At 39.0% G+C, this 142,566-nt stretch overlaps 10 protein-coding genes across 12 annotated transcripts; 3 read left to right on the forward strand and 7 right to left on the reverse strand.

The window, feature by feature from the left end:
- Positions 1-23,554: 23,554 nt before the first annotated feature.
- Positions 23,555-38,352, reverse strand: LOC113019180 (heterogeneous nuclear ribonucleoprotein C). The gene is made up of 8 exons (XM_026162720.1): positions 35,769-38,352; positions 34,867-35,138; positions 26,531-26,603; positions 26,396-26,443; positions 26,100-26,266; positions 25,896-26,009; positions 25,360-25,511; positions 23,555-24,409 (listed from the first exon to the last, which is right to left on the reverse strand). Exons 1-8 carry the CDS (start codon positions 35,852-35,854, stop codon positions 24,320-24,322), a joined length of 1,002 nt encoding a protein of 333 aa, XP_026018505.1. The 5' UTR covers positions 35,855-38,352; the 3' UTR covers positions 23,555-24,319.
- Positions 38,353-41,171: 2,819 nt separating this feature from the next.
- LOC113012958 (FH1/FH2 domain-containing protein 1-like) lies at positions 41,172-45,618 on the reverse strand. Its single transcript, XM_026153435.1, has 9 exons — positions 44,382-45,618; positions 44,111-44,251; positions 43,792-43,974; positions 43,014-43,133; positions 42,777-42,938; positions 42,405-42,655; positions 41,814-42,042; positions 41,613-41,721; positions 41,172-41,425 (listed from the first exon to the last, which is right to left on the reverse strand). The coding sequence occupies exons 1-9, from the start codon at positions 44,847-44,849 to the stop codon at positions 41,397-41,399; spliced, it is 1,692 nt and encodes a 563-aa protein (XP_026009220.1). The 5' UTR covers positions 44,850-45,618; the 3' UTR covers positions 41,172-41,396.
- A 5,538-nt stretch (positions 45,619-51,156) lies between these two features.
- LOC113019181 (uncharacterized) lies at positions 51,157-64,169 on the forward strand. Its single transcript, XM_026162721.1, has 7 exons — positions 51,157-51,529; positions 53,281-53,385; positions 53,870-53,959; positions 54,218-54,292; positions 60,684-60,754; positions 60,839-61,010; positions 62,713-64,169. The coding sequence occupies exons 2-7, from the start codon at positions 53,317-53,319 to the stop codon at positions 62,920-62,922; spliced, it is 687 nt and encodes a 228-aa protein (XP_026018506.1). The 5' UTR covers positions 51,157-51,529; positions 53,281-53,316; the 3' UTR covers positions 62,923-64,169.
- Positions 64,170-68,279: 4,110 nt separating this feature from the next.
- On the forward strand, positions 68,280-72,599 carry LOC113019183 (kelch-like protein 33). Of its 2 annotated transcripts, XM_026162726.1 has the most exons (5): positions 68,280-69,762; positions 70,231-71,167; positions 71,256-71,423; positions 71,557-71,750; positions 71,874-72,599. In XM_026162726.1, the coding sequence occupies exons 1-5, from the start codon at positions 68,697-68,699 to the stop codon at positions 72,077-72,079; spliced, it is 2,571 nt and encodes an 856-aa protein (XP_026018511.1). In that variant the 5' UTR covers positions 68,280-68,696; the 3' UTR covers positions 72,080-72,599. The 2 variants fall into 2 exon arrangements, with proteins under 2 accessions (XP_026018511.1, XP_026018510.1); XM_026162725.1 differs by having other exon boundaries at positions 68,282-69,762; positions 71,557-72,599.
- A 2,097-nt stretch (positions 72,600-74,696) lies between these two features.
- LOC113019184 (kelch-like protein 33) lies at positions 74,697-80,067 on the reverse strand. The gene is made up of 4 exons (XM_026162727.1): positions 79,104-80,067; positions 78,076-79,024; positions 77,803-77,973; positions 74,697-77,030 (listed from the first exon to the last, which is right to left on the reverse strand). The coding sequence occupies exons 1-4, from the start codon at positions 79,921-79,923 to the stop codon at positions 76,511-76,513; spliced, it is 2,460 nt and encodes an 819-aa protein (XP_026018512.1). The 5' UTR covers positions 79,924-80,067; the 3' UTR covers positions 74,697-76,510.
- A 991-nt stretch (positions 80,068-81,058) lies between these two features.
- On the forward strand, positions 81,059-83,792 carry cbln11 (cerebellin 11). Its single transcript, XM_026155371.1, has 3 exons — positions 81,059-81,928; positions 82,369-82,375; positions 83,176-83,792. The coding sequence occupies exons 1-3, from the start codon at positions 81,543-81,545 to the stop codon at positions 83,545-83,547; spliced, it is 765 nt and encodes a 254-aa protein (XP_026011156.1). The 5' UTR covers positions 81,059-81,542; the 3' UTR covers positions 83,548-83,792.
- LOC113019182 (poly [ADP-ribose] polymerase 14-like) lies at positions 83,658-94,171 on the reverse strand. Of its 2 annotated transcripts, none has more exons than XM_026162723.1 (15): positions 93,930-94,171; positions 92,192-92,340; positions 89,449-91,515; positions 88,676-88,912; positions 88,369-88,593; positions 88,154-88,220; positions 87,720-87,863; positions 87,538-87,597; positions 87,266-87,439; positions 86,943-87,081; positions 86,785-86,840; positions 85,150-85,845; positions 84,849-84,982; positions 84,585-84,762; positions 83,658-84,478 (listed from the first exon to the last, which is right to left on the reverse strand). In XM_026162723.1, the coding sequence occupies exons 1-15, from the start codon at positions 94,102-94,104 to the stop codon at positions 84,198-84,200; spliced, it is 4,782 nt and encodes a 1,593-aa protein (XP_026018508.1). In that variant the 5' UTR covers positions 94,105-94,171; the 3' UTR covers positions 83,658-84,197. The 2 variants fall into 2 exon arrangements, with proteins under 2 accessions (XP_026018508.1, XP_026018507.1); XM_026162722.1 differs by having other exon boundaries at positions 92,177-92,340.
- An 8,797-nt stretch (positions 94,172-102,968) lies between these two features.
- On the reverse strand, positions 102,969-106,582 carry LOC113014085 (C-type mannose receptor 2-like). The gene is made up of 5 exons (XM_026155384.1): positions 106,546-106,582; positions 104,770-104,810; positions 103,999-104,391; positions 103,531-103,860; positions 102,969-103,315 (listed from the first exon to the last, which is right to left on the reverse strand). The coding sequence occupies exons 2-5, from the start codon at positions 104,801-104,803 to the stop codon at positions 102,969-102,971; spliced, it is 1,104 nt and encodes a 367-aa protein (XP_026011169.1). The 5' UTR covers positions 104,804-104,810; positions 106,546-106,582.
- A 10,163-nt stretch (positions 106,583-116,745) lies between these two features.
- LOC113019187 (C-type mannose receptor 2-like) lies at positions 116,746-121,828 on the reverse strand. Its single transcript, XM_026162730.1, has 5 exons — positions 121,793-121,828; positions 118,756-118,796; positions 117,997-118,386; positions 117,508-117,858; positions 116,746-117,386 (listed from the first exon to the last, which is right to left on the reverse strand). Exons 2-5 carry the CDS (start codon positions 118,787-118,789, stop codon positions 117,037-117,039), a joined length of 1,125 nt encoding a protein of 374 aa, XP_026018515.1. The 5' UTR covers positions 118,790-118,796; positions 121,793-121,828; the 3' UTR covers positions 116,746-117,036.
- Positions 121,829-126,675: 4,847 nt separating this feature from the next.
- LOC113014094 (macrophage mannose receptor 1-like) lies at positions 126,676-131,761 on the reverse strand. The gene is made up of 5 exons (XM_026155397.1): positions 131,726-131,761; positions 128,688-128,728; positions 127,935-128,318; positions 127,439-127,786; positions 126,676-127,316 (listed from the first exon to the last, which is right to left on the reverse strand). Exons 2-5 carry the CDS (start codon positions 128,719-128,721, stop codon positions 126,967-126,969), a joined length of 1,116 nt encoding a protein of 371 aa, XP_026011182.1. The 5' UTR covers positions 128,722-128,728; positions 131,726-131,761; the 3' UTR covers positions 126,676-126,966.
- Positions 131,762-142,566: the final 10,805 nt, after the last annotated feature.

Genomic DNA, 142,566 nt, shown 5'->3' on the forward strand with positions numbered 1-142,566 from the left:
TAGAGTAAAAACAACTCTGTGACAGGCCCCTGGGCACATTTTCTTTTTCTTTTTTTATTCTGCATATCTAAATAATCCAATAATATCAAGCATAATTCTGTCTTTTTATCAGCTCCATGAACAACAACCACAGTGAGAGGTTGGCGAATGTACAAATTTATATAGGTGTATGAATTCATGTGAACATCTTCAGACATATTACCACAAACCCAAAACAGATTTAATTGTCATGCTGAAGTAACGAAGAAAGCTGTAATGTCTAAAAGCACAGAACAAATGAGACAAGCTTATTAACCACAGATCCTCACAAACAAACCACTTATTTCTACAAATCCTCATTCAACAATCATCTCCAGTGGACCAGGTACATATATCACGCGCACACTGTTCAGTATGAATGCATATTTTCAACAAACACAAACTACGGGCATATCAGAACTTCATCTTGCACTCAGCAAAGTCATTGACAGCACTGCTCAAATCCAAACTCCTGGCAATATACTCACAATACTCTCTTCTCTTCATCCATTTTTAAGCACTTGAGACTTTTAAACACATGCCACTGTGCCCATGAACTAATCTATAAAACACTTTGTGAAAAACTAATTGATGCTTGCTCGATTTTCCAGGTAAAAAAATAAATCCTAGAAAGCTGATTCTGTTTCTGTGGATGTTGCGTTGTCAGTGTGAGAAACATCTCCATCAGTTAGCCGAGACTGGACAAGTGATGAAACATTTCTCCCACTGGAAACGCGACGTCCAGATGAACAGAATCAGTTTCAATTGCGTTTTGGTCATCATCCACAAATGAGAGAGAGCATGGTCAGGAAGTACAACTTGCTTCTGCACCATCAAAGATTTTCAGAAAAGGTGCCGATTATGATCCGTGGAGTGTAAAATGACAGAGTAAATATTTGCATAGCTGGAATTCAGTTCTTGAGGAAATTGTATAACGTATGCTTTATAAATAAAAAGTTAGGCTTTGGTTTCACAAGGTAGAATTATGACGTAAACATATTAGTGGAACTCATACCGTCGGCCCACTTTACCATAACACATTTAATATTTGTTTAATGTGGAAGAGCCCTCCTGACATTGAGGTAGTCCGGGCCTCTCCTCCTACCTTCTATCCTGTTGGATCTCATGTCTTTGATAATCGACATCTAGCCTATATACGTCCAACAAATTGCAACTGAGGTGTGGATAGGTTGAAAAGGTTAGCATAGGTTATCAAAGCAGTTAGCAGTCCCACTTTGGCAAAAGCTTAAATAAATTTTGCATGACTGCACTGAACGTTAACTTTGTACTTAGACCCTGTTTGTTAACTTAAAGGCAGATTAACTGATTTGGTTATGTAGCTATGTGATGCAGTCTTTATATCCTTTCGGCAAACTAAAGTTGTATAGCGGTGTCTTGTTGATATGTAAATGTTTCTGTATATATACACATCTTTTAATGGCATTTAGCTACAATTTAGTCCAGTTGCATAGTTCTATGTTCTGCGCTAGAACTCATAGTGGGCTCTTTCACTCACGGAAGGAAAAATAAATATGACACATGCAGTTCCAGCTAAAACTGTACTGTAAGCTACACCCAACTACTGAGAACCAGAGCGTCGCTCATCGGCTCTGTGGTTGTGTAAGTCAGGTTAGAGTTTCCCCAAGTGGGACACATATAAAGACTTATATTGCCACTCAATTACATTATTTCCTCATGTGTTTCCTCACAGCGACAGTCAAAGTGAATGACTGAACTATTCCGGTGGGATTTCATACGGAATGTATGGTTCCATACTGTGGCCTTATTTTTCCACCTCTAAAATGTAAAGGAGTTCCTATAAATATTGTAGCTGTATGATTATTATCCTTCAAAGAAAATTATCCTAACTAAATGGTGCTGCATGAGGGCATTTTTAGACAAGTTGTCTAAATGCTGCATGTTGTAGTGGTATTATGATTTTTTTTCCCCACATCCATTCAAACATTGTGCTCTTTGGATAGATTTGGCATAAAACTTCATCAATATGTTCTGTGCATCATAGTTGGCGGTTTAAAAATCTCTTCACAGCTCTAAATGCACCCCCTTACATAATGATCCTCCAGCCTGTGCTTCTGCCATGCTGTTGTAAGCCAGATATTTGTTCCACCAGAACACACTGACGCCCATTTAAATAAGTTACAGTGTCGCTGTGAATTCAGTCCAAGTCGGCAAATACAATACGAATGCCCTCATACTTCACTGTGTAAAGAAAATCTGACTCATTCTATCATATGTTCAAACTCTCCGTTACAGAAGACAGATAGGCTCACTCTAGTGAGCTGACACAGCATTTGCTCCATTTAAAACTGAGATGGAAAGAACTCAAGACACGCACTGTCGCAACTGCTACAATTGCCTCACTTATATATCCGTGGCCACTGCTTATCTTGACCCACCAGCTGTGCAGACAGGCTGGATTAAAGGGCTTTCAGGTGACATAACACACCCTGTGGTGGACTCACTAGAGGCCCAATGACGTCTGATAATATTTGTTGCTGCAAACATAACACGAATCAATGTCCTCAGTTTTGGATAAAATGATTTTCTCTGCATACAAACAGTAAACTAAGAGTCTATGCAGCGTAAATCGTTATTGTCTGCGTGTGTGTCTTTTTTGTGCCCCTTCCAAACTTTCAGAGTAGAGGGCTGCCCCTTGCTCTGCCTGATTCTGCTGCTGTACTCTTTATGTTAAATAGAGTTCTTTCTTTCTCTTGTTGCCAAGTGCTTGCAGGTCTTTGCTGCTGAAAGTGATTATTGAGGCCTTGAGGCAACTATTGAGGAGGCCGACTATTGTTACAATCTGGTACAAAAGATGACAACAACTAAAAGTGAACTTAAATTAATGAATTTAAATTAATGGATGTTCATGTTAGACTTTTAACAAAAAAAAGTGTTTCTTTAACAACTCTATTCTACATTTCTAGAATTTTTTTCCAATTAAAAAAGTTTCTCAGTAGAAGAATAATAAACGCTCCAGTGGCTCAAACTCATGAGCTCATGCGTTGGAGTTCACAGCTTATCACAAGGTGTTAATTAACCTTGTATAGATATAACAGAATTCCTGAACTTATTATGCTGACAGAAAAGATTTATTTGTAAGAGTCCGACAAGTTCAGATCGTCATGCAACAAATGATAAAAGAACAACTTTTTTGATTTATTCTAAACTTACTACAGTATTTATGGTACTCTTATCATGTCACTATGCTTACATACAGCACATTCCACTGAAAACTAATAGTAATAGTTCCAGGTCTATAGATTAGAGAAGCAGATTAGTTTGAGTGGGAGGCAGATGGATGATTTATACCTGCATGCAGATTCAGATTACATCATACATGTGCATAGCTATGTAAAACTTGGCTGGCTGGCTGGCTGGATGGATATTGAATTTGTTTGCCTATCTCAGCCAACTACTCGGCTGGTGTTGGAGTTAATTGGACAGCCAGTATTAAACTGGTGCATGTTTTCTGTCTTCCAACTAAATGTATAGGAGTCAGCAGTCATTTCCAGATGTGTTTTTCAAAGCTGTCCCAGGTCAGCTTATTTGCACCACAGGCTGAAACAGCATGTGAGACGTTCTCTCCATCTTGTCCCGACCTCTGTGTGACCTGAAATGAACTCGAACTTTAAATCAGGCCAAATCTACTGTGTCTGCAATCACTAAAGCACAGCAGGAGCCAGTGATTGAGCAGCGTCGCTCCACCAAACAATAGTGAGTCACTGAGGTCATGGCAGGTTGATTGGCCCATGAAAAATGTTCTCCTTCTTGGCATCTATTACATTTACCGGTCCTGAGGATAAAATACGTGTGTGTGTATGTGTGTGGTCTGTGGGGATTTCTGGCACCCTTGGAGCCAGTCAACACTGTAACAAACAGATACCTTCTGGTGTAAACATGTCATTGCGGGGAACTTTGTTTTTGTACTACTGCCAGTAAAAAGGCTAGTGAGAGGACTGAATTATTCCAGTGTACAGCAACTCTCTACATTAAAAAAAGTTTGACGCACAGCGTGTTACACGACACAGAGAGAACAATCAGCCTGGAACTAGTTTTGTTTGTTTTCTGATAAAACACTGACTGCTGAGCTACAAGGACACGCCAGCAGCTACATGTTGAGCACAATCTGACACTGCATGCAGTATTGCATTCAAAAACATTTAAAATTAAGGATCATTTAATTTAACAATTAATTCTGAATTGTGAGTGGATTTCAGGCAATTTGAAAAATAGGTTATTTCTCATTTGGACTGTTGATGAAGCAGAAGGCACAGGCTTCCATTAAAATCATGTTCACCCACAGCTCCAATTAAATATTTGCCTGTGTGGTCTTATTCACTCTAGTGCTTTTAAAATAATGAGATTTGAGCTTTATCATGATTGAACTGCAGCCACAGTAGGTCTGGGTAGCCGGTCATGGGGAGGAAAGTATTTGTCACATGTTTGAGCATCAACACAAATCTAGCTTTGGTTGGGTCCGAGATTTTTTACACTTCAAATTCAAATTCAAATTTTTTATTTGTCACGTACACAGTCATACACAGTACGATATGCAGTGAAATGCTTGGACAACTGCTCGTGACCTAAAGAAAACAAAAAAGGAAAAGGCTATGAATAAGATAGGAAATAAATATGAAAAATTAAAAAGGGTAAATTTAACTAGGAAGGAATAAAATATAAATTAAGGTTAAAAATGAAATAACTGTACAACACAAATTAGAATGAAGGGTAAATTTAACTGGGAAAGAATAAGATAAAATATATAAATTAAAGTTTGAAAATAAAATAACTGTACAAGAAAATACACAATATAGAACTATATAAGAATGTATGAAGAAATATAAATAAATATATACACAATAACAGCAGCTGTACAAGACTTCAAGCTGTACACTTCTAGCAACTCGTTTGCCACTCAGTCGGTTCAGTCGTGTTCCCAAATTCTGTTTTTAGAAGTATTCTGGTTCATGTCACACCAGCCAGACTACACTTGGAGTTTACAGCCAGGTGTAAACGTAATCTGTCCAGTGTGACCAAACACTGAAGAGGAAAAAAAAAAGTCCTGGAATTCAAGAAAGGTCAGTGACTATTGGTGTTAACTGAAGCACAAGGCCAAGTACTATTAGCTTACCAGTGGAAAAAAACACAGCCCGTGTAGCTGCGTCAGTGCAGTTGGGCCTGTTTTTTAAAAGTCATGGGGCGAACTACTTTCCAAATTAAAGCCAGATGAAATTTAAGATACTGAGAATGCATTTTAATTCCTGATGTACATACAAAGGCATGTGAACTGCATAACAGCCTGGTGTAGTGTATAGTAAATAGAGTGCCACAGCAACTTTAATTCAATCAGGACCATTATAGTCAAAAGAAGATTGATGTTTCCATCTGCAGTAATTTATATTTGGCAGTTCTGGGTACAGCAAACCATCAAGGGCACATACAAAGAATACAAAAGGTCTAGAAATCAGACGTCACTGTCCTTGCATGCACTCCTGCACAGAATAATAAAGACTTCAGGGAAGACAGATGTGATGAAGTCAGAAATACCATGAAATGAGGTGTAGGGTTGCAAAGCAGCTTGCAGAGACATGTCTGCTAAAGCTGTCTGCTAAAGCAGAAGGAGAACCCTGTTTAGGTTTTGCAGATGTGACCAATAACTATATGACATCAACATGCCTACTGTTTGGATGCGTGACAATAATGGTGACAATATATGATCAGGTGAATAAGATCCTAGAGACACAGACCTAGAGACCAGTCTGCAACCATATTTTAAGCACTGGTGATGAGCGGAGAATAAAGTATTCTCTGACCATGGTTGCTGGAGGTTGTTGGGAAATTCGTTACAATAGCCCCAGCCTCACAGGTTTAGAGACCCCTGGCAACCACCTGTTGCTAAGGAAAACATTTATAACTCCAACTGGTTGGCAAAAACCTACATGCAATTGTTAGGATAAGTGTTTGAATTAAAATTATGGACTATTTTTGTCTTCAAAGCTAAAACTGTGCCTTTTGAAAAATGCTGGCTGCTGCACTGTCAAGACTTTTTGAAGTTTTACTACAGTTGGGCTAGTAGTTAGCGGAGCCAGCAACCTCCAGGAAGCTGATGTGGCCTCTCACCTAATCAATTCCAACATCCACTGTCCTTTTAGCTGGAGTTTAGCCTCCTCCAAAAACAGAATTATGGAATTTTATCGGATTCTTTTTTCCCCTCTAACATCTAATCTATTTACTGCGGCATCCCTGCTTTCAGAGCCTGTTTTTCACAGTGACTAATAAAGATATGTGGGTATATGCATGTGTGGGTATACTGCCTTCTTTGAACTACAGCTGTTGCAATGATGATAATTATGATTGCAATGTTTCTCTTCTCCTCCTGAGATGGATGTTAAATTATAGATGGATGTGCTGTAGGTGCTTCCAAGTGATCATCGAAGAGAAAATATACCAGGCACTGAAGCATTTTCAAATATGGCGCTGTACTACTTGATGTGTATTTGAATAAGAATACTCTTCGTTAATGTAGTGGCTCATGTTGAAATTACTGCTGTATTCACATCAAGGTATGTGTCATTATTCCTGAAATGTAACATTTCTTCACATAATCGCTGCCAGTTTAAAATGAATGAGCTCATGTTCTGCGCCACAATCAGCCTGACGCTCGCCTTCATTACCATCATCACTTTTTCTGCATACTCTCGTCCACTGCTCCGTGTCCTTCCAGGTTAACAATTACAAACTCAAAGAAGATTAACTGACAGATTGGTGTCATTGCATTTACTTTTTAAAAATGTATCAGCAATATTGAGGCCTTTGATCCCTTTGAATTGACTTACAAAAAAACAGCTGATCAAACATCTGCATCGTTCCTTGTTAGTCCCACATTTTAACTGGCTATGGGCCTTTTGGCTCTCCTGTGGGGGATGCTAACCCAGAATTGGAGATTTAAACTTTCATCTCCTCCATTTCAGCTACTCTACAGCAGCTTCGTTTTCCTTTTGTTCTTCCTCTACCCTTGTTTTGTGGGAAAAAAATGATTCTTTGTGAATAAAGTTACTTTGATCAGTTGTCTCTTCCACTCTGAGATTTCAAGTACAACTACAAAATGTGCTGCAGCTTCAGTTGGTGGTCCTCATCGGCTCCTTTTAATCACTGCAATTGACCTTGTGACCCTGTCTTCTCCCTCTGCACACTCACACACATTCTCCCATATAGCCTCATAAATACATCCTCCCCTATTTTACCCTCCAAGGTCAGCCTCCTGCTGACTGTAGTCTCCCTGGTTAATGCTGATGGAAGGAGAAGAAAATAACAATGGACAAAAAATTGTCATTATTAATGACCCTGGAACAGCCAGGCTTTTTTTTATTATGCCTTGCATATGCCTTGAACAATGCAACGTTTTCCACAGAAAAAAACACTTTTGCATTAGACAGAGAGCAGTTTTTTAAAAATTCTTTTTAGTTTTCATGTTTTTGCACTTAGTCTTAACACTTGTTCCTGTTATTTGTTGCCCAGTTATAGACTGTACATGTAAGATGGACACAGCTAATGCAACATTTCCCATTAGGATCTGAAGCTGTGTTATGACCAGAAGTTGCTCTATTTTCTATTATGCTGGAAATGGGGCTGCATTATGCTAGCAGCTGAGACCACAATTGCTAAAGGAAAGTCCTCACTTACGTATATATATATTACAAGTGAGAAGTAGGGTCATTTTCTCATAGATTTCCATTCATACTGACTTGTTTCACAACCAGTGGAGTCGCCCATTGCTGGCCATTAGAAAGAATGCAGGTTTAACACACCTTCACAGTAGGTTCACTCTCCGACCCCAAAGACGCATCCATCTATTGTGTACATAATCAAAAAAGTCATACTGTCATGGTCCATGGCTCTGTATCTGAGGAGTGTGTGGGATGCCCTGGTGGCCACACCCCCGGGCTGGGCCATCACCATCACACCTGCATCCCATTCCAGGCAATTGCCAGGAGGACTGTTTAACCCGGCGCTGACGGACGCTCCGCACCAGTCCGTTAATCACCCCTCAGTGGTAACTAGGCTTCCCGCAAAGCTTTGTATATATATAAGTGTTACATCAACTGTGTTAATTCTGCCTCCGTGTGCCCAGATTACTATCCAGTGTTTCTGTGTCTGCCACCTGCCTGTCCTCCTGCCTGCTCTGATCTTTTTTTTTTTTTTTTTTTTTTTGCCTGTCCCGTTTGGCTCTTTTGCCATCAGAATTATTGTCTGAAGGTGAAGAAAGATGCCCAACGGATTTACTCCCAGCCTTGCCGTAATGGTCTATTTTCACTTGCTAAATACAGGACAGACTCGACTGGGGAAAAGAAAGGGGAGAAAGAAAGAGGAAAAGACAAACATCGGGGAAGAGGGACGGGGATAAAGGGCAAAAAAACCAAAAACCAACAAAATAAGCAGACAAAAGATACATATATCAATCACCTGGATCACCTGTTGAGAAAGAAAAAAGAGAAAACAAGCACAAGACCTTGGAGGGCCTGAGATGTCCCCAGAGAGGTGGCGTCTGATACCCAACCTGACATATAGACACAGACATGCAGGCACACACAGATACAAACATCCATTCCCACCCTCATGCTTTTAAAACCCAGGAGGACATGGAGCTACCTGCCAGAGAGCAGCAGGGAATCGCATAGCCCCTCCTGATAGCCCTCAATGTCTACATTTATTTAAAATTGAGAGCTGGGCAACAACGCCAGGGGTGAGGTTGTACACCCTGATGGCCTGCTCGGATCTCTAACTGCACCATCTGTCCTCATCCCTGCCTCCTCGGATTCGCTTCCTACGGACACGTTTCCCCCTTCCGAGCCCCACGGTCCGGCTCAGATTGTAAGCCAAATTACTATAGCCCTGTTTAGTTGTGTCCCTCAATTTTCCTGCTCACTAGTAATTTTCTCCCCTTTCTGTTGCAGCCTCCCACGATGCTGATTACGGCTTCCCCGTGTAATTTGTCTTCCCAGTTCTTTCAGTTCCGCGATTTTGCTTCCTTGGTTGTTCCGGGTCACCTTTTGTTAAAGCAATAAAATCTGTACTTGCTCGCATTAAGCGTATTGCTGCTTTTGGATCCCGCAAGTGCGGTTCTTGACAGATACAAAAGATGCATTAATGAATAAAATGTTAAACAATTTTATTAAACTACAATTTTAAATCCCATCTCTTCCCATCAACACCCACAATAGAGTCTTTTCTCCAAAATAACATTTGATTTTCTTGCATACGTATCCAGAATGATTTATATTGCCCTCTTTTACAAACACACATTCCTGTGTGCCTCGCCCATTGTCACATCATACTCTTGTCATGTTGGTAAGATTACGTTCTTAGCCACTGTGAAAGTGATTGCAAAAACGTACAGTACACTGTTTTTGCATTACACTGTGCTCGCCTTGTAAATAAAATGCAAATAGTTGCAGACACCAGACCTGACAATGCAGATACTCAGTTTCTTCCTCAAGGACAATTGGAATATACTACTCCTCTGATGGAAACCTTGTCCTGCTCCCTGACTGAGTCATGTGACCTGTCTGTAATAAGACAGGGACACTGAGTACACTGGTCAGGGCTACACACTTCTCCCTATGTGATATAACCCTACAAAGTTAAGGACACCATCTGGTCTGCATGAATGCTTGAAACTCAGGTGGAGGATTTTCTTCTCCAAATAGTGCAGGATAAAGGATATAAAACAGTGCAAAGGGAGAAAATTTTAATCTATCAGGGCAAAAACAAACTGGAATGTTTTATAAGGATTGTAAACAAAAAAAAAATAGATCCCTGCCGTTAAGGCGAATGTCCACAGATGCAGAAACTGCATCCTTATATAACTGTGTGAATTACTCATGTGACCTTAATAATATAACTGAGTTTTTCTGTTTGTGAAATGCTCACCTTGTTTTCACTTACAGAAATATGCGCCCACGCAGTGCTGTGTGTCTGCACATTTCATATCATATGTCCAGTCCAGTGGTTCGGGCCATGTTGTAGCACACATTTGATCTCGCTTAGGTTAGCAAGGTGCTTTCGTGCTAAAATTAAAAAAAGAAAAAGAAAAGTGAGTATGCTTAACCACACAGCAAAGAATGTCAATTGTCAGATAATTGCATTAAAAAGCTTAAAAATGGGACAACACCCAAACACTGTTGAGATGCCCAGTTGCGACTCAAATTGCGGATGTTAAAGCACAGAAAACAGTTAGCATTTCAACATAATTGTTTCTACTTTAGCAGGGTTTTCGATCTTTAATCAAGGCACTTTAAAGTTGGCTTCTTTTTTTAGGTTATTATAGAAGCTTGTTTCTGTGACTGGGTAAAAACATGTCAAGCAGAGCTAAGTTGAAATGTTATTACCTCAAGATTTCAAAATACTAACTCAAACTTTTCAGTAAATCATGATTACGGATGGGCTTTTCAGTGGCGCTAACAAACTTCCATAGTTTGTTAAATTTCTTCTTTTTTGTTCTTTTTTTAAATCAACACCAGAATCAGAAAAGAACAGTAATGATAAAGTATGAAGTACTAACGAAGACATTTAAGTAGAGCAGGGCAATATGACCAAAAATATTTATCACGATATACATTTGAAAATTTGCAATAACGATATAACTGACGATATGACACTAGACAAAATACTTTACAACTCCACAACTTTATTTGTGCAAAAAACAAAAACAAATGTCAATGTATTTTCACTTAAACAAGCAGCTGTTTTTTTATGTGCATTAAAGTTATATAAAAATGTAACAGTGCAAATTCCTTGCTGACAGTTGAACCAAAAGGCATTTCCAGAGGAAATTGGCCGACATATCCTCAGCATAACCATGTATAATATCCACAAAACTTACAAAGAGGTTATACACACACAATATAATATTATGTTGAAGCACCGTACGTATCACTCCGCGAGGCTCCTGCCTACGATAGCCGTAATGCGCCGACAATCCATCAAGCGGTGCGGGTTCGTAGCTTAGTAAAGTCGTACTAAAACATTTGACAGATTTTCGAGCGCAGTGTACATTAAATCGTTTCGAGGTCAGTAAACACAACCAGAACTCATACATAAGGCACACGGGATTATAAGGGGCACTGTCGATTTTCAGAAAAATCAATGGATTGATTTTAAGTGTGATGTATTTTCCAAAAAAAAACACGGTAATAACGACGGCCCGCTAGCATACTCTACCAAAAATAGTGCTTTGTTGTGTATCTGACGGACGAAAGCGAAACCAGTTCCACACCAGCGAAGTTGCAGCATTTTTACAAACCAGTTCTGGTTCATCCGATTCATTCAACGATCCACTTTCACCATTCTCATTCTCCGTCATGCAAAGGCACTGCGATTGTGCGTTTTACCCATATTCTATTGCGATATTTCATTTTCTTATCATTGCCCAACATTATACCGGTATTACCGTGAACGGTATGATATGGCCCAGCCCTACATTTAAGTACCGTCGACATCTGAATCTTTCTGCTTACTCTATTCTCCATTATTCCCGATTGATTTACAGTTCAGCCAAGTGTAGCTTCCTCACTAGAATGACAAAAGAAAAATCTTTCTGACGGGAAGCCTTGTAAACAACATTTTAATTTTAAAGAGCAAGAAACACAAGCAATCAATCAAGCAACTTTTTTGTGATTCCTTTTCTTGAGCGCAGGAGGTGAAAATGAGAACATTTATAAACAAATCAGCTCAGCCGTGCATTTTTAGTGATAATTAGGATCATGTTAGTGTCACTGTCTCATTATGTTGTTTGAGAATACCGCACACTGCTTTCCTGCCTGTCTGACCTCCGCTAATGGAGCTTACACCAGAATCCTTCCCAAGTTATTATCTGTTTTTATTTATTTTATTTATTTTTTTGTAATCTTTTTCGTTCTGTCAAATGTTGTATGGATTTCTTGGGGAATATAAAGCTATTGTCAAATTAGGCCTTTACACTGGCAAGTTTTTATCTTCTGTCACAAATAATGTGCCTCAGCCTCGGGGTTGGTATGAATCTAACACACACACACACACACACACACACACACACACACACACACACACACACACACACACACACACACTTATACAACAGAATGTGAGAATCTGCTATCAAGTCTTGATGAAGGGGAAGTGGATTTGTTTGATGCTAAAAGTCAAAAGAACATCAGAAGCGGCTCCACTGTTACATGCAGCACAGATGCCTCCTTCAGTCTCGTCTGACTGAGTGAAAAGGCTTTTCATTTTTGGAAAGGGGGCAAGTGCAAAAAGAAAGAAAAAAGACTAAGAAAAGATGAGACAAATAGAAGCTGCTGCATCTTGAGAATTACAGTAGTGTACTGTTACAGTCAGCAGTGGTGTTTATAGCTGCAGGAATGTATGCGTGTGTGTTACTGGGTGTGTGCATATGTGTGATTTGAGACAGCTGCAGAAAAGAAGGGGCGAAGAGGAGGGGGGTGCATTTTATTATCCTGGTGGCAGCGGTGGTGGAAAAAGGGGGTGTGTCCCCGCACGCCATTGGCCCAGTGGGTTGATTCCAGCGTGAGTGACATCACAACTCCGTGCCTGACCTACTTAAAGTGGCCATGACGTCACAGCTGTCTCTTTCAGTCTGTCTCTTTTTTTATCCATTGTCCCCTATACCCCGTCTGTTATACAACCCCTTTCTCTCAGCCTCTTACCATCTTGGCTCCTTCATTCACATCTTTCTGGTCCTTATTTATAACTTTTTTCCCAGCCTTTCTGTAATTATGCAGAGGCAAACACACGGGAGAAGAGTTCATCAGCAAAATGAGACACAGAGGAGAGATGAGAGTAGTCCTGTGTTGCCAATAACCCAATATCTGGAGATTAAAGCTATACTGATGAATTTTAATGTGTTGGAAAGCAGCGTTGGCCCCGATGACGTGACAAAACGAGGCGGCAAGATTCCACCATATGGACGGAAAGGCACTGTGGGACCTCAAAACCCTGTTTTGGAGTGATGGTTTTATATAACCGTGGGAGGGGGGGGGGATGCTGTGCTTGCGCAACGATTTTAGTGAGGTTGAATATTCTAATCCAGCACAGTAAAAGCAATAGATTTACAAAATATTTATATTTATTTATATATAGTTATATTCCAGGGACCAGAATGCACTGCATGTTTGCCCTAAACGTTGCATCTGCACATCTGCATTTCTCCAATGGGCCACATTTAGCATGTCAGATGTGTCTTAGCAGTTGGTTGACATCTGGATGACATGGTTGCCGGTTCCTTAAGCGAGGCTGGAAGTGGCAAAAGCAGCCCAGGTTAGGTCAAAAGGTTTTCACTACTGTACAGTTAATTACTGTCACAGTATGAGAGACTATTAATCTCACCCTATAAGTGACCAGGTTTGAATGACAGGATGGGCTCATTTATGACCCCATTATATTTTATACAATAGGATCATAACGTTTTCACAGGACTCCCACGGGGATGGATGTCCTAGCAAAGTCAGACCATGCAATTCTCAGAAACTGCAAAAAACGTGAGAGAGACTCATCGTGATTGTTAAGGACATAGAAAACTTAAAGTTCATGACAGCATAATTAGAAAAAGACTAAACAATTATATCTTACTTGGAAGTGTTGCCAGGAGAAAGACTCTTCTCTTATTCATTTTGTAAAAATGTATCTAAATACAAACACCTTATACCAGCTGTCAAACACAGTGGTGCAAGGGTGATAATTTGGACTTGCTTTGGAGTCAAAGGACCTGGGCACCTTGCAGGCACTGAATTGACCATGAACTCCTCTTTATACCAAAGTATTCTAGAATCAAACACACACACACTCACACACACACACACACACATATGTGTGTGTATATAATGACAGACAGTAAACATAATTTACTCCAAGAACTCTGTGTGTTATTCATACAATTTTTGCTGGAACAAACAGACATAAGAAGCTACTAAGTAGCTGCAGGTACTTGCATTCAAAAGTTGTCTTCGATATACTATTGGTTTTAAGGTTAGAGGTTGTTTACTGTGTATATGAATATCTAAGTTAAATAACAATGAATCTGCTTAAAAGCTTCTTAAAAGTAAAAAGGATACTTTTTCAGTCAACTTTAGCCTAATTTAAACCAGGAATCCTTCATCATGTTAAAAGCAGTGAAACAAATTAGTTACAGCTTCTGCGTGTAGGCCTGTAAAGAGAATACAGTATAGAGACAAAGATATTGAAGTCCTTACACATTACACCTACATGAGCTGCTTGGCCACTGAAACCGATCCCATGGGTGCAGTTTTTTTTGTTTTGTTTTCTTTGCTGATGTAAATGTCAAAGGAGGTTGGAGCTTTGAAGTTTTTAGTCAGCAGAGTGTTGTAGACGTTTACGTGTTTTGCACTTCAGCACTCTGCTATCCCAAAACCAGAAGAGGACAGGTATGTTGTCTATGTTCAAATGTAATAATAGGAAGCTGTAAAATAATGTTTGATGTTTTACTGCAGGAAGTTTCTTGCCCAGTCAAGAAATATCCCATAGCTCCAGACATCAGAGTGGTGTCGGTTATCTCATTTAACTCCGCAAGAAAGCAAAGAAGCATGTTTCGCAACAAGCTGAATTATTCCCTTCACTGAGGTTGAAAATGGAGAATGTGTGTTACAGTGTTTCAATACTGCGATGCTGCTAGTTTTACCTCAGCAAAGTAGGATGGTGTATTTTCCACTCGGTGCTCTCTGCCGCTAGCAGAAGCATCAGTGTGGTGTACATGTATAAATGTATTACAGTGGGAAACAGATTTATCGGCAGATTTTTGTGTTCCTGAACACAAGCAGATTATCTGCGAGGAGCAGGAAAGCTGGCGGCTGATTATGCCTGCAGGGTCGTATCTAATCTGAGGCTACAGTCAGATCAGTCAACAGTGAGAGGGTGAGAGGGAAGGAAGGATAGAGGGAAAAGAGAGGGAGAGTCTTTAATGATTTACAGATTGGACAGAAGGATGGAAGGAAAGCGATGAAGTGTGGTGGAAATAAAAAGGGTAAGGATTAGGGAGAGATGTAGGGCAAGAGCATAAAGACAGGGGGATAGTAGTAATTAGAGAAGCTTGCACACATCAGGAAAACACAAAGAGGGACACTCTGGGAAAGAAAAGAAATGGGAGGAGGAAAACAATCCAAGTTTTCCTGCTAAAATGGAGTCCAATAAGCTCAAAGCAACAGTTCCTCCTCTTCCTCTTCTCTCCCTCCGATTTGTCTCCAATGGGAACCTCCCTTTTCTCTCTCATTTATATTCACAGGAGCTAGGGGGCTAGTCACAGGGGGCAATCACCACACAATACTACTTTTCCAAACACACACAAACTCACATGAATACGCACAAATACACAGTTGGAATCTTCTTTGTAAAGCTAAATTTAGGGCAACCAAGTGCAGCCACAACAGACTGAAGGAAAAAAACAAAAACAAACTCAAAGTAGTATTCTTCTTTTTTTGGTTCAAAATATTAGAAAATAACAACAGATTAATTATTTAAGTTTGCAAAATGTCAGTAATAGTAAGAATCAATATCTTTGTTTCAGTTATTTTTAATAAATCTCTCTGTCTTCGGGAGATGTCATTTCAAGGTCGTGCGGCTTCATAATGTCGCTTTGGAGAAAAAAACCTCTCAGTCATAAATAGTGCAGGCTCAGGTGGTGCCACTTCTCTGGTGTGATTAAATCATAGCAGACTCCAGAACCACGAGGCTAGAGCCGACTCACATTTAGTCTTGAACACATTTCACTGCCAGCAATCAGTTTCAATCAGCCTGAATGTGGCACTCACCTGCCTGCTCAAAGCTCTGTTTCCTAATATAAACTATCCCAGAAGGTAGTAGTGAGAAACTGTCATTTTCTCAAGGAAAAATGGACAGAATGTGTTGCCTCTGCCAACAAATGACACAAAAGTAGTAGTGACAGGCCTAAAACAACAACAACAACAACAACAAAACTGTCCATCTCTTAAGAAATCCAGCAAAGATCTGAGACAGAACCCAAGAAATGTATGTGGACCAATAGTTGATCCATCTACTGTTCACCGAGGCCTCGTCAGAAATGGTCTCGGTTGGCGGTGAAGAAGCCAGAATAAAGGGAAAAACACAAGACCTGAACTGAAAATCACAAGACCTGAACTGAAAATCAGCGGCAGCCAATGGTAAAACTTGGTATCTTGTCAAAACTGATTGTATTCTGAACACAGAAAAGTACCATCAGATTTGATCCACCATAAAATATCATTGGTAAAGTATCTGATTGGCAGCAGTTTCATTTTTCAGCATGACAATGATCCCAAAATCATACCTGGATAGAAAAACACACAGTGAAACACCATCAGTCGTGGATTGGCCTCCCCAGAGCCCAGACCTCAACACTGTTGAGGCAGTGCGGGATCATCTAAAGGGAGCCAACATCCAAAGAGAAGCTTTGCATGTCTTTCAAGAAGCCTGGAGTACTATTCCTTAAGACTACTTAAAGAAATTACAAGAAACCTTGTCAAAGAGAAACCTTGTGCTAAAGAATAAAGGTGGACATACCAATAGCGACTTTCAAGCTCATTAGAATGATAAAAACAGTTTTTGCCTTAACCTTATGAGAACCAAGGAAAAATCTATCTTTCCACTGAACTTTTTGGAGTTAAAAGAGGCCACCCAAACATGGGATAACAATGGAAAGCCCATAATGTTCTCTATTTAGTACATAATGACTTATAAGAATAGCTCAAATAAGTCAAAGGTATAGACGAAAAACAAATGTCCATCACAGAGGACACAAATGAATAGGCTGGTTCTCAGGAGGCTATACACTGCATTTCCAAATATTTGTATGCATGTTTCAATAAGCCAATGCACCTATTTCCTAATTATCCTACCAAGATATAAAGAGATTAAACATTTGCGCAGCACAATACATTTACTTTCAATCCATCTTACTAAGGCAGGAATTACTATTTCTCCATCCGGAGCAAAAGCAGAAACAAGGAAGGTAGCTCAATGTAATTTATTGCATCCATCTATCAGGGTTTTTTTTATGAATTAATTAACCAAACAGGATTGCTGGCTGTGGGTTTCCCCAGCCAATGTTTGCGGAAAGGCAAGCTGCACCCTGGACAGGTCACCAATCCATCATAGGCTAACACAGAGAAACAGACAACCAGTCACACTCACATCCATACCAATTCCAATTAACCCCACATAGATGTGGGCCAAAGCAAGTCAGACTGAGTCAGCGGGAAATCTGAACATCCAAAATGTGGACTGGTTAAATTGTTGTTTCTCTCCTTAATCCCACTGAAGGCCAGAGCTTGTCTGCTACACTATGGGTGGGACTGTTTCTTTAGACAGGTCTTTAGGCTGTTGCCAAAGACCTGGGACATTACGATAAATTTATGAGAACTTTTTATCCTGGTTGTTCACAATGATGATGAGCTTTTCGCAACCTATTACTATCTATAAATTTTAAGGCACATGTGGCAGCGTATCTGGCCTTATATAGCTACATCTTCTATGCCAGATGTGCTCAGTCACTATGCTCACAAGACTGAGCCTTGGAGGTGGAGAAATCTGCCCTTTAGAAGCAGCGTATTTAAAATAGGGACACCTTGACTTGAATTTAAACAAAACGAGAAGAAAAAAAAGATTAATTTACTTTAAGTATCTCTGAAGGACGGGGTGCGGGGGTGGGGGGTACATTTGGTGTTTTTTCAGGGGAAGCAGGTCAAATATGGACACATTTTCTTAGTTTGAAAAGCCCAAACTGAAAGCAGAATGAGAATATTTTCAGGGCAGGAGGTTTTTACAGTGCAGAGCCTTGATGACCATTAGTGCATCAGTTATTACTGCATCTAATGGATGGGGAAATACGTGTAAATCAGACAATTAAAACAGTTTCCACTGTGCTACCGGTGCTTGTTTTACACACACAGACACACACACACACGTAAAGCTAGCTGTTTTGCTTGAAACCAAAGTGAAATACACCCACAGGCAGTGAACTTTCCTCTCCTGATGTTTAACTTGTATTTCATTCTGTTTTCCTGACACATTATCTATTCCCCGCTATCTATCTCTCTCTCACACACACACACATTCAAAAAAATAATAATAAGCTCACACATTATGAACAGCCTGGTGTGATTTTCTGAGACTCACACCGACTCAGATACTTTTATGCTCACACACGTACAGTCACACACATTCACACAAAGAGCTCCCAGTGACACAGAAATCTCCTTGGAGACTTACAGCTCCATCCCTGTACCTCCTTTCCTCCCCCTCCCCTCCCCACCTCTCCTTGCCTCACGACCTCTGTGCAGTCCTGCAATGCCGCTCGTGTTCATCTCTCTCCTCTGTCTTCTCTTTCCCCAACCTTCTCATCCTTCCCATCTCTCCCCACGACCTCTCGGTGGCTCAAATTATTTCTTTGGTTTTATCTCCCTTCCCTCGCTCACCGTCAGTCTTTTCCTTCTTCATGCCTGTGTCACTTTTATTTCCTTTTGAATTGTTGCAGATTCTCTTTTCCCATTGGAAAATATCTCTGTTAGGTTTTTACACCCAACCCAAACTGCCGCAGAGTTTCAGGATGACTTCCAGAGCCCCTTTAATCTGTAAATCTCACCCAAAAAACTCCAATGCTACTAGCTCAGCCAATGGTTACATACGATATTTGCATATGTGCATGACCGTGCATGACCGCATAACACAAAACACAAGCATAAGCGATGCTAAAAGAAAGATGGATCGCTTGGCCACAGTTTAGTTGTGAAAGCTGGTTCAGGTTGTTCTAGGTGGGCTCAGCTGACACACCTGAAAGCACTACAGCCTTTCATGAACACTGTTTACACCTTTCCTGTTGTACGTGACACAAAGACCACTACAACAATGATTTATGGCTGTTTTTCTGGTGACTTGTCTGCAGTATTGTTCTCAGTACAGTCACAGGATAGAGTGACTTAATGGTTTAAAGCAGAGGTACATTTTTAATGAACTATCAGGCACTAAATGCTTCAGTAGAGTCAAATTGAGAACAAGGCTGCTACTCATTTAGCTGTTGCTTTGGTGTTGAGACTTCTTTCTGGATGGGTCGGAATCAAACCTGCGACCTAGTGCACATGGTTTACTAAGGTCAAGAAGCAGTACATATTGGAAAAAGAAAAAAATTGAATCTGCGATTGAGCTGCAATATTTTGCTGACTTTTCATGGCTAATTGACGCATTTGCTCAAACAGATTGCATGCAACTAACTTGATCCAATTCACTGCAAACCCATAGCAGGCTGAATTTATATTACTGCTGTTTTATCATCATCAGAGTTGCTTTGAAGACGGCAGTTGAAGTTAACGGTTGCAGATCTGTCTTTGAATCTCAAGTTCATCACCCACAGACGCCGTAATTATGGCTGTGTGATGGTGTCCAGTTTTTCCTGCAACTGTACCATTAACCATGTGCGCATTCAAATACAGTGGAACCCCGACTTACGAAATTAATTTGTTCCCAAGGGTCTTTCATAAGTCAAAAATTTTCGTAAGTTGAAGCACCCATCGCGCCTTTTGAGTGAACGATAGGCTATAGGCTAATTGCTAACTGCAACAACAATATGTCGTTCAAGTGGAACAGCGAAGTACAAATGCCAAGAGGTTGTCACATGATTTGGAAGGCATTGTGGGCATTGTGGGCTCAGCCAATCAGAGCCAGCGGATTTCGTTACGTGGACATTTTGCCGTAACACGGGCAGAAATATTGCTGTTAAGTGCCTTCGTAACTTGAATTTTTCGTTAAATGGGGTATTCGTAAGTCGGGGTTCCACTGTATTTGAACCGCATAAAAATGAGCTGATGTAAGAAAATCAGTCATAAACGGCACTGCAGAAAGATTTTAGGAACTCAAAGTGAAGTAAGTGTGTTTTCACAAAGTGCCACCCAAATGTGTGAAGGACAACGATCTAAACACGTGAAGTCTTTGCGGAGTATGTTCGTAAATGACAAAACCAGAAAGTGAGAACAACTGCGGCTGCTTGTGAAGAAGCTCTTCTGTGCTGCAGGCCCACCAAGTCTGCTGGGCTGGGAAATGTTCCCCAGATAATAGAGCTCACACCTCTGTAGAGTGTTAACAACCCACTGCAATGTCACCACTTTAATTTCATTCATGCTCACTTAGTTACAGTCATACAGTGTGGCGTGTGCCCAGACAGTATGCGGGCGAGGTCGTGCAGACGGACATCGTCACCTGAACTGCTTCATTTAACACAATTTCAGGTATTGTCGGGAACCTCGTGTGTTATTAGGCATACTCACCTTCACTGCGCCAGTTTGAAGTGCTTTCAAGGCATCTATAACATAACAGCATGTTAACGGTGCTCAAGTCATGCGAGTTCATGCTTTAACCTCGATTTTTAACTGATTTGAAGACACGGTGTGGTGCAAGCATGCGAACAGAGAGTGGGCATTCAAAAACGTGTTGATGATCAACTCATTGTCGCAGCTGCAACGGTGAGTGACGCAGCTTCCTTGAAAATGCTGTCATTTGTTGCAAGGAACACAAGGGCAACAGTGTTACCTGCTGTGTAATGGGACTGTTTGATATTCTCTTCAGTCGATTATCTAAACGGAGGCCCGGAAGTACAGTTTCAGAAAAACTTTAAGCCTCCGATATAAAAAAGTAATGTTTTCCATCTTCCATCCTGTGCAACAGTGTTTCAGGACCTTCCGAGCTCAAACCACTCTGCAATCACTCACTTTAACTGTTTAACTGTTAGACCACTATCACATTTTCCCGCCCCCTTCCCTCCTTCCGCTCTTCCTGTCATCTCTCCATCTGTTAGCGCCTCCTCCATCTGTCTCCACTCTTCTGTGACCTGTGCATCCATCCATCCATCATCTATACTATCATTATCAGTCTCACCCTGCTTGTCTGCCATACCCCCCCCCCCCCCCCCCCCCCATTATTCACCCTTCACCCCAAGGCCCGCCGCTTATTGATTAGTTGTTCCTCCTCTTTATCCCTGCCGGCTTCACATTCCTCCATTTATCACAGAGCTTTAAGTTCTCCAAGCTGCGTGACATATATTAACAAGGAAGCAGCATCGACGCGCATTCATTAAGCTCTGGGCAAACAGGCTCCATAGCTTCCTGCAGATTTTGGTGTCTGACATGAGATTCGGTTTCTGTTGCTTTTTCCTGTGTGCTTCATTAGGTCGGGGTGCTCAGTGATGAAAGTTAAAAAAGTCGTACCTACCTTGAGAACATCTGTGTGTTCTAAGGAGAGCTCGTTGTGACTTTCCTTTTCGAAGAGATCACCTTTCATATCCAGTGAATAAATATTTTTGCTTCCTCCACTTCTGTACCATTCATTCATTAATGTTGAATTCTCTCGCAGCTGCTCTATTCCCATGTTGTTGCAGTATATTAATGACCTCGAGTTGATTATTTCAGTTGTTCTTCTGACTGAAGTTTGGTCTTTTTACAGCATCCTGACCTGCGATTGCATTTGTCCCTAACCATCGGGAACCGTCACGTTAATTTTTATTGAGTGGAAAAAAAGTTAGCATTCATCCTCCAGCTTCACCTGTTTGTTATGCTAACATAGCTGTGTCACTAGCGGTCACGTAGCACATCATTATATACCAGCTAGTCCAACTTAAGTAACCAAATGTCACTGCTGTTTAGTTCTGTCTTCATTTATGTTGGAAGTGATAGCTGTAATGTTGCCAACTCCTCAGTAAGAAAAATGCTATTGGCTGTCCTAAAAGTCGCTGGAACTCGCTAAATGATGTAATCGCCTAATTTGCATAATTGGTCATGCGCAGGTAATTGTAACAGACGTAGGAGAGAGAAATAACATTGTGGAAGAGACATGAAGTGAGTAAAAAACACCCAAAAGCATTTAAAATATGTTTATGTTTTTTTTTTTTTTTTAGCAATTATTGTTTTTTTCAATGTCACAATTCTGACCCTCCCCCTTTGTGGACTTGGGACCGGTGTTCTGACAAAACGTCCTACCATAAGTGGTTTATGCACATTTCTGCTGTCACAGAGTAACTCCAGCACAAATGTAAGTAGGTATGACGGTTTGCCACTTAACTTTGCCCATCTGAGTATGCTTGTAGCCCACATTCATAAAGCCAGGACGGTTTGCCACTTCATTTTACCCGTTAAAGTATGCTTGTAGGTCACATTCTCAAAGGTAGCATGGTTTGGCACGTAATGTTACCCGTCAGAGTATGTTTCTAGCTCATATTCACAAAGGTAGGATGATTTGCCACTTAATTATAGCTGTTAAAGTATGCTTGTACGTCACATTTACAAAGGTAAGACGGTTTGGCACTTAATTTCATGTTGTGCGCATGTGTAGAAACAATGGGTAGGATGGATTCCCAGAACACCTGGCAAAAGTGACTCGAAATAGACACTTTTGCCAGTTACTTTGAGTCTGTGTGTCTTTTTAAGTAGTTTTAAACCTTACTACAGTACTTATAAACTGCTTACCTGTCATAGAAACCGATTTCTAAGTTTTCAATGATGGGAATGATGCCTTTTAGTGCCTTGATTTATTTTCCACCTAAACATGATATAGCATGTTTAGGTGGAAACAAGTGAGCTAACTTCCTGCTGACTTCTAACTCAGTTAAATTTAATACATTCTGCCTGGATATTAAACTTAATCGTTACACCTGGTAAAGCAGCAACGCTGATCATTTTATTAAAGATGAAAGAATTTAGACAGTTTTTAACTCAGTGATGCCGCAGTGATCGTTTGATTTTGGGACCTGAAGCGGACGGCGTTTTGGACCCAGATTACTCCGCGAGGCTCCTGACTACAGTAGCCATAATGCTCCAACAATCCATCAAGCGATGCGGCTTCGTAGATTACCAAAGTTGCACTAAAACATTTTTTGACAGATTTTTGAGCGCTGTGTACCACATAAAATCGTTTTGAGGTCAGTAAGCACAACCAGAATTCAAACATAAGGCGCACCGGATTGTAAGCTGTATATTTTTGAGAAAATTTAATTTTAAGTGCGCCGTATAGTGCGAAAAATACAGTATTCATACAGCACTTTCACGTTCACACACTCACTCCAATGGATGCATCAGGAGCAACTCGGGCTTCTGCATCTTGCCCAAAAGACACTTTGGCATGCAGCCTGAAGAGTACAGGAGCCCGCGATCAATCTGCTTTCTTTCTAATTGGTAGACAAGCCGCTCGACCAGCTGAGTCACAAGTCTTGTGTGATGTGAAGGGTCAGTGTGCACAGCTGTTAACAAACCTTTGTAGGAATTTTAGAGCTAAAACTAACTACATGGACCTGGAGGTATATGAGAAAATACCAAATTAGTTATAAAAATCCTGCTCACTGAAGCCTCAACCTGTCAACTCAGCACACTGTTGCATAACGCAGTTTCTCAGTTCAGTTCATTGATTTAGCCCCACCTGAATGCCACAGCGACTGTGTGCATCTGGACTGGATGAAAGGCTCACAGAGGCTCCACACTGGAAAACATGTTTATTCACTTTTACCAGTGCAGTCAGATGAAACAGGAAACAGAAGAGACGGACACAAACAAACATGGAGCATCACTGCATTACACAAGTCAAGGTCAGTAAAGGTCATCACACCTCCGCAGCACACAAGACTATTTCAGGACCAGTGAGGATCTGTGTGGCCACAAACGAGCACATGCTTGTGGCATTATCCGACAAGCAGAAGTCCAAGATTTTCTGAGAACAAAAGAAGTACTCTTTGTGGCCTTTGTGTGGGCCACTTATTGGGACACACTGCCACCTGCTGGTTAGGAGGCAGCTGTGCAGCAGCTGGATCAGCAATACATTTTAAATGTTAAAACGTCTAGCAGGAGCCCACCAACATTAAAGACTACACACTAGTTCAAACCGCGGCACTTGAGCTAGCTAGCTAATAGCTGGTAAGGGACTCGATTTTTCAATCAGTTCTTTAATCCGTTGTGACAAATCGTTCAAACACATAAAACGTTACAGTTAAGCTCGGCTGAGTTTGCTGTTTATGTGAAAGAAGCAGAAACATGTTCATATAAAAAGTCAAATAAAAAAAAAAGAGTATATTTACCTTCCCGACTTGAAAGAAAATTCTGAAACAAGTACTTCTCATATCTGTGAATTTGTACATGAGAGGAGTGATAGCTACCATATGATGTAAATAACTGTCCAGTCAGTTCAGCAGACATGACCACTGCGTACAAGTCTGGTGTGGAGAAATGTGAGTGTGTGTGTTTCACATTCAGGATTCATCTCCGTTAGCACTATCGTCTTCTCCTTCCTCCTGCTCACCTTCATCATCATCATCGTCCTCTCTCCCTCTGCTTTTCGTCTGCACACAGGGACACACACACAGGACAAAGGTTAACGTCAGTATTTGACACATGGATCAAGCAAATGAAGCCCAAACTCCACAGTAGTTGGGACGGTGTGTAAAATGTAAGTATAACTATCAAATGCAATGATTATGATCAATATATATCTACAACGTATGCAAGGCCTCTGCCGACAAAGACTTCATCTGTATACCTTTCAGCACTTATGAAGCTTTTCCACATCTCTAAAAGTGTTTCTGAGCCCATGCAGTGATTTCCATGACACAGTCATGTCTGTTTTTAATGCAGTGCTGCCTCAGGGCCCGAAGATCAATACTGGTCTTTGGCCTTATGCTCTGAATCTTTTGATGACGTTATGCTCTGTAGATCAGCGGTCCCCAAACTTTTTTGCGCCACGGACCGGTTTATGCCCGAAAATATTTTCACGGACCGGCCTTTAAGGTGTCGCGGATAAATACAACAAAATAAAACTAGTACCGGTACCGAAAAAAAAGAAGATTTATTTATAAGACACGTGAAAAGACCCAGAAAAACCGAGTTAACGATAAAAATGATAACAAAATAACGCTGAAAACCGATAAAAACCCTGAAAACCATACATTTCACACCTGAGCCTCAACTCTCGTGGCCCGGTACCAAACGACTCACGGACCGGTAAAATGAGCTTCTATTTTTCACAAAACAGTAAAATGTCCAGCTTTAAACATCTGATATTTCCTTTGCTCTACTATGAAAGAAATATTGTTTTATGGTTTTTGGAAATAATTTTATTTATATTTTAACATCATCCCAACTTTTTTGGATTTATGGTTTTAAAAATAAATCATGTTAGGTTCTTTGCACTAAATTCGCCTGTTGAATAATAGCTGAAAACAAACTATGTGCATACAACAACTTGTTTAAAACAGCTGCTGATGTCCTCCTTTCCTTTTCCCCCTGTCCTCACCTCATCTTCATCCTCCAGCAGGTCTCCCTCCTCCTCTGAGTCATTCAGCTCCCGGCTCTCTTTGCCCCTCTTCAGACTGTCTTCCTTCTTGCTGGAGGTAGATGAGTGGAGAGGAGACACTTCACCTGGCTCAGGTTTGGAGCTTTTCATCTCTGAGTAGAGGGTGGAAAGAAAACACACAAAAACACTCAAATAAAAAGCTGATTTTTCTGTTTCTGCCAGTCTGCTCCATACCTGGAACGTTTATATAATTGATGGCGCTGGGTGCATGAAATGTATATTTAACATTTGCATAAGCACCTCCATGACTCATCTTTGTGCAGCGTGAGTCACAGAGAATATATTTGTGAAAAAAAATGACATCTTTTGTTTTGGAAGAAGTGGACTTTGCTTGAACTGGTATTAGCTAATGCCAACCAGACAAGTAAATAATCACGTACACGTGTCTGTTTGTAAATGCATTCTTGGTCTCACATTGGAGGTTTTTAGGCTGTTGACGTGATGCCTGGCTGCCCTAAAATCAAAGTAGGACCCACCTGATTTCTTGCTGTGGTCCTTCTCCATGTGGTCTAAGCTCTCCAACAGGTAGTCCACCTTGTGTTTGATCTGTGTAAGCTCCCTTTTTATGGTCTGTAGATCATCTGCCTTCACTGTAGGGGAAGTATGGGATAAGCCACTACTGAGATGACCTTTGGAAGTCACCAGTAAAGACGGCATGGATGACTCTGTGAGGAACCTACTTGTACGTGAAGTTCTCTGGCTGCTCTTGGAGGAGGAGGAGGAGAAGCTGGTCTTGGTTCGTCGGCTCCCTCCGCTGCTCAGGCTCACCCTGGGACGTTTGGAGGGGATGACCGCGCGGGACAGAGGGGGAGGAGGAGGAGGCACCCGGGACTGGTAGGAGTACATTCTGAGAAGGAGAGCATCAAAGTGTTGAGCTTACTGGCTCTGCAAGCTGCTTTACAACCCCCCAGCTGGCCAAAAATGTGCTGAGCAGCAGGCAGATTATTCTTACATGTGTAAAGAATAAACTGCTTACCTGTCATAGTAATCTCTTTGGAAGTCGTAGTCCAAATCAAAAGATGAACTGTGAAAAGAGAGGGGACAGAAAGATTAGCCAGCAATGTGCTAAAGCTGCTGCACTGTGACTGAGAGCAAAGCAGCATGCACACACCTGTACATGTCTCCTGCAGATCGCTTCACTGTCTTCGATCTATGAGGCTTCGGTTCACCTGCCAGATTGATGTCTGTAGGAGGAGAAACATCGAGGTAAGGTAGGATGGACTAGAAATCCAGGAAAGAAAAACGCTATGGGAGAGAATGTGTGAAATTTCATCAAACACATCACACCACATCTCCATCTGGTATGTTATTTTTGTCAGACTAGTGCAGGTTTTACCTCTAACAGACTGTATCGGCAAATAAGTCCTCACGTTTATTTTTATTTGCCTGAACAACAGAGAGGCTCCTCTGCTCTTGTTCAGAGTGGATATGAAGCAACTCTCCTCTTTCTTTACTTCATTTTACTTGATTGTAACACTAGAGGGCAGCAGCATGTGTTTAAACTGTGAAATGGGAAGGACGTCCCAGATTTTAATCTGTAGGTGAGCAAATAAACTGCACATTGTAACAGATACAAGTCAGGGAGTGAACATATTTACAGCCTATACTTTGTGTCTCCATACAATTTTCTAAATGCACTCGTGATTAGAAAAATAGGAGGTTGGAAAATGTATTCATTTGCTTTCCTGCCAAATTAGAAAGACTGATTTTGCTTTCAGTGCAGTAAATATAAAGCTACTGCCACAACTTTACCTATATCACATATACGCTGCACAGAAGGAGGCATACCTAGATCACAAAATATGGTAACAAAATATACTATCTAACACTTCCAAAAGTCTTTAATGTAGTGCAAATAGTATTATATTATTGGTTAACTTGCTTTATTCTTCAGTGACATTACCAAGCAATACCTTAACATGCTGTTTGTTGGAGCTATTTGTTCTTTATTTTTGTTTTTGTTCTTATTTTTGAAATTAGTTAAAGTTTGTTGTTAGTTTACTTATATTTTGGGGTTTATTTGTCGGTTAATATTTTGTTTTAAATGATTTGTTTTGTTTGTTGTTATTTTGTTAAATTAGTCAGTAAGAGCTGTAGGGCCATTTTGTTTCTATAAATAAAGAGACTGGTATAGGACCAGCATGCATTGGGGTGGGCCTATGGTTTTTTACCAGAGCAGGAGAAGCAGTAGGAAGGATCTTGTTATTGCTTGCCAAATGGATAAATAAACCAAAACTCTCAACTAAAAGGTTTGGACAATGGACTTCTTTTGCCTGCGTACGAAATATTACCTCAGTGCAGCAGTGGCTTGTGGACTTTAAGTTGTGGGACGTTTGATCTTACAAAAGTAAAGGAATTGCCACTACACAAAGTAAAAAACCTTCCCGTGGACAAAGGAATAATCCTTCATTAATGGATATAAGGATTTCAAGGATCACCGTCGAACTCGAATAAAAGTTATTGGATCGTCTGGTGAGTAATCCAGACGGATTTGATGTTGAAGCCTGGATCAACATGTCACTCGTTCATCAAAGCTGGTGAGTGATAATATTGTTTAAGCCGTAAAGGAAAACGGTGAAACTATTGGAGTTTAAAGACATAATTTCACTACAAAGACTGATGAACTGAGTTTTGACGTACTAAATTGGTGCATAATTGGATCTAATTGAAACATGCCAACGCCCTCTGTGGAAATGTTTGTCCGCTGCAAAAGGCAGGTAAATGGATGTCATGTTTGTACTTTAGGCTATGGACTCTCAGTGTGCTGTGCATCTTTATAAAGTTTGAAATAATCCAAGAGGACAATAAAAATGTCGGATATTAAGAGTAAACGAGAGGATGACACTGAGATGCAAGCAGAGAAAAGAAGCGTTAAATTTACGCCAAAAGGTTTGTATTTGTATATAAAGACATGCCAAGAAAAGCGCAGTTCAATGTGTAAGCAAGCATCTAAGTACATGGGGAAAATTTCCGCTTTAATGACCTCACATGAAAACGTTAAGGAAGTGTCTTCTGAATTTGGGAAGTTTATTAAATGCTATCAAGATGCAAACGCTTTGCAAGAATCCTTTTTAAGTTTGCCACTGCCAGAAGATGAAGTGAAAAGGCAAGTTGCACATTTTCAGTCGAAGGTGACAGCATTCTCTGTTTTTATGGACAAAGTAAAGGTTTGGTTGCAGGAGGCGGGCGAGCCGTATACTGAACAAAACAATACTGTTCGCAATGATAAAGCTGTTGAAAGTTTGGATGAAATAAAACCTGAAGACAGTGTCTCTAATATCTCAAGTGTAAAACCACCTTCAAAAACCTTGTCACAGCAAAGTCGAATTTCATCAACATCTTCCGCATGCATTAAAGCTGCGGCTGACAAGGCAGCGCTCATGGAGCGACTCGCTGCATTAAAGAAAAAACATTCTATCGAAGCGCAAGAGGAAAAACTGAGAAAAGAAAAGGAGAAACTGAGAAAAGAAAAGGAGACATTATCCTTGGAAACAGAGCTGGCAGCCACTAATGCAAAGCTTCGTGTCTTAAAAATAAATTCAGTTTGTAGCTCTGAGCATTCTGATGGAATGAACTCTTATTTTGAAAGAGGGCACGTACAAGAAGCGCCTAGTTTAAATCCTTGTGCCGATACATTTGTTCCAACATCAAGAGATTACTCTGGTATAAATTCTGCATCTGAATCACAAGTAATCGTACCTAGACAAAGTCAAACCCAACATCAGGTTGATGATTCAGCTCAAGTGACGCAGCAAACACAGCCTCAGTCTCCTACTTTGACTGGGAATTGCACGAAGGAGATTGTAAATATTATGCAAAAACAAAATGACATCACTACTTTGCTTGTAAAACAAAACTTATCTTCTGTCCTCCCCGCCAGAAACATCCCTGTGTTTGATGGAGACCCTTTACAGTACAGGTCATTTATGAATGCCTTTGAAAATGGAGTGGAAGCTAAAACTGATAACTGGAGCGACTGTTTGCATTTTTTAGAGCAGTTCACTAGGGGGCAGCCTAGGGATTTGGTGCATAGTTGTCAGCACTTACCACCTGAGCAGGGCTATTCCACAGCCAAAGATCTTCTTGAAGAACATTTTGGGAACGAAAATAAAATTGCCTCTGCATATATGGAGAGGATTGTGAGTTGGGTACCTATTAAAAGTGAGGATGTGAAAGGTCTACAGTCATTCTCTCTTTTTCTTCAAGGATGTTCGAATCTAATGCAGCAAGTTGTTTATATGAAGGAGTTGGATTTGCCCTCAAATATGAGAATGGTTGTTATGAAACTTCCATACAAATTGAGGGAAAAATGGAGAGTTGTTGCCTATGAACTGCAGGAACAAAATGGTTACAGAGCAGTATTCACTGATCTGGTTGCCTTCATAATAAAACAGGTAAAAGTAGCATCAGATCCAGTGTTTGGCAACATACAAGACTCACAATCTGGAAGCAGCTTTAAAGCTTCAAGTTCTACCAAGCAAAGGAGAAAAGGAAGTAGTTTTGCCACTAATGTCAGTACAGTGCCAGGAATCAAAACTCAATCAACTGGAAGCAGAACAACTTCTGCCGTTCTGCATAGTTGTTTGTTTTGTTCACACAGCAACCATTTACTAGAGAATTGTAAGGAGTTTTAAAGCTAAAACGCATCAGGATAAGTTGACTTTTATCAAGGAAAGGGGAATTTGTTTTGGTTGTTTAAAAGTTGGTCACACAAGCAAAGACTGTAGGAGTCGTTTGGATTGCGACGTGTGTCACCAAAGGCACCCAGGGGTTCTTCATATAGAGCGAAAGGATCCAGGTGCGTCTTCGGAACAAACTCAACAGAGGACAAACTCTAATGTCAACTTTTCAACTGCAACCACTCAGACATGTGGGTATATTGGGGCTGGTCATGAAGTTGATGCAATTTTTTCTATAGTTCCAATTCAAGTTAAGAGCCAAAAGAGTAATAAAATTGTGCAAACCTATGCGTTTTTGGATCCTGGAAGTTCAGGTACATTCTGTACAGAAACTTTGGCAAAAAGGCTGAATGTAAAAGGTAAAAAGACCAATATCTTTTTGAGAACAATGAGTCAAGATAAGATTGTTAGTACACAAGTTCTGTCTGGTTTGGAAGTGTCTGGTTTGGAAGCAAATGATTTCATGCCATTGCCAGATGTTTTGACTCAAAAGACTATGCCAGTTTCTACAGTTAATATTCCCCAGCAAAGCGACATCGATCAGTGGCCTCATCTTAAACCTGTTAAACTGTACAACGTTAATGCAGATGTGGAGCTACTGATAGGCACTGATGCTTCCAATGTTTTGGAGCCATGGAAGGTGATAAACAGTGTGGGAGGTGGACCTTATGCTGTAAAAACAAAAGTTGGCTGGGTCATAAATGGTCCCCTGCGCACTGGAAGTAACAGTGGAAATAAAACCAACTGCACTGCTGTAACAGCCAATAGGATTTCTGTTGAGCGTCTTGAAGACATGTTGATTAAACAGTACAATCATGATTTTAATGAAAGATCATCAGAGGAGCAGACTGAAATGTCTAGAGAGGATCTGTGTTTCATGGATATTGTTAGTAGTTCAATAAAGCTTATTGGAAATCATTATCACATTGATTTGCCTTTCAGGAGAGCAGGTTCCAGTTTGCCAAATAACCTCTGTGTCGCGGAGCAGCGTCTCCAGAGTCTCAGACGGAGATTTGAAAAGGATACTCATTATAAGGATGAATACACTAAATGTGTAAACAACATGCTTGAACGAGGATATGCCGAGTTTGTGCCTGTAGATGAGTTGCACAAAGATGATGGAAAGGTGTGGTACATCCCTCATCATGGAGTGTATCATCCCACAAAGGGCAAATTAAGAGTTGTGTTTGACTGTGGAACAACTTATAAAGGAGCATCATTGAACAGCCAGCTTCTACAGGGACCTGATCTCACAAACTCGCTGGTTGGGGTTCTGATCAGATTTAGACAAGAGCCTGTTGCATTAATGGCGGACATTGATTCCATGTTTCACCAAGTTCACGTCTCAGAAAAACATGTCAACTTTCTCCGTTTCCTGTGGTGGCAACATGGCAACACTTCAAGGTCTGCACAGGAATGCAGGATGAAAGTGCATTTGTTTGGAGCTGTATCTTCGCCAAGTTGTGCAAATTATGCTCTACAGAGAACTGCAGATGATAATGCACAACAGTTTCCAGCTGAAGTGGTTGATACAGTCAAAAGAAACTTTTATGTGGATGATTGTTTGAAATCTGTTGCTTCAGAAGAGGAGGCAGTGCACATGGTGAAGAGGCTGACAGATATCTGCGCTAAAGGAGGATTTAAGCTTTCAAAATGGATCAGCAACAGTCGCACAGTGCTCATGTCAATCCCAGAGGAAAGAAGAGCAAAGGAAATTAAGGATCTGGATTTGGACACAGATCAACTTCCAGTTGAGAGAGCACTGGGTTTACAGTGGTGCATAGCAACAGACAAGTTCCAGTTCAGAACCTCCCTGCAGGACCGTCCAACAACCAGAAGGGGAATTTTGTCTGTGGTCAGCTCACTGTATGATCCTTTGGGAATCTTGTCTCCCTTCAGTATGCCAGCTAAACTGTTGCTACAAGAGCTTTGCCGACAAAGTTTGAAGTGGGATGAAGTTATTCCCCACTCTCTTTCCCAGCGGTGGCGTGATTGGCTGGAGGATCTCCAGCTGATTTCAAAGTTTAAAGTGGAACGTTGCATTAAACCAAATTGCTTTGGAAGACCAGATAGGGCACAACTTCATCATTTTTCTGATGCAAGTCAAGATGGGTATGGAACGGTGTCATATTTAAAGTTGGAAAAGAATAACGTCACGCATGTTGCTTTTATCCTGGGAAAGGCTAGAGTTGCTCCTCTCAAGCAAACTACAATTCCCAGGTTGGAATTGACGGCTGCAGTTCTTGCAGTTCGGGTGGACAGGCTTCTGCAAAAGGAGCTGCAAGTCAGGTTGGAAAAATCAGTTTTTTGGACTGATAGCACAACAGTACTGAAATACATCTCCAATGAAACCAGAAGATTCAATACTTTTGTTGCAAACAGAATTGCTGTTATTCGGGAAGCAACAGATGTGAATCAGTGGAGATACGTTTCTTCTAAGGAGAATCCTGCAGATGACGCATCCAGAGGTATGAGAGCTGGGGATCTCCTCAAATGTAGGAGATGGATAAAAGGGCCAGAATTTCTCTATGAGTCAGAAAAGGAATGGCCTAAACTGGATGTGGAGTACAGTGTAATTTCTGCAGATGACCCAGAGGTCAAAAGGGACCTGACAATGAATGCCATTGTGAGAGAATTACAAAATCCTACCAGCTATTTTATCCTCTACTTCTCGTCTTGGGCAAAACTTAAAATCTCTGTAGCCTGGCTTTTAAAGATGAAAGAGGTCTTGGTGTTGTTGGCACAGAAGAGGAAAGAGTTGCTTGCTGCAGGTTTGAATAAGAATGATCCGGAAGGTCAGAAAGAAGTGGAGATAAGAATGGAAAGATTTAAGACCACTTTGAAGAAAGGAAATCTCACTCCAGAAGACTTGGCAAAGGCAGAACAAGCTATTCTTCAATATGCACAACAACAGAAATTTACGACTGAAATGGCTTTAATCCGCAATGGCCTTAAAGGAGTCTCTAAGGGAAATTGTCTCTACAAACTTGATCCAGTGTTGGATGCAGGAATCCTCAGAGTGGGTGGCCGATTGAATAAAGCAGCCATGCCTATGGAATTAAAGCATCCTGTAATTTTGACAAAAGATATGCATGTGTCAACACTGATTTTACGCCATATCCATCAAAGGTTGGGACATGCAGGAAGAGCACACATGCTGTCAAAACTAAGACAAAATTACTGGATACTAAATGCAAATTCTGCTGCCAGGAAAATCATCTCTCGTTGTGTCACGTGTAGACGCAACAGAGGAAAGTTTGTTGAACAAAAGATGGCGGATCTGCCTGAAGAGAGAGTCCTGCCAGACATAGCTCCATTCACAAATGTTGGAGTGGACTATTTTGGACCTATAAGTGTTAAAAGAGGACGAAGTCTCCTTAAAAGGTATGGAGTTCTTTTTACTTGTTTCACCAGTCGTGCAGTACATCTGGAGATTGCATGTACACTTGATACAGACTCTTGTATAAATGCTGTGAGGAGGTTCATCTGTAGACGAGGCCCAGTTTCGACCATCAGATCTGATAATGCTACAAATTTTGTTGGGGCGAATCGAGAGTTGAAAGAAAGTTTGACTGAGCTGGACCATGCCAAAATTCAAAAGGCTTTTGTTCAGGATGGCATGAAATGGAACTTCAACATCCCAGCAGCTTCTCACCAAGGCGGTGTGTGGGAGCGTCTCATTCGTTCAATAAAGAATATTTTAGCCTCAGTTCTTAAGGAGCAAGTTCTGGATGATGAAGGACTCCACACAGTCTTCTGTGAGGTTGAAGCTATAATGAACGACAGACCCATTACTAAAGTTTCAGATGACTCAAATGATCTTGAAGCACTGACACCCAATCACTTGTTGTTGCTGAAAAATAAACCAGTTTTTCCACCAGGACTGTTTCATCCAAGTGATTTGCATGTCAGGAAAAGGTGGAAACAGGTACAGTACATGGCAGAGTTGTTCTGGAAGAGATGGCTTTCTGAGTACCTACCTTTGATGCAAGAAAGACAAAAATGGATGAGGACTAAAAGATGTCTTATACCTGGAGATGTTGTTTTAATTGCAGACGCTACAGAGGATCATGGATGATGGCGAAAGTCTTAAATGTAAACCAGGATGCAAAAGGCTTGGTGCGTTCTGTGAGACTACAAACAAGGACCAGTGTTTTGGAAAGGCCAGTGACAAAACTTATTTTGCTACTGGAAGCCTCATCGTGAAGAAAATCCTCAATGAAAATTAAGGATTTGTTTAAGGGAATAGCTCCTCCTTTTGGGACTTTAAAGTAATTGTGATTGTATGCACAATTAGGGGCCGGAGTGTTGGAGCTATTTGTTCTTTATTTTTGTTTTTGTTCTTATTTTTGAAATTAGTTAAAGTTTGTTGTTAGTTTACTTATATTTTGGGGTTTATTTGTCGGTTAATATTTTGTTTTAAATGATTTGTTTTGTTTGTTGTTATTTTGTTAAATTAGTCAGTAAGAGCTGTAGGGCCATTTTGTTTCTATAAATAAAGAGACTGGTATAGGACCAGCATGCATTGGGGTGGGCCTATGGTTTTTTACCAGAGCAGGAGAAGCAGTAGGAAGGATCTTGTTATTGCTTGCCAAATGGATAAATAAACCAAAACTCTCAACTAAAAGGTTTGGACAATGGACTTCTTTTGCCTGCGTACGAAATATTACCTCAGTGCAGCAGTGGCTTGTGGACTTTAAGTTGTGGGACGTTTGATCTTACAAAAGTAAAGGAATTGCCACTACACTGTTTTTTTCCTCCATCTCACCTAGCACCTGTCCAACGATCATGCGGCCGTCCTCCCCGGCCACGGCGGCCCTGGCGTTCCTCTCGTTGGAGTACTGGACGAAGGCGTAGCCCTTGTGGACGGAGCAGCCGAAGATCTTGCCGTACTTGGAGAAGATCGCCTCCACATCGGCCTTGGTGACCAGCAGGGTGTTGAGGTTGCCGATGAAGACGCGGGAGTTGAGGGAGTGGGGGTCGGTCTTGTTGGTCACGTTGCTGCTGGCCATCAGGCTGGAGGAGGAGGATGATGACCAACTGGCAGGGAGACAGAAAGAGAAGGGTGAGTGCATGGGTGAAGATAGCAGTGGGGAAAGAAAAGCAGGTCAGCATGTGGAGGTCAGCAGTGTTTAGAGAAACAAGAAGGTGTGATATAGATTTGTCTTGTACTAAAGTTTAATGATAATCTCTGCTCAAAGGTCAGTGTGAGTGTTGAACCTTCAAGTTCTTTAACGGTATGACTTGAATCACACTGCCTTTGAGAATTCAGAATGATAGTCAGTGAATTGATTATTGATGAATTTCTTTTGATCTAATAGTTTATAAAACATCCAAAGATGAAAACCTGACTTCTAAAATGTTAAAACCAGCAGCCGTTCCAACTAATTTTTGGCATTTTGTGTATGAAAAGCTTCACATGCTTCGTCATTGTGAATACAGGTATTAATTCTCTTTAATCAAACTGAGTTCATTTATCTCTAATTACATAATAGCCTCATTATAATCATATGAGAATGCCACTGCAATTACTGTTACGCACAAGGAACTTTAAGTTGTGCTTCTTACCCCTTACACACTAACTGCAAGTTTGCACTATCAAGAGCATCTAAAAATAGATACTAGACAGAGTAGACAGTGTGATCGGGTCATGAAGCAGCCAGCACTCACTCCATTGTGTCTGTACTCGGGTCGGTGGAGGTCTGCCTGTCTGTGTCTGTTGGAGAGAAGAGGATCGTGGAGAAGCTATGAAACATGGAGACTGTGGGGGGGATTTTTGCTGCACCTCCAAAAGATAGGATTTTTCCTCATATTTGGCCAAAAAAGGGGATTAAAATGGAAAGAGGTGTTAAAATATTTTAAAAACCTGTGGGATAAATTGTTGTTATGACAAAAACAAGCATATTCACTCGTGAGCAAATCCAATAACCTTCATCCTCCACAGAGGGTGAAGAAGCTAAAATGATTTTCTTTGCATTACAGCAGCTGGACAAAGCTTATAAAATGTGTTGTACAGCTTAATAAACACAGCAACCTCTGAAGTGCCGACTGCATCAAAATTGGATCGTCGCACACCAGGAAGTTTGCGTCATGTGCACTTCGCGAGTCTGCAGGTACGATCCCCTTCTTTCGGTGTATGCCAGTAACAATCCGCCATGTTGGCTGCCACATGTTAGAGTCCCCTCTGACGGCTCTGCTGACATGAAAGTTTTGCATCACGTCATGTTTCACTTGCATCGGTGCAGTTTTGGAAGCTTCTCCTGTTGCTGTTCTGCATAAACGCACAGTGTATGCATGCAGTCAGTGGCGTACCAGCGTTGATTTTAATTAGTACAGTCTTGCCACACTGTTGCTGGATTGCTGTCTCACCAGTGGCCAATACTGCAAAGTTATGTAACACTGCAGGAGAGGGGGACAAGTCCCTGAATGCAGTGTCAAAGCGACACTACAGGAAAAGGGTGATTTCATAAGAAGTCTTTATTTTATTCTGGTCACAATTCTGTAGTACACTTTAAACCCCAGCATGCGGGAAATGATCTTCTTTGCTCAGTCCCCAGAGTCATTCATCTCATTATCCACCACTTCAGCTACTGCAAAGTCACGCCTCAGCTGCCAAAACAACGGCGCCCAGCAGCCTCTCCCCGCTCTGGCTGGTGACTCCTAGCAGAGGATTACAGTTTACAGCATTCCGGCCACAGCTGAAAGCGCTGCTTGCCACTGCATGATTTTGGCCAGGATGCGTCTACTGTTTGGCGAGCTGACAGGACGTCTACAACATGGGGCGTGTTCAGGAGGTGCCGGGGACAACTGTGGCCTCTTTAGCTTATGTTTCTAAAGCTTTGTGGGGGGTTTAGGCAAGAATATCAAGGCACACGTGCACTCTAGTGTGATCTGAATGTCTGATGCTAAACACAACCAGTCAAGTTATATTTACACACAAGATGGAGAAAGGAACATTAAACCCTTGTATGTTATAGGCATGTGGATGGGAAGCTTGTGTTTGGACTGAAACAGGCAAATATCTTGCAAACACCAATTTTGCAATTTTCAAATCTTTGGGCACATGCCCATCAATTGGAGGACCTTGTTTGTCATTTATGTGTAATGATATTTGGAGCCATTTGTGTTCACTTCCTTTAACTAGCATTCACTGCAGGCCTGTTACGTTTCCAGTTCTATTCAATTGCATGATAGTTTGTGGTCCCCTTGTGATTTAATTCTAAATTCAACATGTGGGGGCTCATTATTCAGGAACAACTGCTTATTATAGTCACTCATTAATGGCTCAACACACCTCTGTGGAACTTTTCTTATCCACTGCCTCATCTGGGCCTCATTTTACAACTCCATAAAAAACCTGTTCACTGTTCAGCTTCCCTCTGAGTGTTGGATTTGTGTTTGTGCTTCAACTGTGACAACACACTGCAGCTCTCAGGATTCATGCTTGAAGACAGACCAGACAAAATGACAAGAGCAGCTCTGCTAGAGGTTTTTTTAATACACATTCAGGGAGCAGAAAGTGGCGACGTGGTCGTCACCAGAGGTTCTTTTGATTTGTTTTCCAAATCAGATCAGAGATGATGGAGGTGAAAAGGTGAAATGGAACGTGTTAAAAAAATATCTGAATTTTAAAAAAAAAGAAAAAAAGGGGCAGAAAAAAAAAATCAGTGTTTAGTGATTACTGAATTAGTCACTCATTAAGGTTATTTCCCTTGCATGCTGCAGTAAAAAGCCACTTTAGGGACAGATAATTGCCTCTTATAGAGCAGGCAACTTTGTGTTTACGTAAGTAATGGAGCACTTTTTAATTTGTCAATTAACATGCACACTCACAACAAAAAGAACAGGGGAAAAAAATCACTCCAAAGAAGGAGAAACAGTCCTCTTTTTGGTCTCTGTCGGTGCTTTTCCTTCATCTAAGCACTTTATGTGGGAAGATTTGAAGAGGTGTTATCCAGCAATCAGCTCCAACACAAACTGGGCCACTCACAATCAACAGCATGATGCATCTGATTATCACAAACTGGGAGGCGCATTTATGAGGCCATTAGGGCCAAACAGTTTGAAAATTAAGTGGCTGATTTCTCTTCTTTTACAGCACCCAAAGCCCCCCGAACTACTCTCTACTTTTAAACAAAAAAGAAAAAAAGGGGGTGGTGGGGGAGGTAGAAAATAGACTAATGCCAAAAAGGGGTGAAAGTGGAGTAATATATTAAAAAAAATGATGCAAAAGTTGAGGTGAAAAAACAAAAAAGTGTAGACCAACTTACGATTTGCTGCTGCTGAAAAAAGTGGCTTCAAAAACTAAACGGGGGAAACAAAAAAAAAGGTAGAAATTAGAAAAGAAGGTTTCTAGACTGTTCTGATGCTGTCATCACAACAAGCAGGGGAGAAAACGTCAGGGCAAAAAACATGAACGCTACAAAAGCGGCTCATCACTTATTTAGGATAAGTTGTGAGCTCTACATCACACTGCGGTGACAAGAGATCCGGGAATATGAGAAGTCAAGTTTTCCAAGGAATTTCTTCTTAAACCAAAATTTAGAAACACTAATGGAAAAATATGATTAGACATTTTAAAAATCACATCTACAATAAAGATACTTATTACAGCTCATGACTGTTTAACTATATGCACTTTAGGTAGTACAGACGTACTGGACTTCTGATGAGGTTTCCTCGATCTTAGATATTCCACGATCAGCTTTAAGTGGTGTTATTGCAAGATGGAAGCATTTTGAAGTAGTAGCGTGCCCGATGTTGTAAAGTTACAGACCGGGGTCGCCGATGCTTAAAGGTCACAAAACCCCTGCTCAGCAAATTACTGCAGAGCTGCAAATCTCCTCTTGCATTAACATCAGCACAAACACTGTGCACCAGGAGCTTCATGGCCTGGGTTACCATGACTGAGCAGCTCCTGTAGATGTACAGTACAGTTCTGTCCATTTAGTACAGCTAGAATAAAGATGAAGATTTTATTCTTAACAGATCTGGTAATATTGTGAAACCGGTGTTTATCAAATTGGAGTGCAAGTGCCCCTAGAGGTGATTATGAGTACTGCATTAAAAAAAATGTAGTACCTACCAAAGAGTGTTTTTACTTTATACCTTCTGGAAAAATCCTGAAATTTAAAAATAATTACATGATAGTGAGTTCAGTAGGACTTCAACTTTATTACATTTAACTTTTTTTCATTCTACAGAACGATAAACCTGGATTAGCTGTTATACTACCTTTAACACCAGGGATTCTGAAGGAGAAATTGACATTTTAAATCTGCATCTCTTCACTGAACTCTATCATTTATAACACAAAAAAACAATTTTGCTATCTGAGCCTCTATGTTAATGTAAACTGACCCACAAAGGAATCAGTGGTCTGCGAAAAGGGCGGTGGGTGCTTTATTTTGGCCTCCTGCCTGCCCTCCATGTAGGGGTCAGAACAACACCCCTGCTTAAGGCCACTTCACTGCAGACCACACCCACTTGGGGACCGTGGAAGTTGGGTAGAGCAAGGTGGGTCAAAAAAAAAAAAAGTAGACTTCATTGACTTTCCACTGTAAAATGTTGCATAATTGATTATAAGTTTGTTTATTAGTATATAAATATTAATTCATAAAGCTTTAAATCCAATGAAAGGCTAAAAAAAACCCCACATAGGTCTATAAGCCTGCTTACAGCAGGCCCACTTGAGCACTTCAGGTCTAAGCAGCTGCACAGCTCAGAGTACATTGCCAAGATTGTTAAAACACAAAAAATGAGTAATTATATCAAAATTACCAAATGCATAATTCTGTAGTGCCAGTGTTACAGCCCCCCCTCCCTCCCCCGTCCATGAACGTGCGATACATAAAAGCACTGTTGCTTTAATGTTCCTCCAAAAACGCCCCCGCTTCTCACAGAGGGAAAACATCTCGCCTGCAAAATAACAGGACTCCTGAGATCAGCTGCGGCAAACACACCGCCTCAGCACCGCCAAAATCACACAGAAAACGGAAAAATACGTCGTTAGGACTCGTTGTAAACGACCGCATAACAAGTTTCAAGTGGAGGTAAAACACAGGACCAGAATAAAATGCAAAATTTAAAAACATATTCCCAGAAAAACGGCGACACTTTTATTTTCTTTCTGGCAAAACTGTCCAGAAAATCCTTCCATATTTTATCTTCATAGAAATTAGAGCACACGCAAATAAATCATAGTTTTACACGGCATCCCTACAAAAATCAAGCCTTTAAAATGTCGTATTCGAAAAAATAAAAACAAATAATAATAATAAAAAATATATATAAGCCTATATGTTGTTGTGGAAGCTACTTAAAACTAGTTTCTGTGCAGTTTGTGCCATCACAAAATGTACGTCACTACAGCCAACACAGTCTCAGGAATACCAGCCAGGAGGGGAAAAAACACATTAAAAATAAAAACAAAAAGTCCCAAAGACGGTTCAAAGTCAGGACAAAAACAAAAAAATGTAAAAAGGTAAAAAAAAATCTCTCATTTAAAAATACTCACCAGGAGTTTAACACTAAAAATGAGAACAATTCAACGCTCTTTCTACTTGCACGGGTAAAGATCCGCTTACAGCGCTGCTGGCTCAACGTATCACCTTGAAACCAGTGGACACGAAATGGCGTCGACTCGCACTGGCGACAGGGGAAGGCCACGCCCGCTTCCGAATCCTAGTTTCTGATTGGATATCCTGAGCCCGTGTCTGTTTAATCTCTTCGCTGATAGGTTTCGTGCTCTTGCCACTGCCGTTGCCGCTCATTGATGACGACATTCATGTATGCTAATCAATTGACTACCCGACGGTACGTACGACACTGCTAGTTTGTGGCTCTAAAACATTGATGGCTGTGCTTTGTTTTAACCCGAAACCGAGGCACAACTGTAGTGTTTTACTGGTTGAGAGCAGCAGGGGTTAAGTCCTAAAAACAGACACGCTTGCCAGTCTCTATTTTGAGTCTTTACTTTTATTTATTTTTTATTAAGGAGCTAATATGAAAAATTCAGTTAATGTTACATACACAATAGATTTGATCCAATTGATTGTTGAAGTTGTAGTTTATTTGAATTAGTTCCATTAAGACAGAGATAGAAATGAATATATTTTTATGTATTTGATCAAAACCATTATTTTACCAAAACCATTTTATTCATTAACATTGAATAGCATGTGAAATCTCATGCGCTTGTCAATCTCTTACTGGTATAGTGCTCTAAATGTAAAGCTGCAGTGTAACAACAATGCCATTAATAACAATCACACATTGCTTCTGCATATGTCAGCAGGGTCACCACTTCATTTTCCGAGAAAATGCACCTGTGAGGTAAACAAAAAGGAATTCATTTGTGACACATGACAATCATACTGGCCAACCTTGAGACCTCAGAAGTAGGGAGACATTCAAAAGGGCTGTTGGGGGGGGGGGGGGGGGGGGGGTATACATATACATGTACATATATATATATATATACAAAAAATGGAATGAGCATATTATATAAAGTACCTTGGAGGTCAGCCATCCTCTTCCTGTTTCGAGGCAAAGTAACATCCAATCTTGACATGGACTCGGGTGTTCTCAGTACCTCCTCCAGCCTACCCTGCTCATCATTGTCCTGGAGGAGTATGAATGGATTAATAAAATAGTGCCCTCATACCCCCCAAATTGACTATAATATTTTTGTATAAATTAATTTAGTGTAATAACCTTTGATGGAGTTTGTTGATTTTTTCTTTTTCCTACAGGGGTGTTTGGACCCGGGCTTTCGGTCGCATTTTTCTGTCGCTCCCGCTCTCTTTCTCTCTGCAGTAGGATAGCCTGTTGCATGGTCCTGTACTCCAGGGAAAAGTTACTGATGGTTTTGCAGAAGTCCTCCGGTTTGGTGTCCCTCACCATGGCCCGGGAGTAGCCAAGGAACAGGAGAAAAGAGTGGAACCTAGAAAAAAGTAAAAACGGTGTAAGCAAAGACTTGTTGAGTAAGGAGTCAGTCAGTCTGCCATACCCACTGGCAGATCCATGGCCTCCTGGAAACCACCAATTGCTAGAGAACTTTCAGATAAAATTTATCACAAAGAAGCTTAAGATGCTGCAATGAAAACTTCCTTGTGCTTTTCCTTGTATTGCTAGCAGACTGCTGTGGATGTGTACACTTTGTATGGAAAACATCTGTACAAATAGTCCCCACGGCTCAGGAAGTAGCAGTGAAACTTGAAAAAGTGCTTGGCCTATGTGAGTAAGGACTGAGATGGAAAATGTTTTGTTTGCTAACAAATATCATTTAAAATATGATTAGAGTACCTGTTGATAACCCTACGATGGACGGCTCTTAGGACTTTCAGCCTTTCCTCACACTCTTTCAGAATCTTCGGAAGCCTGTGACGGAGCGAACCGTCCGGGGCCAGGGCCTCATCACCTATCCCTTTCATCTTTTCCCCCTTTCCTCCTTTCCTCTTTTCGTCGGCTTTATTCAGCAGCTTCACCTGCTCCCATGATGCTTTGCACAGGCTCTCCAGCTGGGTAAAGTTAGACTGGACTTGGGAGTAGTCACACTGTAAAGAAGAGAAGGTTTTGTGCTTTCCACAGTTTGCTGGTTTAACTGACTCTATAAGTGATCTTCAGAATGAATCAGCTGTGTTAGACAAATGCAAATCCACAGATGCAGCCACACACCTTTCCACCTTTAGTAACCGCGGTGATGTCCGAGTAGAGGTCAGAGGATTCTGGATAGAGCTGCAGCAGTAACACGCAGACGTGGTGCAGCAGGGGCTGGCGAGTGTGTGTGTCCCTTACCTGAGACAGCTTCCCCAGGTAACTCAGCTCAAAACCACGGGCCTTGGGATAAAACAATGTGTTGCAAGAAATAATGGAAAGATGGATAAAATCAAGCTTGCGTCGGAATGCACTCACCTTACATCCGTTGAGAAAGTTACCGATCGCTAGCACTGTCGCCAGGATGTACTTGAAGGTCTGGCTGGCTGCCAGTTGTTCCATGCCCAACTTCAGATGGAAGAGAGGCTCAGCAATTTCCTTTTTAAGAGGAGTATACATTTAGAGGGCGTTTTGGTGGTTCATATAGAATAGTTGAGCCATCACATCCATCTTTTATTTTTAGTCAGGTGATGTATTAGGAGAAGTCATCACAGTGGTGTTTTTGCCCTGCAGAACCTGTGTTAGTTTGTATAAGTGCAGTGTCCTTATACAGCAGCATCTCTTGTCCTGCACTTTCATTCAACTTTGCAAGACATTATTTGCGGTTCTCCAAACTGTGCACTAAAGTGTAGTTTATCATGTTTGATTACATTTTATGTGTTATTATCTGACATATTGTGTGTTGTTCAAAGTGTACCATGATACTGCATGAATACAAGCAATGAAAACTGCACATGGGTGGGAGTGGTGGCGTGCCATAGAAAAACAACGAGAGGAGCTTGCCTTGGCTGCTCCTTTTTAGGCAACTTTTATGCAAGCTTCTTCCATCTGCAACAAGCTTCTGTCTCTGTTCTTTGGTTATCACTGTTATGCATCCAGGAACACTGATAAAACCAGACTATTTATAGACTTACTGAAGTCTATGGGAATATCTTAAATGTTTGATGGAGTGCATAAAAATGTGACACCAAGGGGTCTTGGCAAAGCTTCATTATGTAATGATCTGTGAGTGGGAAATTATTGGATTTTTATTTACCCTCTCCAAGGAGTCGTAATCCAGAGCAAAGGCCCAAAGCTGAAGCCTGGTGCTCAAGTGTGGGATTTCCCCCAAAGTGAGGAGGCAAAGCTCAGCCGGTGCCAGAGAGGCATTAGGGTTCTGGGCCTTGGCCTCTTTGATCAGGCAGAGTTCCTCTTCAGTCGGGATCAGTGCCTGAAGACGCTGTTTTGGAATGAGCGTAGAACAGATTATCTTAGACCTAGTTTGTAACCCTTTTATTTTACCTGGGTATTGCTGGGTAGTTCATCAAACAAAAATGCTTTAGCTCGAAATCTGGGCGATTTACCCTTTACTGTACCTGAATGTCCTCTCTTTCTAACACACAGCTGTCCATGCTGTAGATAGCAGGGGGGAGGAGGCGCGGAGGGGGCAAGCTGCTCAGGGCAATAGTTATGATGTTGCTGCGCTTCACTCCCAACACCGATATTGATGGCTGCTTCTGTGTTGAGGGGGAATAAAAAAGGATTTAAGGCATTTTAATCTATATAATGCACATCAGTTTGTAGCTATTTGAAAACCAGAATTACATGGATGAATGAACAAAAGGATGTCTCTGTCATCAGTCTCACCTGCCGCCCTGAAACAATGTTCAGACTGCTGCTATTGGCTTTAGACTTAAACAAGTACTCCAGATGGTTTTTATCCAAATTCACCGGCTCGAGTCTGGCCCAAATGGTCTGAGTCCCAAAGCGTGTCATCCTGGGGAGCAGTGCCAGATTCTGCAGCTCCCTCCAGTGAAGCTTCAAAGTGCGAGACTTAACGGTACCATCTTTAGGTGAAGCTGAGGGCAAAGGTGAGGCGAGAGAAGGAGGAGGGGGAGGTGGGGGAGGAAGAGGAGGGGGCGCCGGAGGTGCTCGGAGACAAATTGATGATTTGATAGTTGTTAGGGTTCCCTCATCCTCTGTGCTGTCTTCCTCATCCCAGAGGTCGGAAAAATCCAAGGTGTTGAGACAGAGGCGTGCAGCTGGTGTTAGCAATGAACTCCAGGATTGGTCAAAATCCCAGGTCAGCTCTTTGGATTGTTCCAGCTCCTTCATTGTTCCTTCAAAGCTGCCTGTAACTCAAAAGTAAAAATCCAATACCATTACCGTGGCGACCTATACTTACTTTTTCCTGCTTAATAAAAGGCTACTCCAAAGTGAAAACTTCTTTTTTATATTAGAAAAAAAAGGAATAAGGTTCTTCCACACGTCTTGATCTTTCACATAAAGCAAAACTTAAATCCTTCCTTGTCTTCTCACCATGCATTCAACAACCACCTCACAAACACTCTGTATCCATCTGAATGTCTGTGGATGCTCTGCCTCACTTGTCCACCACAGAAGTGCATAACTCACACACCCAAGTCACAATTTTTCAACCACCTCTGGGTGTTCTCGCTGCACCGTAACCTGCAATTGCCTTAGGGTGTAGCGTTTGTCCCTCGCATCTAAAATGACAAGCCGTGTTTGATCCAAAAGTCCACCGGTATCTTGCCTGGGTGCCAGAAGCTCACAGCCTCAGACAAAGGAAAATTCTTACAATTTTTGACAGGTTGTATTTAGTCCTGTATCCAAATCTGATGAGAAAATCCAAAGAATGCCTGTCTGAATATCCAAATGATGTGCCTCTGTAGCCGTCCCTCGACATTCATCTTCCTCTGTTGTTCTCCAAGTGACAACGAGGGCGCTTTCATGAGGAAGCGAGAGAGACTCGTTCGTCCGTTGGTGTATCAATTTCGGCTTATTTGAGTTGCACCCTTTCCCTTAATTTTCTTATCGAGCCTGGATCTCCTGTTTGTATTGCTACTTGTGTATACAGAACCTCTCTATCTGCCTCTGAAGATCTGTGATATCGCCTCCTCTTTTGCCTCCCCTTCTCCCCTATGAGCACATAAAAGAGTGCAACTGACCAAATGTTGACCTGCTTTCATTTTACATGCAACTTTGTGGACAACAAATCAGCAAACAGTAACTGCACGACATTAGGCCAAAGCACACAATGACGCACCATTATTCCATGCATGCTTGTAAATCCTTTGCTTAAACCTTGTGCTAAAATGGAGAAAATATTCATGGGTACAACAGCATCTCATAACAGAAAATAAATCCTTAATGAAAACAAATTAATGACTTTAAAAAACAGAGTTCAGTGAGCATAACTGCAAAAACACTGCTGTAAGATTGCAAGTTATAATCGTTAATATCGTAGCATTTCAAAACACAAAATACACAGTTGTGTTCTAGGGAGTCGTTTGCATGGTCGACGTGCAGCTCTAATGCGGATCCCTCCCAAGGCCATTAAGCCTCTCCTAATTACACTTTATCTTGTTCAGTGGGCCTGCTGTCTACAAGCAGCAGTAGGGCTCAAGGGACATTTTGGCTAAAATGAGGTCTATTTGCAATGGTTAAGCTCATTTAGCATATACAGTACTGCAACAGTCTCAGACCACCCTTCATATTTACATTTTGGAAAAGGGGGAAATAGGTGGAACAAGTTCTTGAATTGAATTGAAATACATATAAAAATATATGTGTTAAGTCTAATTGTTGAATGTCGCCAATGTGTTTCTTAAATTTGTATAGTCTTAGTTTAAGCAGTAGGATCAAAGCCATTCCTTTGATCCTGACCACCTCTCCAGCCACTCTGTGCTGGGGGAGGTTTTATTGTAGATACATCCTATCTGAAAGATCTGTTTCTTTTGATGTAAGCTTCCTGGGTTTATGACCCTTTGGTCAGCAGGAGGTCTCACACACACACACACACACACACACACACACACACACACACACACACACACACACACACACACACACACACACACACACACACACATTATACATTTACATACAGTGCCTTGTCTTTGTAACCAAAGGGGGGTTGCAAGGGGAGGTGCTTTGTAAACTATTGTTTGAAGTTTGTCAATAAAAGGCAGCGAGAGGAGGCCACCATTTTGGGGTTCTTTGTCGTGCTGGACACAGACGAGGCCTCCCTTGTGCAAGTAATGGATCGATCGACTGTCTTGTTTTCTTCATGATGAATAAGTCTCTAGAATTAGCGGGGTTTGTGGAAACACAGACCCAACAATATGGAAATACAGTATCTAAGGCAAAAACAGAGTTTGTACATTTCTAATGAGCATGAAAGTCAATATTTGGTACGACCACCTTTATTTTTCAACACTGCCTGAATTCTCTCTGGGAAATTTTTGGTAGTCTTCAGGAATAGTTCTTCAGGCTAAGACAAAGCTCTTCTTTGCATGCTGGCCCCCTTTAAATGACCCCGCACTGCTTCAGTGCTGTTGAGGTCCGGGCTCTGGGGAGGCCGATCCATGACTGACTTCCACTGTGTTTTTTTTCTATCTAGGCATGCTTTTACTGCATTGGCAGTATGTTTGGATCATTGTAATGCAGAACAAGGCAGCAAATGCATTTCAAGTGGAATTTAATGGTGGATAAAAACCTGGTGGTACTTTTACACATGAAAAATCGTTTTGACAGATCTCCAACACCACTGGCTGAAATTCAGCTCCAAACCATGACAGAGCCTCCTCCTTATATACTGATATCAACCAAATATTTTACACTTGAATTCATCACTCATCAGTGCAGTTCTTGTGTAGTTCTGCATACCTTAGCCTTTTCTCCATTTTTCCTTCCTTAAGAATGACTACTTTACAGCCACGTCTCCACTGAGACCATTTCTGTTAAGGGCTTTAAAAAAAAAAATCTGTTAGTACCGATAGTGAGGTGTGTGTTCACTAAAACATGTTCATACTTGCAGTTAAAGGCTGAATTAGGTTGACTCTTACCCAGTTACCAGACATAATGTCAGCTGCCCTAACCTAACAATATTTTAGTTATCATGTGACATCTGTACAAAAACAGACAGATCCCCCTTGGGAATGGCATTTCCGGGTGAGTTCTTTTGATTAAAATGAGTGGGAACTTCCATGTCTCCCTCTGTATATTTGTGTTGTCGTGTTTGTATATGTGACTGTATGCATCTCTTTTCAACTGCTTCTCTGTCTGTCCCGGCACAACTGCTGACTGTAACCCGGTGCCAAGATAAAGATCAGGATAAAAACTACCCATAATCGTACCCAGTTTGATGTTTTTGAGAAGTGGGGGGTCAGGAATTAGAGCTTTAAATATTTCATTTACAAGGTCACTTAGAACTAGGACTTATCAATTTAGTTAGATAATAAAGATGCATATATCAGTGACCATGTCACAGTTTTCTAGAAAGAATGCAATGATAGCGTTTAGCTGTTTTACTGATCCAGATACAGTATTATTTATTATTATTATTATTATGTCCATAAATGCATTAACCCAAATGCAGAACAATAAAATCTAAACTATGTAAAAGTAGCTTTTTTCAGCAGCTATCATTTAAATGAACAAAATGTAGATGATGTTGAAGGGACTCTGTGTTTTCTGTGTTGTCTTGAAAAATGTGCATGTGAGGATTGATGACTCATCCACTGCAAACCAAATCTACCTGCAGGTACAAATAAAGTATCCTGAACCTGAATCTAAGAGGAACTGGGCATGTGCTTTCAGCTTCATGCCAAAGATTCTCTAGAACAAGCTAAAAAAAGACCTTGAATTACATTCAAACCACTCAACACATGCCTTTGAATGTGCACCATCTTTCGCCAAGCAACTGAAGGTCTTATTTTTCTGAAGACAATTACATACCAGTGTGCCACACTTCTTTCTAGCACACATTCATTGCAACAATGCGGGACTTGTGACCAGTGATGGTACATTTTCTCCTTTCACTGGACCTGATGTATTGTCGGCTCACAAAACCAGGGTGTGACAACCCAGCCAGAGGTAGAGAACAATATGGATTAAAATATTCTGGCAGTTTAGTATCATATCTTATCATTGTTACAGAGTACAGTGGTCCCTCGTTTATTGCGCGAGTTACGTTCCAATGACAACCTGTGATAGGTGAAATCCGCGAAGTAGCCAACTTTTTTTTTTTTTTACAATTATTATAGATGTTTTAAGGCTGTAAAAACCCTCACTGCACACGTTATACACTTTTCTCAGACAGGCATGAACATTTTCACACTTTTCTCTCGTATTTAAACACTCTCAAAGTTCAAACCGTAGAAAAATAAGTCCAGTATTATGGAATGAAACCAAAGATCAAACCCTGTTTTCAGGTCCAGAACATGAGAATAGAGCAGCTGTGAGAGAATTCAACACTAATGAATCAGTCGTATGGAAGTGGAGAAAGCAAGAAGAATGACTTGAGTAAAGTTTGACTTTTCTGACTGTTTTGTTTTACTTAATGCACCTTATAATCCGGCGTGCCTTACAGTCTGAAAAATACGGTAACTTCTACCTTCCTTTAGCATGTCCAGAAGTCCAACTGCCTGTGCTATGGTTAGCATTGTCCTCTGCCTTTTGGATGCTACCATAGATGCCTTTGACCGTGCAAAACGTTTCGTCAACATTCTTGTGTTTGTTGGGGATAAAACGTACAGTACAGCACTTCAGAATCACACTGCTAGAGATCGAAGATTTATGTAAATTTGGCAAGTTGAAAGCATTCTGTACAGTACGGGAGACACGGCACGAGATTGACTGACAATGGTGTGCAGCCAATCAGGACGCAGAACACAATGCGCTTTAAAAAAAAAAGCATGCAAAAAAAATCTGCGAAACAGCGAGGCCGTGAAAAGTGAACCATGTTATAGCGATGGACTGCTGTACGGACAAACAAGTATTTTTTAAAACAAAGATTTTTCTGTATTTTTTTTTCTGTTGTTTTTTTTTTGTTTGTTTGTTTTTTAAATATCTCCCATCCACATGAAAATGTCAGAAAACAACCTCATGTGCTGTCAAGGGCATGGCAGAGTAGCATGTGACAACAGCTCATTGTGTAGAGATGTCGGCCAATGAAAATCCTATAAATAGTAACACAGAGCACCATCTGACATCAGGAAAGGAGACACAGGTGCACACTTTTGCCCCTTTCCTTGCTCACCTGTAAATGGAGGAGTTAAAAATCTAAATTCTGGAAGGTGTTTTTATCAAAAGCTCAGTTTTCAGTGGTGTGAAATGGTTCTTACATGTAGATAAAAGCATCAACATACACACACAAAATTGCATCCATATTCACATGTCTGCATACCTGTGGACATGTCCTTGTTTCAAAAACAGAAATGTGCAATTTGACCAAAAATCCAGATTTAAGACCGTGAGCTTATAATTATTATTTTATTTAACCACCGTGGTCCTTTCTACTTCTTTCTGGCATCAAAACACCTGTTTCAAAATGATCACCTTGTTATCATATGATGCTGCAGGTAGAGCAGGTCATCTGCTAGCTGGAAGACTGATGGTTCAGGCTGCTCCAGTCCACATGCCAAATATCCTTGGGCAAGATACTGAACCCTGAGTTGAGTAGTGTGTATTGAGGAGTATGATTGTTAGATGGAAAGCACTTAGGCATACAAAAAAGTGCTTGTATGATGGGTGAATGAGGCATGTTGTATACAGTGCATTGAGTGCTCCAGTACTGTAGAAAAGTGCAATATAAAAAACCTTCATTTGAATCAGGTCATGTTTTAAGAGCACTGAATTATTGGATATATATAACATGAGCTCATATACTAACTCACAAGAAATGGGTGTTTTATTGGAGGAAAGAATGTGACTGGACAGTTAAGGTCCCTGAGTGAGGACAGAGTACCCATAGCAGAGCAGTGCCCAGAATCATGTCTGTGGAACCGTTAGGAGATTCAAGATTCAAAGTGTTTATTGTCATGTGTACAAAGAAAAGCATTTCTCTGTGCAATGAAATTCTTTCTCTGCTGTCCATACATAGATACCGGTTAATATGTACAAATAAAACTACCACAGATAAATACAAATAGTATGAATAAACACTGTAGCCTTAAAAATAAATCCCACTTTTGTTTGTTTGTTTGTTTGTTTGTTTGTTTGTTTCTTTCTTTCTTTCTTTCTTTCTTTCTTTCTTTCTTTCTTTCTTTCTTTCTTTCTTTCTTTCTAGTGTTTAAGAGTGGACTAAGTTCTCATGTAGGCCACTCTTTCTCACAGGTTCGAGTTAGTTGAAATTTTAAGACATCGAAAAAAGAATTTGTGACTTATGGATAGTAAAAACTATTTGTGAAACGTCATCAGATTTTTTGAAAAATCCAATAATACCTATCTTGTTATTTATATTTTAAGTGTAATTTAGTTTTTACTAAAAATTCAATTTTCAGGGGGGTTCTCAAGTTATACTTTGTAATATTTTGAAACCATTTTTTTTCAACAACTGGATTTACGTTTTGTCTCAGGAAACGTTCACACCTGTTTTTTAGTATTCCGTCCACAGATTCATCATTTTCAAATGTATGAGTGGTACAAAAAAGGCACGCAATGGTTAGCTTCAAAGGCATTTATTTTGAAAACACCGGACGGAAATCCCTGTTATGTGCCGTTGCTTCTCCGCGCTCCCGAACATTCGGTTTCCCAGTGAGCACGCGCTTCCCGGACCGTAGCTGCCCGTCATCGCTGGCGCTGACATCACACGGAGGATTTGCTACAATGTCAAATACTCACAAGCAGCGCGAGCTCATGGCTTCCCCGCGCCACAATGACAAACACCGCCGCGTCCAGCTGCTCATCCTCTAAATACTACACAACTACGACCACAACTACGACCACCGTCCATGGCTTTATTCCGCGATTTTGGACAGGATGCGTTTGAGGTGAGACGGGTCACTCAGTTCTTTTCTAAATTACTGCTTTTTACTTGTAATTCATTTAGTTTATTTCGTAATGTTTTTAATTGAAAATTGTAGCTGATGTTTGAATTCTTGTTTGTTAAAAAATTAAAACCTTTAAACGCAGACGGCGTGTTTCCCCGTATCTTTATGGGAAAAGTTCCCCGGCTCCCTAACGTTGATTGCTGTGCTATTACGTAATGGGAGTGCGGACACTGCTGAACGGATTTTACAGTGAGGTGCCGTGATGACACATCTCTGATAGCACAAGCTCGCGGATTGCGTAGTAAAGACCGCGTCATATTTGCACACCCCTGTAACACCAAGTTTGTAGCCAAATAACGCATTTATCCCCTCACTGATTCACTCAAAGCACAACACTTCACGGTTTTCCAGGCTGTTAGTTGACCCAGCTATGACTGATTTATTACTGTTTTAAAGAAAAAAAGTCATTTAATTACAGGTCCTCATTGAACAAATACATGCTAAAAACAGAAGAACATTTAAGTGATTTGTGCTTGTATTTTTAGCTGGAAAATATATAAATGTCTAATGTTGCTACTGATGTTGCTCATACTTTTATAATATCTGCAGTGCTGTGAAAATGCATGTACTCTCTTTCTGATTTTTTCCCCTTATTTGTCATGCTTACTTCTTTTAGATCATCAAACACATTTTAACATTACACAGCGATAACTGATTAAAATAAAAAAAACGAGTTTTTTAAATGATGACTTTATTTATAAAAGTAAAAATAAAGCTATCCAACCCCTGTGTGCAAAACTAATTGCCCCGCTTTGTTAAATCATGTTCAGGTTCATTAGCTACTGCCAGACCTGGCGAATCAAGAAATCACTTCAATAGAAGATGTCTGACAAAATGAAGCAGGCTCAGATCTCAAAAAGCAACACATCATGTCCTGATCTAAAGAAACAGCTGATAAACAAAGTCATTGACATCTGTTAGTCTGGAAACAGTTACAAAGCCATTTTTAAGGTTTTGGGACTCGAGAACAGTGGAACACTGGTGAACCTTCCCAGGAGTGGCTTACCAAAATTACTCCAAGATCACCCGGACGACTCAACCAGGAAGTCACAAAAGACCGCAGAACAACATTAAAGAACCGCAGGCCTCACCTGCTTCAGTTAAGGTCAGAGTTCATGATTCAACAATAAGAAAGAGAATGGGTAAAAATCAGACTGCATGGGAGAGGTCAAGGAGAAAACCACTGCAGAGCAAAAAGAACACAAAGGCAGGTCTCACATTTACCAAAAATATTTTGGTGATCCTCAAGAGTTCCGAGAAAATATTCTGTGGACTGATGAGACAGAAGCTGAACTTTTTAGAAAGTTTGAGTCCCGTTACATCTGCAAAAAACTAACACAGCAATTCATGAAACAACATTATACCAAGAGTCAGACATGGTGGTGGTCGTGTGATGGTCAGGGCTGCTTTGCTGCTTCAGGACGACTTGTTGCAACGGATACATTTTGTATTTATTCTGGTTCTCTTTGTCTAATATTAGAATTAGTTTGATGCTCTGAAACATGTAAGTGTGACAAATATGCAAAAAACAAACCCTAAGAAATCAGGAATAGGGTAACTACTTTTAGTCACTCTGTTGTTTTCAGCACATTGCTAAGTATCAGCATCAGAAGAAGACACCGAGTATAAGGTGTTCACGGTTAAGTGATGACAAACTTTGAACCTGACTGTGTGCTGTTTGTGCGTCTCAGCAAATCTATGTGAGTGCGTGAGCCAGGTCAGAGGTCATGTTGCGGAGGGAATCCGACTCCCACGGCCTCTTTACCTTCGGAGAGACGTCCGACAATGACTGTGAGGTGAGGCTGTTTATTTATACCTGCTACCGGCGTACCTCTTAGATCTGCATGTGGCTCTAAAGTAGGCTGCAGTTGACACAAAATGTAACCGAAGGAACCCACAGGTCCAGTTGCTGAACACGTAATAGCCCAACTTTTTGACTTAATTGTGTTATTTTTTTTCCTTTTAATAACTCTAGTGTTCAGCACTTGGCAGTCAAGCATTTTTAAGTGAGTAGGCAGATAATGTCAAAAGCCAGAAATCTCTCCTCTGAGCCGTTGACAGAGATATGAAAACTTTTGCCAATGATATCCAACAGCCAGGCTCATCCCAGGTCATGTGACAGTGATATTGCTGGACCTTATGTAAGTTTGTACAAGCTTCTTACTCCTTCCCTTTATCTCTGTCATTATGCTGCTGTCTAAGGATAAAAGGGACCAGAAGCTTCATCAAGTCAGCAGATCACAGTTGTTTATCCTCCCTGTCTTTGTCTCTCTGTCTTAGATGGGGGTGAGCTGCAGAGAGGTAGATGTAGCGTGTCTGTGCGAGGCCGGTCCCTGTACACTTTATTCAGAAGCACACACGCCTACGCCGGTGAGTGCTCAGGCTTTCCACTTAAGTGTCTGTGGCCGTCGCTCAACCCGCTCAGATCTGAGAGTGTTTCTTCATCTGTAATCAGGCTCTAAATGCTGCCCGACGACCTCTCTGCATCTTTGTCGCTGCCCTGTTTTATTTTAAAGTACCTGTTCACAGATATCGACGAATCACGTGTTAGCTTTTCGTTTTTTGTTTTTTTTTCAAGGTGTGAATCTAATCAGTAGGTCTGTCTCTCTTCCTGCTTTCTGTTCTCAGGACACGCGGCTGTGTGAACGCTGTGGAAAAAACAAAGTGATGGTAACCAGGTACTCTGAGGGATACGGCACAGAGGTAATGTGTAGCATATGTGTGCGTGTCTTTATGACAGTGCTCTGTGTGCAGCTACTTAATGCTGTTGCAGAGCGCTGTGTGTGGAGTCCAGATATGTAACACGTTATAAGACTTTTTGATATTTGTGTTGATTTCCTGGCAGGCAGCTGGCATTTTTATAGGCTTTTAAGATTCCAGCTTGTGAGCAGTACATGAGTAATACCAGGGTTCACTTAGGCCAGATGATTGATGCTCATGCCACAGATAGACATTTTCAAAGAGGATTTTCAGTCTCTTAAAACTAGGGTTGGACCATTTATTGCTAACTGATATACAGCACTGTGCAAAAGTCTTGAGCCAGCCCTAACATCTCTATATTTTGTCATATTTTGAGGCAAATACTGAAACTTTTCTGACAAAGTTGTATTTTTACTCAGTTGTATATAGAATTTGTGTTCTATTTTATACTATTGTATATTTTATTCTATTTTATTCTACTGTATATAGTATTTTATTTTATTCTATTCTATTAGAATAGAATTATCTATTTCTATCTTATCTTATCTTATCTTAACATGCACAAACTTACAGGTAAATACAGCATATAAATCAAAAACAGAGCTTGAAAGTCAATATTTGGTACGACCTTTATTTTTCAACGCAGCTTGAAATCTCTTAGACAATCTTTCTTTAATTAATTTTTGAATAGTTCTCCAGGCTTCTTGAAGGACATTCAAAGTTCTTCTTTGTCCTAGATCAAAATCTCCAACACCATTGGCTGAAATGCAACACCAAGCCATGATGGAGCCTCCACCGTGCTTCATACACGCTCACTTATCATCATCATCATTTATTTAAATAGCACTTTAAAAACACACCTGGTAGACCAAAGTGCTGTACAATACTAATATGCACTAGGGCTGCCACAAACGATTATTTTGATAGTCGTCTAGTCACCGATTATTTTTGCGATTAGTCGACTAATCAGATCATCATCCATTGGACGTAAAACGTACAGCTTATTGCACCAGCAGCATCTGCTCTTATATAACTATCATTAGCTTACAGCTTTAAGTGTTTACGGTCTGTGCTAACAATAAAGACAAGGTGATAGTTTATTAAATTTTAATGAAATTTGCAGATTGTTTTGGTGGAGTTTAATAAACTCCTTGCTATCTAAAATATAACAGGACACCGGAGTAAATTCTCGAGCATCTCACACTGATAATCAAATTCAAATTTTACAAATTCAAATTTTATTTGTCACGTACACAGTCATACACAGTACGATATGCAGTGAAATGCTTAGACAACTGCTCGTGACCTAAAGAAAAAAAAAAAGGAAAAGGCTATGAATAAGATAGGAAATAAATATGAAAAATTAAAAAGTGTAAATTTAACTAGGAAGGAATAAAATATAAAAAATTAAGGTTAAAAATGAAATAACTGTACAACACAAATTAGAATGAAGGGTAAATTTAACTGGGAAAGAATAAGATAAAATATATAAATTAAAGTTGAAAATAAAATAACTGTGCAACAAAATACACAATACACAGTATAGAACTATATAAGAATGTATAAAGAAATATAAATAAATAAAAATATATATACACACAATAACAGCAGCTGTACAAATATTAACTGGAAATGAAGAATATAGTGACCAGTGTTGTGCAATCCACATTATGTCTTGTGCAGTGCAAATATGCTGTCTGCTTGACGTTTATTCAGCTGTGTGAAAACTATAACTTTAATCTCAGCCAAACCGATTTACCCAGGAACAAATAAAATACCGTATTTCCCAGACTACAAAGCGCACCTGAATATTAGCCGCACAAGCTAAAATCAGGGGAAAATCCTGTTTTGTACATACATTAGCCGCACCTGATTAAAAGCCGCAGGTGTTTCAATGTTGACTTATCATATGTAAGAGAATATGCACAAAGGGAATTGTCAGGAAAGAGATGGCTGTTTGGAGACATCACTTTTATTAATATTTTGAAAAACAAGTTATGGGTACATATTTGCACATGTAGTACATAACAGTAGCCTACAGCACACCAGAAAAAATAGATTCGGACTACCTTTTAGGCTCAGGTGCAGTGACACAGCTTTAACAAGAAGAAAAGTCAGTCATTCACCACCATCTTTCTCTTCTTCCTGCGCACTAAAACCACCAAAGTCCTCTCCTCCAGTGTCGGATACAAACAGGCTCAGGATGGCTTCGTCATCCACTCTCCGCTTCTCTCCTTCGTTGTCACTTTCAAAACCAAAGAAATCCTTGTTGTCAGTGTCAGAGTCGAACACCCTCAGAAGGGCCGTGGCGGTGTCCTCCTCTCCATCATGCAGCAGTCCAGCCCTTCAAAATCCGTTGGTGATCGTGGATGCTTTCACACTTTTCCACGCTGTCAGAATCCACCGGTGGAGTTGAGCATAACTTGCTTTTCGCAAGTTTATCGCCGCTCATCATCCACGCCTCCCGCTGAATGCGTAGCGCTACTTTGAAGTTTGTTTTTCGCGCTACTTCGTACGGCACTACGTTGCCTGGCGGACGGACATGTGACTAACATACCACTCTTGAACCCCGATCCTTCCGCCAGGCAACGTAGTGCCGTACAACAGCGGAACACACAAAACAAATCGTCTTACGATATGACAAAAATCATGGACAATGCATAGAAAAGCCGCACCTGACTAAAAGCCGCAGGGTTCAAAGCTTGTGCAAAAAGTAGCGGCTTATAGCCCGACAATTACGGTACTAAAAAAAGCCAAACAATAACATAACGAATTATCTAAGTGACTTATATATCATGTTTAACCTGAGTAGCGAAAGACGGCGGTGGGTTTGAAAACGATTTGCCGGGAGTCCGGTGTTCTTCACGGCGCTAGTGAGCCTAGCCCCCGGCTCGCTATCAAGCTAGTGGGTAACAGACGTCTCCGAAAACGTCGGAGCGCTTTTGAAAATATGTGGTGTCTTGATAAACTGAGCAGATATTTGATGTTTACACAGCTACATTCTCGCCTGAAAATATGTTAAACGTGTATTTTGTGACCCAGAAAGAATAATAAGAGTAATATTAAAACTAACTAGCTGCCGCCATTGTTGGAAACTGAGCTGGGCTGCGCTATGAATTCTGGGACACAGCTTCTTCTTCTTCGGGGTTTAACGGCAGCTGGCATCCTTGTACATGTAGTGCTGCCATCTTCTGTTTCAGTCCGTTATTACACTCTTAAATCCTACTACTTATTCCTGCGTCTTTTGTGATCTTACAAAGCTTCAAACGACGCGTCGACTATTAAATCAGTCGTCGACGATTTTGATAGTCGACGTAATCGTGACTAGTCGACTAATCGTGGCAGCCCTAATATGCACATAGTAATAAAACCAGACATAGCAATAAAATGTTAAAACAAAACAAACAAACAAACAAACAAAAATCCTTATGTTCCTCTCTCCTGACTTCCTCAAAAACAAACAAACAAACAAAAATTGGATTCCTCACTCCAGTGGACCGGTTGCTATTGTTTTTCAGTTTGGCTCTTGCTGTGGTTAGATTTTTAGGCCTGACACTTCTTCTGTCCTCTACTTGTCTTCCACAGATTTTTTTTAAAGGACATCCAGCGTTTTGCCAGGTTTTTGGGTAATAGCTCTTTGGGAATACCCTTTTTGGTGCACAAATAGTTTATTTCCTCTGGCATCTTGCACAGATTTCACAAATGAGTACAAGTTTTGTGTTTTGTGACAGGCTGCGAATACCAAAGTGTCAGCCACTGGACTGACAGAAAGAGGGGAAAAACCAAAGAAAAACTGTGGAAGAGCTCCAGAAAGGCTGGAGTACTGTTGCTCAAGACCACTTTAAAAAATAAAATAAAAATTCTGGCTCTTTAAAGCAAAAAATTTAAATTAGGAGGGACTCCAGACTTTTGCACAACTCTGTATAATTGGCTTATACGTATCGAAATGGAAATAAGCACCGCAAATATTTTAATCAGTGAGGTGGGTGATTTGATTTGTGATACAGTTTTCCTGAATTGATGGTGATAATGCTAGCTACCCTTACATGAAACAATATCCAAGATAAGGGGAAGCATGAGCAATTTACCAAACAAGTCAAATATAATGAAATCATTTAATAAAATGCCTTTATCTGTTTACTGTAGCCTGAACCTAAAACTAGCCTGAACTAGGTAGCTTGTTTAGCAGAGTGCAGCTGTTCTAACATGCTGTGCTGTCAGCGTTAATCTCGTTAAAATTCCATCAACACCATAACCACATTAACGCTGCAAATCTCTGTTAGGGAGTTATCGTGGATCACCTTGTGTGTGGGGCTGCATGGTGCTAATGAGTGAACAAGCTAACTGCGTTGACGCCATGCAGCCCCACGCAAAGTGGGGCCCCACGAAAGTGATTTTTTAAATGCTAAAAACGTTAGTTTGTCTATGCTGTTTATATTTTAAAAAGTTATCAATATTTGGTATTCTTAAAAAAAATCACAAAATATTGCAGTACTGTGTTGTACGAAAATCATTGCTATATCCCTGTCATGCAGCTAGCTGCTATCCGATTGTTCAGTCTGACGTCACTAGCCGTGTCTGGACCTAAACTCCGCTGCAGGTCCATATATCAAACGATCACTATGGCATTACTGAGAGTTGAAAAACTGTCTAAAGTCTTTCATCTGTATTAATAAAATGATCAGCGTTCTGCACTACCAGGTGTAACAATTGAGTTTAGCATCCAGGCATCCGTGAAAACGGAATTTATGACATTTAACGGAGTTAGAAGTTAGCAGGGAGTTAGCTCGCTAGCTTCTATCTAAATACAATATAGCATGTCCTGACTGCGGGGATTTGGAAACAAATTAAAACGTACAGCTCTGTTATCACTTCCAGCATAAATGAAGACAGAAAACTAAACAGCAGTGACGTTTGTAGGGTTACTGAAGTTGAGCTAGCTGGTATATAATGATGTGCTACGTGACCGCTAGCGACACAGCTATGTTAGCATAATATAAACAAGCTAACTTTTTTTCCACTCGATAAAAGTTAACGTGACTGTTCTCGGTGGTCAGGAACAAATGTAATCGCATGGCAGGATGCTGTTAAAGGACCAAACTTCAGCCAGGAGAACAACTGAGATAATCCATCCACAATACGAGGTTAGTCATTCATATACTGCTGCATGGGCTGGGCTGTAGTTACATCTTAAGGTTTTAAAAACTGAGCTTAAATAAATGATTAGCGGTAATAAAAGCCGAGGGAGGTCAACAGTGATCACTGACTGTTTTAGGAGCTTTTTGAGATTAAATATAAGAAAATACATAACATTAAACATGTTAACAACACAAAAGCCATATTAAACACAGACTACTTTAGGCCCGGAAGTAGGATTCGTCACGTCATCACTGAACAACCGGATAGTTGTGTCTGCACCCACCTGCTCATTTGAGGCCACACCCTCAGTCAATGGAAACTGTAAGCCTTGCTATAATTTAAACCCATGAGTTATATTTAAAAAATGGAAATGTAAGGCAGTCTTGAAAAGGGAGATTTTTTTTTTGGTAGCAGGCTGTAACAATTTATAGTTGTGTTGCAAAATTAGCCATTTTAACATAGGGCGCTGTGGTGACTTGCTTTTGGATTCAGCCTCAAGTGGCCATTACAGGAACTGCATTTTTTGGCCAGAGATAAAAACACACAGCACATTATGTTAATAGCTCATTGTTTTTTTGTTTTTTTTTTAAATGCTAAACTTATATTTTCAGTACAGAGTGGCAGTAGTTCTTGTTACTATAATATACAGTTTAGTATTCAGTGATATATTTTGTGTTCTGGAATAGGAACCTTTAGACAAATCAATGATTTTTGAGTTATCCCCGTTATTCAGTATCTATCTATCTATCTATCTATCTATCTATCTATCTATCTATCTATCTATCTATCTATCTATCTATCTATCTATCTATCTATCTATCTATCTATCTATCTGTCTGTCTGTCTGTCTGTCTGTCTGTCTGTCTGTCTGTCTGTCTGTCTGTCTGTCTGTCTGTGACAGAAAGAGGTAAAAAGACTGGTACTGTTGGGATATAAATACTCTCTGACTTCATTACGTTATGGATAGAGGTGTGAGCTGATTCATGCTTAATAACAATGGTGGTAATATAAAAAGTGACGCATTAGCACACTCACACAGACAAATGCCATCATCAAGTGGTATTTGGTTTCACAAACTGTGTTGGTCTGTGATGAGTCACTGGGATTTATGGGTTTCTTTCATTTTAAAAACTCAAAAAATTGAAAACACTTTTGTATTTGTCATATTTTATCCCAGCTTAATGGCTGCTAACACATTCCTCTGTGTTTCTGTTGGTTATTATATATTTTTCTTGTCTTTTTCGCTCCATTGCAGGAGGAGTGTGTGTTATCTGACCCTCAGGGGGAGAGTGACGCAGATGCGGATATAGAGGATACAGACTGCAGGTCACCGACACGTTCATATTCACACAGTGTGCTGCGCTGTACCTTACTGTATCTGACCTTGTGCCTTTGACTCAATTTGTTCAGACTCCAGGAGCCTGGTTCTCTCCAGCGAATCAGCTCACGGAGACGGAAACGTCCTCGAGTAGCGCGACAAGACACCACGGAGAGCGAGGATGATGGCGGGCGAAGCCATAGATCCCATCGATGGAATCTGAGGCTTAGTCCTGACAGAGCACACAGCAGAACCATACTCGAGGTAAGAAGAAATAAATAAAAACAAATCAAAATCAAGCAATCAAGATGTGATTGTGGTGCAGACCTTCAGCTTTAATTCAAGAGGTTTTTATTCAAATTTGCATTAATTTTATGCATTTAGTTGAATACTCCAAAAGAGTGTTTCACTCGGTTGACATCAGGTCACCGTAGAAAATTCTATTTCTTTGCCATGAAAAACTTTTGCAGCCTGCTTTGTATCATCCAATCAAGCTTGCAGCATTTGGTTGAATCTGAGCAGAGAGTATAACCCCCTCTGCACTTCAGAATTCGTTGTCCTCTTCTATCAGCAGTCACATCATCAATAAACACGACATGGACAGTGTATCCATGTCATAACACTGCCTCCACCGTGCTTGACATACTAACTTTTCCCCTTCTCGTCCATCATTGTGATAAAAGTCAGTCTTGATTTTGTCTGTCCAAACATATGTACACTTGGCTCTTTCACATGTTTTCTGAGGCTTGAGCCTGTAACCAGTGGTTTGCACCTCATTGTAAACATCTGTTTCCATTAACAAAAGCATCTTTTGATTGGAGACCCAATGATACACCTTCCTGCTTGAGAGTGTTCTCGACTTGTTTAGATGTTGGGATGTTTTTTCTCTTAACCATTGAAATAATCCTGCCATCTTGCACTTTTAGTCATCTTCTGTGGTCCTTCAGGCCTTCTGCTATTGGTATCAATTATTCATTCATATTTGAAATTCACAAAAATTCAGCTATTATGTTTGCTTTATTTGTCATGAAATAACGAGCTGCTTGTCAGTCAGTTGTCCAATTATACTTGAGCCTTTGAATCAGTGTTGCCAACTCCTCAGTAAGGAAAATCGCTATTGGCTGTCCTAAAAGTCGCTAGAAGTCGCTAAATGACGTCATCGCCTAATTTGCATAATTGATCATGCTAATCTAATTGTAACCTATGTTGTTGGAGAGAGAAATAACATCGTGGAAGAGACATAAAGTGAGTAAAAACGTCCTAAATGCATTTAGAGTTTATTTAGAAGTACAAATTAAATTTCTTTTAGCAATTATTGTTTTTTTTTTATGTCACAATTCCAACCCTGCTCCTTTACCCGGGCTTGGACCGGCAAAAGTGACCCGAAATAGGCACTCTGGTGGAGTTACTTTGTGTGTGTGTGTGTTTATAAGTAGTTTTAAACCTTGTGATCCACAAAACAGCATAAGAGTAAAAGAGTAAAGGAGGACTGACTGTGTTACAGCACCCGCTGCTTGTTGAGAGTAAAAGCGATACGCTCTTTCACGTGTTTTTTTAGCGACTTTCTTTAGAAAAAAAGTTGCTAAGGGGTCTGAAAACTCGCTAAATATAGTGACAAAGTCGCTAAGTTGGCAACACTGCTTTGAATATGGCTTAATCTTTATAGAAATGGTAAAGCAGTTAATACAGTACTTTTGTTAAACCCCTTGAATTAAAGTTGAAAGTCTTGAATATTGATTGTTTGATTTTAAATCTACTATGTGGTGTACAGAGAGAGAAAATTGCCCCCTGAAAAGTGTCATTATCCAAATACTTTCTGAGTCACTGAATGCACAGAATTTTCCAGGTTCATACTATTACTTCCCTGTTGCTTTAATTAGTTACTCTGCTCATTTAGGGTCTAAAAATGAAGTACAAACAGAGAAATTGAGGTCTATCTCAGTTCTCTCCTGCGTCTGCCTTTCAGGAGAGCATATCACAGGTCAGGCCACTGATCATTTGCAGGCCAAACGTGGAGAAGCAGAAGAGTCCTGATGAGGTGACCCGAGGCTCCAAACTGACGTCTCTGTGGCCGTCGTCCTTCTCTCTTCCTCTTATCCTCCTCCTGTCATTACCTCTCTCTGTTTCTCTCATTGTTTTTATCGTGTCTTTCCTCCTTCCGTGGGCCAGTGCTTGACCCCCGCCATGCCTGCTTCAGGATATTAGTTTCATTCCAGAAATGACAGAAAGTTCTACCGACTCATATAATGTAGTGGATAGCGTAATTTCTTTATAAACGAGTAGAAAGACTTGAAGATAATAATAGATTAGCAATACTGAATTTGTGTTCAATGTTTCTTTTCCTCCTTTCTTTAAATATCTTGACTTTAAGCGAAGGTCGTCCCTCGAAACCAAAAAGGCACTGAGAAACTTTCATAACGCGGCGCATTTTGATCGAGAATGTGCTCACAGTGAACACAACACAAACTCAGCTCCTGCCTCTGTCTCATAAAATCTCACCTTCCGTCTCACTTTTCCTCACCCCCTCGTTTGTAAAAATAGACCTCTCATCTTGCTCCTTATTCTAACAAGCCACTGGAGTGACACAGAGGGGGGGGGGCGAGGTTTTATGGCTGTGCAGGTACTTTTAAAAAGGAAACTAGGAGGCTCGGTAGGAAAACCTGCGAAAGACAATGCTGCCGAACTATGCAATCCCTCTGTTTGTACCGCGGCATCTTAACTGCTGTTCGAGTACGTCTCCTATGTCCTTGGCACTGTCGACACCTTCGTGGCCCCCCGTCCCCTTTTCTTCCTCTGAGGAGTACAGTTTGTGAATGCAGGGACTCGATGGTTCCAAAGTAGAGCGTGACCCAATTTAAAAAGCATTACCAGGAGAGATCTGATACAGCTCCCATCGTGTATGATCTACAGCACATCTGTTATAACGAATAAATTACATGTATTAATTTACGCGCCGCAGACCTCAAAATAAAACGAGCTTTGGTGGCAGTGTGTTACAGGAGTTTGGACACTATTTCACAGTCTTACATTCATATTTAAGAATGCTTATGTAAATTATGATTTAAGAGGACTAAGCTTGACAATCAGTCATGCTGTTTATTTCAAGCTGGAATATCTAGAAAACGCCATCTTTTGGCTATGTTTGTACTGTACATTTCATTTTATGTTGTTTTGTATGTGTTTTGAAGTTAGGGTTGTTTTTTCTTCTTCCACACGTCACACTACTGATGCTTGCTTGCCTGTAGAAAAATGATCATTTTAGGTTAATATCAGGTTGCACTGTCTTAACTGGTTAGTTTTAGAGATTTTTCTCTCCTAGTTTGTTGTCATGTTGTAGTCTTACATCTTATTTCTATATGTGTTTATCTCTGTTTCATGGGGCCCAGAAATTCAATAAAACTAGATTGTATTTTGACAACAAAAGCCTTTCTTTCTTTCTTTTTTTCTCCACTACCACTTTAAAACCAAGCAGGTTGCAGAAATGAGGCTAAACTGCTGACTTATGTCTTCGTTATAGCTACTACCATTAGCACTCATACATCTTCAAATGTAAAATAGTAAAAACCAACACAATTGTATCTCATATCCCCGTATTGGGCGTTGTTTTTGGATTATTGTAGTAAATGCTGGTCCAGGTTCAACATGGCAAGTGACCAATTGCATTGTTATGATGTCATAGTTTTGCATCGTGGAAAAAACCTGTCGATGGACTCTCAAGAAAAAATAGGATGGCAGTCAGGGTTAGGGTTTGGTGTGTGTTGTGATGGTGTTTCCACATTGCAAAACTATGACATCACAGCTATGTCACTGGTCACTTGCAGTGTTGAACCTGGACCAACAACAACACGAACACAGGGACATCATATCATGCTGTCTTTAACCAGGTGGCAGGAAGTAGAATAACACACCAGGTTACAAAAATCAAGAGGTGCACGAGTTAGCGAAAACGGCAGCTAATGACAACACTGACAAAGTCGATATCAGTTTAACGTCAACTTTGTGGTACAGTTCTGTTTGCCAGGCAGGACATGGTGGGTATAATGGGGTCCTCTGGGAACATCAGCGGTTTCTTTTTTTTACTGTGTCCGGTGTAGTCAGGATATCCAGATAGTAGATAAGGGTTTTCCAGTTCTGGACTTTGTGCCTGCCATTGCTTATCATTGCAGTTAAGTTAATAAAATAAGTCAATAATAGTCTAAAATCTCTCTTTTCGAGACTGCCTTACATTTCCATTTTAGACTATAGCAAATGGTTTGGAAACTGCATTTTGAAGGAACCAAAGCTGGTTTAAACTGGATTGTTGAGTAAAACTCTGACTACAAACTGACTACACTGATCTTCTGGTACCAACAATTTTGCCCACACTTTCTGCATTTTCATGTCCAAAATTCAGTTTTAGGTGGTTACACATAGGATTATCTGTAAACCTCCAAAAGCCTCAGCAACACTTTAGGTCAACCGCTATGACTTTAACTTTTTTTATATATATATATTTCACTTCACTCATTTCTGTCCCACTCTGTGATCTAGATTACACTTGCATTGATCTTATCTTGCAGGATCTTATCAATGCAAATATGTATATTTTCCCACCCATCCATGGTGATCCTGGAGCTCATCCCAGGTGACACTAAATGAGAGAGAGAGCTGTACAAGTTGCAGGTCAGTCACATGACATTTTTGCAAAATGTTGAGTTATTGTTTCTGATTTTTTTTTTTTAGACCATGCAGAGTTACAGAATAGGCACTCTGACAAAAGATGACAGTGCTCGGTGCTTGAACTACTTGTGCCTCTCACTCTGTTGAGCCGAAAAAGAAGAATGCAACCCTCATGTCCCAGCAGTGTAGCTGCTCTTGACAAAAGGGCCTGAAGGGGGGAAGGGGGGTCCAATAACGAGGTTAGCGCTCTTCACTCCTCCTCCTCCTCTCACTGCTTGCATTGCCATGGTAACAATCAGAACTGCTGCAGAGGAAACAGACTTTTCATAAGTAAGATTGTGAGCAGCTGCCCAAAGCTAAACTGTAGGTAATAATGTAGGTACAGAAGTGTATCCGTATCTGCCGTGAATGTATATACAATGGCAAATATCTGTACAGGTTGTTCCTGAATGGCGACGTTTTTAGGGTGTATTAAAGCATTAAAAAAACATCTTACAGACAGTTGAATGCTTACAAGCACACATTCAGTGTGAAGAAATGTTTAAGCACTCAAGTGCTCTTTTGAGTGCAGTTGAAAAGGGGCCTTAATCACTTGCCTGCTTGTTTAAATCCTTCTGCGTGTGAATGCACAGTAGGCATGTGTTCGTGTGATGCCTCACATGTGAAGCCAAAGTCACCGTGTCCTCAGGTAGGAGTGTTTTTTTTTAAGCGATCTGTTGCCCACCAGTTTCATTTCCAAAACACCTACTCACAGTCCCGAAACTTCAAAGCATGTCAGTAGATTTTTATTAGGAACCCACAGTGTGAACAAAACATCCATTGATCTTAGAGGATGTATGAAGCAGGGTTTGATTTTAAAGATAAAAGATCTTCAACCAGTGATATTGAGCTTAAACACATTTAAACAAAACAGAGACAAAAACAGCAGCTAGCATGAACGAGATCAACACTGCTGTACAGACGAAGATCAAATCAAAATGTTTTTTCAAATGAGAATAAATGCACCTAGCCGTTTTTGCTGCAGTTTCCTTATCAGATTAAAATGGTACACTTTATGGACTTATACATTACACCTACAGGAGCTTCTTGGTTGTGGAAACCCATGCCATGAAGTTCTCCGTGGACAGTTTTTATGCTGATGTTAATGCCAGAGGAGGGTTGGAGGTCTGCAGTGACTGAGTCAGCCAAGTGTTTGTGACTTTGCACACTAAACTTGTGAATGAGTTGCTGTGGAGCCCAAACACTTCTACTTTACAATAATCCACTTAAAGCTGATGGTGGAATATTTACACTCAACAAAAATATAAACGCAACACCTTTGTTACTGCTCCCATTCCCCATGGGATGGACGTAGAGACCTAAAATTCATTCCAGATACACAATATAACCATCCCTCCCAAACAGTGGTCACAAATCAGTCCAAATGTGTGGTAGTGGGCACATCTGCCATATTGAGATAATCCATCCCACCTCACAGGTGTGCCACATCAGGATGCTGATCTGACATCATGAGTAGTGCACAGGTGTACCTCAGACTGCCCACAACAAAAGGCCACCCTGGAATGTGCAGTTTTGTCTCACAGCAAAATGCCACAGATGCCACAAGCAATGAGGAATGGGAGCAGTAACAAAGGTGTTGCGTTTATATTTTTGTTGAGTGTAGTAGGACAGAAATTTCATAAACTGTCTTCCTGCATCAGCAGCATCCTATCACAGTATCATATTGGAGTTCAAGGGGCTCTTTAGAATGCCCCATTCTTTCACAAATAAACAAAGGCAGTAGAGACAGACTGGAGGCCTGATTTTGCACACCTTTGGCAATGGGACTGAAAATATCTGAAATGAAAGACAAAGAGGTGTGGTTCTAAACTTTTGTATGAATGGCATGAATACAATTAGTCCTAAAACAAAATATACCCCACTACATCCCAAACCTTGACACCGTATTTTCTTCAGTGTCAACCTGATTAAAAAAGGAAATAAAAAGGTACTTGTGATTAGGTTTGCTTACCTTCTGAGATTTATGCTCCACTAAATTATAACTAGACGTTTAGAACCTGCTTAACTCTGAAGACCATTTAGTAATACGGCAAAGAAGATTTTAAAATATCTTTATAAAATTCTAGCAGCTAATATATTGACAGATCTTCTAAAACTGGGACTTCCTGTCTAATTGCCTCTGATTTGACAAATGTTTTCAACTGACTTGAAGAAACTTGTTTCCAGCTTAGAGATTTCTTGGATTTCATTGGTTAGTCAAAACTAAACACTACCTAGCACTGTGACGGGACAAATTCACAAATAGCTGGCGCAGGCCAATCCAGTTACATTTCTAAAAATGTGGTAATGCAAGGAGAGAGCATATGTATGAATGCTATTTTCAAAGTCAAGGTTACACAGTGTGACCCAGCTGTTTGCTTTCTCTGTTAGCACAAAAGCCTTCAAGTCAACAGGTGTTGTTTGTTTTTATGCCCTCTTGGCCTCCTCCTCCCTCTTGCGCCTTGACCCACATTCCTCTGTACTTGGATGTGGAGGAGCAATGTGATCTCACTGATGACCCTCTAGGCATTTAAAATTTATCCCCAAGTCATATGCCTCAGAATGAATAAGCCTGCCAAGGCTTCCCGAGATGTCGAGGTTGATAGACTCAGATGGGCAGAGATTCAGCTGCCTCCAAGTCATTGCCTTGTTTATTACTTGCTTTTGCTTCTTCCAGTTTGCATTTTAGAACTGTTGAACACAATCCCTACACTAATAGACTGCAAAGTCCTTCATTTAAGACCACAACAATAAACTGCACATCCTTTGGAGATATATCAGATATAAAGTAATAAAATGAGGACAAAATTGGAAAAAAATGTGACAATATTTGACAATATGGTAAATAAAAACATAACCGTGCCATTTTCAGACTTTTGTTGGGTGTCTGCCTGAAGCCTCATGATGTCTAGAATTTCCACTACCTAGTGATATATTACACTGTATACAGCAGCTTATTTGGTTATATGAGGAATCATGCACTCTCACGCCACTCAACGCCACATGCAAGAGGGGAGAGAGAGGCAGGAGACGAACAAATAGACAACACAGCTCTTGTCTGCAGATGAGGTAAGGTCTGAGCTGTTTCACAGTGCGAAGTCCAGCTCAAGAAGTAAGTGATCTGCAGTTGCTTTGATTCCTGAGGTGCAAATCTGAAAGATTAAAGTAGCTGTGAAGATTTTAGGTCTACTGGACACTCTGGCAGTTGCTAATTCCTGCCTTGAGAAGCAGTAGGATGTATGGAAGAGAGTGATGGAGAAGAGAAGGAGACGATTGTGGGACAGGATAAGATGCTGGATTAAAGCAGAGGTGTGTAATAAAGAAGAAGAAGAAGAAGGGGTGGAAGAGAATGGTGAGGACGCTGACAGCGAGGAAGAAGATGTGAATGAGGAAGAAAATGAAGCAGGAGGAAATCAAGATGAAGAAGAAGTGCAGGCAAAACCGGAGGTGAGGGATGCAGAGGAAACCGAAGAGGACAAAGGAGAAAGTGGTTCAGAAACAGAAGGTTCTGATTTCACAGTTTCTGAGGATAAATATTTTAACAAACACAGAAATGAAGATATCTCTGAAACTCAGACTACTCTGGAGTGGAATGGAGAATTCAACGGTGAAATATTGACAGATGAAGAAGAAACTGTCACAGAATCTTGGGTCACTAAAGAAGATCGTGAAGAAGAAGAGGAAGCTTCTACAGATGATAAGGAAACCGAACCTTCAGTGGATGAAGATGGGGATTTTAGTGATGAAGATGACATAAAGACATATTTCAAAGATGATTACCCCATACATGTTTTTCTCACCTTGAATGAATTCAGGAGTTCATCCGTTCTCATCGACCTTACTTTGAGGACAGAGGATGGGATGCGTTTCTGTGTGCACTCCCCAGTGCTGGCTGCTGTCAGTTCACTTACCTGTGATAATCTAAAAAGAAGCAAAGCAGGAAACAAAAGAGCTGATGAAAGAAAAGACGATGACACATGTGTTAGAGTTCACCCGTGGTCAATCTCTCTTGGTCCTGAGGTAGAGCATGTTGGGTTAGAGGCGATTGTGGAGTTTGCCTACACTGGACAAATACCATTCTTAAACAAGGATAATCTAGACAAGATAAAGGCTGCTGCTCAAACACTGGGTGCACCAAGGGTTCTCGATCTCTGCATTGAGGAAGAAGAGAAGTCCACAAAAACTGGAGGGGATAAGAAAAGGGAAAGTATTTCTACTGCACAACAAATGACGATCAGCCTTCAGTCCATCAAACAGCTGTGGATGGACAGAGTGGGATGTGATGTGACTCTGGAAGCTTGTGGTGGATCGCTTCATGGTGAGTAGACCATTTAATGCTGTCTGGATGCCCACTTTAACTTTTACCTATTTGCTCAAGTAAATTTCTGTGTTGTGATACATTTTCTTTCATCCACAAGTAGGTCCTCAATCAAATTTAACATCACTTCATTCATTGCAAAAGTGAATATTTTCAATATTAGATAAATGTGTATTGAGAATTTTACCATCAAATATACATTTTCTTAAGATGCATCTGTAGTTCTGCCAAATAAGTTTTCAGGTTGTTCATATTTCTGTTTATTTGCAAGGCGACTACTGGGTGGTCCAGATTTCCATATTGTGGAACATTTGACCATCAAATAAACCTGGATTTACATTCTGCACAAAGTGTGTAGTAAACATACTTTGGGCCTTTATAGGCTTCATCTTTAATGAAGTACATTATAAAACAAGCATGTGAACTGGATATCTTAGAGATATTTACTCATTGATGTCTTTCGTCTAGTCCACAGAGTTATCTTGGCTGTAAGCAGTGATTACTTCCGTGGCATGTTCACCTCAGGGATGAAGGAGTCCCATCAGCCTTTTGTGACCCTTCCCTTCCTTTTGGCATCAGAATTAGAAGTTCTAATTGGCTGCTCTTACAGTGGTACTCTACCTATGAGCTGGCAGTGCATCTTTGAGATCACCAGCACTGCTCTCCAGCTTCAGTACCAACCTGCACTTTCCTTGTGCTACAATTTCCTGTGTCAAGAAATTAATCCTCAAACTTGTCTGGATGTGGTATCTTTTGCAGAGGCCTATGAAATGCCACAGCTTCTTGAATTTGCTGATGATTTTGTCCTCCGGCATTTCCAGATGGTGGCATGCACCTCAAAGTTTACGGACCTGTCAACTAAAAAGCTCTTGATGTACCTAAACAGTAACTCACTTTATGTTCCATCTGAACTTGTTATATTCAAAGCAGTGGCAGCTTGGATTCAAGCAAAGCCCAGGATAAGGCTCAGACTAGCTCATGAACTTATGAAAACTGTCCAGTTTCCCTTGATGACATTCAAGGAATTCAAGGAAGTGCGATCTCAGACCATGTGGTGTAATCCCAACATGGCAGAGCTGTATAAGGAAATCTTTGAAGATTTCTGCTCCAGTGAGAGTGCACAGCATCAGTTCCGCATCTATATGCCAAAAGAGAGTCTCGTTCTGATTGGAGGTGACCAGATTTCGGAAGACCTGAGCAGCCGCAGCATCAGCAGAGAACTTTGGTTTGGGAATTCCCTCAGGAATCACATAGGGGTAAAAAAGGCATTGGAGTGGAGAAAGCTGGGAGAGATGCCTGAGCCAGCAAGATTCGGGCATGAGGTGGCTGTCCTAAAAGGACGATTGTATGTGTTGGGAGGCAAGAAGTATTATGGCATTGGTGACACCCTTAATAATGTTTACAGGTAAGAGCGGTTCATTGTCAACCCTCCAAAAGCAATAATAACATATACTTAACTGTTTCTTATATGTGCATAATTTCACCACTTGTAGATATGACCCTTGTGAAAACAGCTGGGAGTTTCTGGCTGAAATGCAAGAAAAAAGATGCTCATTTTCAGTGGTTGTACTTAATGAAAAGATATATGCCATCGGCGGACACAGTGAGACCGATCCTATAGATAGTGTTGAAAGATACTGCCCATCTACAAATTCTTGGAGGTAGGTTGGGGAGAGCATTCATTGTTCATTACCATGTCATTACATTTCTCCTAAATAAGCTGTTTAAAATGATTCAAAACTTTTCAAAATATTGTAGTTTGCTGTCACAAATCACTCATCTTTTCTTTTTCAGTTTCACCTCACCCTTGGATCTGCCTCTGAGCGGTCATGTAGCAAAAGTTACCCAAGGACAGATCTTCATAACAGGAGGGGAAAATAATGATTACCTCTGTGTTGCATCCCTCTTTCTGTACCATCCAGAAACAGGAAGCACCTACCTGGCAAACATGGCTTCACCTCGAGCTCATCACTGTATGGAGATCTTGGGTGAATATCTTTACGTGGCAGGTGGAGTAACCACTGATGATACCATGACTATTGTTGATCAGCTATCTTGTGAAGTGTACAGTCCAGTGGCTAACTGCTGGACTGCCTTTGCATCTCTGCCAGTGCCGCATGTTGGAGCAGGAAGTGCCGTTTTGGAGGGAAGGTTTTATGTGCTGGGTGGATACAGTCAGGAGGACTACACCGACACTAAGGTGGTGCACCGCTATGATCCTGCCAGACAGAAATGGGAGAACATGGGAAGGATGCCCGGGCCAAACAATGATATCCATGCATGTCTGCTGTGTTTGCCAATGCATTTGCGACTATAAGACATGGTAATAAATCTCATTATGATTTATAATCACAAGAGGAGAATATCTCATTATAAAGTATATGAATTAAGGAGAGATACTTTGAGCTGAACCACGTAAAGGAAATGAACTGGAACTGTTAATAATTTAAATTAAACAATATGTTTTTCAGTTTTCTGAAAGTTTTTGTCAAAATATCTATCTGAATTTTCTTATTTTCATATAGTGTGTGTGTGTGTGTGTCAGATATTTAGTGTTCACTTTGGCATCCGATTTTCTTTGGTTATATAACACAAGGTTTAAATTTGATATGAATTAAACTGAGCTGTGTGTGAGTTCCACAGCGGAATGCAATAACAAGGTACGATCACATGAGGGAGCTCTCTGCCTCCCCTCTTGTCTTTACCAAACTTTGTGGTGGGATGCTGGTGAAAACAGCTGTCACTGTAAAAACTGTACACAAAAAGGTTGTTTTGCATTTATTATTCTGAAGAAGTTTCTCAATTTATATTTGCATTAAATTCTACTTGAAAATAAACAACAATGAACTGAGTCCTTTAATAATATAAGTGCACATATTCAGGTAAGTGCTGAGGTAATATTAGGTCAGATCATTAGAAGTTTACACAGAGATAAAGAGATTTGATGACTAATGCTGCTTTAACATTTTAAGACAATGCATAAACCATGAAAGAGTAAAACAAACAAACAAACAAAAAACAGGTTTTGTGGCTGTTTAGGTTATTATACACCGCTGTATTGACCCCACAATTCTACGTGCACCCAATCAACTGCAACCAGCAGAGCTACTGCATTGCTGCTGCTGCCAGTGCCGTCTGCTGAAGGGCTGTCATATGTTGAAATTTGACTGACATTATTCTTCACAAGAATAGCACCTGCTGTGTGAGTGTGAGAGTAGTAGAGTAGTTGGAACTACTGCAACTGAGCAGAGACCATTCACTGGTGCTGTGAAGATTCCTGCAACAGAATAAAGGAAATATATTGTTTTCTTTCTGTCCAGCCAGCCTGGCTGTAGCTCAGACTGTAGAGCATCATGCAGGGTCATCTGCTAATTGGAGGGTTGGTGGTTTGATCATGCCAAATATAAAAAGCAGTGGTTGGGTGAATGTGGCATGTTGCATAAAGCGCTTTAAATGCTCCAGGGGAGTAGAAAAGAAAAGTACTGTATTATGCAAAATATAGCATTCGGAAAGCGATAAATGGGTCCAGCATTGAATGTGTTTATCCAATGAAAAAATCTGTTCAATTGGTCGCCACATTCATGTTGTGAAGCAGCTGAGTTGTGGATTTCAAACCCCAGACTGTGATTCAAATACAAATACTTCTCTTTTGCCTTCATCCACTCACTGATGTCCGTGTCGCCTTTCTGTCCACATCCTGGCTCAACAAACAAGAATCACAACAACAATCACCTGAAGAACTACGAGGTTTTTTTTAGTCCCGTCTTAGTTTGTTTCTTATTACTTAAAATAGATAAAGCTGAAACCCTAGAATTTCATGGCACTAAATTAGTAACGTACGGTTATGGTGTAACCTGGGTTCTCTAGCATATCGAGACTATCTCTCCACACAGTGTCTCGATATGCTAGAGAACTCAAAATTTTAAGATGATAACCAAAACTTTTGAAATCATAACTCAAAATTACACTTACCTCTGCTTGCTTTGCACAGAAGCAAACTTCCACACATCTCCCACAAAAATCAATTCTTCTAAACTAATATTCATATTTACTAATTAATTATAATACGTTAGTAACACTTACACTAATGTGTATGCTGTGCTTGTTGTCATGAAAAGGTTGTCTGATTAAATATAAAATGATCTGCTTTGTGTTGCTTGACATTTTCATTGCTTGACAAGTTCATAAAAGAAATATCAAAGAACTACAGCAATGTTGGAAGCAACATTTTCTACAATAAACTTTTTAAGGACTTTGGACCAGTTTGATTAATATATTATGCCTTTTACTAGTGGTTTTTTTTCTCCATAAATGATTTAGAGAAAAAAAGAAATTCTGTTTACCACAAGCAGTCCTTTATAGTTCACCAGTTCACCTTCATGACACTGACTATCACAGCTACACTTCAGGGGCCATCTTGCTGAAGAATCGGCATTTCCAGATGAGCGCCTGGGAATTTGGAGGACTGGATATCACCGGCAAATCTATTGGTTCAACATCATCCTGTGGAGAGCTGGTTTTTCTGGTTTAGCCATGTGAAAAATGTTTCAGTGTTTCCTTTTTGTCATGGATTTGCCCCTCTTCTTTCTTCTTATCAACTATTATTATTTTGTACGATACTAAATCGGCATCTGCTTTCGATGAGAAATCTGTTTGGTTGTACAGGTCGAATTTGGTTAACTTTGGTCAAATTTAAATCTAAAAGGGCCAGGTTCAACTCTCTTTTTTAAAGCAATTTTGAACATTTTTTGTGTATTTAACTTAGATCGTCCTACTGTTTCTTCCCATATCGCAGGTTGGCATGAAAGGATAACCAAAAGGTTTCAGCATTTTACATTTTAGCAACATTTTACATTCATGGATTCATTGTGAGTACAGGAGGTTTAATTGTTTTTTTATAAAAACATTAGGAATCATCACATATTGGAGTCAAAACTTTTTAATAGTAATCATATAGTAAGTTGAAACACAAATGGAAAAACCAAAGCTTTCAAGCTGAGTCAAAGCCCAAGCCCAGGCAATAACACAGCACTATAGGCAGCAGCAATTCAATTTTATTTGTACTATATAACTTCAAATCACAACAGCATTAACCTTAAGGCAACTAAGCATTATATCTTTCCCTAGTAGTGGAAGTTTATACCAAACAAAAATATAATTCACTGTCTTGCATTCAGCTGTTACATAAACGTTTAGAATCTCTCAGAAGGAATGATCTTAGACTCTCAGATAGTTTGATCTGTTTGGACTCAGATAGGGATGGTTTGGAAAGCACATGGTCATTTCCTGGAAAGATTTGAATAGCTAAGCCTGTAAGAATATGAAACCAGATCATTTATCATTCAAAATGTCACTGTCATGTGGTGCCAATGAAAATTCTTCAGATCTAAAAGTTTAGGTTGTAATGCTTTCATCAACTCTGTATCACTTAATTTTTGCTTATTCTAACTTGACAGCCCCCCATCAGAGAGAGAGAGAAACTATCATATTTACACTACCAGTCAAGTTTGGGCACTGTCACTATCTGCAGAAGCAGACTGTGTGGAGTGAGGAGGTGGACCAAAGTGAGGACACGTGAAAATTAAACTTGATTTTAACAAAGGGCGAGCTGTTTATTGAAGGCTGGTAAAACAGTACAAAGACAAAAGGCAAAGGCACAACTAAGCTATAACCTAAACTAGGTGAGCTAAACATAAAGAACCTAGAACATGACAACCTGATGTGGAAAACCTGAAACACGAATACTGCACCAAGTGAGAGTTAACAGTTATTAAGAATTAGCTATTACGATTAGCCTGTGGTCAAAGCAGTCATTCATTTCAAAATGATAAACTCCATCTATTTTCTTACCACTTACATATATATTATTCTTATTCACACACACAGGCCTAGATGCTGATACTAGATACTGGCAACCTTCTGGTACCACTGGTTGCAATTATGACTCGTAAGTTGTTCATGAAGGTTGATGGCAGTCACTTTAAAACTGATTGAAAAACACCAGTCAGTGAACCCCTAATAATTGCAAGCTGCTAGGGAAAAAGACTGCCTGTTGAAATTGTTGCTTGAGGCTACTGGCAGCTGCAAGGGAAATTTGGTCACAAAGAGATATGAGGTGCTGTACTAAAAACTTTCTTGCAATTACTTTGATCAGTAGCAGATTATCTGTATTTCTTATAGTTTTATATCAAAGATGCTGACTTATCTGCAAACACTCTCCAACTGCTCTTTGTATGATAGTGAAACCATGAAAGCTCCAACACATACCTCAATTAGGGAACACTTGCCTTCAAAGTAAAATTTGTGCCTTTTGAAATGTGTTGGTTTAACCAATAAGGTGTATTTTTCACTTAAACAAATGGTCACTGCTTCTGGTTTTCATTGCACTTCAAGTCTTACTACTGCTCTGCAAACTAAACAATACATGCAAACAACTCAACATCTTCCATCCAAACCATGGTTGACTGGGATAAACTGGTTTTAACCAAAATAGTCATAAGGAACAGCCTTAGTGCAGCATCCTCTTTGCAACTGTCAGCAACCTCCAGCAACCACTCACCAACTGGTTGGAGAATACATATTTTTTCCAAGCAACTTATGGTTATCAAAAGGTTTGCTGACTGGTCTGTAGGCCTGAGTGACTGAGGCCTTAGATATCCACATTTGAATATTTTACTTCTATTATTGCAGTAATTTCAGTGTTTAAACAGACTGCCTAGTTGAGGAGTGTATCATTTCAATAAAACAGTTACTGTCTGAGGTGCTGGGGCAGGTGCATCAGACAAGCTCGGATGTCTGTAACAGCTCCAGGCAGTTTGCCCATGGTCTCCCATCTCTGCATGATGGGATCAAAGCGGTGGACCAGTGCAGACTCACTGTAGTCATCTTGGCAATACCCTCCCAGTACATAGATCTTCTCCTCCATAACAATGGAGGCTGCACCAACATGGGGCATGGGCAGTGACGCAAAAGTAGTCCAGCAATCAGCCACAGTATCATATACCTCACAAACTAGTTGATCAGTGTAAAACTTCCTTAGGTTACAGACTCCACCGGCAACATATAGATGACTCTGTAGGACTTCCATGCAATGCTGGGCTCTATCATAGGTCATGTCTGCCAGGTAGATGGTTCCCCTCTCTGGGTGGTACAGACATGTGGAAACAAGGCACTCATATTTGCAGTTGAAACCTCCAGATATGAAAATCTCTCCATTAATGATAGCAGCAGCATGGCCACTCAGAGCCAGGTCCAGCGGTTGGACAAAGCTGTGAAACAAGAGAAGCCAGGCAGTCATGTCCAGATGGACAGTTGTAAGGAAAATATATATTTTTTTATCTGCCTTGAATCCAATATACCACAAAATGGCATTACTTGACATATATGTAACTTTAACAAAACAATTTTATCAGAAATGAGCATCATGTGAAATATAAACAAAAAGTGATTCAGCTGCATTTTCCATGAACCTTCCAGTTTACATTTCTGTGATGACAGCATGACTTTGGACGAGGTGAAGGCAGCAACTCGGATGAATCCTCATTAAAGTCTGAATGTTTAGATTTCATTCTTTAACTCACAAATGCTATAACTGAATGCTGTAATGATGTAATAGACAATATTTATGTTGTTTTGCTTTCTTTAACTTGCATTTCTGTTTAAGATGCACCACCATACCTGTGTAACTTTCCACCTGGTGAAACCAGAACAGCAAAATACGAATTTCTTTAAAACATGAGACATTTCTGGGATTACAGTAGTGTGAAAAACCCATTTTTTGGTGAATACTATAATTCAAGGGCAAGACTGACATCTGCTGTGGAAACCATGGTACTGCATTTGAATTTAAGGGTAAAGCATGAAAAACTTCTATCCATTATAACTATTATAAAACTTGACTCTTTTCATATTGCCTCAGTCTTTTAACTTTGTTGGCTGATTGGTATGTCCACAATTCAACAGATATATTATTCAAGCCCAGCTAAAATATCCATCATCCATTATTCAAGATTCTGTTTCATTTTAAATAACTAATTTTACCTCCAGGAGTCAGTGTCTGGGTTGTACATCTCAACACTGTCTACGTTGGTGTTGATGTCTTTATCTCCACCAATGGCATAAAGATGTGATTCACGTACCACGACTGAGAGGTTACTTCTGAACTCCTGCATGTCTGCCAGCCTCTTCCAGCAATCATTCACTGGGTCATAACTAGCATGAGTGCGATAAAAAAAATTAAATGTGATACATGTAACAATCTGTTTTTGTGAATGTAAGAAGATGTATATTCACTGACTAACAGTTTTTATTTACCTGTAGGCAGTTTTCATAATGTCATCCTTTGCATAAAAGAAGCACCCTCCAATCACATACAGCTTCCCATCCATTACGGCAACTCCATGCCTAAACTTTGGTTTATCTGGAATCTCAGTTAATCTCCTCCACTCAACGTCCTTCACCAACCCTGTGCCACTGCGTAGGGAGTTTGCAAACCACACTTCCCTGCTCGGTATGCGCTGACCAACATCTGGATTCAGTTGGTCTCCTCCAACCAGAACTAGAGTATCTTTTGGTCGCCTGATCCGCCAGTGATCCTGGGACTTTGGAAGGCTGAAACCAAATTCTTTAAGTGCTGAACCATAAAGTTCCACCTCTTTGTTGCCAAAGCACTCCATGCGTAGATTAATGGCTCTAACCTCTCTGAACTCTCGAAAGGTCATGAGCGGGAAGCGAACTCCAGTCATGAGTAAGCCTGCATGGGCCAATCTTTCTTCGGGATCAGCCTCAATCCATGAGATTACGGCTCGAAATACAGCCAACTCTGAAGGTACACAAAGGCCATCGCAGCGAAGGAAGCTTAAAAGCTTTTCTGCTTGTAGGTCCTGAAACTTTGTTGTGCCTGATACTTCCATAAAGTTCCTCAACACAAAGTCATTGGCCTCCTCAAGAAGGTCTGATATTTCATATGCTTCAGCAAAAGATGCCACATCCAGGCAGGAGCTTGCCTGGATCTCTTTTTTCATAAAGTTGAGGCAAATTGATAGAGCAGATTGGAATTGAAGCTGAAGCGCCATGCAGGTAATCTCAAAAACAGTGTCCCAGCTAAGTAAAAGGATCCCACTGTATGAGTAGCCAATAAGAGCCTCTAATTCAGATGTAGACAGGAAAGGAAGGGCAACGCAACTCTGATGGGATTCCCTCATTCCACTTGTGAACATGCCACGGAAGTAATCACTGCTTACTGCCAAAACAATTCTGTGGACTGAAGAGAGACAAAAGAAAAGCTTAAACTTTGACCACTATGATGCATTCATTAGGATATCAAAAGCAGTTGTACTAACCATGGAAAAAAGTTCCATCCACGTCCAAAATGACATCACACCCCACTCTATCTGCCCGCAACTGTTCAATGGACCGAAGAGTAGTTTTTATTTGTTCTAGAGCAGAGATGGTTTGTGCTTCTTTCTTGAAACATTCACTGTTCTCCTTTCTTTCCTTGTTTTTGCAGATGTCCACAAGTCTTGGAATTGCAAGAACTTGAGCTGCAGCTTTGATCCGGGCCATATTATCATTGTTCAAAGATGACACAAGCCCAGTGTAGGCAAACTCAACAACAGCCTGAAGCCCAATATGGTCAACCTCTGAACTCAATTGCATTGACCACCTCTGGACTCCATCTTTGTCCTCGCTATTGTCAGATTTCTCCTCACTTTTATCCTGTAGTCTTTCCAGAAAGAAGCCACTGACAGCAGCCAAGATAAGGGAGTGCACTTGGAAGCTTTTCTGATATTCAGTTGTCAATGTCAGGTCTGTAAGAAGAGATGAATCCAAGAATTCTTTCAGAGCTACAAACACCTCTTTAGGGTAGGTTTTGTTGTGGCATGCCTGGACTTTATTCTCTTCAGCTCCCAAGCTTTCAGCGCTTATGTGCTCCGCAATTCCCTCCTGACTAGTACCGTTCATTCCATCTCGAGTCTCTTTTTTGTCACTCCTACTTGTCAAGCCCATTCTCGAATCATTGTAAGCAACAATTCTTCGTAGCTCCCGGTTGTCCTGTTCTATACCTTCACCACCTTCTTCAACAACTCTTTTCCTTCTCTCCTTCTCTCTCCTCCACCGTTCTTCCCACTCCATTGGCAAGTAACGCCTTGTAAACTCCATGTCATTGGTTATTTTCTTTTTGAGCAATAGCTACTTTTGTCTTTTCAGTTACTTATGCCATCCAGCAAAAAAAAAATACTGTTCTAATGATTTTTGCTACTTCCTATTTAAATCCCCCCTGTCGTTCTCTGTCTTGGTCTCAAGTTCACTTTCTGCATAAACAAGCAGCTATTTATAGCTACTGGGTCACATAGGTTTAATTTCAAGTGAGGCTTCACATGGTTTGTACTGATTCAGAATAAAGAGAATAGAGTTTTTTTCTGCTACAAACATTTCACATTAAACAGGTATTAAACTGAATGACAGCAATTGGCCTTAAATATAATTAGGTTCTATTAGTGATTATTAAAGAGAAAATATTTTACAGTTCTCCAGTTACTTGCAGTAATGGAACTTTTTTTCTTAGAAATAGGGATTGATACACAATGAGGAGGAAGGATTTGATGGCATAATCTCTGGGAGATCTAATTGCAGTGGGAAAATTGTACAATACTGCACAGACCTGAATTAACATCACGTAATTGACAGGGGGATGCATAGAGTACTAATAATAAGTAACATTAAAACAGATGCGCACTATTGACTTATTCGATTTGTTATCATAATCTCTTTAGTAGACAGTAGTAAGAGATACTAGTCTTAGATTTCCACAGCATTGCTGGTGCAGCATAATTCTCTAAATGCTATGTATTAAAATTTTGAGTCTTAAGTAAAACTGCTTAAATTTGCAATGTTTTGTAATTCAAAACATTAAAATAGATACAATGTGAATCTGGTGGTTTTAAGGTTGGTTGATGGTTACCACTCGTATATTAAATGAATAAATACCCTTGCAAAAAGGTATCATAAAGAATTATATAAAAGATCTGGCATCTTAAAAGTGCCATATCTAGAGTTAGAGTTAGGCTTTGGGTGTAAGCTTTGGGCTGTGATGATTGTACAAAACAAAACTCAACTCTAATCTTAACCCTGGACAGACACAGATGTCAAGTGGTATAAACATCCAACCAGTCTATGGCTGAAAACTAAATGTACTTTCATGAACAAATGTCACCAATCTATGCGGTACATCGTTTTTATATCTAAGACACACCAATATCAGTGGTTAATAATCAATAGTAACTTTATTGTCCCCAATGGGAAATTGATTTGCAGTATCAAACAACACATACACAAGAAAAAAAAAATTTCAATAGTTAATATTTTACATGGGGATAAGCAAAAACAAAGAGGAGCTAAAACGTGGTCATGCTGTTATCATAGTTTCTATATCTCTTAAATTACTTTTACCCAACCCCTTGTTTCTCCTACAACCCTATTCCCATTCCACGTGCAGATAAAAAGCAGGTCAAAGATAAAGTCACGTTTTCTGTTTGTAATCTGGTGAGTGTGATAAATGTATATTCCATTTCCAATGCTTTATTTAACTCATAAAAGTCCTGAATAACAAACTGGCAATAAGGAAAAAGGTTAAAGTTTATTCCATCATCATAAGATTATATGATGTTTTTCATCACTTTATTTCTAATAATTAACCCAGACCCTTTTATAAATAGGTTCTTTACACCGTGGTCATCAGTGAAACACACAAATCGGAGAAATACCATCTAACCTGGAAAATGGAGAGATTAACAGTAATTATTCTTATTTGTTTACTTGCTGGTTTATCTGAATGTGAGGAAACGGGTGATCAGAATGAAATCAATCAGAACCTGATCACTGAGCTCTCATATGAAGATACTAAGGCCGAGAACAATAACGACGTGTCAGCTGACCCAGGGTCTGAAACAACAGCCCCTCGGACAGTAAGCAAAACAACTGACCATCTATGTGAACCCAACATCCATATGGTGCTGAAGGAACTGGGGGCTCTAGAAGAACGACAGAAAGCCACTGTGAGGGCTCTTGAAGAAACAAACAGAAAGCTGGAAGCCAGTGAGAAGAAGGTGGCTGCACTTAACAGCACACTGACTGAGCTCAGGACAGTGTATGAAGGTAATATTTGGTAAAAATTAACTGAATGAATGAATAAAAGTAATGAACTTTGCAGTCATTGTGCCATGTAACTTTTCATGAAGTCTATTTTACAAAATAGTTTTTTATTACTCATTTTTGATGATTGTTGTTACAAAAGCATTTTAGTTATAATACTAAATTTAATTTATTGCAGGCGAAAAATTAAGCATTAGGGAGGTTCACATGTTTGGTGCCTACAGACAGATTTCTTCTATTTTAGCTTCTCTTCATTTGATGTCTGTAAAACCCAGAATCAAATTTGAAATCCTTCTCTCACAAGGAACTCACGGCACAATATTGTCCGAACAGAGTACTTAGTCTCAGGCTGCAGACTAACTTCTGGTTCTGAGTTTGTGAGTAGAATGGGAGGCAGCGCGTTCAGCTCTCAGGCCTATCTCTTATTCAACCAGCTTCTGATTTGTGTTTCAGGTGTCAGGTACAGTACACTGTCTACTTCTCTCTTCTAGATTAGGTTTAATACTTTCCTTTTTTATAAAGCTTAGTGCTCAGGCTGCTGGAGGATCTCCAATTCTTTTCCACTCCCCTTGTTTAATTCCCCACATGTTTATATGCCCTAACGCATTAAACTTTTTCTTCTCTTTTTGTCTCATCTCTCTCTGATATTATTGAATTCATACTTAGTTGAGGTGAAAGGTGACTGTTTTCTGCTGATTAAATACTGGCTAAATACTAAAGCTCAGAATTAATCGAACCAAGGCTCAAACCAGATCTGGTGAAAAACAGATGTTATTATTATAATTTCTTTATAACTTCTAGTAAAGTTTCAGTTCTTGTGAGCTTCACTGCTGTTGTACTAACAACAAAATGAAAAGGTGTCACTGTGTGTTTAAACAATTCTAGCTCTATAACATTTAAGAATGGTGGCAACATTATAGTATAATAATAAAAATATTAAATAATTTGAAAACTGATTATTCTTGTTATTGTTACTTTTATTTATTTATTCATTTGGAGGAAACAAGCTAAAATATATTTTCTGGTGTTTTTAGGACAACGTCAGGTTGCATTTTCTGCTGCTTTACCCACAGAAGCCACTATTGGGCCAGCAAATTTTCTTTACCCTCTGGTGTACAGACATGTTCTGTACAACGTCGGAGGACACTACAGTCCAGTAACAGGTTAGAAACCAGTGTGGCTGTGTGTGTGTGTGTGTGTGTGTGTGTGTGTGCACGCACGTGCCTTCCCCCTGTTCTGCTGCTGAGAATTTTATAATCTCTAAAAAGTATTTCTGTTCAGTCTGTTCTATTCAGCAGGAGCATTATTGGATTAATTGCTGTTACTTTCTGGTTGTTTTTCGATGCAGGGTATTTTACAGCACCAGTTCAAGGAGTCTATTATTTCACCTTTTCTTCTTTCCGGTGGGCAAGAACCACTGGAACCAGTGGTGGCAGTCTGTACCACAATGGAAACCAGATTGTATCATGGTATGGTCACAGTCAGGCTCATCCCATCAGTGCCTCAAACAGTGCAGTCTTAATGCTACAAGTTGGAGACAAGGTCAATGTTCGTCTTTGGGATAACCAACAGATCAGTGATAATGGAAATAAGTACTGCACATTCACTGGATTTTTGCTTTTTCCAATGTGAAGTGGCATCAGACAAAAATGTGACGTGTCATTTTTTGTACACTTTATTTTCTCTTCTGAAAATGTTGTATTTGTTTTTTTTGTGTGGTTGACAAAGATGTACTCCATCCATCTAATAAAGTTGTTTTAATAACCATGATAATATTAAACTCCTCCCCCCCAAGTCTTATAAATACAGTATTTTTTTATGTTCTTAATCCTTACCTATTTCTAAGTAATTATGTAATTATTGTGGGAATTGAAAAAAATAATAATTGTCTATGCTATGGTATCTATGCGAATTAAAACTTAGTATTTTATTTAAAATAAACGGTTCTATTGAAGAACATTTGTAATAAAAAAAAGAACAAAAGAAGAGGGAGTCATTTTTCATATCACAAGAACTACGTACTGTAGAAACTTAATGGCTGCTGGGAGCAAATGAGGCAAAGTTATGACTCACAACCGTTCTTAAAAATCTCTCAAATACGCAGTTAGCTGAGATGAAATCTTATTCACTTTAAATAACTACTACATCTGTATTACCGGGATACATTGCTTAATACAAAATCTAAATAACGAGATCTAACATTGACTCAGAGTAGAAACATTTACAGTATAGTACATTTCTTTGACCCCACAGTGTTGATGCATGACTTCCCTCAGTCCTTCTCACTTGAAGGTAATGAGGTATTCTGGGTAGGCCTGGTCATCATGGAAGATCACAAACATGCTGGGCTGCTGCTGGTTGTCCACCAGACTGTCGTAGCAGTCAGTGGGATCTGAGCCTCGAGGAGGAGGTGAAATCATGCTGCTCTTACCGACCGTGTAACGGCCAGTCAGGACACGAACAACATACATCCTCTTTAAGCCTGATTTGTCTGCTGGGGAAAATCCGTTAGCTGAATATGCTGCATTGACAGCAAAGTAAACTCCTTTTCCATACTTTGCAGCTGTAATGAAATCACACAAAAAACCCAACAAAAATTAGGATACATTTTAGGAGCATGTCCTTTCTTGCTGAGGGATTTAAATGACATATTATAAAAGATGCCTTACCATGTTTTCCTGCGTGACCCCTGTCAAATCGGTCCCGTTCAATGCATTGGCATGACTCTGCTGTCGTGCCATGGTAGAGAGTCTTCTCACCTAGCTCTGCTTGTCCATTCTTGGCAAATATACGCTGCTTACACACACTGTAGGCGTTCCACAGGTAGAGGTTTTGCACACGCTCAATCTGAGGTCAGAAAACAAATTAGTCAACTGCCTCATGTTTTATGTTAAAATATCTTAGCAAGCATGATTTCTTGTAAGAATACTCACTTTGCAAATGTTGAATTTGGCTGTTTTCAGGAAACCCTGGGCTATTTCCCGGTATTCCTGTGAGGTAGGCTGCAGTTCTACCTTCATGAACAATTCTTCCTGCATAGGATCCCATTTAACTGGCATCTCCAATGCTAAAGTAAAAACCAAACAAATGAACCATATGGTTAAGGCAAGATACTTTCCTGAAATAAGTAGTGAGGCAAAGTTTCTACATCACAAAAGGGAATGGTCTTAACACAGGTGACTATGGTTAAAACAAAACAAAACAAAAAAAGAGAACCTAGAAAATGTGACAAACCTCCAGACTCAATCCTTTTTAGCTTGTATGTCATTCCTGTCACCCCATTTGTGGCTTCTTGTGTCTTCAGGTTTACGGTCACTCTTGAGCCATCTGGCGCATCTATGTCAACAAAGATTTTGTCCCGCGTATGAGCATACTCCAACATGTAGTTGTCACGCAGACTCACCTCCTGCCAGGCTCCATTTATGCCCTTCAAAGACCACTGCACATTTAGAGCTGTTATTGCTTCTTCTTTATCTTGAAAGTCTTTAAAAAGTGCTTCTTGGGTTGCTCTGCCTATGAGTTCAGTGACACTCAAAACGTCCTCTTTTAGGCCTTCCAGCACATAGACGTCTTTTCCTGACCCCGTCTGAGCTCTTGCTTCTGGTCTGACCGTATTTCCAGCGTTCTGTTGATGTTTCTTGTGCTCCAGGCTTATTCCAAAGACTCTGATTTTTGCCTGCACAGCCTCGAGCTCCATGGGCTCAAGCGCTGAAAATTCCTGCACGTCTACTTCCCTCTTTATCAGGTGCTTCTGCAGGATCCTCTCCAGCTCACTTTGGATGGTCTTGGTGATGTATGGATCACAGCTTATTACACGTATCATAGCTTGCTGAGGTTTAGAGGAGGCAAAGGTTTTTTCTTGTGGTCCCATTGAAGAGAAGAAATTTGATTGTTTCTTTTGCCACTTCTTGAGCTTTTGTTTGGCTTTTTCTAGAAAATGAAAAAAAAAAAAAAAGCAAATAAATGGGCAGTGGAAAATACCCAGTGAGTATCAGCTTCTGCTCTAGGGTCACTATTACTCATTTTGTGACTGCAGTTCAGGATCAAATAAGGTAGATAGACTGCTGTGAAGTTGCTTTAAATTTTCAATATTCCTAAAGCACAGGTTACTAATGCTAATGTTTTTGCTAATGTGTGCAAGCTAGCAGGCTACAATATTGCTGTTTAATACCAGAAACATCTATAGATTGTGGAAACTTTGTCTACAGTCCTGTCTACAAGGTTTCATCACCACCAGCTTAAATCTCTGATCTGGGCCTTCATCCCTGTCATGGTGGCTTCTTTTGGCGAATTTGTTGACAAAACGTGAGAATTGCTGTGTGGTAGCTGTAGAGCTATTTCAAGATATCAGTGGGTGAAATTCTAGTATTTCTTATCCTGGTACTTAACATTAATTACTTCATAAGCATACTTATTACTTAACCTCTGAGCTAAATATGGTCATTCTTGGCTCTTAAACCCAACATGGACAGTGCCAAAACACTAACATTGAGGCTGAGTCTGGAACCCAGTCAGTACTGTCAAAGTAACTAAGTCCAACTTTTATATACAACCTATGACATTAGCTCGCTATGAATCAAAGGAATGTTACTTGAGTTATTCTCACATCTGAAAGAAAAATTGCATTTAAACTTGAATACTTATTACATGAATTTCTTTAGAAAGTTTCTGAGATGTACTAGATTCATGAAAACTGCTGACAGCTGTAATTGTCAGTTAATTTTTGTAACTGGCAATTGTCAAAGATTTCTAATGCTCATTGAATAGTTTTTAATTTTTCATTAGAGTCCTGGTTTAACAAAGAAATCTTCATTAATGTTCAAGGGGAGTGCAGAAGGAAACTTTCCAAAATCTTAAATTACAACAAACCTCTCAGACTGATGCGGCAAGGAGTTATTTGTCCAAAGCGATTCTCCAGCTCTTTTCTGCAAACACAAAGCGGGTGATTTAAACAATGAAATATGATTGGGAAAACAATGCTTATGGTATAATGTACTCTCATGTTGTGAAGATGTTTTGTTTCAAACCTGAAAGCCTGGAAGACTGGTTGTTCCATGATGACAATGCGAATGAGTGAGAGAGAACTTGGTTTCATCTTTGCAATAGCTGCAGCTATCCCATCCAGCATGGCTTTACAAGCTTTATCATAGGACATACCCCCCACTCCTGATAGGATATAAGACAGTTATTGAGAAAATAATGTGCATTATACAATGTTACAATAATTGATTATATGCTCTACATTTTTTCAGTGGGCACTAATTTGCTGCTAATAAGATGCAGAAATAAACACTTCCACTTGCAGACTCATATACATATATCAGCATACACACAGGTATGGAGTACTAACCCGTATTGATGGCTGGGAAGGACACAGAGTTGTAGCCTTTGTTCTCACAGTGCACCAGTATCTTTTTGCAGTACTTGCGAATCAACTGAGGATCGCAGTTAAAGCCAACGTGGATGATTTCCTTGCATCCCAGCATTCCAGGCCCTGTGGTGACCATCCACTCTGATGGAATTCCTTCCCAAAGAAAGAAAGAAAGAAAAAAGAAAGATTAATCAATCAAAAACACAAATCTATAAAGATGTTTAGTGTTTAGTGTTATTCCTAAGACTTACTTTGAGCTAACTCTGCTTGGACTGATGGCCCTGCTGCTGTCACAATGGCTTTGGAGACACCTGCAGACACAGTTAGATATAAACCTAGAGTCATTTTCAGTTTAAGCAAAATATAAACAAAACTCTTGTGGTCCTGTTTTCACATTTTTTGTTCAGTAATAAATACAACATTTAGATTATACCAGAAGAGTGAGAGAAGTCAGTCGTATTGACAATGACATCGGTGCCCCCATTTAAGATGTCTCCACGGAGCATCTGAACCTTGACCGCACCCAACATGGCTGTGACCTCATGATCAGACAGAGAGACATGGCGGTAAAAGGACTCTAAATAAGAAAGAGTCATGGTTAAATATGATACAGTAAATAGTCACAATTTTCACAAATTGTTATAAAGCAATAAACAACTTTCTGCCTCCAGATAAAATATTGTAAAAAACTAAAAAATAATAAAAATATCTATTTATACATAAGTGTGTTACACTTATGTGGTGTTTTCCTGCCTCTTTGGAATCAGATAATTAATGTGGTCTTAAGGATGAATTCATTTAATTTCTAAAGAAGAAATTTACGCATGTTTTTAATTATTTTAAAATTCAAAATGAAAACCTCCCAACCTTGATCTGGGTTAATATCATTTGTGAATCCTCTGAGATGCAGATTTCCCTGCACAGACTGGAAGGCCTGCAGATAAAAACAAAGTGATGCTCTTTCAGTAGTCAGTTGTATTTCTTCTTGGTAGTGAAAGGTTGTCCACTGACCAACACATTTAGTAGCTAAACATTTTTATTTTTATTTTTGAAACAAAGGACTGTAATTAAATGGCCTTTACCTTGCTTGAATCTTTGTCACTGGGATGAATCACAACACGCACCAGGAAAGGTGGACTGTTGATTCTGTTCTTTTCAAATTCACCAACCTCCTCCAGAAGAACCCTGGATGCCACGCTGTGAGGAAATTGTAGGACAGCACCCGTCCCGAGCACAGGAAAGGCAACTGAACTAAAACCTCTGATCTGACAGGATGCCAGAATTTTTCTGATTCCCTGTCTCAGCACCTGGAAGATTAATTTATCATTAGGGTTGTAAATCTGAGTCACAAAAACCTATAACAGCACACAGAATTCCCTCTTAGTTCACCTGGACTGCTGTTCCATTTTGATTGTTGTCCCAGGAAATTAGGTTGAGGAAGACCACTGCTTTGCATTGCAGAGGAGGTAAGTTCTCCACCAACACTATTTCACCAGGCAGTGTTACACCTCCTGCTTCCTGATGAAACTTTGCAATCATCTGAGGCCCAATCACTTTTAACAGCCCACTTCCAACACGAGAAGAAACGGGATCATGGGCGACCATAGGAGATACGAGGACATCAACCTTAAAAATCAAAAGCAAATTTTATTCAGTTTTAAAGATCTTGATCATCATGTCAATTAATTTAAAAATCTAATAAATCAGCCAATAACTTCTTCCTTTCATACACGAAACAAATACAAATTTCCATGACATTGGTTAATGTGTAGTTATTTGTGAGCCCTTAATAAAATAATATGAAAATGCAGTTACTAATAATCTTGCTTTATTCTGCCTCACAACTCTACGTGGATCAGCTGGTTATATTTGTGATGCTCCACAAACATTTAGGCAACAGGGACATTACTGAGCGCCTTCTGTGGCTCAACTTTGCAACATTAATACTTGTAATGTAGTGCAACCCTGTTTCTCTCATCTCTTGTTTACTTTTCAAATTTTCATGTCATATTTTTAGTCTTTATTAATACTGAGACCAGCATTTTAGCAAATGGCTAATATTAGCTGATATATGTAGGTGTAAATAAACCCCTAGTACTACTGCAGAACTGTATATTCAACCTTTATATAGAAATATTCAATTGTGCTCACTAGTATTTTACCTGTTGGTTCTCTAGTGTTCCCTGAACGATCTCCACTTGGACGCAGCACCCAGTAGAGCCAGCAGTGGCTTGTCCCGCTGTATTTGGGCCAGATGCATTTGGCTGGAGTTCGGTACTTGTCCCTCGAAGAATTCTGTCACACGCATCCCGCATGGCCCTCACCACCTCTTCTTTCTTATCTATTAGGATGATTTTGCTCAGACTTCGACCTCCCTGACTGCCAAACTCTTTAACAGCAGTTGCAATAGCCTCAGCGCACACAGTAAGTGGAACACAGAACAAACCCGAGCTGATACAGGGCATGGCTATGGATGTAAACTTCTTCATTTCTGCTAAATTCAGAGCAGAGCTGACAGTCTTTTCCAGTAGCATTCTCTCTTTGCCACCACATTTTCCATTAACAGGCCCAACTGCATGCAGCAGTTTCTTGCATTTCAGGTTTCCACCGGTGGTTATTGCCACATCACCTGTAGGGATTTTTCCAATTTGCTTCACCATGGCTCTGCACTCTATCTGCACCTGAGGGCCACCTGCTTTACTCAGTGCTGCAGCCACACCACCACCATGTTCCAGATCTTCATTAGCAGCATTCACCAGAGCATCAGCCCATTGTGTGGTGATGTCACCCTGACAGACCAACACCTGGAGCCCATCGCAAAGGTTGTATTTGGTAACTCCTGAATTTTTTCTACTAACATGATTCTGTTCTTCAAGCTGTATGAGACACTTGTAGGATTGACCAACACTTACGAGAGTATTTCGTCCAGCGAGACCTTCAAAAAACCTTACTGCCCCTGGCATGCTAATGCTGACTCTGTCTCTAACAAGGGACTGAAGAAGTGGACCCAGCTTATTCCTAAACTCAGTCACTTTTCCAGATGGGCCTTCCAGTAGCACCACTGGTCTAGAGGAAGATGTTAAAGGACGTAAGGTAACCTCTGAAGAGTCACACTTAAACAGCTGCAACAGGTCTGGCAAGAGTTCTAGCAACTCTGGGAAAGGGAGAGCGACATGTCCTTCTACACTTGCCTGGTCCAAAATAAACTGTGTGACAATGTCGCTCAGCTCTTCAACCTCTTTGCTGTGGCCCACTAAGTACACAATGCTGTCTGAGGTAAACACAACTTGAGCCCTACACTGCCCTTGATTCATCTTATTTGTCTTGGAATTAAGTTTTTCCCGAAGCTCCAGTGGCACAATGGAGCAGTTCGGAACTTCAAACCTGACATCCTTGAATTTTTCTTGCAGGTTTTTTTCCGCATCATCAAGTTTACCAGCTGACAGTGCAAAGAAAAGTAGCTCTGTGTCTCTTAACTCTATTTCCACCTTGTCACCGACACCTAAAAAATCACCTAGCACCCTTGGCCCTCCATACACCTTTCTGAGGAAGCTGAAAAAATGTGGGCTCTTGTCAGAAACTGTGCGGTCTAACACCAATTTCTCCTTATCGGATACTAGCTGTCCAGCCTTAAGAATCTCCTCCACAGTACCTGCCAAAGTCAGCTGACCTTCATCACCCTGTGTGGCTTTCACCTCTGGAAAATGTTCTCCCAAACTTTGCTCAATCTCTCTCCAGAGGAGACGGAGTTTGGCCTCACCCAGTCGACGAATACTGTTTTGCTTCTCACTCTCACCTGATGCTGATCCAAGTTTACCTCTTATGCCCTTGACTTCCAATAACTTGGCGTTCACCTTAGACTGTCTCCCAACCACCACTGTCAACCCAAGCTCGCTGTACACCTTCACCTCATCTGTTGTCTTTGGAGAGTTCAAGGACTGGAGCAAAGCTTTGACATTGCGAGCATCCACCTCATAGTGGGACAGGTAGCCATCAAAAACCTTGTCTACCTCAGCTTTCCAGTTAACATCTGCAGCACATGGTTGATCTCTTCTGACTAAAACCTTATCTGGGAAAAGCTGAGCACTGCAGCCCACAGAGAAAAGCTCTGTCTCCAGTTCTTTTCCAGCCTTTGGACATTCACTTAAGTAACGGAGGAGATAGCTATCGATAGTTGGTTCGTATTCTTCACCACTGAGTGTCAGGCTTGATGCAGGAGATGACTGATTCTGCAGAAAGATATGCCAAAGAACAGCTGTTAATAATGAAAAAGATATATTTCCACATTTTACCTTCATTAAGAGTTTTAATTTGTTTAAGTCTTAAAGATTAATATTATTTGAGGTTTTCAAGACTGGAAAAATACACCAAACCATCTTCTGTTCTTTCACAATGGTTGCTTGGGGTGATATGTAATTCCAATCCATTACAATAGTGTCACTTTATGTTTCTTTTATGTTTTATTTTCAGAGTTTATTGAGCTTTTTTTTCCTTTGTTCTCAGTTTATTATGACAGCAACTCTGCTGTTTACCCCTTGTGGAATCTCACTCCTTTGTGTGTATATATATATGTGTATATATATTTATGTGGTCTTTGTTTCTGTGACTCTGTCGTCATAAGTCATCTTTTCACACTTGCTTCTGGGTGTCTTTGCGCCATTCTTGCAACAAGACAAACAACAAGCTCATGTTGCTTATCTACGCTTAACCTCTGCATTATTTTGTTTTTACTCATTTTGCAAGTTTTATACAGCTGGGTTGTCTTTTTTAATCAACAAACAAACTTTTTCGGTGTCTAACCAACAAAAAGAATTGATCACTTTCTTTTTTCCTTTGTTTTCAGTTATATAGTGTTGCATTTACAGAGCAATAACACATTACAGAGCTGACCTGTGAAGAGCTTACATCCAGTTTGGGGCTAACTGGCTGGCCTGGAGACGAGGAGGATGTGGGAGAAGAAATGGGAGGTCCTGGGCTGTCTCTTACAGTCAGAACCAGAGTACAATCTGGAAAGTTGAACTCATGCTGAGATCTTTGCAGGACTCTTTGTTGAGCTGAAACAGAAAAGAAGACATTGTCTTTAAAGCCCAGCTTTTATTTATTTATTTTTTACCGCTACATTTTGATTGCATATGAAATGTGTGTTAACATGAGATACCCAGTCAGCGGCATGCTAACAGACTCACTCTTTCCGTTACAGGTGAATCTATGTGTATAAATGTGATTAGCACAGACAGGTGGTGACATTTGCTTTTGTTACTGCACATAAACCTTTCAGGTTCAAGGATTTTCACTTGACTTGAGTACAGTAAAGAGCAGGGTGCCACTGCATGCCTCTATTTCACTACCTTTATAACAGGAATGATATTTCATATACACAATGGAGAAAACATGATGCTTCAAAATAAATTTAGTTATTCTGCAGTGTAGAGCTAAAAAATAAGAAGTTTCAGCTTCTCAGTCATGAGGGTTTCAAGGATCTGTTTTTGGACCCCCGGCATCAGCATCAGTTGGATAAGTCTCCAGATCACGTGGTTTGCCGTTTCCTTACTTTCCCCTGGACTGGGCTAAAAACACCACAGCACTTTACAGGAAGGGCCAGAGTCGTCTCTATTTTTTGAGGCAACTGAGGTCCTTCAACATATGCCAGAAAATGCTGAGGATTTTCTATGAGTCTGTTGTGGCCAGTGCGATCCTCTATGCTGTTGCATGCTGGGGGAGCAGGCTGAGGGTCGCAGATGCCAACAGACTTAATAAACTAATCCGTAAGGCCAGCAATGTTGTAACACCTCCCACCCACTCCATGACATGCTGGTCAGTCACAGGAGCACGTTCAGTGAGAGACTGAGATTACCGAAAAGCACCACTGAACGACACAGGAAATCATTCCTGCCTGTGGCCATCTCCCTGTACAACGCATCCACTTAACACACTGGTTACTGCTACAACTACACATGTTTCTTTTCCAACTATTTATTTACGAGTGACTTATGTATGTATGTATATATATGTATATATTGTACTATTCTTAGTTAGCGTATTGTCTGTCTTGTCTTGTCTTAATGTTGGTTTATAATGGAGCACTGTAACAAAAAATAATTTCCCCCAGGGATCAATAAAGTATTCTGATTCTGAAGCTTGTCACGTGGTTGTTGTAGGGCCCGTACCACATCTGCTTTACTTTTAATTAGAATGCCAGCTCGTTTGTTTGCTTGTTTTTCAGTAGGCTAATGTTCTTTCTTGGAGTTTTAGTTGTAATCTAATATCTTTGCGCAGAGTTTTGGATGTTTTTTCTTTCAATTTAACATGCGACGATTACGTCTTACTGGTTTGTGACACTTGCCCTAAACAAAAAGAGTGAAAGTGAAACTATGCTCTCTTGTTTTTCTAAATGGCCACAGTGACGCAGTGACAGATACTTTTTATGTGCTTTAAAAAATAAATACACAGTAAAAATACTCTGTCGTATTCAAACTGTTCACATTCATTAAAACATACAAAAAATGATGGACAATAATCGATTAATATAAACTGTTTTCATGCTTACTTTCGCTTTCCATACTTTCATTTTCATGCCATCAAAATAGTTTTCACATTAAGAGATCAAAAAAGACTCTTATTCAAATCAGTTCACTTGACTTACCATCTCGCTCCTTAAACGCGACGCTGTAAACTTTGTCGTTCACGTGCGTCACCGAGCCGCACTCACCGCCGCCCGATTTGCGACGAATATGGAAATAGTTTTCTATCCTCTTCCTTTGCTCTGCGCTCAGTTTGGAACACTCGAAGAAAACGGGATACTTGTAAATGTCCCCCATAATGTGAACTGGAAAGACTAAACAAACTCACACCTGGAGCGAAAGCTTCCAGCAGTCAGAGGCTCAACAGCCCAGCCCATACTGTCAAAGCTTCTTAGACGTCACCAGCCGTGAACGGCATCGTTTCCTCCTTCCTCACTGGAGAACTGTATTATTTAAAGAAATTAAATCCAACAATAGCCTCAAATATCGCTCTGGGAAATACTGAAATAAAGGGTAATTACTCTATTAAGTATGTAGTATGAGGAAAACTTTCCTCCACTTTTGTGCTTCAGCATACGATGTTTTGTCCTTCCTTCTTTCTTTGTTGCACAGATGAAGTTCCGTTTCTGACCAAATTTATAAAAGAAAATTGCATTTAGTGTTTTTGCTAAACTGAGACGTCTTTATTATTCCGTGTGTGTGTGTGTGTGTGTGTGTGTGCATAAAACTAAAGACATGGCAAACAAACAGTTTTTTAAAACTTTTTTAACTATTATTTTTCTGAACTGATCAAACTCAGGCTCTGCAGTGAGTTAAAGCCTTAACGAAGCCTTCATCTTCACAGCCATTGTGAAAGAGGTGAGGTACTGAGTTAACACAGAGAGACAAAAAAAAAAAGCCTGTAGATCTGATCTGCTAACCTATCAGAATCAGGAGAAACAGACTTCCCTGCTTGCTTGCTCATCTGAGTGACTGTCATAATTTAGTGTGCTCTGAGTCAAACACAATAATTCTCACGGGTTACTTTTATTTGAATAAATATAGGATGCTTTGTGGTGCGATAACTCCACAAATGACTTTGGTAATGTAAAATTTTAGGGAAAGTGGCTGCATTGGTTAACTGTTCAAAAATTTAAAACAAAACAAAGTTTTTTCCTGAGGACTTTTGTTGACAACCCAAAAATGTATATCTGTGAAGCAACGGTGGAAACATCTCTTTATCGTATTAAGGATGGTGTTCATTTAGGTTGAGAGATGCACAAAATGTAGAGTCTGACACAGAAGAAATATAATAATCCTGAAGTGCTATCAGGTGTTCAGAGATGTGTTCACAGTTGTGTGGGAGAGGTGAGTGACAATGGAAAAAGAATACACTTCAAATGTCCTTTGATGTCCTTTGTTAAACTATCAGACAGGTGAAAATATATTTCTTTCTAATAACCTCTATGACAATCCATCTTCTTCTGTTTATGATTGGAAAAACAGAGGAAGATGGATGGATGAGAAGCATAAATTGAGAATCCACAGGCAGACTTAATAAAAACAAAACACATCATGGCAAATGTAATCCAAGAAACAGGCTAGGAGCACACAAGGGAAGTCACTGCAGAGAGCAAATGTTACTGGTGCCATGGGGATATCTGGGCCTTCATCAAGTGGCACACAGGTTAGGGAGCACTGTGTAGCCAATTTGACCAAAATTGTGGATTATTACATCGTCACATACCCGTAACTTAGATTAATAAGAAAAACAACTCAAGCTCTTGACTGTGTTACAGGATACATTGGTTAATTTTTTGAAACAATGAATAACTTCAAGGTGTCCCAGGGATTTAGTGTCTGTGAACTGAAAACACACTAGGATTTCAACATAAAATCCACATTATTTGGAGAGCAAGCAAGCAGACTCAGTGAAGAGAAAGCTCTGCAACAGTGGGTTCAGGAAGCAGTGCCACAGGAGGCTGACTGCACTTCACTCATTCCCTCATTATTCAACATATTTACTTTAGAATCACATTAAATTAACATCATTCCACGTTAAAATATTTGCAAATGAAATAAAACAAATTAACATAAAATTACCTACCCCTAACTTAGAGAATTAAAAAATAACTGCTGAATTCATTGGTCGTAACCCAAAATGCACACTTAACACTCACACTCAGCTTTCCCATAACATTTGCAATCAATATATGATTATTCCTGAACATGACATTGTTGACAGGCTGCCTCTAGTGCTGTGCTCATCAAACCACATGAGAACACAGACTATTCTCTTAACTCATATACTTCATACTGTCTGGTGAGCACTGCAACAAACTCTACAACACATTTTCAAAGTTGCAGATTACTTATAAAGCTAAAATGCACTCAACATTCTGATGTTGGTCTCCAGTTTAGCATGTCCATATTGGTTTGGGGCAGTATCAGTCACAAGGCAGGGAACGCATGCAAGCATTAGTTTGCTCTAGCTCTCCAGAGCTGAATGTCATGGCTCTGGGTCTTTGACACACTGTTTTGTTTTTGGACTTTTGAATCTTTTTAGTTTGGGATTTATGATGGGATTTCTTTGTATTTCTACAGTATCTTGTATTATTTCTCGGTCATTCCTAGTTTAGTCAACAATGTTTCTCATTTTGTTTCTTTTCATGCCCAGGCTGTCTTGGTCATATCTTGGTATGTCCTCCCTACCGGCCCCTGAACGCAGTCAGTTTTTGTTTCCATGTTAGTTTCCCTTTCTGTTCATGTGTCAGTTTGTATTACGTATTATGTTTGTATTTTGTACTCCCCAGATAACAGGGAACCATCTTTTAGTGGAAACTTACTGAAACACTGTTGTTTAGACTAGAATCGGGTGACCAGTAATAAAATTGTCAAGTGTCCGTCAATATTTTGAGGTCCGCTGCAACGTATCATGCAGGACGCATCTCCCCTCTAGAAGTAATTGTGTAAGAGAGTAAAGTGTGAAATAGTCTACTGAGCAGTGTGTTGTCTCCCATCGGATGCCTCTAAGGAATCAAAAGAATTCAGTGAAGTGTTGATATTTAACAATTTGCGGCTTGTCCGGGATTAGCAAGACAGATTGGGTGGTTTGGAGTTCGACCAGCGAAGCGAACAGCGACCCAGGTCATCTTAAAAAGCTAAGCACCACCTTTAATCTAAAGTGTGCATATATTACTTTTACTTATGTCCTCCTGCTTTCTGATTTATTTTGGTAATCTTTGTACTGTGCACTCAGTGTTCATTTTCACTTTCCACAGACTTGTTTCCCTGATGAGTTTCAGCTGTGTTCCCCGGTGTTTCCTATTTTCTTAATTACCCCTCTATGTATATATTGTCTATGTTTCTCTCTGTCGTTTGTCAGTGTCTGTTCATGTACTTCACCTGTGTCCTCTTGTGTCAATGTTGTCTAGTTTTGGTAGTTTCTCTTTTTATTTTGTAATTTTCCTTGGTTTTGTACTTTTGACACAAGCCTCAATAAACAGCTCACCTTTTGTTAAATGCACCCTACCTTCACCCATCTTGCACGAGCACATTTGTATATATGTAAACATGCTGTGCTTGATCTCTGTATCGTGGTACTTCCTCTGTATCTTGGCTCTGGTACCGGTTCCTTGTTGTCCATATGTTCCTCTGACTCTGTATCCTCCATCTTCTGTTGCAGGTTCCTTCTGCATTTACAGAGATGATGATGAAACTGAAGACTAACACCATTTTGCTGGTTCATGAGGTGGTTACACTGCACTTTCCTGCCTCACTTCTGCTGTTTCTGTTGCTTCGCTCACTGGCTGAAACTTGTGAGCTACAGCTCTTGGATTACTGTGTGATCTTTGCTGAGGCCTGTAGTGTTTCACATCACTGCCTTTAATGGACCTTTATTTTTGAAATACCCAGCACCAAAAAAAGTCTGTTTTTTGGCAAGCATCTCATAGAAGAGCTAGTCAGCACAGTAGCATCTTATGACCAGCAGGAAATGAAGCGATGCTAAGGAGAGGAGGGAGGAAAAAAGGATGACTTTACCCCCAACAGTTTGGATTTGAGCAATGCTGTCAATCAGTTTGCTAATCACAATGTCTGAAAGGTGACGTTCTGAAGGGTGGATAGTTCATGTTTTATGACCACTTGGGATTATGCACACATGCTGCAATATATGTGTGTAATATATGTAGAAGCTGGTCCTTTGGAAATGATTGTTGAATGAAGAATTCTATAATAACTGTCGCTGTTTGGTGCAATAACCCCATCCAATCAGTTAATCTATAAATGACTGGTTGCTTCTTTGGTTTCAGACATCACAGCTGTCTTTATGTCACTTTAGATAAATGCGTCCATTCTTCCGATCTGACTGTGGTTCTTGTGCATGGTGCTGATCATAGCTAGAAATATGCGAGCTATTATTTTTGCAGTTACACCGTCTTCAGCTCTGGTAAAATTCAAACTCCTGATGTGTACCTGTTTTACTAAAGGCTAATTTAAAAAAAATTTTTTTAGAACTTCTTAGTGTTCTGGGCATTTAGTATAAATCTCTGAACTGACAATCAACATTTTCACCAGCAAATCAACACTGTTTACAGAGTCAGCAAGTAGATTAAGTGAAGCTACAGCTTTAGTGCCCAATTATCTTATGATGAATATCCAGAGGTGGAAAGAGTACTAAAATATTTTACTCAAGTACAAGTAAAATTACCTAGTAGCTCATTTAAAATTTACTCAGAGTAAAAGTTACATAGTTACTTTTTTGTCAGCAGGAGGACAGCCTCTTCTGAGTAGTGCAAAACAGACAATGGGATAAATCTCAAAGTAGTTGTTTTTTAATCAAAAGAAAATCTTTACAAATTAAAGTGCAGTGGCGGTTAAACTGCAAGTCTATACATCAAAATGGATAATGGTCACCAAACCAACCAACCAAACTGTCAAAACCATTTAATTCTTTTACATGTGAATGTGTTCTAAACTGTCAAATAAGAGAACAAGTACTGAATTGAGCTGTACGGCAGCTGCTATAAAAATGTGTTCTAATTTTTTAAACTTGGCCCTGCTCTGTTAATTTTGAGGAGCAATTCAATTCAATTCAATTCAATAAAACTTTATTAATCCTGAAGGTTGACCCCGAAGGAAATTGGGTTAAGGCTGCCGACCTTTGCCAGAGCCATCTTACCCTCCGACCATACATACATTACACAAACATTGCATGGGGAAGACAGGTCAGAGAGGTATAACGATGGAGAATGCACAACATGAGGAAAGATAAGGAGAAAAAAATAACTCCCCCCAGACTGAGCTCCAACAGGGAGATTTAATTTGAGAACAGAGAAAAAACACCTCTGGACATAGCACATGTTATTCTTTTGCCTGCAGTGTGAACATATGTGGGTCAAGTAAGAAAGTAGCCACTTCTGTCTTCTGTCTAATTTAACAAATTTTTTTAAAATAAATTATTATTATTAACAAACAGGAAAAGTAAACACATTTTCTTTTGGCAATTTACCAATCAAGTAAAAAAAAATTTAAGTTGCGTGGACAACAACGTGCCCAATAACAGCTTATGTCTTAGCTTAATGTGATTAACTTGAGCACAGCCTTTTTTGCTAAAATAAAAGTACAAGTTTCATTTAACTTACCTCTACATGCTTGCGCAGGTTTGATGTGGAATTTCTAAAAGCTGCTAACTCGGTCTCTCTGGGCAAACACAGCTTGCACTGCATAATAAAGCTGTTGCCTTTCTTGCACTTGAAGCCAAAATGGTCCCTTAAATACGGCCAGGGGTTCACATCGGTTTCTTTGAGTTCAGGGTCAGCAGAATTCGATGGGGTTTCTTTTTTCGCTGGATCCGTACCACCGATGTCAGACTCCATCTTTATCGTGACCCAACGCTAATTTGTTCTACTACCCATCATTCCTGCTAGTTTCCGAAGCGCAATGTTGGGTTTTTTTTTGTTTGTTTGTTCTTTTAATTTACTCAGTAACGGGTGTGATTGAAAATGTAGTGAAGTACAATATTTTTTAAAAAATATACTTAAGTAAAAGTAAAATTACCGACTTGAAAAATGACTTTAAAAAGTACAAATACACAAAAAAACTACTCAATTACAGTAACACAAGTAAATGTAATTCGTTATTTTCCACCTTTGTGAATATCTAAATACACTGCATTTAAATACTTGCTAGCCTGCTTGATCATTTTCATTTAGATTTTTAGGCTGTCTTTAAATTCAGTCCTCTGTAGGTTCATATTTCTTGAACAATATACATCTTGTCTTCCAGATTAGATTAAAATTGTTCTGCTTTTTCAACATAAATGTACAAATGACTGTTCAAATGCAATATGATGAATCTTCTCAGTGATGCCAGTGGTGCTCCATTTGGAGAAACTGAGAAAAATCTTTGTACAAACTTACCACCATAATGGAGCAAAGATTTTGTCTTGTTACAAGCATCAAAAGTCAATTTTGCTAATCTCTTTAAAATAGTCATACCACATATCTTGTTGCTTTGTTCTAATCAGTTCATCAATTTCTCTCAAAGAGAAATTACTCTCATTTGACCACCTTCAGGTGTCTTTGAACAGGCTGATCCACACACTCATCAGCGAGCCAAATTCTTTGCCTGACTGGTTGAGTCAGTGTGAAGATATCTGCAGCAGTTCTGACTAGAGATGGACCGATCGACCGATGGACCGATCCGATATTACGTATCTGTATCAGTCCGATACTGACCTAAATTACTGGATCGGATATCGGAGAGAAATAAAAAATGTAATCCGATCCATTAAATATCAAAAAAGCTTGTGTAGCGAGTTGATGGGAACAGCTGTTTCAAGTCCAAACGTGTCTTAAAAACCTTAGCGAGCCCTCCTCCACAACCAGAAACTCTCTGAACATTAAAAAAGGTACAGCCAGCTGGTAATAGGTCATTAAAGTGCTTAACTCACTCTGTTTATGTGAACTTGGCCATTTGCTTTTGCTGTTGCGTGTGCAGATGATTATCAGCTTTATTTAGCTTTTAGCTACCTGGATATTCTCCCTGTCAATCATCACTTGACTGTCTCAGTGACGTTAAACTGTGGATGGCAAATAACTGTTTAAATTTTAATGATAATAAAACGGAAGAAATTTTATTTAGCCCGCATTGCTCTATTGTTTCTCCAGATGCTGACATTGGTGTTTTGACCTCCCATCTGAAAAGTTCAATCGTAAATCTTGGTGTGAATTTTGATTCTGCACTTACCTTTGATGGTCATGTAAATGGGGTGGATAAATCGTCTTTTTATCACCTCAGACACCTATCGAAGGTCAAGTCTTTACTTTCCAAACGTAATTTGGAAACTGTTATTCATGCCTTTATTACCTCACGTTTGGACTATTGCAATTCCCTTTTAATTGGGGTTTGGTTAGGCACCCTGTCATGCTTGCAATTAATGCAAAATGCGGCAGCACTTTTTTTAACTCGTAGAAGGAAATTTGACCGTATCACTCCGGTTCTGGCTTCACTACATTGGCTTCCTATTGTTTTTAGGATCCGTTTTAAAGTCCTTTATTGGTTTTAAAAATTTTAAATGGTTTGGCCCCTGTTTATTTATCTGATTTGTTGAAGCCTCATGTTCCTACTCACTCTCTCCGTTTAGCTGATCAATTGCTGTTGTCAGTCCCTAAGTCGCGGCTGAAACTCAGAGGAGATCGAGCTTTCTCAATTGCAGCTCCGATGCTTTGGAACAACCTTCCCTTTCATATCAGACAAGTGTCTTCAGTGCAGCTCTCTAAGTCCGGATTGAAAACCCGTTTTATTCCCTGGCTTTTAACTCCCTCCTATTATTTTATACTATGCTTTGCTTTTCTTTGTTTTTGTGTTGTTCAGCACTTTGGTCTGTCTGGCGCTATATAATAAACGATGATGATGATGATGATGATGATGATGATGAAACTGACATTATCTGTGTGGAGTTTCTAAAAAAGAACATCAATCACACCTACTGGCTCACTGGATTGTAAGGATACATCTTTCCTCTCTCCTGAAATTTACAATCAACAGATCGATTTCACACTCTCTTTTTAACATGTTTTATTCCTCATTATTTTATAGATTAACATATTCAGGCAGTATTTAAAATGAGATACAAACACCAAAGACATATCAAATGAAATCAGGACATTTGAATAATGTTTGCAAGTTTCTGTTTCTTACAATTTTATAAAATATTTCAATCACATTTGTAAGGCTTCATTTGGCTGTACAACAACTACTGTCACCAGTAGATGTCCCCCAAGAGTGTAATAACTGAAGCTTCAATCAACTTTTCACACAGTGGTTCAACAAGGTTCAGAGCTTCACAAAGCCTTGTTTTACCAGACTCAGTCTGAACTACTCACAGCAGAAAAACTGCAATTTGAAAGAGAACAAAAAGAAGAAAGAGCCTGCTCATCACTCATGCACACAGTCTGGTGCAATCAGCTGGTTCTTAAATACCAGTGAGCTGATGAAGACAATAAGCAGCAGGTGTGAGGTACCACTGTGCACTGTACAAGGATGAGGAACTTTACCTTGGGATTTTACCTTAATGCAACATATACTAACTAATATTAAACTTCATAATATTATACATTATAGCATTTACATAAAACCGTTTCCATGTAGAAATGGAAGTCCTTATGAAATTGGATCTTTTAAGCTACTTAATCTATATTAATTTGATATTTAGCTTTTCTTTCATGTCGAGTAAATCACAATTACAGCTTCTCAACTGTAATTATGGTTTTACCTCAATTATTACTGAATCAATACAGTAATTTGGGGTTTGAGCTGCTAGTGCCAAGATGAATTATTAAAAATGACATTGAAGTAAAAGAAGTGAAAAAGTTAACATTTTGAAGTCTAAAATTATATTTTTAAAAACAAACAAAGAAAAAACTACCAGCAATATTTTATAAAAATATAAAAATATGATTCAATCCATTTTTACTTACCAAGCAAAAAATTACAACAACAGTCACCTCAAGCAGCTTTAGATATTGTGAGGTACAAAATACAAACCATACAAACTCCCACCAAAACTACTTGAATCCACATTTCCCAGAATGCTTTTGAAGAAACTTTTTAAAAATCAACACACCCCAAACACAAAGTAAATAAATGCAAACCCTTTTGATCAAGAATCAGAGAGGATTTTACTTCTTAGAACAGATGAAATTAAACATTTTATTATCAGCTTGTTTGGACCACTTATGTGGGCGTTCTCTATTCATGGCTCCAGACATGTCACAGCCATCAGTCGTTCCGTCAGAGTCCCAGTTTTTATATTCAACTACCTCATCAGTGACCCAGAACCAGAAACCTAGAGTGCAGGTGTAGCGCAGTCCCAGCCATACGTAGGTAGAGTTGGCCTGCTTGACTTTCTCCTGGATCCAGTCCTGTTTATCTGAGTTAGTAATGGACACCAGGTCATTGTAGTTCTCTCTGCAGTAATACAGGGCCTCCTCCCAGGTCTTGTTTTCTTTGATCAGGATCAAATTATCTGTTAAAAATAAATAACTTCAATGAGTATTGGTATTAAAAAAGGAGACAGAGCAAGGAGTGCTGTGGCTATTTTACAGTCACTACTTCTTTTTATATTATGAAAAACAAAAAATAAGTAGAAAAAATACTTCGTATTGATAGTATTTTTAGTATTGTAAAAATATACTCATTGTAAAACTCACCATCATAACAGAAGAAGGGTTTTTTTTTTGCCACATTCATCAGAGCTCCATTTTCCTGATCTGTTTAACAGAGTCATAGCACATGTCTTGTTGCTTTGTTCATCATTGAATAACTGCATATCCCAGTATCTGAAAGAGAAATCACTCCCATCTGACCACCTCCAGCTGTCTCTGAACAGACCGACCCATGCGCCAAACTGAGAGTGCTTAGCCGTAACCAGGGTCTTCATTTCTTCTCCATCTACCTGATCGAGTCCACTGGCCAAGTCAGTGTGATTTGATCTGCAGTAGCTCTGAGCCTCTGTCCAAATTTTGTTTGGCTCTTGAATCAAATGGAATGTTTTATTGTCTTTCTTCATTCCTGTAAAACCAACAGAATAAAACACAATGACATCCTTCAATTATTTGTCTCCTGAAACTTTTTTCTGAAATGACAATTATGTGATTACTTAATATCATGATACTATAATAACGTTTAGTAGTATTCACATCTCCTCACCATCGTAGCAGAAGAACCACATAGTACTGTCACATGAAACATCTGCCAGCTTTTTATCTCCATTATCGTATCTTTTCCTCCCACAGTTCCCAGGCGGTTCTTTAACAGTACCGTATCTTCCATTCAGATTCCAGCTGCTGTCATTATGAATGTATTCCACTCCTGGCAGAGACCAACGCCACGTCCTGTTTCCACCTGTGTTGTTGTTCAGTCCAATCCAGGCTTCTCCTTGATTCTGTGTGGAGTTACGGAGTCTGCTCATGTCTGTCATGTCAAACACTTTGGCCAGGTCTGTATATTTCTCTCTGCAGTATTTCTGTGCTTCAGACCAGCTCTTGTTTTCTTTAATAAAGTGGTACTCATACAGGCGGCATGTAAAGAGGCAACACTGACCTGAAATACAGAAATATGATAAAATAAAAATCTGATTAGCAAATTAAACTTTTCAGGTTAAAACTGTCATATAAATGAGAATGAGTGCAATGATTTGTCAAACATTTTGGTCGAATCATTTTAAATATCTTTGAGCTTCTTCACTAAAATGATATTTATACAGCTGACATGTCAACAAGAAACTGACCCCCAAAAACTGAAAGAAATGTGTTGATGCAAGAAACTAATTTAGATGATGGAGAAAAGGTTTGCCAGATAAACATGAATCTATATTCAGTGAATACATTGGTAGAAATATTGCAAATGTTTAATGAACCAACATTCATCTGTGTTCATTTTAAATTTAAAACAGTACATTTGATGAAACAATCCACTTACCCATCAGAATAAGCAGATACAGACTCCACTGCATCTTTGATCTGACAGATGAAAGTGATGTTTTATTGCTCAAGGAAACAAAGATTTAAACAGAACGTCTTTGATGCACACTTTATGTCAGGAAAGAAAAGATGGATCAATATATCATGGTAGGAAATATGAAATATATATGAGAAGAAGCCTGATAAGGAAAAATAGTGTGAAGCATTATGAATCATGACATCGCTGTTTCAGCTGCAGTTACTCAGACATCTAATCATTTTTAATCCAAACCTCTCAAACTGACAGTATTTATTTGACGAAACAAGTCTTTTCAGGTTCAACAACGTTTAATATACACACGCTTTGGATGTTATCAGCCTCATGAAGCAGGTGTTTATAACAATAGTACCCACTTTACAGTTACTCAGGTACTTGCTACAGGTTATCAACTAAATTAAGATTATTACATAAAAAACATAAAGTTCTTATAATATATAATGTTAAGATGGATCCATCCTCTTAACCACTTATCCAGTTCCGACGTGCAGGCCAGCCTGTAGATTATTACAGCTGTTTGTGTGAAAGGCTGGTTATGTTTATTTCCAAGTATTTCTGATTACGCTACACTTTTATATAAAAAAGTCTCCATTTTCCAAACTTCAGTAATTTTAATAAATGTGTGTGTTGATACAAATTAAGCTGAGTTTTTAACTCTACTTCTGCTTTTAGTTGTAAACAAATTCTGTGCTGTGAGTAGGAAACAAATATCATGCTCAGTGAAAAGGTGACTTTCATTGTGCAAATTATATAGATTTTATAAGTTCTGAATCAATCAGATAGAAGTTTGACAACCATAAACTCAAACTCATGAATGCTGTGCTGTTTGAGCCACAGGGTTCATAAAGAGTGTCAGGAGTCCAAATGTTTTCATTAAACCAGATGAAATTGAGCTGATAAATAAAATAAATAATTAATAAACTCCGCAGCATCTTTTATATCAGACATATTTGAGCTGACATAGAGCCAGTTTGGTAACTCTTATGTGCTGCATGAACAGTGTATGTCAGGCTGAAATATGCAAACCACAATCAAAAAGGATCAATGCAGAAACATATTCATACAAACTCCAAATCATGAATTTATTATGATACAAAGTGAACTGAAATACTTTAAACGCTCTCCACATATTACATTAAACAAGTCGCCCAGTGTAATGTAGAGGAATAAAGAAAGGAGGAGGACAGAGGGAAAGATGAATGAAGAGTTGCAGCTAAATGCTTGTAAATTAGTGCCCAATGCCAGGTCATTGAAAAACACAAGTTCATATGCATTTAGTAATTTACTTGTATGTGCTTTATATTGTGTGTTATATTTCATTGACTGTGAAGTTTTTAATACTTACACATGATGGTTAAATATAAAGATAATCCTTTGAAAAGTTTTGTTTGGTTAAAGAAGTGCATGTTGTGGTTCAGCCTGATATTGAGTTTTTGGGCTAATCATGAGTGAACCTTTACCCACAATCAGTCCCAAATTTTAGCTTTTGTAGTCTGGATAATTTTTATACTAGACGAGCGTAGTGGAAAAATTTCAGTGCTCGACTGTACTGAAACGTTACTAATGTTAAATATTTTTCTTTTTATATTTGGTCGCAAAATATAAATTGATTAATTCAAATATTTACGTCAAATAATTAAAAAAAAAAAACTGAGTAATGACATCATCTACATTCGACCTGTACTTATGTACAAAGATAAAATGACAAAAAAACAAAATAAACAAAATTAAACTTACATCTGGTTAGTTCTCTCCTTGATGTCACTCCTCAGTGTGTTCATGAAAACTGCTGTCGAGTAAATGTTATGGGCTACACTAAAACAGAGATCTTATTTCCCAAAGGTCAACATTTGAATATTAAAAATTTTCACCAGAAGGATCCAGTGTATATATCAGATATGAAACGGGGATGTGATGCTGTTGAAAACATAAATATAACACTGCACTGTTGTCTGTCGAACGAGCAAGAGCAGGAAGGAGAAAGAAAATGTAAATATATCTTTTCCATTTATAGTTGATAATAAATGCAACACAGTGAGACTAGAGTTGCACATAAAAATGCTTCAGGTTTACCTCATCATACAACTGTCAGTGACTCTGTTATTATAGTTCTGATTTGTATAATTAGTTTTATAAATGATTATTTCATTTTTACTTTTTGCTTTGAATTCAGTTTAATTTTAGTTTGTTTCCAGAGTGGATTTTCTTGTTTTGTATGGACGGCATTGCAGAGGCAAAATGAGTGCATGTACTTTCACTGCCTTTCAGACAAGTTGTAATAATTTTTTTTCCAAACAATACTAAACTATATTTTATTTTAGCATTCCTAATCGAATAAAATGTTTCACTGTATTTGACTTATTTTTTTCAAAGTCCAGTTTTTATTTTTATTCTACTTAACTATATATTGTTTTCACATCTAGGTTTAAATTTTACTCTTAGTTCAGTATAATAAGTTTGGTTCCATCAACCTTACAGTTAAACTTGTTTCAGCAAAGTTCCAAAAAGTCCTCTTAGATTTTTATTCAGCTCTAACAAATGAGTATAAATCATAAACTACAATCTGTCTGAACACACATTGTTGGCTGTACAGCATCAACAATCTGTAGACGTCTTCTTACTTCTGTATAAAAGCCAGTAAAAAAAAAGAAGGTGTATATAACAATAATCTAACTCTGGGTTTGACTCAGAGGTTGTTCCAGCTGTTTGTGTGAGAGGCTGGTTACATTTATTTCCACACATTTGTGATTATCCTACACTTTCATATGCATAAAAGGTCTCTGGTTTCAAAAGTTGAGTAATGTTAATAAATTTGTGTATTGATGCAAATTAGGCTGAGTTTCTAACTCTACTTCTTGTTAGGATGCCTGGGTCATTGACCCCGGGGTTTTTGAGTTTATTATATTATTTATACTTTCTAGTCTTTGGTTTATCTCTGTCTTCTCTAGTTGTTCTGTCTCCCCTGTCACCTGTATCCCCTTGTCTAGTTCGCGTCTCTGTGTAACCTTAGTTCCTATATCCCCGTGTCCAGTCAGTGTCTGTGTCTGCCCTGGTCCCACGTCTCTGTTCCCTCTGTACTGCCTGCATGTGAGTCTGTGTCTTTGTTCAGTCTGTGTTATGTGTTTCCTGTTTTACTTTGAAGGTCTCTGCCTTATCTCGGTGTGTTCACTTTACGCTTCTTTGGTCTCGTCAGTTCTGATTTGCCCCAGCTGTGTTTCCCTCCTGTTACTCATTCCCTGATTGCTCCCTCTGTGTATTTAAGCCCTGTGTTTCTTTGTGTCCGTGTCGTGATCTACCGTTTATTTTGCTGTGTGTTTGCCAGTCCACCGGTGATAGTTTATTTTGAGTTTTTTCCTGTTATGTTATGTTTGCGTTCAGCATTAAAGCTGTTTTGGTTTAAGTTTGTCTCTGGAGTCTGCATCTTGGGTCCTATCCCTGTCCGCACACAGCCGTCACCTAACACTTCTGCTTTTAGTTGCAAAGAAATTCTTTGCTGTGAGTGGGAAACAAATATCATGCTCAGTGAAAAGGAGACTTTCATTGTGCATGTGGACTTTAATATGATACTGTCAGGCAAGTTATTATTATTAGTTCAACTTGTTTCCTGAAAGAAAAAAAAAAAAAACTTCAGGTAAAGCCTGCTTCTATTAAACTGTTAATAGATTAGAATCTAGACTCCATTCTCGCTCTCACCTCCCTGCTTCACCTCCTGGAACTCTGAATTCCAGCAGGATCATTCCGATACTCACCCGGAGCTCTGCAGCCACTCCTCCCCATCTCATGCACCTGTAAACAATGTTTCTCACTACCACCTTTTTCTTATCCCTGTTTATTCGTCAGGTCCCTTATTCCACTCGGCCCCCATGCTCTAGCTCTGATTTCCTTTTTTTGCCAAGTTCATGTTTTTGCCTACCTAGCTCATGTTATTATTTATAGTGTTATTCTCAGGTCCTTGTATATAGTCTTTTTCTTAGTCCCAGCACCTAGGTCACACACTTGTATATAGCCCCTCATTCATGTTCATAGTTTTTGTGCTCATACTCCTGTATCAACCGTGTATATAGCCCCCTGCCCATGTTTATTAATATTTGTCTCTCACGTTTAAATCATGTCTTTGTAAATAAAGTTCATGTCACTCCAAGCCTCTGTTTTGAATCTGCTTCTTTTTGGGTCATCTTTGTGTGCTGGCTTCACCAGCTGTGAAGGTCATCTAGATCTTCATCTCGCTGGTGTCGTCCAGCAGTATGGTCAGTGTGACTGTCTCTGCAGTAGGTCTGAGACTGTGTCCACTTAAATGTTTCAGTCAAATACAGTGTTTTATTGTCTTTATTTCTGAGGCAAAAATAAAACTGCCATCAGCACTTGACAAAAAAAGGAAATAAATACCCAAACAATTTAGCGTCAATAGTGTGTGTGTGTGGTTGTGGTTCTCTCTCTCATCCTCCAATTCAGGACTTGTCCTTCTCCTTCTGACTGCAGGTGTTTCTCGTCATATTTGCAGGCATATCGAGAGGAAGAGAGCAAATGGAGCTGTTGGGACATTTGAGGCAGTGGGCTGTGTGGATGCGAGAGGAGGAACACTCGTCATCATGTTACTCCCAGTGGGGAGGATGTCCAGACAGACTCAAGCTGAATAACAACCCACAATGAAATAGATCAACAAAGAAAAATTTATTTAGAGCATAAAGAGAAAAGAAAATGGAAATACATCTTTCCTATTTATCATTTTTACTGAATGCAACACTCAGCACTTAGACAAAAGTTGTACACGAAAATGCTTCAAGTTAACATCACCACCTGATCTTTTGTGATGACGTGATGAAACCTGCTTCCGGGCCCAAACTACCCTGCTTTTAATTAGGCTGTTGTGTTTTTAACATGTTTTAATGCTTTGTATCTTATTCTATTTAATCTCAACAAGCCCCTAAAACAGTCAGTGATCACTGTCGGTCTCTCTCGGTTTTTATTACCACTAATCATTTTAAAGCTTAGTTTTTACAATGTAACTACAGCCCAGCCCATGCAGCAGTATATTAATGACTAACCTGGTATTGCGGACGGACCATCTGAGTCGTTCTCCTGGCTGAAGTTTGGTCCTAACCATCAGGAACCCTCACGTTAACTTTTATTGAGTGGAAAAAGGTTAGCGTTCAGCCTCCATCTTCACTGTGTTTATATTATGCTAACATAGCTTTGTCGCTAGCGATCATGTAGCACATCATTATATACCAGCTAGCCCAACTTCAGTAACTTCACTGGCGTTCAGAAACGTCACTGCTGTTTTCTGTCTTCATTATGTCAGAAATTATAGCAGAGCCGTTCGTTTTAGTTCTTTTCAGAAACCCCACAGTCAGAACTTGGTATATCATGTTATATCATCCCAGTATCTGAAAGAGAAATCACTCCCATTTGACCACCCCCAGCTGTCTCTGACAGACCGGACAACACTGACAACAACACTGACCTGAAAAACAGAAATATGACATACATAAAAGCCTGATTAAAGAAATTAAACAGTACAGGTTAAAACTGTCAGACATGAGAAGACTCAGTGAATCCAAGAGGAGAACCTAATCATCTCATAAACATGATTAGGACAAGGACATTATTATTCCTTGATATGAATTCATCCATTCATTCTCTGCCACCTATCCTTTCGAGGGTCGCGGGAGGGCTGGAGCCTATTCCAGCTGTCTTAGGATGAGAGACATGTTGCCAGTCTGTCGCAACACATTAACAACACATTGACACTCACACCTGTGGGAAGTTTAGAGATTCCAATTAACCTACCCACGCAAACACGGTAAGAACATGCAAACTCCACACAGAAAGACCCTGGCCTGATGGTGGAATTGAACTCAAGGCCTTCCTGCTGTGAGGCAACAGAGCTAACCACCGTGTTGCCCTAGACACAATCATTCATTTTTATTATTTCAGCAGCTCATGAACAAGCTGATAAACATTTTATGCTAGTTCCTCTTTTCAATAAGAGTTGCGTAACATAAATCTAATATTTTTTTTCTGAGTACAAAGAGAAAAACTATCTCAAATATTCTCTACACATCACCTCTGTACCACAAACATGAAATTATATTACAAGTTTTAAAATTACATGAGACATTTTTTTTCTATTTGATGTCTTCATGAAGACAGCTCTCAAGTAAATATTGATATACACTAAAAGGGAGCTCTCTTTGTAGTCTATCGGATTTGAATATCAAAGTACAAGAGTGTGACTTTCCCCTGAATGAATGATCCACTGATGAAGGGATTTGTATGTTCCAGTTATGAAAGGCGTCATTATGAGTAAACAGGAAAAAGGGGCAGAAAACACTATGCTGCTAGCTGTTCACCAAGCCAGAACATATAAACATTCATCCATTATCTTAAACTGGGTGTGAGGCACAGTTAATCCGATACCAATATCATAAATTTGGACATCTGCCGATACTGATATGAATCCGCTATAGTCGATCCATTTAATAATCAATAAAACTGTTTTTCAATGTCTTGCTGCTTTTTAAAAAACAAAACACTGAGGCTATTCTATTATTCTTGTATGCGAAAATTGCACTGCACCCAAAAATATTTCACAGTTCAGCGATACTGATCTTTTTATTTAAAATTTTGGAAAGAACTCTTAATCTAAGTATACTGCTCCAACTGCTAAGGTTACGCCATGTCGCACGTTTTATGAGGTGCTTTTGGGATATTTAATGGATCGGATTACTTTTTTGTTTTTCTCTCAAATATCTGATCCAGTAATTTAATTCAGGATCAGACCGATACCGATACTTTATATCTGATCAGTTTATCCCTATCATTAATTAACTCATTCACTGCCAGCCATTTTCAAATCAGGTAACTCCCCACTGCCAGGGTTTTTGAGCATTTTTACTCATTTTTGAAGAGCCACAGAAAACTGTGTGTTATGATCATATAAACGCTGAACCTACCAAAATGAAGAACAGACTTTCTTCTTTCATCCAAAAAAAAAGCTTGTTTCTACCATTTTCCATTCTTTAGTAATCATCTGTAGAAGAGAGGTGGGTTCCACCAAAAATGCCTGTTTTGACCAAAAAAAGGGAGAAAACGAGCTTTTTGTGAAAAATACATTTCAAGCAGAAAAGTGCCTTTGACACTAATATTTCTTGCTTTGTGACACCTCTAACATATAAAATAGTTCTTCACTTCTATAAAACAGAAATAACACTGAGAAAGGTTATGTTTTATCAAAACAATTTATTTACAAATATATGAAAAAATAAAATTCACTGACAAGCTGCCCGAGGTTGTATTCTAGCCCCTCCCATTGAAAAACGTAATTGACGTCTATAGACGTCAATGGCAGTGAATGAGTTAATAAACTGGACAATAAATAAATAAGTTAATAAATACATAAATAATTTATTACATGTTTTAAATTAAACCAATGGACAAAAAGTCATTACTGAAATATTTATTTAATTAATTTCAATTTAAACGAATGAATGAAACATTCAATTAATTATTTACTAGCATATTTAATGAATTCATTTTGTCACCCCTGGCCCTCCATAATTTATGCTTAGTGAAATGATGCAGGACTGTTGGATGACTAGGATAAAGTCTCTGCTTTCAACATTTTAGTCATTTGAATACATTTGTGTATCGAGGCACGCTAGACTGAGTATCTAACTCTACTTCTGCTTTTGCTCATAAACAAATCCTGTGCTGTGGAAACAAATATCATGCTCTGTGAAATTCTAACTATGTTTGTGTAAGGCACACAGACTGTCAGGCAGTGCCATGGAGACTGAGATCTCTCCGGCCAGAAGTGAAGTGAAAGGCTCAACCTCCAGTGTTACATGTGATTTATAGAGCCTAAATCACTCTGTTCTTTGTGTGCTTTTGCTGGTGACTTTATTCTTTCTTGAAAAAATGAATGAAAATATAAATTTGATCAATATGTTTGATCAATATGTTAGCAGAGACAGAGATATTGTAGAATGTGTGGAATAATTGGGAGACTCTCCCAGTAAACATTGGCTTGGCATTATTTTCCATATCAATTATTGCATCCTTTTGTGTTTTGTGTAAGATATATGTCACAGCCATTTGGCAGTCCACTCAAGTCCAGCTGCCAACTGACTTGAGTGGACCTGACTAGTGGCAGTAGCTGTTTGGTAATGATTTGAGCCATTCTCTATGAAGGGGAGATAAAGGAGGCGGGCTGAAATTGGAGGCTGTCAGGGGGTTAGCCTGCTTCAAAGGAAAAATAAACCTAGTGTGTATGAGGGGGTTTTTTGTGAGTGAATGAGATCACACAGGACACACTGATCTCTGACTCTCTGACATTTAAGCTATAGGATTCAGTAAGAATGTGATCGTGTATTAAGTAGAGTATGATTGACAAACAATTTTGATGAAAAAGTATTCTGTGTCGCTGGTTTAAAAGGCATTTTGCTAAAATTAATTTTCTTTGAGTCAGGAGAGTTTTCTCTACGCGTGACTCTCCAGTTTACTTCAGAACCAGCAACACACTCAGAGAAAAACTGGTTCATCCTAAAGACAAAACTCCTAAACACAAACTCAACAATTTAGTGTATGCTGTACAGTGTAACGAGGAATGCCCAGACCTCTACATTGGAGAGACCAAACAGCTACTTCATAAACACATGGCACAGCATAAAAGAGCCACCTCCACGGGTCCATCTGCATCTAAAGGTCAAAGGTCACTCTTTCGAACATGCCAATGTTCACATTTTGGACAGAGAGGACAGATGGTTTGAAAGAGGAGTGAAAGAAGCCATCTATGTCCACTGTGAGCGACCATCTTTGAACAGAGGCGGGGGTTTACGACACCAACTCTCTGCCATCTATAATCCAGTTTTGAGATCCCTTCCCAGACGCCTTAACGCCCACTCACATCCTGGGCCACCTGACCTCAGGAAATCACATGATAGGGTGGGGCTAGGATTCACAATGAGCTCACCCGAAATCTTGGCTGAGTGTGACCCACACCCATTTATAATCTTTTTTTTTTTTTTTTTTTTGAACTCAAAAACTCTGCTTTAATGCAGGCTTGGAAGGAATACAAAACAATAAGAAACTAAACTGAGAAATCCAAGAATATAACTCACGAGAGAAAACACAGCACGAGAGGGGAACCAATGTTAACAACGCGACAACAAGAACGAACTTTTTTTTTTTTTGTGAAAAAAACAAAAAAAACCCCAAAAAACCCCAAAACATTTATAATCTTAAAGCTGTTCTGCTTCACTGCATGTAGGAAGTGTCAGTCTTCTTACTCCTTCTTTCTTCTGGTCTACCCAAAGGTCTTCTCTAAATAAGTAAAATTCACTTCGTCACCAATAGTTTTCAGATATGCTGTGCAGTCTAACAGAACATTTCCCACGTTATTACATCACACTCAGCACTCACAGTTGATACAAGCCCAAAGATCTATTTTGGTTTTCTGATCATTTCATTTGCAGCCTGGTCATCATCAGAGCAGACTTTTTTCAGTCTAGCAGCAGGGGCGACCGTGGCTCGGGGGGTTGGGAAGCTCATCTGTAACCGCAAGGTTGCCCGTTCAGGGTTTTAATAGTTTTGCAATTTTCATTAGTTTTTATTTTTATTTAGTTTTGACTTCAGATTTTCAATTTTATATCAGTTTTAATTAGTTTTTACCATTTGTTTGCTAGTTTAGTTTAGTTTTTAGTTTTTAATTTTTGAAAATCCTTAGTTTCAGTTTAGTTTTGATTAGTTTCAGTTATAGTTTTAGTCGTTTTTGCAATAATTAAGTGCAACAAAATCCCAGTTTCATCATACCAGTCATGCTCTTCTGCTTATCCGTGGGTATGTTGCTATTCCAGCTACCATACCCTGCACCCTGGACAGGTCGCCTGTCTGTCACAGGGCTAACAAGCAGAGACAGACAACTCACATTCCCACCTATGGGTTCTTTAAAAAAATAAAATAAAATTAGGGCAGATGAACAACCATTGATACCAGGCAACTATAAACGATATATCTTGGCCCCAATGAGACTACTAATTCTTGCAACACCGGGTGTTCATAATTTTTGTTCAAGTGAATTGCTAAACTTTTTGAAGGCAACTGACTCACACAGTTGTGTAGATATCCCAGTCTCAATAAACATCTTCTCTAACGCTTCCTCTCGCTTGTGATGTTCCTGCGAATTGACCAACCAGCAGCCATCAGGTCGCTGCTGGAAGCACTGCATTAATGTTTTTTGTGGAGTTGTCTCAGGATGCATCACGCTGCCTTGCCTGGGGTTAGCTTCTGTTTCTGGGGATGAGGGTTGAGTGTGCTCCCTTACCTTCTCAAGGTAAGCTAGGTTAGCCTTCTTGTGCGAGCTTTTCAAGTGCACTTTAAGGTTTGTGGGATTTTTTTCCCTTTAGGAATGTCCCGCATAATTTTTCTCTTTCCACTACAAGACACTTGCTTTATCTAAAACACAATCATATTCAAAGAAATCCCAACTTGGACTGTAGCGATTTCTCCTGACTGTAGCTGACAGGATTCATGTTTTTTGTTATTATTTGAAATGTGCAAAAAAAAAAGAAGAAGGTTTGAATAAAAAATTACTTGTTTTTCAATACAGTTGTGTGGGTTTGAAATTGATCATGATCTGCTGCTTACTGGCTGCAAAAAAAATATCTGGCCCAGATAAAGTCCTCGGTTTGAAAATCTGTCCCAACTAACCTTTTAGTTGAATAGCCATGCCATAAGGGGTAAATAGTCATCAAAGGCACTATTTATTGCCAACTACAGGCTAACATATAATGCAAATGCAGATGTAGATCAATCAGCAGTACTCTGGATTCTGTGACTTTATCAAAAACTGTGTGGCAGACAGGATGTGGAACCAAATGCAGGACTCGGGAAACTGATATAAACTTAAGCATCTTTAATGATGAACTTCTACAAGATACAAAACCACCACAGATCAGGCACAGACAATTCAAAACAATAACTCTTCCAAAACAACCACAAAGGAGGAGAAACACAGTTATGCGAGAGCACGAAACAAAGGACAAGGAGAGACTAAGACAATAATACACAGCAGATAATGAGAGGAGAGGAAACAGGTCAGGACAGCTGAAACTAATCACAGAGGATGAGACAGGGGAAGTAGAACGAAAACCCAAAACACGAGTCACAACAGAACATCAGAATAAAAGAGGAAATAAAACACTGACACCAAGACTCAAAGATATGAAGTTGACAGAGACAGAAGACAAACATGAGACTGAAGGAACAGAATGGAGCACAAAAGGAGATCAACAAACCTAAAACCACGAGGACGTCATAAACCCACAAAACACAGAAAGAATCTGAAGATCTTTGGAACAGAAGCTCAGAATTAAAGACATCAAATAATCTCAAAGACATTTGTATCATTTATAAAGGAAATAAAAAGGATATAACAGGAAGTTAAATATCAACAACCCAGAAAACACAACCATAATCCAAAGTTCAGCAAAAACACAAACGTAGAGAAAATCTAAAGACAGTCAAAGACTCGGGAACCATGACAGACCTTTCTACCCAATGATGTGTCTTCACGTCCACATCACTTCCTCTTTTGTTAATTTATATTTTCCTTTTAATTTAGCAGTATTTACATTTCAGAGTATTTCAACAATCACTCTGCTTTTACAGTATTTTTTATCATTGTAGTGTTTTTGTCTGCATTTCATTCACCTGCAACAAACTATTCTGTGTCTTTAAATGTCCACTAGGTTGCATTGATCCACAGTAAACATGGAACATAACATTATACATTAAACTCTATCATTTCCTTGATGGCAGATTTTGAATTCACAGACATGCAAATCTTTGAAAAGCACAAATAAATATAATAGTATATACATATATATATATGTGTGAAATTTTAAATTAATTAATTTTAAATTAAAAAATGTCAGCATCAGTATTGTTGTGTTTACATCAGTAAAAACACTATATACATACACAATATATTTCTTTTACCAGGTTATGGAATTGAAGTGCATTCTTTATTTTATATGGACATATTAATATAAATCAGTAAAGATGTTTTATTGATTATCAGGGTTTCAGAGTGACTTGCAACCATAGTGACTGAGCCTGACATTTGTCAAGAGTTCAACAGTCTTTACATTTGTGGCTATTTATCCATCTGCTTGTCTAATAACTTTGTTATATATAAGCATCACTAACTAAGTTTAAGTTTAAAACTTACTGTTTAGAACAAATGAAATTATACGTCTCATTATTCCTGTGACTGAACCACTCGTGCTGTCCTCCTCTGTCCACGCCTGCAGACATGTCACACCCTTCAGTCTTCCCCTCTGTGGCCCACTTGTCATAGCAGACTACGTAGTCACTGACCCACAACCATAATCCCAGAGTGCATCTGTAGCTCAGTCCGATCCAAACATAGGGACTGTCAGCATCCTTGGCTGTTTCCTGGACCCATCCCTGCACCTCAGGGTTGGTGATAGAAACCAGCCCCTTGTAGTTGTTTTCACAGTAATTCAAGGCCTCCTTCCAGGTCTTGTTTTCTTTGATCAGGATCAATTTATCTGCTATAAAAACAAAATGTACAACAGACAACAATAACTACACAAACACATCATAATGAATCTTCTCAGTAATGACAGCGGGATTTCATTTTGGAAAACAGAGAAAACGTTTGTACAAACTCACCATCATAACAGAAGAAGGGTTTTTTTTTGCCACATTCATCAGAGCTCCATTTTCCTGATCTGTTTAACAGAGTCATAGCACATTTCTTGTTGCTTTGTTCATCATTGAATAACTGCATATCCCAGTATCTGAAAGAGAAATCACTCCCATCTGACCACCTCCAGCTGTCTCTGAACAGACCGACCCATGCGCCAAAGGTATAGTTGTTAAACAGAGCCTTCATTTCTTCTCCATCTACCTGATCGAGTCCACTGGCCAAGTCAGTGTGATTATATCTGCAGTAGCTCTGAGCCTGTGTCCAGTTCATAGGTGTTTCAATCAAATGGAATGTTTTATTGTCTTTCTTCATTCCTGTAAAACCAACAGAATAAAACACAATGACATCCTTCAATTATTTGTCTCCTGAAACTTTTTTCTGAAATGACAATTATGTGATTACTTAATATCATGATACTATAATAACGTTTAGTAGTATTCACATCTCCTCACCATCGTAGCAGATGAACCACATAGTAATGTCACATGAAACATCTGCCAGCTTTTTATCTCCATTATCGTATCTTTTCCTCCCACAGTTCCCAGGCGGTTCTTTAACAGTATCAGTTCTTCCACTCTGATTCCAGCTGCTGTCATTATGAATGTATTCCACTCCTGGCAGAGACCAACGCCACGTCCTGTTTCCACCTGTGTTGTTCAGTCCAATCCAGGCTTCTCCTTGATTCTGTGCGGAGTTACGGAGTCTGCTCATGTCTGTCATGTCAAACACTTTGGCCAGGTCTGTATATTTCTCTCTGCAGTATCTCTGTGCTTCATACCAGCTCTTGTTTTCTTTAATAAAGTGGTACTCATACAGGCGGCATGTAAAGAAGCAACACTGACCTGAAATACAGACAAATGATATAAATAAAAGTCTGAATGAAGAAATCAAACATTACAGATTGAAACTGTCAAATAAATCAGTCAAACGTATCGTTGAATTCCTTTCCAGGAGCTTCTTCAGTAAAATGATTATTATCCAGCTAACATGTCAAGAAGACAGACTGACTTATAAACAGCAAAAGAAAAAAAAGTGCTGATACAAGAAACTAATCATCCCATCATCATATCAAAATTAAATGATGGATAAAAGCTTTGCTTGATAAAGATGGATCTATATTCAGTGAATGTATTGTTAGAAATATTGCAAATCTTTAATGAATTATCATTATATTATATTATATAGTATATTTGGTGAAACAATCCACTTACCCATCAGAATAAGCAGATACAGACTCCACTGCATCTTTGATCTGACAGATGAAAGTGATGTTTTATTGCTCATGAAACAAAGACTTGAACAAAACTTCTTCGATGCAAACTTTTTGTCAGGAAAGAAAAGATGGATTAATATATGATGATAGGAAATATCACAGGTAAACTTACATGTTATAATTTATTCTCTACAGTAAAGAGAGTCAGGATTTGAATATTAAAATACAAGCGTGACTATTTTCGCTGAAAGAATGATTGAATTGAATTGAAAGGAGTCATTTACAAATACGATTCAAAGATGTTTATGAGCAATCAGGAAAACATGGCAAAAAAGCACTGCACTGCTAGCTGTCCAAGAAGCAAGAACATATAAGTAAGTAAGTAAGTAAAGTTTATTTATTAAGTGCTTTTCACAGACAGGCAGTCACAAAGCGCTGCACACAAATATTAAAATAACCTGGTAAAATAAATAGAATCAATAGACATTATACACAATGTAAAAGATCAAATGTAAATAATGTAAAGAATATAAAATACGTAGATCAACAAAAGGCATATAAACATGTCGTCCTTATTTGTGTTGCTCAATAACTTCATCCATCATCTTAAACTGGGTGTGAGGCACAGGGAGAACTTGATCTACTCAATAATGAGAATATATCACAGCTTCAGCTGCAGCTAGTAAGATATCTACTCATTTTTAATCCAAACTCCACATAAAAGTAACTTTTTACTGAGCAAACAAGTCTGTCTAGGTACAATAATACTTTATATACACTTGCTCTGGATGTTATCAGCCCCATAGAGATGACCCCCATGACATAATATGATGTTTATAACAATAACTTAAACTCTAGGTTTGACCACTTTCACTTACTCAGCTACAGCCGATCAACTAATTGAAGATTATTGAATCAAAAACATAAACAGTGCTCATAATATATAATGTTACCATCCATCCTCTTAACCACTTGTCCAACTCAGCCTGGAGCTTATTCCAGCTGTTTGTGTGAGAGGCTGCTTATGTTTATTTCCATTTTATTATATATTTTATTATATAAAAAGTGTCTGTTTTCAAAACTTGAGTAATTTTAATACATTTGTGTATTGATGCAAATTAGATGAGATTCTAAGTCTACTTCTGCTTTTAGTTGTAAACACATCCTGTGCCGTGAGTGTGAAACAAATATCATGCTCAATGAAAAGGTGACTCTCATTGTGCATATAGACTTTGATACTGTCAGGTTATCACACTTCATATTTTATTTTTTACCAAATTTGTCTGAAAAACTGTGAATATTAGTTGAACTTCTGTTTTCTATAAACACACACTAGGTGCAATCTGCTTTTGTTGAACTGCTATATAAAAGCACACACCAAGAGATGTGATGCTACATTACAGTATTTGCTGTTGTTGTTGTACAGTCCAATCCAGGCTTCTCCTTGATTCTGTGTGTAGTTACAAAGTCTGATCATGTCTGTCCTGTCAAACACTCAGGTCTGTGTAATGTTCAGCACACATAAACAAGCAGCACTGACCTACAACTGAAGACATTGCTTTCAATAATTTTGCTAATTAAGGCAATCTGATTGTCAGCAATCTGATAAATCATGAACTCAATTCATCAAATGGGGCCATAAATGAGCCACAAGATTCATAAATAGTCTCAGTAGTCCAAATGTTTTCATGAAACCAGCTGAAATAGAGCTGATACGTTAAAAAAAAAAGGAATAAAGTGGAACCCTGGTTAACATAGCCTGTTAGTAAAAACAGTCATAAGAAATATATTACAGGTGATAAATAGTCAATAAATAGATCATAATGGTTAAAAAATTTCATTTTAAAAAATCAGCAATGATATAATTCATGGTATAGGACTTCATTTGTTTAAAAACATGTTAAAAGGTTAAAAACGTGCTAATTCATGGTGTTTTTATGTTAATTCAGGTAAAATGGCTAAAATATGTGTTCAGAGTCTTATTGTGAAAGGGCACACTGCAGCGTGACTCCTGTGACCAGCCACACCCAATCAGGTTGTTCACAGTGGTTCCCAAACCACTGTGTTATGTAGTGTGTGTGTCAACTGTCTTTACAAAATAACAAGCCGGCAATTTAAACTTATTATCAGGTATGTGGTCTTTATTACACGCCACACTCATTACTACTCTAGTAGTCGAACCTAACTGGTCCTAGTTTACTGTAACAACTCCAGAAGTGTTACAAAAGTAGAACTGGGGCCATGGAGCATGAACCACCAGTCAGAATAAATAGAAATAAACTCCACAGCATCTTTTATATCAGATATATTTGAGCTGACAGAGACAGTTTGGTAACAACCACAATCAAAACGATCAACACAGAAACATATTTATTTTAATCTATTTTTTTTTCCCAAATTAGGCCCTGTTTTTATTTGATAAGGCATTTATAATAGAGGTAATATAAAATAACTGAAATACTTTAAAGTCTCTCCACACATTACAGTACATAAGCCGCCCAGCATAACATAGAAATAAAGAAAGGAGGAGGACAGAGGGAAAGAATAGAAAAGAGCTGCAGCTAAATGCTTGTAAATTAGTGCCAAATGCCAGTTTAATGTTCCTGTAATATTTCAGTTTTTCATACTTACACATGATGGTTAAATATAAAGATAATCCTTTGAAAAGTTCTTTTTTTGTTTTTTTCTTTTTTGTTAAAGCAGTGCAGACTCCCTTTGTGATTTGGTCTGATCCTGTGTTTTTGTGCTAATCATGAGTGAAACTTTATCCACAATCAGTCCTAAATTTTAGCTTTTTTAGTCGTCCATATTAGATGAGGGTAGTGGAAAAATATAAATATAAATGCTCAGTTGTACTAAAGAAATTACTCATGTAAAATATTTTAGTTTTTATATGTGGTCAAAGAATATAAATTCATTAATTTTAATGTTTGAATCATATTAAGACCAAAAAATAGAAACACTGTCAGAAATGCTGAGTAATGACATCATCTACACTCGATCTGTGCATATTACTTAAGAAAGTTTAAACTTACATCTGGTTAGTTCTCTCCTTGATGTCTCTCCTCAGTGTGTTCGTAAAGACTGCTGTCAAAAGCAGGTTGTATGCGACACTAACACAGAGATCTTGTTTGCCAAAGGTCAGGATTTGAATATTGAAATATTCCAGCAGAATGATCCAGTGTGTATGTCAGATATGAAACAGGGATTTTATGTAATCATGTGGAAAACAGAAATATAACACTCACTGTTGAATATCGAACGAGCAAGAGCAGGAAGAGGAAAGAAAATGTATAACTACACATAAATCTTTCCCATTTATAGTTCAATGCTCCAGGTTAAATTCAATGTTCAGTGACACTGTTAGAGTTTTCTGTTAAATGATGAGACACGACGACACAAAGGAGGTAAGAACAGTAAATACTAAACTCAAAACTGAAAACGAAACAGATAAAACTAAGTGTCTCTTACAGCACAGAAATGGCAGATTCAAAAATACAATATAGGACTGGTTCCCTATGAAATGCAGAGACGTCAAGGACATAAAATAAAATGATTGGCATTAAAAGAAGATCAAAACCCATGAAAATGTACACGTACATTCAATTCCATAAATTCAATTTTATTTATACATCTTATATTTTACTATGTACAAAGTATTTTTATAAAGAAATCTAAATTATGGAGACATAATTCAATACTCAGATATGATGTAATCTGCCTGTCGCCTCGACTCTAGCCTGCACACCCAAGTAGGAAGTGCAAGTGAGAAATAAGTGGAAACAAGTGGGAGAAAATGTGTGTATGGATAGATAATTTTTCTATTTTTTTATAAAATAGTTTCAATAAGTTTTATTTATTTTTTTCAAATGTCAGTTTTTATTTTTATTTTAGTTTTTTTTTTTTTTCAATTCCAGGTTTTGATTATAGTTTTAGTTCAGTACAATAACCCTGACCATATCAGCCTCACAGTTAAACATGTTTCAGCACAGTCCCAAAAAGTCCTGTTCGATTTTCAGTCAGTTCCAACAATCTGACTGCTCTCTCCTGACCTCTCTCACAGCAGCAAATGTGCATGAAGCATAGAGAATAAACTGTCTGTTGGCTTCTACATCAGCATTCATTAGACTTCCATTGTTTCCTTCTAAACCTTTAAAGACGCTGTGGTGGTCTGTAGTAGATATCTGTAAAATAACATTAGTGTTGTGTGTTATGTGTATTTGCTGTAGATAAAGTGTAAGAGTCAAATCTGTAGTCGCATTAGAAATGTAATACACGTTTACTCTGCTGTATACTTTACCTGTATAGCCACTAGATGGCACTGTTTGACTGTCATAGTCAATGTGAACACTGGAAACAGAACTTGAGAAGGAACATTTTCCCAATTCAAATTATTGTTGCTTGATCATGAATGATTGTGCTCTCTTTATTGTTTTATTGTCGTGACATCATCAGTGTGTAGCCTCCACTTGTTGTGTTTAATGGAAATTAATTATTCAATGGATAGGCGTAACGGTAAGGCTTTTAGTAGTCATAGCCACATTAAGCTTTCTGAAACATGTATAGAAAAACAGTTCATTACTTGTCAAAACAGTCCTCTTTGGTGACCTCTGATGGCCCATAATATAAAGAGCAGCTTGAATATACAACTTAGATTGATATCAGGCTGATATGGTGCTTTGAACGTGTATTTTTTATTTATTTTTGGAGGGGGAGGGGGTTGTGTTATGTCTATTTTCATAATAAATCCTTTAGATGAATAAACCACCCTTGTTGAAACATGTGCCATTGTGTGTTCTCTACTATATTAACAATGTTGAACATGGACTTATAATAGTTTGGGAGATTGCTTGTGCCATGAAGCCCCTTCCTTCACGTGATTATGTAATTAACCAGTGGACAGGTATGTTTATATATAATAAAATAACTTCTATAATTATACACATATATGTATTGATTATTTCTTATGTAGATTTCAGACCAGGGAGCAAAATTGCTGATGAAATGGTTTTATTCGGGAATAGGCAGAGCCTATTAGATGTCTCTAATTATCTTACACACAATTAGCTCGCTCCCTCTCGCACAAAATCACAAAAACACAGCACAAATCCCACCAATGATTCAATTTGTTATAAACCAATGGATCAGGTACTAAAGCAGTAGAGTGCTGAATAAAGCGTCGGACGTCGCTGATCACGTGACTCTGCTCAGACGACCCAAGCCCCTGCAAAGTGTTTCTGAAGCAGTGTTCTGATTGTTTATTTTTTTTCCACACATGAGCCGACAGACCATCACTACCTTTTACTTTATGAGTCATTTTTGGATTTTAAAATTCAGTCCAATGAAATAGAACGATTTTGTAAGACGTATATATATATAAGTGTATGTGTGTTTGTGTGACTGACAGCACAGGACACACTCATCTCTGAGTGTCTGAATTTTAAGGTGTATGATATAGTAAAAATGCGATTGTAAACTAGTATTAAATGAAGACATAAAATGAAAAAACCTTTGCCTTAATTAAAAGTGGGCAAATGGTTGTCACAGGGGCAGAAGGCCGGTACCAAAACTGAACCCAAATGCAGAAACCCAGAGCAGAGGTGGCGAGAAAGTTTTAACAATGTGTTTTATTGTACTAGCACAAGTCAATATTTGTCTGTAACTGAACACAACAAAGCTCAGAATGCAACAGGGGCTTGGCGTAGCATGTTAACGTGGTCGTGGGGGCTGAGTGGGGAAAATTGGGCTTGGAAGAGTAACTGGAGCGTGGCTGGTTACGTTCTGTGATCACACTGAGGAGAGAGTTGAGCAGTGTTTGAATAGTGACAAAAAATGAGCCCTAGAGAAGGTGATCACAGATGTATTTGAAGCTTACTCGCAGGCGGAGTGAAAGATGCTTGGAGGGAGAGGCGGCGTGAGTCCAGGTGAGTTAGACAGTGTGAGTTGGCTGACTTGATTTCCGTAGGGAGTGTGATGGAAGAAGGGCAGGCAGGTGAGGCATGGAGAGATTTTCAGAGGAAAGGTAGATTACTCAAGGTCCAAGACATGAGCTTAATTTGGAGGTAAAAGTGGGACTTGGCAAACAGAACATTGAACATTAAAGCTGGCTACAAAAATAAAGTAGTTGACAAACTGGCCGAGGAGGAACGTCAGCATAGGCCTTAAATCTCTCCAGCCTGATTACCTCAAATCACCTCCAGGCAAGTGGAGCTATTGAAGATCTGACGGCCCTGCCCAGGGGCGGATACCAAGGCGACTGAGGAAGCTGGTGAAATTTTTCAGCTACTCACCAGGATCAAGACAATGGTTGGAGATGGAGAGGATCATAGGGCCTGGCTAGATAACATGGATTTTATGTAAACACAGAGATTGAATATCTAAAGATGAGTGGGCACTTGACAGAGGAGAAATGAGCAATTCATGTCTGGGATGTGAGGAGCCTTCTTACTCGTTCTTTGTCCTGCTCTACCCAAAGGTCTTCTGTAAATAAGTAAAATTCACTTTGTCATCAATAGTTTTCAGATAAACTGTGCAGTCTCACATTATTACACCTCATTCAGCACTCACAGTTAATACAAAACCACAGATTTATTTTGCTTTCCTGATCATTCCTCTGCACCCTGGTTATCATCAGAGCAGACTTTTTTCAGTCTAGCAGGTATTTAACATTTTACTTATTTTATACGCTGACTCACACAATTATTCAACAAATTACAGAAAACATTTATATTTATATACATTTATAAATGCACTATTTCATGCTGAAAGGCCTTAATAGTCATCAGTCACTCCTTGCAGCCACCTGCAGGCAAGTAATTAACGCAGCTATACATCGATCAGCAGTATACTGGATTCTGTGACTTTGTCAAAACCGTGTGTGGCAGACAGGATGTGGACCCAAATGCAGGACTCGGGAGACTGATATAAACTTAAGGATCTTTAATGATAAGTTTTCATAAGACAGAAAATCACCACAGATCAGCCACAAATAATCCAAAACAATAACTCTTCCAAAACAACCACAAAAGGACAAGCAGAGACTGAGACAATGATACACAGCAGACAATGAGGGGAGAGGAAACAGGTCAGGACAGCTGAAACTAATCACAGAGGATGAGACAGGGGAAGTAGAACGAAAACCCAAAACACGAGTCACAACAGAACATCAGAATAAAAGAGGAAATAAAACACTGACACCAAGACTCAAAGATATGAAGTTGACAGAGACAGAAGACAAACATGAGACTGAAGGAACAGAATGGAGCACAAAAGGAGATCAACAAACCTAAAACCACGAGGACGTCATAAAACACAGAAAGAATCTGAAGATCTTTGAACAGAAGCTCAGAATTAAAGACATCAAATAATCTCAAAGACATTTGTATCATTTATAAAGAAAATAAAAAGGAAATAACAGGAAGTTAAATATCAACAACCCAGAAAACACAACCATAATCCAAAGTTCAGCAAAAACACAAACGTAGAGAAAATCTAAAGACAGTCAAAGACTCGGGAACCATGACAGACCTTTCTACCCAATGATGTGTCTTCATGTCCACATCACTTCCTCTTTTGTTAATTTATATTTTCCTTTTAATTTAGCAGTATTTACATTTCAGAGTATTTCAACAATCACTCTGCTTTTACAGTATTTTTTATCATTGTAGTGTTTTTGTCTGCATTTCATTCACCTGCAACAAACTATTCTGTGTCTTTAAATGTCCGCTAGGTTGCATTGATCCACAGTAAACATGGAACATAACATTATACATTAAACTCTATCATTTCCTTGATGGCAGATTTTGAATTCACAGACATGCAAATCTTTGAAAAGCACAAATAAATATAATAGTATATACATATATATATATATGTGTGAAATTTTAAATTAATTAATTTTAAATTAAAAAATGTCAGCATCAGTATTGTTGTGTTTACATCAGTAAAAACACTATATACATACACAATATATTTCTTTTACCAGGTTATGGAATTGAAGTGCATTCTTTATTTTATATGGACATATTAATATAAATCAGTAAAGATGTTTTATTGATTATCAGGGTTTCAGAGTGACTTGCAACCATAGTGACTGAGCCTGACATTTGTCAAGAGTTCAACAGTCTTTACATTTGTGGCTATTTATCCATCTGCTTGTCTAATAACTTTGTTATATATAAGCATCACTAACTAAGTTTAAGTTTAAAACTTACTGTTTAGAACAAATGAAATTATACGTCTCATTATTCCTGTGACTGAACCACTCGTGCTGTCCTCCTCTGTCCACGCCTGCAGACATGTCACACCCTTCAGTCTTCCCCTCTGTGGCCCACTTGTCATAGCAGACTACGTAGTCACTGACCCACAACCATAATCCCAGAGTGCATCTGTAGCTCAGTCCGATCCAAACATAGGGACTGTCAGCATCCTTGGCTGTTTCCTGGACCCATCCCTGCACCTCAGGGTTGGTGATAGAAACCAGCCCCTTGTAGTTGTTTTCACAGTAATTCAAGGCTTTTTCCCAGGTCTTGTTTTCTTTGATCAGGATCAATTTATCTGCTATAAAAACAAAATGTACAACAGACAACAATAACTACACAAACACATCATCAGTAATCTTCTCAGTAATGACAGCGGTATTTCATTTTGGAAAACAGAGAAAAACATTTGTACAAACTCACCATCATAACAGAAGAAGGGTTTTTCTTTGTCACATTCATCAGAGCTCCATTTTCCTGATCTGTTTAACAGAGTCATAGCACATGTCTTGTTGCTTTGTTCATCATTGAATAACTCCATATCCCAGTATCTGAAAGAGGAATTACTCCCATCTGACCACCTCCAGCTGTCTCTGAACAGACCGACCCATGCGCTAAACGTAGTCGTAATCAGGGCCTTCATTTCTTCTCCATCAACCTGATCGAGTCCACTGGCCAAGTCAGTGTAAATTGATCTGCAGTAGCTCTGAGCCTGTGTCCAGTTCATAGATGTTTCAATCAAATACAATTTTTTATTGTCTTTCTTCTTTTCTGTGAAACAAACAGAAAAACACACAAAGACATCCCCCAATAATTTGCCTCCTGAAACTCTACATAGTTTTTCTGAAATCACAATTATTTGATTTCTTTATGTTTTCAAATCACAATATTATAATATCATTTAAAATTATCTCCTCACCATCGTAGCAGATGAACCACTTTGTAAAAGCACATGAAACATCTACCAGCTTTTTATCTCCATTATCGTATCTTTTCCTCCCACAGTTTCCAGGCTGCTCAGTACCAGTTCTTCCATTCAGATTCCAGCTGCTGTCATTATGAATGTATTCCACTCCTGGCAGAGACCAACGCCACGTCCTGTTTCCACCTGTGTTGTTCAGTCCAATCCAGGCTTCTCCTTGATTCTGTGCGGAGTTACGGAGTCTGCTCATGTCTGTCATGTCAAACACTTTGGCCAGGTCTGTATATTTCTCTCTGCAGTATCTCTGTGCTTCATACCAGCTCTTGTTTTCTTTAATAAAGTGGTACTCATACAGGCGGCATGTAAAGAAGCAACACTGACCTGAAATACAGACAAATGATATAAATAAAAGTCTGAATGAAGAAATCAAACATTACAGATTGAAACTGTCAAATAAATCAGTCAAACGTATCGTTGAATTCCTTTCCAGGAGCTTCTTCAGTAAAATGATTATTATCCAGCTAACATGTCAAGAAGACAGACTGACTTATAAACAGCAAAAGAAAAAAAAGTGCTGATACAAGAAACTAATCATCCCATCATCATATCAAAATTAAATGATGGATAAAAGCTTTGCTTGATAAAGATGGATCTATATTCAGTGAATGTATTGTTAGAAATATTGCAAATCTTTAATGAATTATCATTATATTATATTATATAGTATATTTGGTGAAACAATCCACTTACCCATCAGAATAAGCAGATACAGACTCCACTGCATCTTTGATCTGACAGATGAAAGTGATGTTTTATTGCTCAAGGAAACAAAGACTTGAACAGAACTTCTTCGATGCACACTTTATGTCAGGAAAGAAAAAAATTGATTAATATATGATGATAGGAAATATCACAGGTAAACTTACATGTTATAATTTATTCTCTACAGTAAAGAGAGTCAGGATTTGAATATTAAAATACAAGCGTGACTATTTTCGCTGAAAGAATGATTGAATTGAATTGAAAGGAGTCATTTACAAATACGATTCAAAGATGTTTATGAGCAATCAGGAAAACATGGCAAAAAAGCACTGCACTGCTAGCTGTCCAAGAAGCAAGAACATAAAAGTAAGTAAGTAAGTAAAGTTTATTTATTAAGTGCTTTTCACAGACAGGCAGTCACAAAGCGCTGCACACAAATATTAAAATAACCTGGTAAAATAAATAGAATCAATAGACATTATACACAATGTAAAAGATCAAATGTAAATAATGTAAAGAATATAAAATACGTAGATCAACAAAAGGCATATAAACATGTCGTCCTTATTTGTGTTGCTCAATAACTTCATCCATCATCTTAAACTGGGTGTGAGGCACAGGGAGAACTTGATCTACTCAATAATGAGAATATATCACAGCTTCAGCTGCAGCTAGTAAGATATCTACTCATTTTTAATCCAAACTCCACATAAAAGTAACTTTTTACTCAGCAAACAAGTCTGTCTAGGTACAATAATACTTTATATACACTTGCTCTGGATGTTATCAGCCCCATAGAGATGACCCCCATGACATAATATGATGTTTATAACAATAACTTAAACTCTAGGTTTGACCACTTTCACTTACTCAGCTACAGCCGATCAACTAATTGAAGATTATTGAATCAAAAACATAAACAGTGCTCATAATATATAATGTTACCATCCATCCTCTTAACCACTTGTCCAACTCAGCCTGGAGCTTATTCCAGCTGTTTGTGTGAGAGGCTGCTTATGTTTATTTCCATTTTATTATATATTTTATTATATAAAAAGTGTCTGTTTTCAAAACTTGAGTAATTTTAATATATTTGTGTATTGATGCAAATTAGATGAGATTCTAAGTCTACTTCTGCTTTTAGTTGTAAACACATCCTGTGCCGTGAGTGGGAAACAAATATCATGCTCAATGAAAAGGTGACTCTCATTGTGCATATAGACTTTGATACTGTCAGGTTATCAGACTTCATATTTTATTTTATACCTAATTTGTCTGAAAAACTGTGAATATTAGTTGAACTTCTGTTTTCTATAAACACACACTAGGTGCAATCTGCTTTTGTTGAACTGCTATATAAAAGCACACACCAAGAGATGTGATGCTACATTACAGTATTTGCTGTTGTTGTTGTACAGTCCAATCCAGGCTTCTCCTTGATTCTGTGTGTAGTTACAAAGTCTGATCATGTCTGTCCTGTCAAACACTCAGGTCTGTGTAATGTTCAGCACACATAAACAAGCAGCACTGACCTACAACTGAAGACATTGCTTTCAATAATTTTGCTAATTAAGGCAATCTGATTGTCAGCAATCTGATAAATCATGAACTCAATTCATCAAATGGGGCCATAAATGAGCCACAAGATTCATAAATAGTCTCAGTAGTCCAAATGTTTTCATGAAACCAGCTGAAATAGAGCTGATACGTTAAAAAAAAAAAGGAATAAAGTGGAACCCTGGTTAACATAGCCTGTTAGTAAAAACAGTCATAAGAAATATATTACAGGTGATAAATAGTCAATAAATAGATCATAATGGTTAAAAAATTCATTTTAAAAAATCAGCAATGATATAATTCATGGTATAGGACTTCATTTGTTTAAAAACATGTTAAAAGGTTAAAAACGTGCTAATTCATGGTGTTTTTATGTTAATTCAGGTAAAATGGCTAAAATATGTGTTCAGAGTCTTATTGTGAAAGGGCACACTGCAGCGTGACTCCTGTGACCAGCCACACCCAATCAGGTTGTTCACAGTGGTTCCCAAACCACTGTGTTATGTAGTGTGTGTGTCAACTGTCTTTACAAAATAACAAGCCGGCAATTTAAACTTATTATCAGGTATGTGGTCTTTATTACACGCCACACTCATTACTACTCTAGTAGTCGAACCTAACTGGTCCTAGTTTACTGTAACAACTCCAGAAGTGTTACAAAAGTAGAACTGGGGCCATGGAGCATGAACCACCAGTCAGAATAAATAGAAATAAACTCCACAGCATCTTTTATATCAGATATATTTGAGCTGACAGAGACAGTTTGGTAACAACCACAATCAAAACGATCAACACAGAAACATATTTATTTTAATCTATTTTTTTTCCCAAATTAGGCCCTGTTTTTATTTGATAAGGCATTTATAATAGAGGTAATATAAAATAACTGAAATACTTTAAAGTCTCTCCACACATTACAGTACATAAGCCGCCCAGCATAACATAGAAATAAAGAAAGGAGGAGGACAGAGGGAAAGAATAGAAAAGAGCTGCAGCTAAATGCTTGTAAATTAGTGCCAAATGCCAGTTTAATGTTCCTGTAATATTTCAGTTTTTCATACTTACACATGATGGTTAAATATAAAGATAATCCTTTGAAAAGTTCTTTTTTTGTTTTTTTCTTTTTTGTTAAAGCAGTGCAGACTCCCTTTGTGATTTGGTCTGATCCTGTGTTTTTGTGCTAATCATGAGTGAAACTTTATCCACAATCAGTCCTAAATTTTAGCTTTTTTAGTCGTCCATATTAGATGAGGGTAGTGGAAAAATATAAATATAAATGCTCAGTTGTACTAAAGAAATTACTCATGTAAAATATTTTAGTTTTTATATGTGGTCAAAGAATATAAATTCATTAATTTTAATGTTTGAATCATATTAAGACCAAAAAATAGAAACACTGTCAGAAATGCTGAGTAATGACATCATCTACACTCGATCTGTGCATATTACTTAAGAAAGTTTAAACTTACATCTGGTTAGTTCTCTCCTTGATGTCTCTCCTCAGTGTGTTCGTAAAGACTGCTGTCAAAAGCAGGTTGTATGCGACACTAACACAGAGATCTTGTTTGCCAAAGGTCAGGATTTGAATATTGAAATATTCCAGCAGAATGATCCAGTGTGTATGTCAGATATGAAACAGGGATTTTATGTAATCATGTGGAAAACAGAAATATAACACTCACTGTTGAATATCGAACGAGCAAGAGCAGGAAGAGGAAAGAAAATGTATAACTACACATAAATCTTTCCCATTTATAGTTCAATGCTCCAGGTTAAATTCAATGTTCAGTGACACTGTTAGAGTTTTCTGTTAAATGATGAGACACGACGACACAAAGGAGGTAAGAACAGTAAATACTAAACTCAAAACTGAAAACGAAACAGATAAAACTAAGTGTCTCTTACAGCACAGAAATGGCAGATTCAAAAATACAATATAGGACTGGTTCCCTATGAAATGCAGAGACGTCAAGGACATAAAATAAAATGATTGGCATTAAAAGAAGATCAAAACCCATGAAAATGTACACGTACATTCAATTCCATAAATTCAATTTTATTTATACATCTTATATTTTACTATGTACAAAGTATTTTTATAAAGAAATCTAAATTATGGAGACATAATTCAATACTCAGATATGATGTAATCTGCCTGTCGCCTCGACTCTAGCCTGCACACCCAAGTAGGAAGTGCAAGTGAGAAATAAGTGGAAACAAGTGGGAGAAAATGTGTGTATGGATAGATAATTTTTCTATTTTTTTATAAAATAGTTTCAATAAGTTTTATTTATTTTTTTCAAATGTCAGTTTTTATTTTTATTTTAGTTTTTTTTTTTTTTCAATTCCAGGTTTTGATTATAGTTTTAGTTCAGTACAATAACCCTGACCATATCAGCCTCACAGTTAAACATGTTTCAGCACAGTCCCAAAAAGTCCTGTTCGATTTTCAGTCAGTTCCAACAATCTGACTGCTCTCTCCTGACCTCTCTCACAGCAGCAAATGTGCATGAAGCATAGAGAATAAACTGTCTGTTGGCTTCTACATCAGCATTCATTAGACTTCCATTGTTTCCTTCTAAACCTTTAAAGACGCTGTGGTGGTCTGTAGTAGATATCTGTAAAATAACATTAGTGTTGTGTGTTATGTGTATTTGCTGTAGATAAAGTGTAAGAGTCAAATCTGTAGTCGCATTAGAAATGTAATACACGTTTACTCTGCTGTATACTTTACCTGTATAGCCACTAGATGGCACTGTTTGACTGTCATAGTCAATGTGAACACTGGAAACAGAACTTGAGAAGGAACATTTTCCCAATTCAAATTATTGTTGCTTGATCATGAATGATTGTGCTCTCTTTATTGTTTTATTGTCGTGACATCATCAGTGTGTAGCCTCCACTTGTTGTGTTTAATGGAAATTAATTATTCAATGGATAGGCGTAACGGTAAGGCTTTTAGTAGTCATAGCCACATTAAGCTTTCTGAAACATGTATAGAAAAACAGTTCATTACTTGTCAAAACAGTCCTCTTTGGTGACCTCTGATGGCCCATAATATAAAGAGCAGCTTGAATATACAACTTAGATTGATATCAGGCTGATATGGTGCTTTGAACGTGTATTTTTTATTTATTTTTGGAGGGGGAGGGGGTTGTGTTATGTCTATTTTCATAATAAATCCTTTAGATGAATAAACCACCCTTGTTGAAACATGTGCCATTGTGTGTTCTCTACTATATTAACAATGTTGAACATGGACTTATAATAGTTTGGGAGATTGCTTGTGCCATGAAGCCCCTTCCTTCACGTGATTATGTAATTAACCAGTGGACAGGTATGTTTATATATAATAAAATAACTTCTATAATTATACACATATATGTATTGATTATTTCTTATGTAGATTTCAGACCAGGGAGCAAAATTGCTGATGAAATGGTTTTATTCGGGAATAGGCAGAGCCTATTAGATGTCTCTAATTATCTTACACACAATTAGCTCGCTCCCTCTCGCACAAAATCACAAAAACACAGCACAAATCCCACCAATGATTCAATTTGTTATAAACCAATGGATCAGGTACTAAAGCAGTAGAGTGCTGAATAAAGCGTCGGACGTCGCTGATCACGTGACTCTGCTCAGACGACCCAAGCCCCTGCAAAGTGTTTCTGAAGCAGTGTTCTGATTGTTTATTTTTTTTCCACACATGAGCCGACAGACCATCACTACCTTTTACTTTATGAGTCATTTTTGGATTTTAAAATTCAGTCCAATGAAATAGAACGATTTTGTAAGACGTATATATATATAAGTGTATGTGTGTTTGTGTGACTGACAGCACAGGACACACTCATCTCTGAGTGTCTGAATTTTAAGGTGTATGATATAGTAAAAATGCGATTGTAAACTAGTATTAAATGAAGACATAAAATGAAAAAACCTTTGCCTTAATTAAAAGTGGGCAAATGGTTGTCACAGGGGCAGAAGGCCGGTACCAAAACTGAACCCAAATGCAGAAACCCAGAGCAGAGGTGGCGAGAAAGTTTTAACAATGTGTTTTATTGTACTAGCACAAGTCAATATTTGTCTGTAACTGAACACAACAAAGCTCAGAATGCAACAGGGGCTTGGCGTAGCATGTTAACGTGGTCGTGGGGGCTGAGTGGGGAAAATTGGGCTTGGAAGAGTAACTGGAGCGTGGCTGGTTACGTTCTGTGATCACACTGAGGAGAGAGTTGAGCAGTGTTTGAATAGTGACAAAAAATGAGCCCTAGAGAAGGTGATCACAGATGTATTTGAAGCTTACTCGCAGGCGGAGTGAAAGATGCTTGGAGGGAGAGGCGGCGTGAGTCCAGGTGAGTTAGACAGTGTGAGTTGGCTGACTTGATTTCCGTAGGGAGTGTGATGGAAGAAGGGCAGGCAGGTGAGGCATGGAGAGATTTTCAGAGGAAAGGTAGATTACTCAAGGTCCAAGACATGAGCTTAATTTGGAGGTAAAAGTGGGACTTGGCAAACAGAACATTGAACATTAAAGCTGGCTACAAAAATAAAGTAGTTGACAAACTGGCCGAGGAGGAACGTCAGCATAGGCCTTAAATCTCTCCAGCCTGATTACCTCAAATCACCTCCAGGCAAGTGGAGCTATTGAAGATCTGACGGCCCTGCCCAGGGGCGGATACCAAGGCGACTGAGGAAGCTGGTGAAATTTTTCAGCTACTCACCAGGATCAAGACAATGGTTGGAGATGGAGAGGATCATAGGGCCTGGCTAGATAACATGGATTTTATGTAAACACAGAGATTGAATATCTAAAGATGAGTGGGCACTTGACAGAGGAGAAATGAGCAATTCATGTCTGGGATGTGAGGAGCCTTCTTACTCGTTCTTTGTCCTGCTCTACCCAAAGGTCTTCTGTAAATAAGTAAAATTCACTTTGTCATCAATAGTTTTCAGATAAACTGTGCAGTCTCACATTATTACACCTCATTCAGCACTCACAGTTAATACAAAACCACAGATTTATTTTGCTTTCCTGATCATTCCTCTGCACCCTGGTTATCATCAGAGCAGACTTTTTTCTGTCTAGCAGGTATTTAACATTTTACTTATTTTATACGCTGACTCACACAATTATTCAACAAATTACAGAAAACATTTATATTTATATACATTTATAAATGCACTATTTCATGCTGAAAGGCCTTAATAGTCATCAGTCACTCCTTGCAGCCACCTGCAGGCAAGTAATTAACGCAGCTATACATCGATCAGCAGTATACTGGATTCTGTGACTTTGTCAAAACCGTGTGTGGCAGACAGAATGTGGACCCAAATGCAGGACTCGGGAGACTGATATAAACTTAAGGATCTTTAATGATAAGTTTTCATAAGACAGAAAATCACCACAGATCAGCCACAAATAATCCAAAACAATAACTCTTCCAAAACAACCACAAAAGGACAAGCAGAGACTGAGACAATAATACACAGCAGACAATGAGGGGAGAGGAAACAGGTCAGGACAGCTGAAACTAATGACAGAGGATGAGACAGGGGAAGTAGAACTAAACACAAAACACGAGTCACAACAGAACATCAGAATAAAACAGGAAATAACAAAAGCTGAGACCAAGACTCAAAGATATGAAGTTGACAGAGACAGAAGACAAACATGAGACTGAAGAACAGAATGGAGCACAAAAGGAGATCAACAAACCTAAAACCACGAGGACGTCATAAACCCACAAAACACAGAAAGAATATGAAGATCTTTGAACAGAAGCTCAGAATTAAAGACATCAAATAATCTCAAAGACATTTGTATCATTTATAAAGGAAATAAAAAGGATATAACAGGAAGTTAAATATCAACAACCCAGAAAACACAACCATAATCCAAAGTTCAGCAAAAACACAAACGTAGAGAAAATCTAAAGACAGTCAAAGACTCGGGGACCATGACAGACCTTTCCACCCAATGATGTGTCTTCACGTCCACATCACTTCCTCTTTTGTTAATTTATATTTTCCTTTTAATTTAGCAGTATTTACATTTCAGAGTATTTCAATAATCACTCTACTTATTATCTACTTTATCGTTTTAGTATTTTTATCTACATTTAATCAATCTGAAACAAACTATTCTGTGTTTTTAAATGTCCGCTAGGTTTCATTGATCCACAGGGAAAATTTAAATTTACAAAAACTACACAACTTGGAGACATTGTGTTCATAAAACAACTGAGTAAATATCTTTGCACATAAAAAAAACACAACAATATATTTCTTTTACCAGGTTATAAAGCTGAGTACATTCTTGATTTTAACTGGACATATTAAATGCAGGGATTACTTTGGCAACCCAGTAGCTGTAAGATTCAGGTTAACCCAGCAGCAAGTGAGTTTAAGTTTAAAACTTACTGTTTGGAACAAATAAAATTATACGTCTCATTATTCCTGTGACTGAACCACTCATGCTGTCCTCCTCTGTCCACGCCTGCAGACATGTCACACCCTTCAGTCTTCCCCTCTGTGGCCCACTTGTCATAGCAGACTACGTAGTCACTGACCCACAACCATAATCCCAGAGTGCATCTGTAGCTCAGTCCGATCCAAACGTAGGGACTGTCAGCATCCTTGGCTGTTTCCTGGACCCATCCCTGCACCTCAGGGTTGGTGATAGAAACCAGCCCCTTGTAGTTGTTTTCACAGTAATTCAAGGCCTCCTTCCAGGTCTTGTTTTCTTTGATCAGGATCAATTTATCTGTAATAGTTAAAAAGAGAAGTTAAAGTTCAGTTTCAGTTATTTTCCTTTTATTTTCAATTTATTCCAAAATTAAAATTAGAAAAGTTAACTGCAGAAGAAAATTATAGATGACCAGGTTTACACTTATACAGATCTTCCTGAGAATTTTCTAGAAAAGTCTTCTTTTCTAGAAAAACAATGAAACAACAACAAACAACAAGAAAAAATTCTAGAAAAACAATATTAGCCTTTTCTAGAAAAGGCTAATATTGTTATCTTTTTACAAAAAAACAGCTGAACATGAGAGGTTTTTGGACAAAGTGTGTGTTCTCCATTCTTTAAGGACCGTTTAAGCACCGGCACCATTTCAAAAGTACCGGTTTGGTACTGGTATCGGATAAAACCTAAATGATACCCATCCCTAGTAATGACAGCGGGATTTCATTTTGGAAAACAGAGAAAACGTTTGTACAAACTCACCATCATAACAGAAGAAGGGTTTTTCTTTGCCACATTCATCAGAGCTCCATTTTCCTGATCTGTTTAACAGAGTCATAGCACATGTCTTGTTGCTTTGTTTATCATTGAATAACTGCATATCCCAGTATCTGAAAGAGGAATCACTCCCATCTGACCACCTCCAGCTGTCTCTGAACAGACCGACCCATGCGCCAAAGGTATAGTTGTTAAACAGGGCCTTCATTTCTTCTCCATCTACCTGATCGAGTCCACTGGCCAAGTCAGTGTGATTTGATCTGCAGTAGCTCTGAGCCTCTGTCCAAATTTTGTTTGGCTCTTGAATCAAATGCAATGTTTTATTGTCTTTCTTCATTCCTGTGAAACCAACAGAATAAAACACAATGACATCCTTCAATTATTTGTATCCTGAAACTTTTTTCTGAAATGACAATTATGTGATTACTTATTAATATCATGATACTATAATAACGTTTAGTAGTATTCACATCTCCTCACCATCGTAGCAGATGAACCACATAGTACTGTCACATGAAACATCTGCCAGCTTTTTATCTCCATTATTGTATCTTTTCCTCCCGCAGTTCCCAGGCGGTTCTTTAACAGTATCAGTTCTTCCACTCTGATTCCAGCTGCTGTCATTTTGAATGTATTCCACTCCTGGCAGAGACCAACGCCACGTCCTGTTTCCACCTGTGTTGTTGTTCAGTCCAATCCAGGCTTCTCCTTGATTCTGTGTGGAGTTACGGAGTCTGCTCATGTCTGTCATGTCAAACACTTTGGCCAGGTCTGTATATTTCTCTCTGCAGTATCTCTGTGCTTCAGACCAGCTCTTGTTTTCTCTAATAAAGTGGTACTCATACAGGCAGCATGTAAAGAGGCAACACTGACCTGAAATAATACAAAAATTAGATGATAGAAAAATCTTGGTCAGATAAACAATGATCTATATTCAGTGAATATTCTGGTAAAATATTGCAAATGTTTAATAAATCAACATTAATCTGTGTTCATTTTAAATTAAAAACAGTATATTTGGTGAAACAATCCACTTACCCATCAGAATAAGCAGATACAGACTCCACTGCATCTTTGATCTGACAGATGAAAGTGATATTTTATTGCTCATGAAACAAAGATTTGAACAGAACTTCTTCGATGCACACTTTATGTCAGGAAAGAAAAGATGGATCAAGACAAGATGGTAGGAAATATGAAATAAATGTGAACCATTATAAACCAGAATAGATAATAATACAGCAGCTCATGAACAGGCTGATTAAACCATTTATGTTACTCATCTTGAAATCTTGTCACGGTGTGTAGATGAGATCGACCCAAAAGCAGACATGGTGGAGACAGAACTAACTTCCCAAAAAATAAAGCGAGCCTTTACTGTGGCTGATGGCATGAGAAAAACTCTAGAGACACACTGGAACTGAGAAAACTAAGGGGACTAAGAACACTGTGTAAACTAAAGGACTATGGCACTCTGTGAAAGAACTATGAAAGTGCTATGAAACACAGTGAAACAATGAGGGAAAACTATGAAATCTGTGGTGAGGATAACAGACGATCTGACAAAGAACAGTAAGAGACAAAGGACTTAAATAAAAATGAGGTGATCAGGGGAGGTAGAGAAACACAAGAGGATTCAGCTGACTAGGATGAACATAATGCTGTACAGGAACTGTAAACCAAAACATAAAGACATGAAAACTGGACTTTCAAAATAAACAGGAAAACATGACAAGACGCAGGCGTGACACGAACTTGACAACATTAACCAGGCAGTCAAAAGACATGACCAATAACACTCAATAAACAACAACTTTAACACAGGAGAAGACGACACAAAGAAATTAAGAAACAAAGTACTAACAGCAACCTAGAAATTGAGCTAAACTGAAACTAGAACACAAATGAATAAAAAATGACCCAATACCATTTTTTTTCTTTTTTGAATACACAAATGTACATTACATCAAGGTTTTAAACTTACATGTGATAAATTCTTCCCTATTCGGTGTGTTTATGAGGACAGCTCTCAAGTAAATATTAAAATACACTCAAAGAGAGCTCTCTTTGTCCAGGTCAGGATTTGAATATTACATTTTAAAAAGTGCATCTGTTTCCTCTGACAGACTGACTCACAGATGGGGGGATTTAAAAGGTGTCATTTACATGATGAGGAAACAGGAAAAAAGGTGCAGAAACCGCTGCACTGCTAACAGTCCAAGAAGCAAAAACATATAAACACGTCTTCCTTATTTATGTTGCTAATAACTTCATCCATTATCTTAATCTGGGAGTGAGGCACAGGGAGAGCATGGACATTACATAAAATGAGTAGATAACATCCATCCTCTTAAACACTTCTCCAACTCAGACTTGCAGGCCAGCCTGGAGGATATTCCAGCTGCGTGTCTGTGTGAGGCTGATTACACTTATTTTGTTATTATTCATATATTGTTTAAAAAATGTAATGTTAAGGTGGGATATTGGACTATCAAATCAAAATGATCAATTAAAGTAGTCTTGTTTACACTGCACTTTTATATACATAAAAAACCTGAGTAATTTTAAATAATGTGTACATTGATGGAAATTAGACAGAGTTTGTAACTTCAATTTGCTTTTATAATACATTTTGTGCTGGAAATGGGAGATGAAGATCATGCTCTGCATGTGTAAGGCAAACAGACTTTAGTATTTTATCAGGTTACTCTAAATGACTTCATGAATATTAGCTCTGCTTCTGTTTTCCTTAAACAAACACCAGATATAATCTGCTTCTGTTAAACTGTTTCACATAAGCATAAACTAAGAGCGGTGAGGTGATGTAACATTACAGTTAAACGTTTGAAATGTTTTGTTTAGTTTTTTTTAGTTTTGGGTTTTTTGTTGTTTTTTTACATTGAACTGCAATTCCAGTATTAGATATTTTGTTCAGCACTGTAACACATGGAGGGGCGGGTTGCTACATTTCAAGATATAAAACATTCTAAGTATTCCATTCGTCTTATCAAATCTGAATACCTCATATAAAAAAGTCTGCAAGTTCTGCAAAGAACAGACAAGAAAAAACAGAGAAAACTGAGCTGAAGTGACCCACACCGCCGAGAAAATACACCAGCGACACAGGTATAACACAGATGTGATGACAAACATCACAGGACGAGCATGTCAGGCACAAAGACAGGTGCCTGACATGGTCTCAACTGTCAAGATCTTCAGCTCACAACTCTTCACCAGCATTCCCAGAGTGCGATGACTTATTACCCCAAGTGGAGGAGTTTAAGTATTTTGTTGATGAGTGAGGGCAGAGAGTGATCTATGAACAGATTGGTGCTGTGGCTGCAGTGATGTGGACACTGTACCAAAACATCGAGGTGAAAAGAGAGCTGGATTAGGTGGCTGGGGAGAGGCAAGTCTGCTCTTCTCTGCTTAGGCTGCTGGCCCCAGATAAACCAAAGATTATGACTCCAAACTTTCCTAACTACTTAAAAATAATAATTTGACGCCTGGCAGAGACCAGTGGCTTGTCATGTTTCTATCTGTTTGTCGTGAAGTCCAGTCCAGGCTTCAACTTTATGCTGTGTGGAGTGTCATGTCTTCCATGTCAAACGTTTTGGCAAGGTCTGCAAATGTTCGTTTTCTCTGTTTTCATTTCATTTTTATTATTGTAGGGTCTTAACCTTACAATATAAAGGGCTGTGAGGAAATTGTTGTGATATATAAAAAAAAGATTTGTATTGAATTGACTTCTTGTCTTTAATAAAGTGGTACAGGTGAGACATGAAGAAGAAACACTGACCTAATGTTGCTGATAGGAGAAAGGATCTGATAAATCATACAATCAAACTGATCAGAACTGAGCGGCTTGAGCCACAGGGTTCATAAATAGTGTCAGTAGTCTAAATGGTTTCATGAAACCAGCTGAAATAAAGCTGATGAATAGAGAAAATCCCTTTGCCAGTTAGAATTAAAAGAAAGAAACTCTACAGCATCTTTTATGTCAGATATATTTGAGCTGACATATAGACAGCAATATTCTTAATCTTAAAGCAGTAATATAAAAATAACTGAAATACTTTAAACTGACTCCACACTTTACAGTACACAAGTCACCCGGCGTAATGTAGAGGAATAAAAAGGGAGGACAGAGGGAAAGAATAAAGATGTGCAGCTAAATGCTTGTAAATTAGTGCCAAATGCCAGGTCATTCAAAAACACAAGTTCATGTCCACTTAATACACTTGTATGCGTCTTATATTGTGTGATATATTTCAGTGACTTTTAAGTTTTTCAAGAAGAAATTTTGTTTGGTTAAAGCAGTGCAGACTCATTTTGTGATTTGGTCTGATCCTGTGTTTTTGTGCTAATCATGAGTGAAACTTTATCCACAATCAGTCCCAAATTTTAGCTCTTGTCTTCTGGACAGCTTCCATACTAGATGAGTGTCGTGGACAAATTTAAGTGCTCTGCTGCACTAAAAAATTACTCATGTAAAATATTTTAGTTTTTATATTTGGTCGCAAAATTTAAAAACCAGAAAAATAGAAACACTGTCAGAAATACTCAGTAACGACATCATCTACACTCGACCTGTGCATATGCACATAGATTAAATGACTTAAAAAACTTTAAACTTACATCTGGTTAGTTCTCTCCTTGATGTCTTTCCTCAGTGTGTTCGTAAAGACTGCTGTCAAAAGAAGGTTGTATGTGACACTAACACAGAGATCTTGTTTGCCAAAGGTCAACATTTGAATATTAACATATTCCACCAGAATGATCCAGTCTATATTTCTAGGATGAAATGGGGATTTTATGTAATGCTGTGGAAACAGAAATATAACACTGCACTGTTGAACATTGAATGAGCAAGAGCAGGAACAGGAAAAAAAATGTAAAACTATAAATAAATCTTTCCCATTTATGGTTGCAAAATGTTCCAGGTTAATTTCATCATACAATATTCAGTGACTGTTAGTTTTCTGTTAATTGCTGAGACACGGGGACACAATGAAGGTAAGAGTAAATATTAAACATGACTGAACTGAAAACTGAAAACAAAACAGA

This window comes from Astatotilapia calliptera, chromosome 3 (genome assembly GCF_900246225.1).
Source record: "Astatotilapia calliptera chromosome 3, fAstCal1.2, whole genome shotgun sequence".
NCBI lineage: Eukaryota > Metazoa > Chordata > Actinopteri > Cichliformes > Cichlidae > Astatotilapia > Astatotilapia calliptera.

What these genes read in the sequence shown, in the direction of transcription:
- LOC113019181 (XM_026162721.1), top strand. Translation starts at nt 53,317, where the DNA reads ATGTTGCGGAGGGAATCCGACTCCCACGGCCTCTTTACCTTCGGAGAG. An exon ending in CGTCCGACAATGACTGTGAG is followed by an intron (nt 53,386 to 53,869) that starts GTGAGGCTGTTT and finishes TCTCTGTCTTAG; the next exon opens with ATGGGGGTGAGCTGCAGAGA. An exon ending in CTGAGGGATACGGCACAGAG is followed by an intron (nt 54,293 to 60,683) that starts GTAATGTGTAGC and finishes GCTCCATTGCAG; the next exon opens with GAGGAGTGTGTGTTATCTGA.
- LOC113014094 (XM_026155397.1), bottom strand. Translation starts at nt 128,721, where the DNA reads ATGCAGTGGAGTCTGTATCTGCTTATTCTGATGG. An exon ending in GTATCTGCTTATTCTGATGG is followed by an intron (nt 128,319 to 128,687) that starts GTAAGTGGATTG and finishes TCTGTATTTCAG; the next exon opens with GTCAGTGTTGCTTCTTTACA. An exon ending in ACCCTTCTTCTGTTATGATG is followed by an intron (nt 127,317 to 127,438) that starts GTGAGTTTGTAC and finishes TTGTTTTTATAG; the next exon opens with CAGATAAATTGATCCTGATC.
- cbln11 (XM_026155371.1), top strand. Translation starts at nt 81,543, where the DNA reads ATGGAGAGATTAACAGTAATTATTCTTATTTGTTTACTTGCTGGTTTA.
- LOC113012958 (XM_026153435.1), bottom strand. Translation starts at nt 44,849, where the DNA reads ATGAAGGAGCTGGAACAATCCAAAGAGCTGACCTGGGATTTTGACCAA. An exon ending in TAGAAAGAGAGGACATTCAG is followed by an intron (nt 43,975 to 44,110) that starts GTACAGTAAAGG and finishes ATTCCAAAACAG; the next exon opens with CGTCTTCAGGCACTGATCCC. An exon ending in CGGTTACTAAAGGTGGAAAG is followed by an intron (nt 42,656 to 42,776) that starts GTGTGTGGCTGC and finishes TCTTCTTTACAG; the next exon opens with TGTGACTACTCCCAAGTCCA.
- LOC113019187 (XM_026162730.1), bottom strand. Translation starts at nt 118,789, where the DNA reads ATGCAGTGGAGTCTGTATCTGCTTATTCTGATGG. An exon ending in GTATCTGCTTATTCTGATGG is followed by an intron (nt 118,387 to 118,755) that starts GTAAGTGGATTG and finishes TCTGTATTTCAG; the next exon opens with GTCAGTGTTGCTTCTTTACA. An exon ending in GTGGTTCATCTGCTACGATG is followed by an intron (nt 117,859 to 117,996) that starts GTGAGGAGATGT and finishes TTGGTTTTACAG; the next exon opens with GAATGAAGAAAGACAATAAA.
- LOC113019183 (XM_026162725.1), top strand. Translation starts at nt 68,697, where the DNA reads ATGGAGAAGAGAAGGAGACGATTGTGGGACAGGATAAGATGCTGGATT. An exon ending in TTGTGGTGGATCGCTTCATG is followed by an intron (nt 69,763 to 70,230) that starts GTGAGTAGACCA and finishes TCTTTCGTCTAG; the next exon opens with TCCACAGAGTTATCTTGGCT. An exon ending in CCATCTACAAATTCTTGGAG is followed by an intron (nt 71,424 to 71,556) that starts GTAGGTTGGGGA and finishes TTTCTTTTTCAG; the next exon opens with TTTCACCTCACCCTTGGATC.
- LOC113019180 (XM_026162720.1), bottom strand. Translation starts at nt 35,854, where the DNA reads ATGTTTCATAGCTTCTCCACGATCCTCTTCTCTCCAACAGACACAGAC. An exon ending in CCGAGTACAGACACAATGGA is followed by an intron (nt 35,139 to 35,768) that starts GTGAGTGCTGGC and finishes TCTCCCTGCCAG; the next exon opens with TTGGTCATCATCCTCCTCCT. An exon ending in CCAGAGAACTTCACGTACAA is followed by an intron (nt 26,010 to 26,099) that starts GTAGGTTCCTCA and finishes CTTCCCCTACAG; the next exon opens with TGAAGGCAGATGATCTACAG.
- LOC113019184 (XM_026162727.1), bottom strand. Translation starts at nt 79,923, where the DNA reads ATGGAGTTTACAAGGCGTTACTTGCCAATGGAGTGGGAAGAACGGTGG. An exon ending in GGATGGAACTTTTTTCCATG is followed by an intron (nt 79,025 to 79,103) that starts GTTAGTACAACT and finishes GTCTCTCTTCAG; the next exon opens with TCCACAGAATTGTTTTGGCA. An exon ending in ATTATGAAAACTGCCTACAG is followed by an intron (nt 77,974 to 78,075) that starts GTAAATAAAAAC and finishes CACTCATGCTAG; the next exon opens with TTATGACCCAGTGAATGATT.
- LOC113014085 (XM_026155384.1), bottom strand. Translation starts at nt 104,803, where the DNA reads ATGCAGTGGAGTCTGTATCTGCTTATTCTGATGG. An exon ending in GTATCTGCTTATTCTGATGG is followed by an intron (nt 104,392 to 104,769) that starts GTAAGTGGATTG and finishes TCTGTATTTCAG; the next exon opens with GTCAGTGTTGCCTCTTTACA. An exon ending in GTGGTTCTTCTGCTACGATG is followed by an intron (nt 103,861 to 103,998) that starts GTGAGGAGATGT and finishes TTGGTTTTACAG; the next exon opens with GAATGAAGAAAGACAATAAA.
- LOC113019182 (XM_026162722.1), bottom strand. Translation starts at nt 94,104, where the DNA reads ATGGGGGACATTTACAAGTATCCCGTTTTCTTCGAGTGTTCCAAACTG. An exon ending in CCAAGCAGAGTTAGCTCAAA is followed by an intron (nt 87,440 to 87,537) that starts GTAAGTCTTAGG and finishes TTCTTTGGGAAG; the next exon opens with GAATTCCATCAGAGTGGATG. An exon ending in TTGCCGCATCAGTCTGAGAG is followed by an intron (nt 85,846 to 86,784) that starts GTTTGTTGTAAT and finishes TTCATTTTCTAG; the next exon opens with AAAAAGCCAAACAAAAGCTC.